Below are 119,414 nucleotides of genomic sequence, written 5' to 3' on the forward strand. Positions count from 1 at the left end.
CATCCCGTCGCTCACAAACACTAAAGGCAGAGATGAAAGTGCCTGCCTTCACACAAAAGCCACTTGTGGTTTCCCTCCCCGCTCAGCGCACCACTTGGGAGGGCCTTTCAGTTACTTCTCATAACTCAGGTGACTTTGTTTTCTCTGACACAAGTAATAAGGGGCAGAAAGAGGTGTCTACTTTGTTGCCAGAGCCTGCCCTGGAATTAGCCTTGCACCATTCGGAAGACCCAGCCGTGCTGAGCGCTGAGCCTAGCAGCCCCTCGGCGAGGCAGCGATACTCCCTGGTTCCCCAGTCATGTCCTGGCAGCTCTCTGCAGTGGTGGTGCTCTTCGTGTCCCTGGCCGGTGAGTGACACACATGACTTTCCATGGTGACCCTGCTGCATCCGGTCCTATTAAATGTGAATGCATTCTAGTGCCAGTGACCAAGGTGGGACAGGACAGATTGGAGATAGCTGTAGTGGCTTCAGCTACTGTGGGTATTTGACTTGGGAATGCCTCTTTATTACCTTACATGTGGAGCACGCCTTCATTTTTTTTTTCCAGAGGCTTTCACAGTTTGGACTTGTTTTCCATGAGTCAGGCAGAGGAGGTGTCAACCCTGGAAGACAGTGACACTGCCCCTGGTTCCCAAATGGTCTCTAGGCACCTGATTAGGGAGAGTTTGTACAAATCTCTTCAATTTAAGAGATGGAGAACTGAGCCAGGGCTTAGAAATGGGGCTCTTGCCAAGAGCCTGGGGAAATCACGTTATGCCTTTCTTTTTCTGCTTTTCTTAAATGGAGCGCTATGTGTATATTATGTAACATTGAGTTGTGAAGATGAACGAGATGTGGTCTGACAAACTGTGCCATCTCAGAAAGATGTAAGCCAGGGCATCAAAGATTTCTTGTTTCATTACCAGTATAGGTCAGATCAAAGAGACTGTCTGGGAAGCTGAGATTTTAATGATTCTTTTATGTCTGTGCCCCCTGCTTTCACCAAGAACATTTTCTCCCTAGGACGTTGAGTCCTCTTATGTGCTTTATCAAGTTTGCTGGTTGATTCACAATGCCTTCTACTACCACTGACTTGAACATGTGAGGGAACTAACTCTGTCCACATGGCCTCACTCACATGCTCAAATGGGAGACACAGCTGCACTTGAGTGTAACATGAATTGTCATGAAAGTTGGGTGAAAGGTCAGACCAGCTCCCCTAATCCAGGCTGTTTTTCTTTGTGCCACACATTCAGAATTAGAGTTTCACATTCTTTTGGAGGCAAAATGAAAAGTAATCATTATATTTAGCAGAGCAAGCCAATAAAAAAGCAGAAGATCTCAATGTAGCAGTAACCCTCAGTGATCTGTCTGTGGGCGCCAATTCAATGGCTGGCAGACAACTGGTGGATTCAGGAGGGCAATGAACGTGTGATAAATGCACAGGCAGGTGGAAAGGAAATGCCCACATTGCCCTTTCGTCTCTGAGCCGTACATTCTGAGAGGTGAACGTGGGCGCTCAGCTAACAAATGGCAGCCCTGAGATTTGCACCCAGGAAGTTCAGCTTCGGGGTCCATGCTCTGCACTTCTGCACTACACTTCTGCATGCATATGTTCAAGAAATACTTGTTGAATTGCATGTGAGCAAAAACCATTCGACATTTTGCTTGGAGAGACGTAGCTTTTAGGTAAGCTAACTATGTAATCTTTATCCAGTCACTTTGCTTCCCTGATCTCAAATTCGAAACCCATAAAATGAGGAGATTTAAGTTTGTATCAGTTAAGTTTAGGTTCAGCTGCACATAAGAGACTAGTGCCAAATAGTGAATTAAACAAGATAAGTGTTTGTTTCTGTCTCAAGTGAAAACAAGTCCAGAGGAATTCAGACCAGGTCTGTCTGTCTGCCTGAAGAATTTCTCCTTGTGATGGATTCCCCACCTCACCCCATAGCACTCGGGGCCTGCTTCAATAATAACACCTGGGCTCCCCTGGTGGCACAGTGGTTGAGAATTCGCCTGCCAGTGCAGGGGTTCCGGGTTCAAGCCCTGGTCCGGGAAGATCCCACATGCCGCAGAGCAAGTAAGCCCATGAGCCACAACTACTGAGCCTGAGCTCTAGAGCCCATGAGCCACAACTACTGCGGCCGTGTACCACAACTACTGAGCCCACGTGCCACAACTATTGAAGTCCATGCCTAGAGACCGTGCTCCGCAACAAGAGAAACCACCGCAATGAGAAGCCCGCGCACCGCAACAAAGAGTGGCCTTGCTCACCGCAACTAGAGAAGACCTGCACACAGCAACAAAGACCCAATGCAGCCAAAAATAAATAAATAAATAAATTTATTAAAATAGTAATAATAATAATAACACCTGTCACACTGAGGAGTGTAGTCCACTTCTGTGTCTGCCTCACAAGGCTTTGCGCCCCTGAGAACAAAGACCTAACCTCAGAGCCTGGCCTGGAGCTTGGCTCAGAGGAGGCGCCTTTGTATCTGCTGAATTGGGTGTGGCGGGGAAACCAAACTAAGCCTCTCTGGGAAGGCCCGACTGTCTGGGAAATATCTAAAGACGCAGTCCTTGTGTGGTCACTGGCTTTCCCAGGGCCTGGCCAATGGGTTATCTCTCATTCCTCCTGCGAGTTGTAGGGAAACCAAAACCTTCTCACGCCCCTTCCTGCAGTTCACCGTCTAGAGGAATACAAACAAGGGGTTAAGGCTCTGGGGTACTCATTTGCTGAGTCTCTTGAATCCTGGAGAGGAGATGCTGAGGTTCTGGGAGTGGGAGCTTCGCAAATCAGTGTGTGGACTTCAGGCTGTGTCTTCAGAGTAGAAGGAGAACTGAGAGAATCTGAGCTATGCCCTCTGCCCTTGCTTCTGCCCACTGCCCTCTTTGTGGTTTTCAGACAGACCAGTGAACTTGACTAAACCTCTAGGCCAAAGATCCCATTTAAAAGCTATGACCCAATTTTGACCAAGATTGGTCATATATGTGTGGTCATAAACAAAAATTTTGTAAAACAGAGTATTTTTCAGAGTATTGTTTCCATTGAGTACCTAACAAACATACAAACTTTCTGGGATGTATTTCAATGCACAGCATAGCTACCTCTGTCAACTTTACATCTAACTGCCTGCCCATCTTTTATACCCCACACTCCTACAGGGAGATGAGGAGAGGAAGGGAGGGACCAGAGTGGAGAAGGAGAAGAATATTAGAACAATATTCCCCAGACTTGTTTAATTGTAACACACTCTGTTACTTTCAGTCACTTTTGGTCCTGCCACCTACCAGCCCAGGCTCCTGTCTGTCACAAGGTCACATACCATATGGAGACACCATCACCTCCAGGAACCTCACAAAGACCTCCTGTATACGAAGCACACTTGACAGTGTACCATGAGTCTTCTTGTCCTGTTTGGGGTGCTGTGCATTCATGAATGGCCAATGTGCTTTTTTCCCTTACTTGAGTTCATTCATCACTGCTGAGAGAGGAGTTCTAATTGCATTATGAGGACGGCTCCCCCTTTGAAAGGGTGTGCTACTCAGTTGAGGAAATTCTACTCAGTTGAGATTTGCTTTAGTTCATAAGCATAAGCTGTACACAGTGGGATTTTATCAAGGACCTAATCTTCCAGGAGAACAAAAGTCAGGTGGTTCCCAGTCTCCCAGAGTTCTCTGCAGCAATCTTTGCTTTTTACTACAAGATATTCCTAGATACCACATCTGGGAGTGAATTCTATTTCTTCATAGTAATACTATGACCCTAACTGGGTTCCCGTTGGGTTCTTGACCCAGGAAACAGCAACTCAGGTTCAGCCCAAATGAATTATGCAAATAAGTCTTCCACAACTGTCAACCTTCATAACAATCTTGAAAGGAAAATCTTGTTCCAAGCTCTACAGTATGGGCATAAAGATTCCACGTATGATTTTACAAAGATTTGTAAAGTAAATCTATAACCCATAAAATCTGCAACTCTCAAATATCATACATTTCAATTGTCCAAGTAAACATTTTAGATACAAGAAAAGACTCTTTAGTAATAGTCTCAAGTAACTTAATGTCATTAATAATGTTTTCTTTAAAGGTTATCAAAGGCATTTTGAACTGATACTTTTGTCTTTCCCATTTTGCAAACCAGCTGTGCAGAAATAATTTATAAGTGTTACTACTGGGCTTAAAGTTAGCCTTTTCTTCTGGAAAATAATCACTGTTTTAGCATGTGGGCCTTTGAAAGACTCACTGAAGACCACCATTATGAGGGTTAAGTGAACTGGGGTCACTGGAGGGGCACCCTACTCGTCTCTCCTCTGCTTTTGTCTCTTCTCTTACCATTCTTCCCAGTGACATGCACCACCTCCCCCCATGCCCAGATCCAAGGGCAGGCTTTGGTTCAGACAGGGGCTTGAGTCTCAGCTTCAAAATTTACTAGTTGTGTGATTATGGTCAAGTTAATAGAATTTTCTAAACCTGAGTTTCCTCATCTGAAAGACAGATAAAGATTAGTACCCGTCAGAGAGTTTTTGAGAAGAGCTGGTGAAAGAAGACCCTTGACCTGAGGCCTGCCATGTAGTAAGTGTTCAGTAACTTGGCATTTTTATTGCTATGGGGAAAGTACCCACCTAGAAATGTATTGGATGAAAGGAAGAGATAGTAAAGGTGTTTATGGATGACTTTAATTAGATTTGAAATTCAGGACTCTATAAACACCAGCATAGAGTGATCTTCTTTCCCTTTTCCCCATGTTTTTCCAAGTCACTGCCCAGCACCGGGCAGTAACAACTCCAATGAGTGAAAATACAATGCGTAAACACAGTGAAACCATAGCATTGAAGAGACAGTGCCATCTCTCAGTGTACCTGATCATAAGCTCCCAAGGGACATCATCTGCAGTTGTCTACTTTCTGGCTTGCTCTGTGCTTGGAAGGAGACAAGGATAGAACTATTCTGGTTGAAAAAGATTCAGAGGCCTTTGGCCCTGAAGGGATGACCCAGGAGAGAACCTATGACAATAATACATACTCTAGGTATGCTTAATAGTCCAGGAAGGCTTTCACTCAAACCACCTTGTTTGAACCTGTTAATAACCCTAGGAGGTCTACAATGCTATAACCACCATTTACACATTCAGTTATTTATTCATTCATTCCGTATCCACTGAATACCTTCTATGCACAGGCACTGGTGTTGAAAAAAATTACCCACAGTTCCCATCTTGAGGTTGCTTTTCATCTAGTGGGAGAGAGGCACAATTAATAAGTAAACATATAATCAGGGCTGATATTCTGCTGGTACACACTGTCTGGACAGGCTTATTGTTAAATATTTGAATACCATCCCCCTATATAATTACAAGCTGTGATTAGTGCAGTGAAGGCAATGAATATAATACTGTGATGGAGAATTGTGGGGATGGGGAGCTGTTTCATGTGGGGAGGATGGGGAAGACTCTTTGAGGAGCTGACATTTAAGCCAAACCATGAAGGATGGCACACCAGATGTATCAGAGCACTTATGGATTAATTTAATTCCTTAGTTGGAAAAGTCTGCGCCACTCTAAAGGTTAAGTAAGGGAATGACAGAAACTGGGGTACATTTTGAAAACTGATGGCAGGGCTTCCCTGGTGGCTCAGTGGTTAAGAATCCGCTTGCCAATGCAGGGGACATGGGTTCAAGCCCTGGTCCAGGAAGATCCCACATGCCACGGAGCAACTAAGCCTATGCGCCGCAACTACTGAGCCTGCGCTCTAGAGCCCGTGAGCCACAAGTACTGAGCTCATACACCACAACTACTGAAGCCCAAGCACTTAGAGCCTGTGCTCCACAACAAGAGAAGCCACCACAACGAGAAGCCCGCGCACCACAAGGAAGAGTAGCCCCTGCTCGCCGCAACTAGAGAAAGCCCGCACACAGCAACGAAGACCCAATGCAGCAATAAATAAATAAATTTATTAAAAGAAAAGAAAACTGATGGTGAAATAAAAAATGGAAGGGAACTGAATCTCTTGTCATTGGACCTAATTGTGCATAGATTGGCAGAACACATGGCAAATATCCAACAGTACAATTCACACATCAGATTAGGGTTTGTACTAGATAATCTTTAAGGTCCCTTTTGAACCTTGGATTATATGATTCTCTGAAAACTATATAAGTCTGTGTAAATCTTTATTACTGTTATTCATGCTGCCCCAGCTCTGTCAGGTCATCACAGCAGCACCCTACCCAGGAGCACACTCTACCCAGGAACTGTCTGGATTCACATTTGAAGATGGAAAATGAAGAGACATTGGCACTTAGACATCTAGCTGAGCACGCTCGCTGGGGTGATAGTACCACACCCCACACAGAGAAAGGGGAAGAATATCTCCAGTATGCTCACAACCCTGTAAAAACATGGGTGCAACCAAAACGTTAAATTGTGGCCTTGTGTGGGGCTTCCCTGGTGGCACAGTGGTTGAAAGTCCGCCTGCCGATGCAGGGGACACGGGTTCATGCCCCGGTCCGGAAAAATCCCACATGCTGCGGAGCGGCTGGGCCCGTGAGCCATGGCCGCTGAGCCTGCGCATCCGGAGCCTGTGCTCCGCAACGGGAGAGGCCACAACAGTGAGAGGCCCGCGTACTGCAAAAAAAAAAAAAAAAAATTGTGGCCTTGTGGTAGAATTTTGAGTGACCTTCACTTCACTGTTATTTCCTTGTAAATTTCCCCCAAATCTGAAAAACACATGTTAATTTTTAATGAAGAAACCTTAAAGTGGGAGTGGGGGAGGGCTTCACTCATGTGAGCCATTGGTTGGTGTATTAACATTTTTGTTTCCTAATTTGCAGTGATTTTGCATTATGGCGGTCATATGAGAGCAAAAGCATTTCCAGAAATCACAGGCTATTCTCCACCTGCAACAGTACAGGCCACAGCAAAACCTTCTCTCCTGCAGCCAACGAACCGTGTGCCTCAGAAAACTTTAGCAGCAAGGTCAACAGATGGGCATGTCACCTCTCAGATAGCTGTCACAACATCCACCTCTGAGACCCTAACCACACACACAACCATAAAAATTCTAGCAACAACTTCCCTGGTAACTGCAGACAGCACCCCCTCCACCAGCCCGACAGCCCACACCCTAGTCACAGCCCTGGCCACACCCAACAAGTCACACACGGCTGCTCCAGTCACTGAGGCTACAATCAGCCCCAGCACAGGTCCCAGTCCACCACCATCCACCGTCACCCCGCCAGCCCACAGAACTGGAGCCAGGCTGTCGACTTTTGGCCACACAACTGGGAAAGCCACCCAACTCAGTAACCAGACCACCCTTCCAGCAACATTGTCCACCACACCACACAACAGCACAACCAGTCAGAAGCCTACTCAACCCACCCACACCCCAGGGCCCACCAGCACAACCCACAGAGCCTCGCCTGCCACCATAGCTCCCAGGCCCACCCTTGCACCCCAGCCATCGTCAGCCAAGACTGGAATTTATCAAGTTCTGAATGGAAGCAAGCTCTGTATCAAAGCAGAGATGGGGATAGAGCTGACGGTTCAAGACACGGAGTCGGTAAGTCCGGCACAGGACTATAGCACTGCTTCAAAAAGTTTGAGTGGCGAGTGCCTTGCTGAAAATGAACGTTCCCCTGCATCCTGTATCTTGGAATGAAATAGGTATCTGCGGGCTCCTCTTTCTCCAAGGTGCTCCGTTACGAGGTGGATCTGTTTTAGAACACATACAAAAATAGACACTGATAGCGACTGTATGAATGAAGAAAGGCACACACCAAAATTTTAAATATGCACACCCTCCACTTTTAGCCACCATGGGCAGAGTGTTGGGTGTGGCCAGCATTGACCCCAGCCTGGCCCTGCTCCTCTGGATGACTTCCAAGCATCAGCAACTTTCCTGTGAAATGAGAGGTTTGCATTAGACGGTCCTCGTGGTTCCAGCCAGCTGTGACATTAATATGAAAAATCCAGGTTAATGAGAAGATGGGAGGGGGTGGGAGTGGGGCTTAGATTGTTTGATTTACTGAAAGAATCACTATAAAAATTCTTCCTTTTTTTTACACAGTTTTTATGATTTCAAGTAAAACTTCCACATTTGGTTTTTATTTGAAACAGAAGTACATTAGATAGCAAAACCTTTCCTGTAGCGCCCAACATGTTTGCTTGAACAAAAATTAAATTCTACACGGTTTTTCAAGAATATACCTGCCATGAATTATCTAACAAGGAACTCCTCTCTGTGAGAGCGCTCCTTCTTTAAAAAAAAATCTTTTAAACATAACAGTTTGGAAATGAGAGGTGTCTTCCAGGGACTTTGAAATTCTCCAGTGAACACCCACTAGCCTGGAGTTTCAGGCTCAATTACCAGCCTGTGCTTCTGGTCTCCCGGCTAGAGTTTTCTTTGACATTCCATTGAGCCAATCTATTTTATTTGGTTTAGGTTTTTTCACCTAAGAAATACTTCAACATCGACCCCAATGCAACCCAATCCTCTGGGAACTGTGGCTTCCGAAAATCCAACCTTCTCTTGAATTTCCAGGGCGGATTTGTGAATCTGACATTTACCAAGGTGAGGCTGGACTCCTTACACTAACCTGCTCTAGCATCGCTTTCCCTGTCCCTCACCCTGGGGCCCGGTGGTGCAATCCCACACTTTAAGTTCCAGGGGAAACAGACCTCAGAGCCTTTTGAGATATTCTCTGATAAGAATGAGGGTCATGGAGATGGAGAGGAGGCAAGTGTCGACATCTTCTGTTTGCTTTCTTCCCTCTTCAGCCTCCTCTGTGCAGCCCAAGAAGGGCTTTGATGCCTCTTGGGAGAGTTGTGGCCTTGGGGAACCTGGCCGAAGTGCCATTTGCAAACCACCCCAAGGAGGAAGCTGTACCAATGAACAGACCCATAGAAATACCTAGTGGGCAAAAAGAAACAGGATTACTCTGAGACCAAAGTCAAATGTCACAATAGGTTCTTTCCAACCACAGAAGGCAAAATTCAGGGACTAACCAGGGGCTGGGTTTTCCAGGCCATATCCTGGAAGGGGGTAGGCAACTGAGTAGAGTGGAAAAGCATGGTCATGAGATCAGAGTCTTGGCTACAAATTTGACTGTGTCACTTGTTCTCCTTTTGACATCAGGCAGGCAACTTAATCTGTTTGAGGTTTGTTTGTTTGTTTATCATTTGAAAAATGGGGAAAAGAATGAAAGATCACTCCTGTAAAGAGCTTTGTTCAATACATGGAAAGTGGATGCTCAATAGCCAGTAGCTGTGATTACAGTGACCGAAAAGGACAAATGTCTTGGGAACACAGTGATGGTCAACCCCCTCTCAAAGGAGGCTTGCCCCTGCTTGGCCCAAAGTGTCTTTCAAATAAGCCAAGAGGACCCTTGCAGCTGGGACTCGGTGTGGGCCTCCTTCTTACCTGTCTAACGTGACCCCTGAAGTTAGAGGGTCTTGGTTAGCAGATCTTGGAGAGCAATGAGCACAGACTTTGGGATCAGACAAATCAAGATTGACTCACAGCTATAATACTTACTAGCTGCATGACCTTGGACTAGTTGGGGCATGTTTCCTCATCTACAAAAAGGAACTAGTTATAGCTACTTAGTGGGACCCTTGGGAGAATTAGAAATGGTATATGTAAACCATCTAGCACAGTGCATGGTACATGCAATGGTCTTTATTGCATGGAGTTATTATTATTGTTATTGTTAATGTTATTGACTTGGTCTCATAAGCTTTTTTTTTTTTTAACTGGAGTATAATTGCTTTACAATGTTGTGTTAGTTTCTGCTGTACAGTGAAGTGAATCAGCTATATGTATACCTATATCCCCTCCCTCTTGGACCTCCCTCCCACCGCACACCCCCATCCCATCCCACCTAGGTCATCACAGAACACTGAAATGAGCTTCCTGGTCTCATAGGCTTTATCCTTCTCATGATACTTTTCTCCTTAAGGTAGAAATACCCCTGAGAAGTTGGTGGTTTCCTTTCAGTACCAAATGGAAACAAGCATAGTCCTTCACCAGAAGAACATTCAGGGCAGAATAAACGCTCTATTCCTGCACAACTGAAGTTAATCTAAAAAGGTGTCAGGGATTTTTTGAAAGTCACTTTGGCAAAATGGCAGAGGATAGGCATAAGCATTTATGCTTTAGTCTAGGGCTTGATCCCACCCAGCCCACTGCCCCTGTGAATAATTGCCTACAGAAAGGCGTCAGGAACCTCCAGTGTCTGTGTGGGGCACACAGTGGCCACTGCTGCCAGGCTGTAGGCAGAACTGCAGGCAGGAGTGTCTTGGCACCTTTCGATGTCTTTCTTTGCTCCTTTCCTCTGTCTCCTGGAACGATGCCTTCAAGCTGGGTTCTGTTTGACCAAGCTCCACCCAAGTGCCGAATCCCAGCCGTTCCGGAAATCCTCTGTGCCTCCAGAGGGTGGACAGGAAATGAGTGTCCAGTAGAGCTGGAAGGACCAGCAGGGCTCCCTGCCCCCGACACCTTCGGGAAGGAGCAAGGTGAGCCGCTCTCAGTCCACGGCCCCAGGTGTTGCAAGAGCTGCTTTGCCTGAGTCTCACCAGCCAAACTCACCTGATTCATTCCACTGCCAGCACCAAAACCCGGAGCAGGCAACCTTAGCTATGCCCCAAGAGAAAGCAAAAAGGCTCATAGAAAGTAAAAGTTCCCACCAGCCTTAGCCCTTCTGGGGAATTTATGCATTTTAAAAGAGAAGTTGTTTAAGCCAGAGCAGTGGCCACAAATCCAAAGATTACAGGGGCTAAGCATAGAACTTAATGAGTGACGTAGTGAAAAAGTAAAAATGTCTTTTTCCTTGAAACGGGCAGCCCTTATTTTTTATTTTGACACCTTTGGGGAAGACTTTATTTCCCCATTAAATCTGCATAAGAAAAATGTTAGAGTAAGTGTGAGGTGAAAAGCGGCAGCCTCAGTAGTGACGGGATAAGAGGGAGGGGTTGGTAGTGCCCATCCTCCCTACCAGCCACTCCTCAGTTCCAGCTGGCGGGGTTGGTGGTGGGGCTGGCACCTAGCCCTGAGGACTGTCACTGTCCTTTATGGTAGGTGTTCATTCTGGATGGTGGGGTGTCCTGCATGGCCACTGCCCTACTGTGCCCATTAAATATTTACACATCACCTCTATCAGGTGGTAATAAGAGACCAGTGTTTGTCAACCCTTATTGTTCAAGAGAAAGTAGAAATCCCAATCTTCTTCTGAAAGCACATGACTTTTTAGTGTTGCTAACACATTTTTTAGACATTTGAACACTCCATTGGTCAAACAAAACAAAACACAGCTGTAGGCCTGCTTTGGCCTGTGGATCCCGGCACTGTGCCTTCTGCCCTAACGGGGAACTATGTGAAATGCATTTAGGCAGGAAAGATGTCTAGATTCTTCCACAAGAGAAGTGGGCTCAGCAATTCAGTCAACCACTTTTCACATGTTGCTACCTTCTACACCAGTGCTTCTCAACAGCAACGATATTAACACTTGGGTTTAAACAGATAAGTCTTTACGGCAGGGGCTGTCCTGAGCCTTGTGGGATGTTGAGCAGCATCCCTGGCTGCTGCCTACTAGATGCCAGTAGCAACACCCAACCTCAGATGTGACAACCCAAAATGTCTCCAGACATTGCTAAATGTCCCCTGAGGGGCAAAATCACCCTCGGTTGAGAACCAGTGCTCTAGAGAAAAAAGAGAGCCTTAGAAAATAGGAATACATGTTAGTTATAACATTATAGATGTTATAAAGAGAACCAAGTTGTAGAATGATAAGTGGATGCTGATTAGCAAGACTGATTTGTCAGCCAATTTACCAATAAGAATTTACTGAGCACCTATTTTGTCGCCAACACCGAGCTAGACATAATGGGAGAAATAAAAGAAATATAGGCTATAGTTTTAGGTTTCAAATCATGTACAATAATTTGTCTTTTTTTTTTTTTTTTTTTGCGGTACACGGGCCTCTCACTGTTGTGGCCTCTCCCGTTGCGGAGCACAGGCTCCGGATGCGCAGGCCCAGCGGCCATGGCTCACGGGCCCAGCCGCTCTGTGGCATGTGGGATCCCCCCGGGCCGGGGCACGAACCCGTGCCCCCTGCATCGGCAGGTGGACTTTCAACCACTGCGCCACCAGGGAAGCCCCCAATTTGCCATTTTTAATATTGAAATACTGCCAATGACAGAAACGTAAAGAAAAACTTGCCTCCTAAACTGTCACTTGATGTTGTTGTCAGTCAAGACTTAACTTATCCGTATTATTACTGTGTGACCATGGACAAGTCACTAGCTCTCTCTCTGAGCCTTAGTTTCCTCCACTATAAGATGGGACCAACCAGGACCTATTTTGTTGGGCCACTGTGAGGGTGAACTGGGCTGGCGTATGTGAAAGTGCTGAGCACAGCGTCTGGAGAGGTGTGTTTCCTGTCTCATTTCTCTCAGTTTCATTTTTTAAAGAACCAAAATCATTTCCATGTCAATGTCTCATTTGATTAAGGTGACAGTGCTGAAAGCTGTTCAGACCCTTCAGCTGCAAGATAAATATATCTCCTTTCCCCCTACTCCCCACAACTTCCTTGTTTTAAAGGATAGTTTGTTTTAAAAACATCTTTCAGTAACTTTGTGTAGAGTTTATGTTTCTGTTCTCAACACTATCCCTTTCTCATCCACCTGGTTGGAAGGGCAGTGCAAGCCTCCAGCGCCGGCTCTGGGACCTGGGAGAAATCAGTCACCAGGAGAGAGGAGCACCAGGGCGAGGCAGTGAGTTGGCCAGTCGACGAGGTCTGGAAGTCGAATAGTGCCCACCCACCTGGTGTTTCTCCAGAGCCTTTCAGGGGCATTCGGAGCCCTCTTAGCTTATAGACTCCTGAGAACTGTTATCAGTGTTCAAATGTTAACACACTCAAGAGTGCGCTGTTTAGAACTTGCCAAGAGTGCAGCACCATTTCCTGCCCTGTTTTCCCTTGTGGGGTTCCCTCTGCCTGGAATGCCCCTCCCACCCCTCATTCATCCTTTGAGATGAATTATCAATTCATCTTCACTCTGTGAAGTCTCCCCACCCCAATCCCCACCTCCATCCCAGATAAAACTGGGACACTTTCTTCTCTTGTCCTGACCCTCCATATATTCCCCAACCTCCATAAATGCACTTACCACACATTTTGCCATCTTGAAGGCAAGTCTTTGACTTATTCACATTCCTCTCTCTAGTGCCCAGCCCTGACTTTATACATAGTATATCTTTAGCAGATGAATCCATAAAGGAGTGAATCTAAATTTCACAGAGAACTCTGGGGCAAGTTGCCAAAAAGTAGACCAGTAGCTCTAAGGAAATAGCCTCTTTGGCCTCTTTTTGTGACATTCAGAGCTGAGGTTTCTTTCTTTCTTTCTTTCTTTCCTTCTTTCCTTTTTAACTTTTTATTTTATATTGGAGTATAGTTGATTAACAATGTTATATTAGTTTCAGGTGTACAGCAAAGAGATCCAGTTATACATATACCTGTGTCTATTCTTTTTCAAATTCTTTTCCCATCTAGGTTGTTACATAACATTGAGCAGAGTTCCCTGTGCTATACAGTAGGTCCTTGTTTGTGATCCGTTTTTAATATAGTAGTGTGTGTATGTTAATCCCAATCTCCCTAGCTATCCTTCCCACCCCGCCAACACACTTAGAGTTCATTCTCTAAGTCTGTGAGTCTGTTTCCAGAGCAGAGGTTTCTTGATGAAGTCGACAACATTGAACAAAAAAGGCCTGATTGATGTCCACATCCTGAACATCTGTGACTCTGAAACTCCCACGATACATTTTACAGAAGTTGAGGAGAGGACCCTGGGCCTCACAGTCATTGGCAAGCTGCATTCCTGGGCAGGCTTGACTGGCTGGCTTGCTCTGGACCCTGTCCTTTGCTAAGGAGAGTGTTTAAGTTCCTTGAATTAAGACCTTTTGATGAGATATTGCAGAGTTCTCTTTAGACACTGGCGGTGAGGAGCCACGTTGTCAGCAGCCATTGGTTCAGTAGTGAGATGGTACTTCTGCAAATGGTCCCTTCACATGCACATGCTATAAGTGCTAAAGTACCATATTCAGCTATTAGGAGTCCTTGGCCCCCTTTTGTCACTCTCCAACCTCAACCCCAGATGAGAAAAACATCTGGCAGAGAATAACCCCGTGGGTGTCAAAGGAGAAAGCAGGCACTATAAATTGCAGAATGTGTGGCATGTAATTTCCCTTGGGCTTTGGGTTAAATCTGACACCTGCTTGAAGCTCTCAACCTCCCCACCACTGCCCTCCTCTGTATCCACCCCATTCCCATCCCTGAGAGCTAAGGTTTCAGCCTGGTTCTTTAATCCATAGGGCTAGCTAAGCTTAGCTCACTGGCTTGTTCTATCTTTCTTTCTGTTTGTGGTGGATCTGAGCTCTAGGAGATAGATTAAAAATTATCATTTGAGCTCAGTGAGAGAGGTTTACTGGGGAGGGGAAATCTTTTTATTACTGTTGTTAACAACACTAGTTAAAATTTGAGCAAAGACTTTGTGATAAGTTTTTTACATGATTGCTTCATTTAATACTCACATCAACCTAAGAGGTAAGTCCTGTTACTGTTGTCCCCATTCTGCTACTGAATAAGAAAAAAAATTAAATTTTTGCAATGTTCACCAAGATTCAACAACTTAACCTAGATTACATGGGAACAGAGACATATTTTTAAAATAGTGTTTAAAAATTCTTAGCAACACTTTATTCTCCCAAATAGGAGGTTAACCACTCTCTTTATAACATTTCATAACCAACTGATTTGCTCAGCAACTTTGTTCTTTATGGATGGTGTAGCCCAGGAGTCAACAAGCTATGCCCCCCCAACCCCCAACCAAATCCAGCCCGCCACCAAAAAATGTACAGTCTATAAGCTAAGAATGGCTTTTACATTTTTTAATGCTTGGAAAAAAAAAAGAAAGAATATTCTGTGACACAGGAAATCATATAAATTCACATTTCAGTGTCCATAAATGAAGTTCTTTTGGAATATGGTCACACTTATTTGCATATGTGTCATCTGTGGCTGCTTTTGTGCTAGAATGGTGGAGTTGAGTGGTTGCTACAGAGATCCACAAAGCCTAAAATATTTACCATATGGCTCTTTACAGCAAAAAACTTGCCAACCCCTCCTGTAGAATAAACTTCAGCCCTGTTACCATTCAAATTAGGCCAAATTCTGAATTTCTGAGTCTAAAAAAAAATGCTTTGCTCTAGTTTAAATAAAAGACAACTTTATTTTCTTTAACACAACTCCACAGAAAAAGTGGGTACCATGGTCTAAATAAGACTCATTTGATATCAGCAGCATACATTATGTAAAACTTGGAATCTCAAGGAAACTAAACATTCCACTGACCTCTTGTTTACAAAAGTTCACCTAACAAATGCTCTTCCTTCACCATGAAGATAGACAGCAGCTCAGTCCCAGTCAACGTCTGGCTAATTTTCACTCAGTCAAAACAGAAGGAAACCTGGATACAGGCTCCGGACTCAGTCCTGTTACATTATGAGATAAACTTGCAGTGAGTATGAGCACTGCCATCTGCTTTGGAAGGCCTCACCTTGGGCATTAGCCCTATAAAGCACCAGTTCTGGTAGAGCAGGAACAGCCCTTCCTGTCAGGGCATGCAGCTGGGAGGGCCCATGCTTGCTTTAATGCTTTACCTCCCCTCTTGGAATTCTTAATAATTTTTGATCTTTCATTTTTATTTTGAACTAGGTCCACAAATTATGTAGCTGGTCTTGCTTCCTATAGATTATTATATATAGGCAAATATATTCCAGGGAATATGAAAGAAAGTTCTTGCACAACAAATTTTTTCTCTATAACCACACATCCCATGAAGAAAGTGTAGAGCAAGATCCCATAGACAAGATCTTGCTTTGTCTCACCTACAAACAATATGAATCAGAGGTAGAGGCCTATCTCCTCTGAGCTCTTTGTTGTAAGCTGTAAAATGGGCTGAGAACATTTATTCTGCCTCAAGGGGGTTGTGAGGATCAAAGAAGGCAGAAAAATGCACTTAGTAAACTGTAAAACAATTAAAGAAATACAAAGCACCCATTCCTTACAGCGAGGATAGCTCTAGGAGATGCCACAGGAAAGGGAAGACTTCAGGAGGTATCCCATGGAGCTCAGAGCTGGCCCCATCACTGTTCTCCTGCTGCTCTTTAATCAATCTCTTGCTGCAGCCCAAGCAATTTCCAAAAACAAAGCCCTCATATCACAGCCCTGCTTAAAACCCTTCAATGGATTCTCTCTGCCCTTAGGATGGGGCAGGGATTTTATAACAGTGACTGTGGGCCCTGACATACAGGTCTCTCTTATGCTAAAAGGAATCCCAAGTAAAGAATATCCTGGGAATTCCCTAGCGGTCCAGTGGTTAGGACTGCACTTTCACTGCTAAGGGCCTGGGTTACTGGTGGGGGAACTAAGATCCCACAAGCTGCAAGGCGTGGCAAAAAAAAAAAAAAAATAGAATAACCTGAATAAACTGTATGTAAAAGCAACCCAAGGGCCTGGGTCACAGTTGTTTTTCTCTAAAAACATTGGATGGTCCAAGCACATCATCCACATCATCCAACTTGCCTTTGAGACCCAAGACTGAGCACCTTGAATGAGGCATCTGGGTCTTATTCTTCCCCCAGGACCTAGAGCAATGCCTGGTCTGGAGTGGATATAAGAGAAGTTAAAGGCTAGCCAGGTGGCTTGGGGTCATATCTTCACCTGCCAACTATTAAGACTGTGACCTTGGGCAAGTCACTGAGCCTCCATTTCTTCTCCTAGTGGTTGTGGGGATTAAATAAGGTGAGGCACAGAGGTGCCTGCCACACAGGAGAAGTGCCTGGCACGAGGTGAGAAGCCAGTGTGTGGAGCTGCTTCAATGAACTGTAGGATCTAGAGTTCAGTGCATCGATAGCAGTCACCTCACTGGAACAGTTTGTATTTCAGGAACCCTTACTGTGTAAGCAATCATCATTTCATCTAAAAACAATATATAAATGGACTAGAATGTGGTCAAGATTATTATTGCTAAGTTCCTCTAATGACTACTAAAAGTAATTCAATTTCAGATTCTGATTTTGGTTGCTGTACCGTTTTTGGCAACTTACTTGCAGATAGTTTTCTAATGAATGTTTAAAAGCAATAACACTGTAAATCACCTACTTTAAAAAATAAAAACTCCTTTTCCAGCTTAACTTTCATATCTCAATTCAGTTCATTTTAATGTTCCATACCCTGATTCTCTCAGGAAGTTATAGGGCTGTTTTGTAGGGTTTTTTGGTTTGTTTGTTTGTTTTCCAAAAGGACAGTCCCTGGATAAAACGTGGAGCACTGCTTTATAATTCTGAACACAACAACCTGGGGTCTTCTTCTAGAGAACAGCCAGTAATCTCAGGGTTAACCTTTTCTTTCCAGAATCCTTCATGGCCCCATGTAACCATTTTGGAGACATGAACCCATTAATCTGTTTAAAATAATTGATACCCTATCCAGGAAAATCCACACATAATTTTGCATACACTGTTTTTCCCAGGGGGGTTTATGGACCCCCCCCCATCAAATCCACCCACGGTAGCCTTAAGGGTGAGTGGTCTCAGCTTGAATCCCTACCCTAAGATATTAATTACTAAGAAAGGCTTAATGTATGCCCCCCCAAAACCCATCCACCTTCCAGATGTATTTGCATTATAACAGGGGGAAACTTGGCCCAGCTGAAGGCACTCAGATCGTACCAGTGGAATTGGAATTTCAGGCTCTAGCAACAAGTATGCAATAGAGAAATTTTCAGCCAGGGGCAAGCCATTACTTATTATCTATTTATTGTATGATGTATTTACTTCTTTGGAAAATTTCAAACACAGTTGTGGCTCCATACCAGCATACCCCAAACCCCCATATCAATGATTTAATAGCTGGAATCCTGCCTAAACAGTCTGTAAACTAGGATCATAAACATAAAAACAGAGATTACCCAAAAGTTGACACACTGCTGTTTTACAGGATGAAAACTCGTATTATATCAGTGAGGTGGAAGCCTATTTGACCATCTCAAATCCAGGTAAGTAGTTGGAGAAGCCTGTTCTATCAGCGATGATGCTATGTTTCTGGTTAGCTCAGTTTTCACCTTGCTAATATGTGATGCTGCCTTTGAGAAACAGACTGAGAGAGCAGCCAGCAATGTAACTTTGAGGGAACTTATTATTGATACATCTCTGTGTGCTTCAGTCTGCTTGTCTGCTCATGCAGCAAGTTGGCTACATTGTGTCAAATCAGCAACAATAGAGTTGAGTGACTTTTGGAGAGATTTGCTGTTAATGGTGAGGTTTATTTTACACTCTCGGAATCATGCATTCATTCTACGAAAGTGTAGCTAGTGCCTGCTAGGTTCCAAGCCCTATAGTATGTACTCGGTATCCCTAATTATCTAAACATATAGTCTCTGCCGTCATGGAGCTTACATTATAGAAGTGGGAAGAGGACCATAAACAGATGTATTAAATTACAATATATAGTTAAATAGTGCTAAATTCTATGAGCAAAAAAAGCAGGATGAGGATGGAGAGGACTGGAAGGACTAGTAGGGAAGCCCTCTGAGGAGAAAGCCCTCTCTGAAGAGGTGAGATTTGAGCAGAGAGCTGTCCCCATTTGAGGACATCTGGGTCTGGGGAAACTCTTTCCAGGCGGCAGGAACTACAGGTGCCCAGGCTCTAAGGAGTGAGCTTGCTGGGGCACTCAAGGACCAGCAGGAACCAGTGTGTCCAAGAGAGCAAGCAAAGCAGCCAATGAGGTCTGAGGGGCAGCCAGGCCAGAGCACAGAGAGCCTGTGGGTAAGACAGGGTGAGGACTTTGGATTTTATTCTAAAGTGTGAAAAGATGCCATTGGAGGGCTTGGCGTAGGGAAATGATATATCAGATTTATATTTATAAAGGTTCACTTTGGTTGCTATGTGAAAAATTACCCAAAGTAGAGCAAGTTGAAAGAACTCCTACAGCGTTCACTTCTAGGAAAGTAATGCTCCCAGTCAAGTTGAGGGAGTTTCTCAGAGGCCTCAGATGTTTCTCCAGAAAGCCTAAACTTAGATAACACACTGTTAGTGAGCACCTCCTTCGTGCCAGGTCGTGTACTAAGAGTTTTCATGTCTCTTTTCTCCTCTTCAAAATTCTTTTGACTGGCTTAAACTTATTCTTTTATTAATTAAGGAACTTATACTAAAGAAACTTGCTGAGAAATGAAAATGTGAAGATATATCTATTTTAAACTTTTTTTTTTTTTTTAGAAAATGTTGGGATCGGAGTTTTATTAATTTATTTATGCTGTGTTGGGTCTTCGTTTCTGTGCGAGGGCTTTCTCTAATTGTGGCAAGCGGGGGCCACTCTTCATCGCGGTGCACGGGCCTCTAACTATCGTGGCCTCTCTTTTTGCAGAGCACAGGCTCCAGACGCACAGGCTCAGTAGTTGTGGCTCACGAGCCCAGTTGCTCCGCGGCATGTGGGATCTTCCCAGACCAGGGCTTGAACCCATGTCCCCTGCATTAGCAGGCAGATTCTCAACCACTGCGCCACCAAGGAAGCCCCGATATATCTATTTTAAATATTAGCAATATTACATTGGTATTGCTCAAAAAGTTGTTGTCAACGATTATCGGTTAAATATAAGTAAGATGTCACAGTTGACCTTTTCATATGCATTATCTCAAATGAGTCTCCTCATATCGACTGGGGAATAAATATTGTGCATGCTAACTTAAAGCAGCTAACGTTACCACTGGATAAGGACCAAATTTAGCTACTAATAGGGTAGTAATGTTTCAAGGGGCAGGAGAAGGGAAAGTCAGACCAGAAACTAATTGACAGGCTGAGGGAGGGGAAAAAACAACTCTAGGTCCCCATGCTCAAGGCTCAGCAGTGGCAGCAGGAATTGTCATACTCATAGTAATGATAATTTTCATGTCAGTGGTGGCAGTGGTGGTGGTGTTAGTACAGTAATTAGTTGTAGTTACAGGGGTAGTGACCGTGGTGACATTAGCACGAGCAGTGATAGTAGACTACCCCAGGATATAACACAAGATACAGTAGTGTACATGGATAATTCAGTACATCATGTAGGACGTTTGCATGTATAAATGCAGGAGTCTGCAGTAAATATGACAGTAACGGGCAGGAGACACAACAGCACAGTAGTATAACAAGCTCTAGAATCAGATGGCTTGAGTCCAAATACCACTTACTAGATGTATGTTCTTAGATTTATGTTTTCAACTCCGTCTTCTCATCTGTAAAATGGTGACAGTAGTACCTATCTCAAAAAATTTTTGTGGGAATTAAACAGGAAAATGCACGTCAAGTACTTGCACAGCACCTGAAACACAGTGAGCCAACCCTCCGTGTGAGATGTTATGTCAGATGCAAGTGAACACACCCGCAGCAGCAGGAGAGGAGGGAACTTCCAGACTCCCTCAAAAACAGCCCGTGGATGAATTTACTGAGGTCCATAGTCTGGTCCTCAGCCCCGGAAGCCATCAGCGGCTGTTTCTTCAAGGAACCTGACGTTAAACCAAGGTCATAAAACTGATGTATAAAATCAGAATGCCAGTTTGTTCATTCATCATGCTACTGTTTCTTATTGTAACTGCAAGGGGACCAAGACAGTTGGGCACTCTGCCAATGAACTTTCTCCATTTGGGAAACCAAACTATATTCAGAAGGGTGCCTGGTGGAGGTGGAATTAGAGCAAATGGAGTTATTAAATTTTTTTAACATCTTTATTGGAGTATAATTGCTTTACAATGGTGTAAATGTTTAACCCCATGGGCCTTGAAGCACTCACCTCCTTGAAACGCGTGTGTCTCTCACGAGACAGGGCCAGTCCTTGAGCAGGTTCTTCTCTCCCAGCAGCACTCAGATGGATGGAGATGGGCCTCTCCCTTCTCTATACTTCCATGAATGATGCAACAACCCCTCCCAATGATGGGCTTAGTCGTTCCTTTTGCTATATTAATGTATTCAGTGTGGTGACATGCAAATACTCTGCTTGGTGACTTTGCATGTCTCTGCTCTGATTCATTATGAGTTCATGTGATTTTTGTCTCAGAGAACAATCTTACTTCTTTTATTTCTGAAGTTTTTGTGGGCACTTTTTTGTGCGTAAGCACTGACAATAGTCCCCATTGACTCTGCCCCCAATGACTTAAAATAACTGAAGAAAAGATTCCGAAGAGTTTTTATTTCAATGTTATCATATTCTAATTTATGTGAGATTGCCCCCATATATGGTGAACAGAGCATCAGGAAAAAGTTCCCAGACAGCACCAGGGTGATGTTTCATGAGGCGAGGGTGTCAGAACTCTGGAGAGCCACATCTAAGGAAGGCCATTTAACTGCACATGGGCCACCCAGCAACAGGTGGGGCTCAATGGATATTTGCCAGGATTCTTACATGTTGATATTTCACCTTTGTGTTTTCAGAGAAAGTTTACCAAGGAATGAAAAGTGCAATGGTGATGTTTGAGACTGTGGCCGGGCATTCCTTCAAGTGTGTGAGTGAACAGAGCATCCAGCTCTCACCCCACCTTCAGCTGAAAACAATGAATATCCAACTTCAAGCCTTTGATTTTGAAGGCAACCACTTTGGAAATGGTAAGTTAAGGGATCATGATGTCACAAACATAAACTTCTGAGACCCAGGAGTAGTTTCAAGTTGTTTTTGTTTGAAGCTTTCAAAGGGACAAGAATCACATGAACTTCCTAGAAGAGTATGATTCCACTAAGCTCTCAGGGTCAAGTTTCTCTGGCCAACCCTCCCTCCCACCATTGTATGAGTCAATACCAGCCTCAAAATCAAACACTTACACCCACTCATGTCCACTGCCCTCCCACAGCAGAATACATTCTTCTTGTCTGACCAAAATACACATTCTGACTCATTTAAACACACACACACAGTCATAGTCAATCAAAGAGTCAGAAAACGCCATCAGTAACCTCCCCTGAGCAAGCTGTTGAATACTGGTAAACCCAGGTGTCTTTGGAGAACACCTTAAAAATCCTGAGTATTTAGTGATGTCTAAACTTCAAGATTTCAGAATAGATTCTTTCCCACTTATGGAGGGAAAAGAGAAAGTTGTGATCATTCTAGACAGAAATACACTCTGTTGGATCCCCTCTTCTCAAATCCAAGCTGTTCCACCCAACTAGTGCTTCCTCATAGTTAGTCTTAGTTTCCATGCAACTTCTACTTTGGGTTTTTACCACCACAGAGGGAAGCAGATTCTAGCAAGAAGGCCAGGGGCAGCCCAGGGTGACTTTCCAAAAAAGCCCTTTTCTCCCCACCAGGAAAACAGTATTACAAGGGTTTCTACATATGGGCAAGAATTGAACTTCAGTTTCTAAAACATCTCTCTCATAATAAGTCAATGACATTATGAATAGTTCTCAGCTATCAAAATTAGATTTAGCTAGAGGTGTAGCTGTAAGTTAAATTTCTATAACATGAGTCTGATTTCTACTTGAATTCCACTGTAAAGCTGAAAATGTGTCTGGCAGAAAACTTCTGATATACCTGGTGGAAAGCATTCAGCAAAGGCAGTATTAAGTGTCACTTGCCTTGGATCTCCTGATATCTGTAGGTTTGGTCTGAGTCCTACAATCTCTATCTTAATTTTGGATGTTTACCAGAGTCCTAAGATTAAATATTAAAATTTGCTAGTAGGTATTTCCCCCACTCTGTCATCTTGTCTCAAAATATCCAATTTGGGAAACTCTTTTAAACATTTATTATGAAGGCTTGAAAAACCTCTGTATTTAATCATGTGGTCTTAAAAATAAGGCACACACTTTCTCTTCCTCCCCCTCAGAACCTGTGTATAGAAGGAAGTAAGCAGGTCTGGGAAACCTCTTGGTGGCAGAGATGAGAAATAAAAACCTTTTAGCAGCACACCTGGCCGCTATTAAGCAGTGCTCACGAGGAGATGTAGAAAGCTATCTTTTCATTTTTTCCTCTCCCTCCTTCACCCTCTCATATAAATAGTCACAAAACCCTATCAATTCTACCTCCAAAATATTTCTCTTGTTCATTCCACTGTCCCCGCTTCAGCCCAGCTCCTTATTCCCAGTCTTTGCACCTCAAATTTCACTAAAGGTGCTCAAATGTGAAGTTGTATGTCATCCTGTAAATAATATTTTCTACCAGAGAGTAAGAGAGGAGAGAAAAAGGAGCAAGTTAAAAAATAGAAGTTACCATACAATATGGCATTATAAAAGGCATAAGTACAGAGGCCGTGGGAGTGCAGAGGAAGGCATGAGGAACACAGCGTTGCAGGAAGGGGCTCAGAGAAGTCCTGACAGATGGGTGACCCTTCAACAGGGGCTCGGAGAACTGGAGAGGAATCCAGCAAGTGTATCGCTCAGCCTTGTCAAAGAGAACGGTCATCCCAAACAGTAGGCCCCTGACCCCCTTTCTCAACCCCTTCTCTCTAAAATCTCGGAGCCTGCAAAAGGTCTCTCCGGTACCAGGAGCCCGGGGTGTCCAGCAGTCCCTTCAAGAGGCACAGAGTTTAAATAGAAAACTTTGGCCAGGTGATATGGTCCAGGTCTGTGTTTCCAACGTTGGGAAACAAGGCTCCCGTGCTTACCCTGGCTTGAGAGTCAAGAAACAATTCTGATCCTGACCCTCTGGACCTAACCAGTGCTCCTCAAAGTTGGATCTGCCTCCCAGCCATATCACAATCACCTGGGTCCCACCTCCGACCCGCTGAATCAAAACTGCTTGGGTGCGGGGCCCAGGGATCTGCAGTTTAAGACACCCCTTAAGGGATCACAGGCGCTACAAGTTTCAGCCCACTGTAGTGACCCCTTCCCTTCTCATCATCACCTGTCCATACGTCTGAGGCAGCAGGGACAGGCCCCACAGCTCCATCTCTCCCTCAGTTTCCTTCTCTGTGAAGCTGAGGCGGGCAGGGGCAGTATCACTTCCCAGCATTGTGGCCAGCCTGTAACACCTGTTACTCTGACTTCAATTACAGCGGACGAATGCTTCAGTGACAGAAACAGGAGAGAAATCCCTGTGGCCGTGGGCCTGAGTATCGCAGCATTGCTTGGCGTTTTGCTAACAGCATGCCTGGTGACCAGAAAGAGGCCCAGGAGAGGATATGAACGCATGTAAAGCCCCACCTTCCTCAAAATGTGCAAGGTTAAGGCCTTGGGAATGCTGGCTGTATATTTAGCCTGAAGTGAAGGGATCAACTTTTCTAGTTGCCAACCCCACCCTCCAAATCCGATTAGGAAATTAGCATTCCACCAAAGGCCATCAGGCTAGCTACAAGACAGCTCCCACCCCACTTCTTCCTGGGTCATATGGGCTTGAGTTCCACCATCCACACCTGATAATACAGGCCTGGCTGTGAGAATTAGGGACAAGAGGCAGGGATGTGAGCAGGGTCCTATGTGAAGGAGAAAGCAAACACCCAAAGGGAAGATTGTGTGAAAGACATTTTCAAACTACACTGCTTTTTCGTATACATTTTTAAGAGTCTCAATATCTAGTTTTTTTAAAAAACTTTTTTACTTTGAAAACACCTATCCATTTCAAAATAAATTCTAAAGTGATTTTAAACTCCTGGATTTTGCCCAACTCCTGATTTACTTAAATGATAGTCTTGATAGACTATCTTTTTTTTTTTTAGGTTGACTGAAGGTCTTTTTATTTTTTTTAATAAATTTATTTATTTTATTTATTTATTTTTGGCTGCATTGGGTCTGTTGCTGCATGTGGGCTTTCTCTAGTTGTGGCGAGCGGGGGCTACTCTTCCTTGCAGTGCACAGGCTTCTCATTGCGGTGGCTTCTCTTGTTGTGGAGCACGGGTTCTAGGTGCGTGGGCTCAGTAGTTGTGGCTGGCGGGTTCTAGAATGAAGGCTCAGTAGTTGTGGCACACAGACCCAGCTGTTCCGCAGCATGTGGGATCTTCCCGGACCAGGGCTCGTCCCCTGCAATGGCAGGGGGGCTCTCAATCACTGTGCCACCAGGGAAGCCCTGGAGGCCTTTTTAGACTATCATTTTTTAAAGGACATATTCTACACTGTTATAATGTATTATTAGTTAAAAAAAAAAAAACTAGAAAACTTCCCAACATTCCATTTTTTAATGTAAAGGATATACCAAAGATCTTGGCAAACAAAAGAGGCTTCATAAATGTTAGTTCTCCAGTCCTTCACCTTAATTTGTTGTCTGCCTTCTTAATACCTTTTTTCTGCTCTCTCTCTATTTTTCTTTGATTTTAGTGTATCCTTGTAGATTTGTTAGCTTGGGCCATAGTGGGGGGCGGAGGTAGGCAAAGCATCTAAACAGTCAGAAATGGCAAAGAGAAGAGGTAGATCTACCCAGATTCTTATCCACTTTCCCTTTTTAGCAAACATTTACCAAAAACAAAACAACAAAACAAAAGAAAACAAACGTAAACCAGGAAATTCCTGATTGGGAGTGATTGGTGTCTGGAGGGAAAGTTCTATTAAAATATGGCTTAGAATGTTATTCATGGTTTTCTACTACGTTGACTGTTTAAATAGCAGAACTGGGATTGGTCTTTCAGAGAAAGGGGAGAGTAATGGACTTCTGGATGTTTTTAACTGTTTTTACTAACAGAAACTGTTCTTGTGTTTCTGTATTTTCCAGAGGTGTTATTCATTATTTTTAAGAGGAAGTTTATGAAAGTTGGCAACCACTCTATAACCACTGCTTATCTAGGATGTGTACTGCTTTCCTTTGAGGTATTTTAGCTCTCTCCACTTTCTCAGAAGTGAGGGGTTGGGGAGAGCACACAGCAACTTCAAGAGAGCTTCAAGAGCCCTTGAAGATGGCAGGAGGGTGAGGACATTCCTGTTTCCTCCTTACACCAGGAGGTGTTAATGCAAATCTGGGATGTGAGGACCCAGTGTTCCCCAAAGTGACTCGGGTTGAGCAGCAAGGGCGTGGCCTCGGAGAGATGCCATCTGTCTTCATCTCCTTCCTCCAGTGGGTGGCAGCCAGTACCCACACTAGACTCCCATTTCCAGTTCAACCTCAAGTGTGCTTGTTAGGTTCTATACCACAGAGCATGGGTTGTTTATTCACCGTGCCACTAACCACCCTGTAGAATGACTAAAGGTTCTAGTATAGAAATTTCTCCCACAGCAGAGGAAAATGAAGTCGAATTAAAATCAAGAAGAGAGGGATAAGGCAGTTCGCTTGAGTTTAATTTTCCTTTCTACCATCTTCAATGAGTTCTTTGGAGTGACGGCTGCTGCTTAGACTCCTGTGATCTACCCCTCCCCACACACTCCAATTATCTTTAAAATTGCTTTGAATTAACATTCTAGTAACCGAAAAGAACACAGGTTTCCTTGGAATGATTAGTAAATAAATGCCTGGATGCATTATTGCCTCACAGTTCTGCCCACTGTTGCAGTGATGTCCCAGGAGGGTCCTAGAGGGGAAAGTGCTGGGATTGGGATTGTGGTAGACTGAGCATCTGGAAGTGGCCTCCTCCGTGTCCTGGGGTTTCCCCCGCCCCCCTCCAGCCCCGCACCGTGCTGCCTCCAAGTCGTCTCTTAGGGCTGCAAGGCTTACTGCAGAGTGCTGCTTGTCCCTTTCTGAGGTTGGGGCAGGAGGCTGCTGTGTAGGACTCCGGGAAGCCTCACAAGGAGCCTCTGATCCTCTCTGGCGGCACTGGCCCCTGACCTTTGGCTCTCCTGCTGCTTGCCCTTCCAGCTGGTTTCAACTCAGTTTCTCCCTCCTGCTGACGGTAGAACGCCTGAATTTACCCCTCTCTCTGCAACCTACCTAGAGACAGTAGAAACCTTCACTAATGCCCACATGGAGATAACCTATCCATTGTTCATTTTGGTGTACAGTTGACCCTTGAACGATGCTGGGGGTCAGGGCACCCACCCTCCCACGGTTGAAAATCTGTGTGTATAACAGAGTTGGCCTTCTGTTTAGGTGGTTCCCTCTGTACCTGCGTTCCTCAACCACCTGCGGATAAAGTAGTACTGTAGTATTTAATGTTGAAAAATATCTGCCTATAAATAGACCCGTGCAGTTCAAACTGGTGTCCTTCAAGGGTCAACTGTATTTCCTTCTCAAGAATATTGTTTTACAAACTGAAAGCACACAGAAGACACAGTTTGGTATCCTTGTTCCATAAGCATTTCTCTATGCTGCTAGAGGTACAAAGTGTCATTACTACGGCTGCTATCCTGAATATGCTATCAACATTACACAATAATTTACGTAACTATTCTGTTATTATTGGGAATTTTTATTGTTTCTAGGTTCTCACAACGATAACGTGAATAAAGAATTATGTATGAATTACATACAAAACAGACATTGATTAACAAATGTGTATCAATGTGTGCCTAAATTTTGGGTTTGCTTCATAAACTGTTTAAAATGGTTATAATTTATACTTCACTACTAATTCTTAATTTTTAAGAAACAAATGGGAGCAAAAACACGTAGGTTGTGAAAAAAATTTTAAGCACTACAGAAATATATGAAATGAAAAATTGGAGTTAAAATAGTAACTAGAGGGGCTTCCCTGGTGGCGCAGTGGTTGAGAGTCCACCTGCCGATGCAGGGGACACGGGTTCGTGCCCCAGTCTGGGAAGATCCCACATGCCGCGGAGTGGCTGGGCTCGTGAGCCACGGCCGCTGAGCCTGTGCGTCCGGAGCCTGTGCTCCACAACGGGAGAGGCCACAACAGTGAGAGACCCGCGTACCACAAAAAAGAAAAAAAAAATAGTGACTAGAATATTCCTCACAGAACTTTTCTCCCTCATTGTCTAATAGACTGAGGGGGGAAAAATTTTTTTTTTTAAATCACCAGTAGCAGGGGCTTCCCTGGTGGCGCAGTGGTTGAGAGTCCGCCTGCTGATGCAGGGGACACGGGTTCATACCCCGGTCCAGGAAGATCCCACATGCCGCAGAGCGGCTGGGCCCGTGAGCCATGGCCGCTGAGCCTGCGTGTCCGGAGCCTGTGCTCCGCAACAGGAGAGGCCACAACAGTGAGAGGCCCGCGTACTGCAAAAAAAAAAAAAAAAAAAAAAAAAAATCACCAGTAGCAATCAAAAAGACATAACCTAATGCAATAAACATTTTAAACTGATGAACAACAAAGATACAAGACTGAGAGGAAGAGTAGAGAGGCGCAGCTGAGTGGGCTTCTAACCCTTCTGAATGGGCTTCTAACCTTTCTAACCTCCCCAGTACACCTACCCCAAGGAGCCATACTGTGAAAGAAAAACATCCTGTGAATGCTGACTACTCTTCCTAAAACTGGAGAGAAAAAGAGCAGCCACTTGGGACTTCCCTGGCAGTCCATGATTAAAACTCTATGCTCCCAATGCAGGGGGCCCAGGTTCGATCCCTGGTTGGGGAACTAGGATCCCGCATCTCTTCAAGCTAGGTAGGAGTAGTGAAAATGGCTACTGCGGAGACAAAGCAGAATAAACACAGACTGCTGGAAATGAACTGGGGAGCCAGCCCCAAACCAGAGGACACCCCAGTCTGTAGCTAGTTCCCAAGGTATAGAAAAGAAAATAGAATCCAATTAGTTAGCTCAATGGGAAACGAGTAAGATGAAAACAAACTACAAGACTACAGTGCAAAATTACTGCAGGGAAAAATAATATAAGATTAACCTAAATTATAGATTCAGAGTTTTCATTTTGCAAGATGAAAAAGAGATGGATAGTGGTTATGGTCGCACAAAAATATGAATGTACTTAATGTCACTGAAGTGTACACTTTAAAACAATTAAAATGGTAAATTTTATGTTGTGTATATTTGACCACAATTTTTAAAAATTAAAGGAGGGAGGGTTAGAAAGCAATATAGTTGATAAAATACAAAGAAAACCTAACTCAAGGAACAGAGAGAAATACCTGCCAATTGTTTTTTTGACAATTAATAAGAATGTGAATTCCATATAACCAGAGCTCATAGAGGAGAAGTTATAATGAAAGAGTGAGGTAAATAGGACATTTCACTCCTAAGAAAACAAATTGAGCATCAAAGCAACACACTTCCATAATAAGTGGAAATAAAAGGCAGAACAGATAGAGCTGAAAACTGCATTATCTTTGTAGAGAAAAAGACTGAGTTAACCAGTTAATAAAAAATAAGATTATAATATTATAGGTAAGCTGCTAGGTATGAAAGCTATTCAGATCATCTAAAATGAGGATAACTGGGCTTCCCTGGTGGCGCAGTGGTTGAGAGTCCGCCTGCCGATGCAGGGGATACGGGTTCGTGCCCCGGTCTGGGAGGATCCCACGTGCCGCGGAGCGGCTGGGCCCGTGAGCCATGGCTGCTGAGCCTGCGCGTCCGGAGCCTGTGCTCCGCAACGGGAGAGGCCACAACAGTGAGAGGCCTGCGTACCGCAAAAAAAAAAAAAAAAAAAAAAAAAAAATAAAATAAAATAAAATGAGGATAACTGGTGCCTCTGAAGTACAGAGTTAAAAAATAAAAAGAAGATAAATTTGATGATTTAAGAAGTTTTCCTTAAAATAAATAATTGAAGTTGCAGATTGAAAGTGCACAGTGTACCTATCCCAGGGTGGGAGGAAAAAAAAACCTGACACCGAAAGCTTAACATTAAGATATATCCAAAGTAAGCCATAGAACTTTTTTTTTTTTTTTGTGGTACGCGGGCCTCTCACTGCTGTGGCCTCTCCCGTTGTGGAGCACAGGCTCCGGACGTGCAGGCTCAGCGGCCATGGCTCACGGGCCCAGCCGCTCCACGGCATGTGGGATCTTCCCGGACTGGGGCACGAACCCGTGTCCCCAGCATCGGCAGGCAGACCCTCAACCACTGCACCACCAGGGAAGCCCTAAGCCATAGAACTTTAAAGCTAAAGAATTCTTTAGACATACAAAGTCCCCCTTCCCCTAAAAAAAGCAAATCACCTATAAAGGGGGAAGGTTAAAATTGGCCTCAGATTTCTTTACAATAACATTTAAAGCCAGAAAATAGACCAATGTCTACAAAATCCTAAGGGAAAGTGTGGCCCCAAAATATAATCTGAGTAAAAAGGTAATAGACCAGTATCCTCAAACATGAAATAATTCAAGGGATACAGCACAAATGAGCTCTTCTTAAAGACACAGCTTGACAATGAAATTTGATCAGAGAGAAGCCACATTACAAGCAAGGATATCAGCAAACATCTTTCAGGAATAGAGAAAGCACAGTTTTGTTTTGTTTTTTAAGGCATTTAATCTATTTGAAGAGTTAAATATAAAAAGCATTAAACAATTATGGATCTGAGATTTTATCATTCCTTCTCATATATAAAATGATATATGTGCATGCTTATTCATCACAGAATTATTTGTAATATCAAAAGATTAAAACCAAAACAAGGGTCCATCAATCTGGGACAGATACATTCCACAACAGAATACAGTTATAAGAAAAGAATGAGAACATACATGTTTGTGTATGTATAAGGAAAGTTATCCAAAATACATTGTTTAAAAATGTATAATGCATAATAGTGAGGAAAATGGGAAATAAAGTATATTTTCACTTTTGCTTATATCTGAAACATTGGAAATATATAAGAAATTAAATAGTTGTCTAATATTGGCAGGAAGAACTAAGAAGATGGCACAAGGGTAGAAATGAAACTTCTCAATGTACAGCATTTTGTATTATTTTGACTTTAGTGAATGTGTTCTAAATTTGAAGCGAATTTTTAGAAATTATAGGAATTATACTTATCAAATAGAACTGAAATATTGTAAACCTGAACAATGTTTCTAAAAATATGTATAGCTATTCAGAATTTGAGTTGGGAAGACCAGAAATAGAAGGGAATCTGTTAGTGCTAATCTTTCAAAACAGAATCAATAGATAATGTCTAACTGGAAACACAGAGTTTAGAAAACACGTCTCTAATTTATTTTATAACCTCTTAATGCGTTTCATAATCATTTATTTATTTTCTACTTGTGTATTTTTGTCTCTTCTTTGAACCTTAAAAAGATCTTTTATGCAACAATATTTCCCATGGCAAAGAGACGTATATTTGAAGTGCAGTAATTCCTCTAGTTTTGTTTTAGTTTTTTTCTTCTGTGAAATTCAAGTAACATTAAAATGGACAATTTTGGTTAAAATAGCATTTGTATGATCCCATTTTGATAAAACCACTTCTATTTATTTTTCTACCCATCTATTCTTACAGTTGTAAAGAAAGACGCCTGAAATAATGTTTGTCCATGTTTTACCAATGATAAATGCTGGGTAGGTGGTTTTCAGGAGATTTATAATGAGCATATATCATTTTAAAAAATACAATGATTTTCTTTAAGCATACACATGAGCACACACACACGCATACACACATATATGTACAGAGGAAACAAATGCCTCAAAGATTTATGGTGATTAATTCAAGTGGAAGAAACATGGTGATTGGATAACTATTTTCTTTGTTTACTTTTTTGCATTTTGAAGATGTTTAAACAATGTCATATTGAATAGTATAAAACTACATAGAAAGTAAAAGTTGCCTCTATTGCCATCCCAGTCTTCCCCCAGCTTCTTGTGTATTTTTTTGCTCTAGGCACCCATGCAGTGCTTCACAGATCTTAGGTAACTTCCCTGTCAGCACATGGAAATCTACCACATTCCTTTTGATGGCTACATCATAATCTATGGTATGAATATACAATTGTAAATTTTTGATGGATATTTAGATTGTCAATTTTCCTCTCATCAAAGGAGATTATTATTACATATTTTTGTGTACTTTATGAATATATCTTCAGTATAAATTCCTAGTGGTGGAACTGCTGGATCGATAGGTATGTGCTTTACATTTTGTTTTGACAATTCTGTATTTTTTTTCCAAATTATTTTAACTTCTTAGGTTATGTTCTTTCCTAAGAAATATATATAAATATTTACATGTACAATGTTATATTTAATATAACAAAATTATATATAATTTTAACAAATATGTAAATAACAAAATTATCATATACTCTAAAAGGATTCATGAAAAGCAACATTTCCCTGTCCCTCCTCTAAGAGACAAAGCACTTTAACTAGTTTGAACAGTTTCTTATGGTAACTATCTCCATAATTCTCTAAAAAATAATAAAAAGCTTATCCTAATTTATCAGCTTTAAACCTCTTGCTATGGAAGATAAGGATTTAATACTTCTTACACCATCCTTTTTATGGTTATATCACTGTTTTTTTGTTAAATCAATAAAGTATGCATCATTATAATGTAAATATTGTCCACTGCCAAATCAAATAGTGTACTACAAGCACAGTTCCTGTCTTGTATAGATTTAGTTTTTTTCCCAGGAGTCTCTAATTACCATTCCCTCTTCCCTGGCCCCTCCTGATTCTTTTTACTTGGACCTCAGGTGAGAATTGGGTTAATGGTGATTCTTGGTTCAGGACATAATTTCAATATTGGTTCATGGAAGACCTCAAGGGCATATCCTCTCATCTGTTCTGGAATAAGATATAGATATAGTTCTCCATTTATTTGTATTCAATTAAGTTCCCTTTTATTCCCAGGGCCTTCCATCTTTCTCCAGTCAAGACTGATTACATTTTAAATGAACTGAATAAATAGTCTCTAACAGAATAAAGAAAAAAGAATTTTGACAAATTTGCAAACTTTCACTTTTAAGCTCTCATAAATAATTAGGTCTATTTTCTAATATTTTTGGCTAAGTAAAAGCAATAAAACAGAACTGTAAGTGTGACAAAAATGAATGTTTTAAAAAGTGGAGAAACATCACATGTCTTCAAGAGATAAGGTTTACGGTGGCGCAGTCTGTTTTACGTAAGCACATCCCACTTTGCAGAGAGCAACACCTGGAAGAAAACAGGACTAACAATTATTAAATATTTATTAATTTCTGAGAAGAGAAAGTTATCTTATTTCATCCTCCAACAATTTTATATATTATTTGCTTCCTTTATAAATGAGTAAATTGCAGGGTTAAATAACCCTCCCAGGTTCACACAGTTAGTGGTGGAAGCAAAAGTCAAGCACAGGTCTGACTCCAAAGCTCATATTCTCCCCACTCTAGCCCGCTTTCTGGTCTGTCCTCACTAAACCTTAGTGGCCGTATTTGTTTTTTCTCTTAGTGGATGAATGTTCATCTGACTACACAATTGTGCTTCCTGTGATTGGGGCCATCGTGCTTGGTCTCTTCGCAGTGGGTTTGATTGTCTATGGAATCCGCTTAAGGCGTGAATCTTCTGGATACCAGAGAATCTAACTGGTGCCCCGAGGGAAAAGAAAAAGTTGCAGTTTAGAGAATTCTTTCATTGTTTCCAGGATATTGAAGACTTCCCTTGGAGTGTGGGTCCTTCCAACCGTGTAAACCACTATCTTTCACAAAAACCAAATTTCTGACGTAAGTTCAAGCAGTACATCAATTTCAAAATAATTTTTGTTCATTTTATGAAAGATCGAGTGAGCTGTTTAAGAATATTTTCTAGTTTCCTTGAAAATATTTTAACCAGAGTCAACATTTGAGATACATTAAATTAACATAATGTATGTAAAGTGGTATATGCTCCATATTATAAACCAAAGCATCAATTGTAATTAATATTACCTGTGTTCACATTGGGGACTTAATTTTATCCTTGATCTTTTCCACTTTTAAAAATGCTTCTGCTTTGCCTGTAAAATGTACTTTCAGTGCTTTTACTATCCATGTTTTGTAAGATGTATGTGTCTGTCAATTGACTTACCTCCTTTTCCACTTTAAATGTTTTCTAAAAATCGTCAAAAAGAACAACATATCATAGGTTGTCTAGATATTTGATGTGACACCAAGAGGAATAGATCAGCTTATATTTTTATCTTGATGACTCCTCCAGAATCACTAAAACTAAGAATTAGGTGGCTACAGACAACATAATTAAATAATAAGCAAGAAACAATAATAATGGCCTTTCGCTATTGAACACATATGTGTCAGACACTAGGCTAAGCAGTTTATATACATCTCATTTAATTTTCACAACTTACATGTGAGTAAACTCAGACTTAAAGAAATTGATCACTTAAATGTCACCCAGCTAACAAGTGGCAGAGCCTGAATTTGATTTCCTGTTGGTCTGGTACCAAGGTCTCTGGTCTTTTCACTACACCAAATTGCCTACAAGAACAATGACAATAAGTGCTGCCTGAAGCCTCATACTGGCATATGCTCCCTTTTACAGAGGAAATTATTTTGTCCAGAATCACGAGAGATTATGGTACATGAAAGGAGGGCTTAATGGGAAATAAAATAGCCTATCTTTAATGAAGTTCTCTACTCCCTCGAAGAAAACTGAGAGGCTCTGTAAAACATTCGTTTCTCATTTTTATGGGATTGTTAAGCTGTGAGTCTAAGGATAAAGGAATGGAGTAAATTTCTCAAGGCATTTTTTATTTCTTTGAAAGAGAAATTGAACTGCTAACCAACTTTTCTTTCTTGAATGTAGATCTCCCTCTTGTGGTAACTTGTTTCTTCTGCAGTTTTATGGCCACATTTTCACTCTAGTTCACGTTTTTCTGTAGAGCAGCCAAGAATTTTATTCCTCCTTGTTTTTACTTCCAAAGAAATGTTAACAGAAAAGACCACACACCCCTAGCATTCGTTAGTAAAGGAATAATTCAAGTCACCCTGGAGAACATATTCACTTTCCTGACTTGTTCTCTTATGGCTCAGTAGGTTTGGGAAGGACCTGCCTTTAGTCTTAATAGAATATTGAATTGTATTAAAAGTTTTTGTAATAAAAACTTACCTTGGAGATTTATGTCATTCGTTCCTTATAATTCGGTTTTTGTGCTATTAAAAATTTTGTTTACAACCTTAGTGGAGGTTGTTGCTTGAATCAGTAAGTTAAATCGTCTTCCTAGAAATAATTTATTTTGTTCTGTTCTCCACTGCCACATTATTACTAGGTGCGAAGACCTATTTGAGAGAAACTGAATTTCTGAGAAGATAAACCATATTAAAGTTATAAATTAAATTTCTCAACTCTCAGTCCAGACTACCTGACTGGATTACTGGTTTATTTAAGTGCTGCCACAATTACCCATTCATTCATTCGTCCAAACAACATCGATTAAGGACTTCCTAAACGCCAGACAGTCTGGTAGGGGCTGAGATAAATCAGAAGAGGTCCTATGTTAGTTATCTATAGCTGTGTAACAAATTGCCCTGAAACCTAGCAGCTTAAAACAACATTTATTATCTCACACAGTCTCTGAGGGTCAGAAATCTGGGAGCAGCTTAGCTGGGTGGCTCTGGCTCAGGGTCTCTCACCAGGTGGCAGTTCGGCTGTTAGCCAGAGCTGCAGTCATCTGAAGGCTCAAATGGGGCTGAAGGATCTACTTCCAAGTTCACACCATGTGGCATATCTAAAGGGTTGCTCACAACATGGCAACTGGCTTTCCCCAGAGCAAGTGATCCAAGAGAGAGAGACGACCACCTAATCACAGAAGTTACATGCCATCACTTCTGCTGTATCCTGCTGGTCACATTGACCATCCCTGGTACAATGTAGGAGTGAAGACCAGGAGAGGTAGAAATCAAGGGAGGCTGTCTTGGATGCTGTCTACCCCACGTCCACTGTCAAGGTAGAATTACTGGTTTACTTCTGCGGGGAAACTCGGGTATAGAAATTCCAGTGCATACACAAAGAAAAGTGGTTTAATAGGAACCTATACAAAAGGTAATAGGAGCAGGGCTGATTCCAGCCTGCTTCCAACTCTGCCCCAGATGTAGCACACCCCCAGGAGAACAGCCTCTCAAGCCTTGGCACTGACAGTGTATGGACCAGCCACTGCTTGGGCTGACTTGCCTTTCTACGAAGGCTAGTTGTTGGCCCATGCTCTGTAATATTCATTTATAGCTTTGCCCCAGGAATTTGTCAACTCTCCTGTCCTCTGTCATAATGTAATTCAAAGCGATCTGGACTGCACAGACATCCCTTGGAATATCATTGAACCACTACATTGATGACATCATGCTAATTATACAGGACAAGCATGGAACAATTATTATGCTGGACGCCTTGGTTAAACACATGTGTTCCAGGAGGTATGAAGATTCAGGGACTGACTACTTCATTGAAGTATTTAAGGACACAGAGGATCAAGGACATGCCAGAATATCCCCTCCAAAATAAAATACAGATGTTTTTCATCTTGCATCCTTTCCACAAAGAAGGAAACACAGAGCCAGTTAGGCCTCTTTGGGTTCTGGTGACAACATTCTACAGCTAGGAAAATTCCTCTGGTCCATTTACCAGGTGACATAGAAAGCAATCAGTTTTGAGTGGGGCCAGATCAGGAAAGGGCAGTACAGCAACTCCAGGCCACGATGCAATCAGCCCTGCTGCTTGAGCCAGAGACTCAGACAGACCTTACGGTGTTGGAGGTTTCAGCAGTGGGCAAAGGTACAGCACGAAATTTTTGGCAAACTCTAGTGGGAGAATCATAACAGGCCCTGGGCATTCTGGAGCAAGGCCACGGCCATGCCATTTGCAGCAGAGAAATATATACCCTTTGAGAAACAGCTTTTGGCATGTTACTGGGTCCTGGAACACTTGACCTTGGGACACTAAGTGACCATATATCCGGAATTGACCATTTTTGAGCTGGATTCTGTCAAATCCACTAAGTAATGAAGCTGGATGGGTCTAACAGTAATCAGTTGCAAGATGGAAATGGTACATCCAGGATCAAGCCCAAGCAGGTTCAGAGAGCATGTATAGGTAAGAGAATCTCTTTGTTTTAGGAAATACACATTCAAGTAGTTAGGAGTAAAAAAGGGCATCATGTCTGCAACTTACTTGCAAATGGTTCAGAAAAAAAAGTATGAGTATTTGAGTGTGTGTGTGTGAGTGTGTGTGTGTGTGTAGGTACACGGAGAGCAAAAGATAAAGCAAATGTGGTAAAATATAAACACTTGGGATTTATAGGTGAAGGGTACTATTCTTGTAGCTTTTCTCTAAGTCTGAAGTTATGTCAAAACAAATCCAAAGTATGTAAAAGCGTGTATAATAAAAAGCTGTCACTATCCTGCTATCCTGTCCCTGTCTTGGAGCCAACAACTTTTCTTTCCCAGAGGCTATTGCTACATACATAAGCATGTATGTTTTTTCTTTCTCCTATTTTTACACAAATGATAGAATAATAACCACAGTTCTGCACATTGCTTTTTTCACTCATCAATGAATCTTAATATATGAGTACATATAGTGCTGTCTCATTCTTTTTTTAGTGGCTGCATAGTAATCCATTAAATGTATATCCGTACATTTATTTAACCAGTCTCTTTTAATTAGTTTGTTATTTCCAACAATGAAAAAATAAGTTTCCTTAATCAGACACCATTTCAAATATCTGTGAGTATATCTTGAGTGATTTCTAAGAAATAGCTTTGCTAGTTTCAAAAGTTTGTGAATTTGCTTTTTTTTTTTTTTTTTTTTTTTTTTTTGCGGTACGCGGGCCTCTCACTGTTGTGGCCTCTCTCGTTGTGGAGCACAGGCTCCGGACGCGCAGGCTCAGTGGCCATGGCTCACGGGCCCAGCCGCTCCGCGGCATGTGGGATCTTCCCGGACCAGGGCACGAACCCGTGTCCCCTGCATCAGCAGGCAGACTCTCAACCACTGCGCCACCAGGGAAGCCCATGAATTTGCAATTTTGATAACTGTTACCAAAGTACTCTGCATAATGGTTGTACCAATTTTCACTCAATAATGATAACACTCTCATGTCCCTAATTACAGTGTTATTAGACGTTTGATATATGCTAATGTGACAGGTGAAATGTGGTATATCATTATAGTTTTATTTTTTATATTTTTTATAAATTTATTTATTTTATTTATTTATTTTTGGCTGCATTGGGTCTTCATTGCTGCGCGCGGGCTTTCTCTAGTTGCGGCAAGCGGGGGCTACTCTTCGTTGCGGTGTGCAGGCTTCTCATTGCGGTGGCTTCTCTTGTTGCGGAGCACGGGCTCTAGGCACGCGGGCTTCAGCAGTTGTGGCACACGGGCTTAGTTGCTCCGCGACATGTGGGATCTTCCCGGACCAGGGCTTGAACCCGTGTCCCCTGCATTGGCAGGCGGATTCTTAACCACTGCGCCACCAGGGAAGCCCTATAGTTTTAATTTGTATTTCTTTGATTTGTAATAAGGTCAAGTGCCTTTAACATTTATTTACATTTCCTATTCTGTGAACTCCTCATATTCTTTTTTTTTCTTTATACTTGTTAGTTTCCCCCTTAGCTTTATTGAGGTATAAGTGACAAACAAAATTGTATATATTTAACATGTACAATGTGATGAGTTGGTATATGTATACACTGTAAAATTATTACCACAGTCAGGTGATGAGAATATTTAAGATCTACTCTCTTAATAAATGTCAAATATACAATACAGTATCATAATTAGAGTCACCATGCTATACATTAGATTCCCCAGAAGTTATTCATCTTATAACTGAAAGTTTGTTCCCTTTGACCAGTATCTCCCCTTTTTCCCCCACCCCTCAGCTCCTGGTAACCACCATTTTACTCTCTGTTTCTATATGTTTGACTTTTTTTTTTAATTCCAAATATAAGTGAGATCATACAGTATTTATCTTTATCTGGCTCATTTCACTTAGCATAATGTCCTCCAGGTTCATCCACTTTGTTGCAAATGGCAGGATTTCTTTCTCATGGTTCATTCAGTCAACAGATACTTACGTTGTTACTATATCTTGGCTCCTGTGAATAATGCTGCAATAAAGGTGGTAATGCATATATCTCTTCAAGATACTGATTTTGTTTCCTTCAGATATATGTCCAGAAGTGGGATTGCTGAATCATATGGTAGTTCTATTTTTAATTTTCTGAGGACTCTGAATAATGATGTTTTCCATAGTGACTGTCCAATTTACATTCCCACCAACAGTGTACAAGGGTTCCCTTTTCTCCACATCCTCACCAACACTTGTTATCTTTTGTCTTTTTGATAATAGCCATCCTAACAGGTGACATCTCATTGTGGTTTTGATTTGCATTTCCCTGATGACTAGTGGTGTTGAGCACCTTTTCATGTAGGTGTTAGTTGTTTGTATGTCTTCTTTGGGAAAATGTCTATTTGGGTCCTTTGCCCATTTTTAATTGGATTATTTGTTTTTTGCTACTGAGTTGTATAAAGTCTCTCTACATTTTAGATATTAACCCCTTGTCAGACATATGGTTTGTAAATATTTTCTCCTATTCAGCAGATGCCCTTTTCATTTGTTGATTGTTTCCTTTGCTGATGAAACTTTTTAGCTCGATGTTGTCCCAACTTTATTTTTGCTTTTTTTGCCTTTGCTTTTGGTGTCATATCTAAAAAATAAAAAACCAATGTCAAGAAGCATTTTCCCTATGTTTTCTTCTAGTGGTGTAAGGCAGGGTCCAGTTTCATTCTTTCGTATGGGGATGTCCAGTTTTCCCAACAGTACTTATTGAAGGGACTATTTTTTCCCCATTGGGTGCACTTGGCACCCTTGTCAAAGCTTAGTTGATCATATATGCGTGGGTTTACTTCTGGGCTCTCTATTCTGTTCCCTTGGTCTCTTCATATTCTTTGAAGCTTTTCTTTTGCATTATAGATCTTTTTTCTTATTGATTTGTAGGGGTTATTTATATATTAAGGAAAGTAGACCTTCATCTGTGATAAGAGTTATAAAATTATTCCTAGTTTACTTTTTTTCTATATATATGTTTAGTTGTGCAGATTTTCAAAAAAAATTATGTAGTTGAATTTATCAATTCTTTTTCTGTTATAGTTTCTGAGTATTGTGTTACACTTAGAAAAACCTTTCCTTCTTTAAGATATCCTATGATATATTCTAGCACTCTTATGATTTTATCTTTTATATTTAATCTTTTATCCATTTGGAACTTACTTTGGTGTTAGGTATGAGGAGTGAGTAGGGATTCAACTTTTTCCCCCCCAGAGGGCTTGCCACTTGTCCCAATACCACTCTTGAATTATTGAGTCTTAAAATCTAGAATGAATGTTGAATTTTATCAAAGACCTATTAAGCATCTATGAACATGATACAATTTTTTCTCTTTTAAATTATTAATAAGATTAATTATGTTAATATTGAATCTTTTAACATTTCTGTAATAAACCTTAATCATGGTGTATTACTCTTTCCATATGCTACCAGATACTTTAGTTAGTAATATACTTGAGATTTTCCCATTAATATTCATAAGTGAAGAAATTGGACTATAGTTTTGTGTGTGTGTGTGTGTGTGTGTGTTATCTTTGTTAGATTTTGGTACCAATGTTATCTCACCTCATAAGATTTTGGAGGACTTCCAATTTTTTCTGTGCTCTGGGTCAGAATTAATAGCATTGTGGTCAACTACTATTTACCATTTTGGTGGAGTTTCCTTGTGAAACAAGGTGAGTCACGTGTTTTGGGGATGGAGGTGAAGGTGGCAATGAAGGCAGTAGGAATGATAGGTCTTTGATAATATTCTCTTGTTCTTCTGTGGTAATGGTTTAATTAGATTTTCTATCTCAGGATCTATTTGGGTAAACTGTATTTTCTTATCTTGAACAGCATCCATTTCATCCAGGTTTTCAAAGTTTATTTGCTTAAAGTTGAGCAAAATAGTCTCTTACAAATTTATAATTTTTTCCTATACCTGCACCTTTTCCCCACTTACCTTTTTTTTTCTTTTTAATCATGGCAAGTGTGCATTTCTCCCCTTTACTTCTGATTAGATTAGTTACTATTTATTTATTTATTTATTTTCTGAACTTATTAGTGCTTTTATATTAGTTTTCTTAATTCATTTATTAATTTTTAAAAAATCTTTACTACTTTATTATGCTTTATTTATGTATTTTTTTCTAACCCTTAAATTGGATGATTAATTTACGTTCACTATAATTTTCCTATAAGCCCGGCTTTAGTTGTATCAAATAAGCATCTATATGTAGTGTTTTCAGTACTTTTGTTTTCTAGATATTCTGCAGTTCGGTTTTGACTTCCTCTTTTCCTCAACAGTCCGTTAAAACACTTTTTTTAAAAGCTCAGGGTGGTTTTAAATTTAATTTTAGTTATTCATTTTATTTTTTCCATTCTTGAGATCATTAGAGAATTTTATCTTGCTCTCCACTCCATTTGACTTTTTCCCCATGACTCTGCCTCGCCCACTTCCTTGCGGCTTTAATAATAATGGTCAGGAGCAGTGTTCCAGAACGAAGGAACGCTGAGGGCCAAGGGAAGAAACAGTGATCCGAGTCCAAGGAAGGCTGAGGACAAAGCCGACCCCTCCTCTGGTTGGCGCAAGGGGCGGAGGGAGCGGGGACCGCACCCCCGCGGCACGCGGACCGACTGGCCAATCGCCGCCACCCAAGCCCTGCTCTGTTCTTTGATTGGTTTTGGTGGATACGCCCCCACCACCCTTCGGTTCACCTATTGCTTGGCTCTGACCTGGACGGTGGCCGGCGGAGGACAAGAGGCTCGCAGAGCGGGGGCAAGGTTTTGCAGTGAGTGGGACACAGCTGCTGTGTCTAAGCGTCGGAGAGTGACGGGGCTGCAGGGACATGGCGGCGGCCTCTGCGTTGTCGGTCCTGCTGGTGGCGGCGGAGAGGAACCGATGGCAGCGAGTCCCGAGTTTGCTGCTGCCGCCGAGGTAACGGCGGGTGGAGGGGCGGTGGATCAGTGTCGGGGCTGGGGGATCAGTGTCGGGGCTGGGGGTGAATGGACTCGTGCGGCGTGTGAGAGGCGCGGAGGGACCGAGGGTAGAGAGGGAGGAGGGGAGGACGGAAGAAAAACTCCAGCCCAGTCCGGGGGAGGTTCTGCTTTCAGTCTCGGCATCGGGAGGGAGACACGCTTTCTTCTCCCTTCCACACATCCAGCCTTCAGCATTCTGCCCATTTTTGTGGAGTGGGGGAGTGGTGGAGCTGAGCCTGCCGTCTCCATGCGCCCCTCGCCATAGGGGCAAGAACAACGCTGTACAGCTCCTAACCATTAACACTGTGTTTTCACTGCATTCCCTCTTTGGGGAGCGTTGTTATGATCCTGCTTCTGGTGAAGTCCGAAGGGGTCAAAGACTTGCCCTAGTTTACACTAGTGGTAAGAAATGGCGCCAGGATGCCAAAGACTCTTGGAGTTCTTTCCCTTTGCTGAAATGAATCAAGTTAACAAAAGCAAATTTGTCTCCGGAGAGCTGAGAGGTTTTGTCAGCAGCTTTGTACACACATTTGAACAAAGCTATCAGATGACTCACTCTAACTAACCTGACTCCAGATCAGTTTCTGATTTTAAGTTTCGGAGACAAATACTGGCAGTGAAGACACTCTGAGGTTTCCAGGTAGCAAGCTTCTTTAGCTTCCTTTGCCTTCTCTTCCCTCCTCCTCCATCATTCTGGAAACACAGTATAGCTTAGTGCTGAAGGGCACAGACTCTGCACTCAGAAGGCAGGGGTCTCAGCTTTGCTACTCTGGGTGTGTGAGTAACCTTGAGAAAGTTACTTATTATCCTCAGTGCTTCAATTTCTTTACCTAGGAGGAGGTGATGATACTATCCCTAGAAGACATAATACTAGTGCCTTAGACTGTGCGAATTAAATGAATTAATATTAATGTAAAGAGGCTTAAACAGAATCTGATGCATATGAATCAATCCATAGATGTAGCCTTTGCAGACTTCATGATTTGTCTTAAGTTTTTTTAATTGCTTTTATTGTCCAAAAGTTATTGTATGGATGTAGATTTTCAGTTACTTAATTGTAGGACTAGCCCCAGAGCAAAATATGACAGTTGATGAAAGCAATGTTAGTGCTCTTCTTTTTCTCCTGATTTTTCTTTTCTTAGGTTTCCAGGGCTCTTCAGGATATTACACAGACCCATTTTCTCTCACTTCCCTCTCCCTCTCAAATCTTAGCTATTATTTATAGAACCATTCTCAAGTGGTTGTCACCCTGGAAAATGTTAGAGTTGTTAATGGCATGTAGAATTAAAATCTTATCAGTATATAGGGTGTTTACATGTTTTTTTATGTCATGATTTTGTAGTAACTCAGGAAAGAAATCTAGTCTAGTGGTGGAATTTTAAAAACGAGGAGAAACTGGTATAGAAATTCTTGAATCAGGATGGAATAATCGCATGGAAGCAACTTCTTAATGTTTTTTAAGCCATTTTAAATTGAAGTGTAGATAATGGTGAAAAATGGAATAGACCAATCAGAACATTGCTGGAATAGAAGATTATAGTTAAGTGGTGTGGGAGGTGGTTGTCTCTTGGTTTTCACTGGAAAATGGCAGAAGAAAACTTTAGTTCAGCAGTGTCCTTAAAACTGAATCAGAGTCTTAAGCTGGATTTACCAAGAAGCAGTCATTTTATAGACACATTGCCCAGGACAGGCCTTGAATCTTATTGGTAAGCGTATCTGAAGATTGCGATGGGAAGATGCTGTGATTCCCCACCTCCCCACTGAAGATCAAGAAAGCGAGTTCAGTTGATTGGAAAGATGTGGGAAAGCAGTAGCCTCCTGAGAAAACCATCTTGTGGAACTCAAGTTCCAAAGCTGTGGGTCTTCCCAGGACATTTTATTTAATAAAATGGAATAGAACAGGAACTATCGAAACATAGGGGAAATTTTCTTTCATAAAACGTCTGTGTGTGTACTGGCTTGTGAAGTCAAACATAGTTTTTACTTTGGGTTCTGGTGAAAAAAGTTTGAAAACAAGCTGAACTAGATGATCTTGAAGTACCTTGGCTTTCTAATTGTTTCTGACTCCGTGGTCATTTGCCAGCCTCAGGAATGAGCCGGTTAGGTGATCTGGTCAAGGACACTTCGTACCAGGGAGAACAGCCAGAACTGTAACTTTTGATTTCTAGATTCGTTTTCTTCCCACAAAGTAAATCTTATTGAATCACTCTGTAGGCTTAAGGTTTAAATGTAACTAAAGTCATATCTAGATTTGGTTGCAAGTTTTTAAAAATTGAGATTCTTTTGAGAGAACAATGACAGATCTTACATATCCTGTTTAATTATAATTCCATTTGGATTCATTTTATAGGGGATGGACTTGGAAGCAAAGAGCCATGAGGTATGCAACTACCACAGGTACTGATACCCTCTTCTATTTGGCCTTGTTTCAGGTTATGAAGTAAGAAAGGGAAATGCTTAATTATTTAATGTGTGCATAATAGAATTAGTTTTTATATACTTCTGAAGTTTTGGATTTTCATGATTACTTTCTTAGTATTGAGTCAATGGTTTTCACCTCTTATGTTAAATCTCTCTTGCTTTTGAGTCTAAAATATATAGGTAAATAGTTAAGGACATTTTATGTTTATGTTGTTATTTATTTGACCCTCTTTAGTGTATTGAATTGAAAAAGCATACATATGATGGTCTAAATCAGTGCTTGAAAACAGTTCTTTCCAGTAGCAGGAATTTTTTTTTTTTTTTCAAAAAAAGTGTTACGTGGAGTTCCCAACTGTAAACATTTAAAAGTGTAACTTCCGGTTGACTGAGTGTAGCCCCCTCCTCCAACATATACATGCATGCTTCACCCTAGCACCCCTGTGACAGCTTGGGCTCTATAGATCCCTGTTGAAAAACATAGTTTATTGTTTGTTTGTTTTTTATAATGATGCTGAGCTTTTTTTCTTTTTTAAAAAAATATTTATTTTTTGGCTGCGTGGGGTCTTAGTTGCGGCACGCAGGATCCTTCATTGCGGCGCGTGGGCTCTTTTTTGTTGTGCACAGGCTTTTCTCTAGTTGTGTCGCGCGGGCTGCAGAGCACACGGGCTCAGCAGTTGTGGCGCGTGGGCTTAGTTGCCCCGTGACATGTGGGATCTTAGTTCCCCGACCAGGGATTGAACTGGCATCCCCTGCATTGTAAGACCGATTCTTAACCACTGGACCCACAAGGGAAGTCCCAAAAAACATACTTTGAAATTATATAAAACTTTATTTTTTGAGTAAAATTAATATTATAAACTGTCAAAAACATTTATTTCACGTGTGATGATGGAAGTGTATTTTATTTATTAATACAATAACATGTCATATGACACTGATGCCAGTGAACTGGTGCAGTATTCATTTATATTGCAAGAACCACACACCCCTGTGTACAGAGAGATAGAGGCAGTGGAACAGAGTGATGAAGAGCTCACATTCTGGAGTGAAGCTAACCAGGGTTCAAATCCTGGAACTACCATTTTTTTTAGCTCTATGATTTCAGGAAAGCAGTATCTCTTTCAATCTTAATATCTTCATTTTTAAAATTAAGATAATAATAATAGCCTCTACTTCATAGGATGATTGTGAGGATTTAAGTCCAAGTTGAGTGTTTAGCAGAGGACCTGGGGCATAGAAAATAGGTATTAAAGTTTAGTTATTATTAACTGTGCTTTTTTTTTTAGCTATTGTAATTTGATCTTTGACATAACAAAGCATCTTTTAATTTTATTTTAAATTGAAAAAGCTGAGTAAGAATTTATGTTAATAAGAGTATCTTGAATTTCATGACTTCTAAAGGCTTATTAACAGCTCTCCCTTATCTGATCACACTGGCATTGATTCTAATCGAGGTCAAAATGGAAAGGCAGCAGAAACTAACACACCACTGTAAAGCAATTATACTCCAATAAAGATGTTAAAAAAAAAAACAGAGGTTTCCCTGGTGGCGCAGTGGTTGTGAGTCCGCCTGCCGATGCAGGGGACACGGGTTCGTGCCCCGGTCCGGGAAGATCCCACATGCCGTGGAGCCTGCGCGTCCGGAGCCTGTGCTCTGCAACGGGAGAGGCCACAACAGTGAGAGGCCCGTGTAACAAAAACAAAAAAAAAACAAAAACCCACAATGAGGGGGTACTTCCCTGGTGATCCAGTGGTTAAGACTCCACACTCCCAATGCAGGGGGCCTGGGTTCGATCCCTGGTCCGGGAGCTAGATCCTGCATGCATGCCACAGCTAAGAGTGCACATGCTGCACCTAAAGATCTCGCACATCGCAACAAAGGATCCCGCATGCCACAACGAAAATCCTGAGTCCCGCAGCTAAACCTGGTGCAGCCAAAACAAACAAACAACAAAAAAAAAGGAAAGGCAAAGAAGATAACTTGGTTTACCCAGAGAGACAATCTGCAATAAAGACAATAGAGACATTATAAGTTAAAGTGACCCTATCTCTGCAAAGGTCTAACTTTACCCTACACAAGTAGCAACATCTACAAATATTGGACATTGAAAAGAAATGCACTGATATTAGCTAAAATGGTTATTTGAGGCTTTGTTATGCTGATTTTACCCAAACAAATGTTTATAACCTAGTTAATATCATCATAGAATATTTACATTTGGCCCTTTAGTATCCATAGGTCCCACATCTGCAGGTTCAAGGAGCCAAGGATCAAAAATATTTGAAAATTCCAGGAAGTTTCCAAAGCAAATCTTGAATTTGCTGTGCACTGGCAACTATTTATATAGCATTTACACTGTACTTACAACTATTTATGTAGCTTTTTTATTTTTTTATTTTTGGCTGCGTTGGGTCTTCATTGCTGTGCGCGGGCTTTCTCCAGTTGCGGCGAGCAGGGGCTACTCTTCCTTGCGGTGCACGGGCTTCTCATTGCAGTGGCTTCTCTTTGTTGCGGAGCATGGGCTCTAGGCATACAGGCTTCAGTAGTTGTGGCACATAGGCTGAGTAGTTGTGGCTTGCGAGCTCTAGAGCACAGGCTCAGTAGTTGTGGTGCATGGACTTAGTTGCTCTGCGGCATGTGGGATCTTCCCGGACCAGGGCTCGAACCCATGTCCCCTGCATTGGCAGGGAGATTCTTAACCACTGTGCCATCAGGGAAGTCCCTGTAGCATTTATATTATATTAGGTATTATAAGTAATCTAGAGATGATTTGAAGTAAACTGGAGGGTGTGGGTAGGTTATATGCAAATACTACACCATTTTATATAGTATTAGTATTTATGCATCTGCGGGTTTTGGTGTCTGCAGGGTTCCTGGAACCAGTCCCCCATGGATACTGAGGGACAACTATATTTTGCATTCTCATTCCTTCATTCCCCAGTAACATTTGTGTATGGTTTTCATGGTATTTTAAACAGGACGAAACATTACCAAGGTCCTCATTGCAAACAGAGGAGAAATTGCCTGCAGGGTGATACGAACAGCCAAAAAAATGGGTGTACAGTCTGTGGCTGTTTATAGTGAGGCCGACAGGAATTCCATGCATGTTGACATGGTACGTTGTTAAAAACTGGAAGTCAAATTTTGTAAGTGATCGTATTTGTTTACTGTGTCAGTATTTTACTTCTTTGTTGACAGTTTATATTTGCTAGTATTAACAGTGTCTAAGTAGGTAAGTTCAAACTGCTCACTAAAAATTTATCTTGGGAACCTTTTCCAAACGTAACACCAGTGGAACTACACTGTGTGCCTAGTGGTGTAGTTGACTTCTAGGCAAGGTCCTGTCTCATCAAGGACTGGTTAAAACGGTTCAGAGAATGTGGCTGACCCATAGATCATACTGTCAGTGGCGCACATCCAGATCCCTGATGTACCAGGAGAAGGATCGAGGTCAGTCTTAGCAACTGCCAGTTACTGGCCAAGGGATCTTAGACAAGTCATTTAATGTTTCTGAGCCTTGACTTAACTGTAAAATTATGACCAGCTTCACCTGGGCTTTCCACACTGCCACTTTCCCCTTGAATTCTGTGCAGGGACTGTCTCAAACCAGTTTTGCTCTATTCCCACCTCTGACTCTCCCTCTACCACCTATTCTCAGCAGATGATCTTGAGTCACAGAGGACGTAGAATTGAGCTTCCTGCCGCAGAATCTGCTCGCTGCATCTGCATCTGTCCTCTTCCCATCCAAGGCTAGTTTTCTTCCTGTGCTGTGGAGTCCTTCTCCTCTCCCCTGTTAAGAATCTTCCATTTTCTTCCTTTCTCACTGTATACTGTCACTCTAGATCATATCATCAAGTCCTGCGGCTTTGCTAAAAACTTCCAAATGTCTATTTCTAGCCCAGACTTTCTTTTGAACATGATACATGTCTATCCAGCCTCCCACTCAACGCCTCCACCTGGATGGGCACCAAATCAATATGTCTGAAATTGAACTCATCACCTTTCATCTGTACTGAGCATGCTTTTCTTGCAGACTTCCCTAACCCAGTAGGTGGCAACACCATCGCTCATAAAAATAATAATGCCAGAGATCTGGGAGTGTTTGAATATCTCCCATCTTCCTCCCCTCTCTACATCCTTCCCCCTTCCCCACCTAGACAATCTCCAATTGCTGTTAATTCTGCTTCTCAAACATTTCTTTCCACTTCTTTCTGCCCTCTACCACCTACACCTTAAGTCAAAGCCGCTATCATCTTCGCCTGGTCAAATGCTGTAGCCTTGTATGTGGTCTCCCTACTTTACCCTTGACCCCCTCCCACAATATTTTCTACACTTCAGCCAGACTGATAGCTTAAAAATCAGATTTTTCATGTTACTCCTGTGCTTTAAATGCTTTAAACCTTTTTATCATCCTCTAGATTATCAATAATTTAAAAGATGGATAGTATTCAGTGTTGGTTAATGTGGTTAGAAATTAGGTTATTGATGGAAATGTATATTAGTGACACCATTTCAAGGGATGATTAACCAGGAGCGATTAAAATGTCATATCTTTCACCCAGCCCTAGAAACACTCCTCTAGGTCTCTGTCCAGAGACATACTCACACATATGTGCACCTAGAGGCATGCACAAGATGCTGCCGGCATCCGTTTGCCATTACAGCTTAAATGTCCATTTAGAGGTACCTGATTAAATGAACTATAGTACCTTCATACTGTGGCACATTATGCAATTGTTATAAAAAAAAATGAGGTAGACGTGTGTACTAGCAAGAAAAGAGCTCTCAAGACATACTGTTAGTGAAAAAAGCAATTGCAGAAGATGACTCTAGAGTTTGATCCTATTGGTGTAAAAACAAAAACTAAAACTGTTGTATGTTTATATAAATATATTCAAATAAATAGGAATGTGGATATGGAAAGGTATGTCCCAAATTGATCATAGAGGTTATATCTGGAAGGAGTTTAGAATGAGGGAGAGGGGCGATGCCAAAGGACTCCTTTGCTTCTGTAGTACTGTTCACAGTCTTTAGAATGAGAATGGATTTGTACATTGTGGAATTAAAAGTTTAAATTAAAAACACACACTTTAAAAAGTCTCCTCATGTGTCCCCTTGGGAGACAATCCAAAGCTTTAACCTCCCACAAGGCCCTCTAAAATCTGCAGCCCCCTGTCTTCCAGTCACATGTCTGGTCCCTGACCCCTTATTCATTGCTCCAGCCACACAAGCCTCCTTCAGTCCCTCAAATGGGCCAGATTTCTTCCCACCCCAGGACCTTCGTATGTGTTGTTTTCTCTGCCGGTGAGGCTTGCCCCCATCTCCATTCCTGTTCCGAACTCCCCTCCTCCTGTTCGCCTGGCCAGGTCCCAGGTCAAGGAGCCCCTTGACCTTCCCTCCCAGCCTTTCCCTGACCAGACTAAACCTGATCCTCTTCCTCTTACCTGCATTGTGTCCTCTGTTTTTCCTTCTTGGCCTTTATCACAGCTGTCATTAAGTGTGTGAATGTATGTTTGATGTTTGTCTCTTCCTCTAGACAGACACACTTGTCCTATTTACTGATGTATAGGCAGCTTCACCTCAAAGCATGGCACATAGTGGGTATTCAGTGAGTCTTTGAATGAATGAATGATATTGTGTATCTGGTCTGCTTCAAGGGGTGCTATGATTATATGAAAGTTTTAAGGGACAATATAAAAATAGTTCATAAATGTATAGAAGGGGTATTATCATACTCTAATAGTTATATAAACTTAAGGAAACTTTGTAATTTTATTTCTTACTGTATACATCTGTTGTATATTTTGTCTCTGTTGTCAAATTGTACATTGTTGGCATTAACTACATTTAAGGTTACTATTGTTGCTAATAATAATACTGTGACTAATGCCTCTTGCCTTCTAACCCAAGGCACTTTAATTTTCACTCTGTGTGTTTTATACGTAAAAGTTAAGTTTTGCTACCCTCCTCCTGTGAAAGATTCCAAACTGGCTTATTTTTATAACATAGACATGAGCTGCTGCTTCTGTTCCTCAATTCTTGCATTGTTCTTAGGAGCCAGCATTTTTATTTATAATAATAAGATGACCCAGCAGCAGTTCTGTATAGTGTACTAGTGTGTACCAGCTGTGTGGTCTTTTAAGCATGTAATTAATATTCCTTCAACAGGCAGATGAAGCACATGCCATTGGCCCCGCTCCCTCACAGCAGAGCTACCTTTCTATGGAGAAAATCATTCAAGTGGCCAAGATCTCCGCTGCACAGGTAAAAGAGTCATGAAGAAATTTGCATTGCAGGGACTTCCCTAGCGGTCCGTTGGTTAGAATTCTGTGCTTCTAATGCAGGGGGCGCAGATTCCATCCCTGGTTGGGGAGCTAGGATCCCACGTGCCACGTGGTGTGGCCAAAAAAAAGAAGAAATTTGCATTGCAAAAGGAATAAGTTTTTTTGTTTGTTTTTTGTTTTTTGGGTTTTTTTGCGGTACACGGACCTCTCACTGTTGTGGCCCCTCCTGCCGCGGAGCACAGGCTCTGGACGCGCAGGCTCAGCGGCCATGGCTCACGAGCCCAGCCGCTCCGCGGCATGTGAGATCCTCCCGGACCGGGGCACGAACCCGCGTCCCCTGCATCGGCAGGCGGACTCTCAACCACTGCGCCACCAGGGAAGCCCCAAGGAATACGTTTTGTACAGGTTCCACAAAATTGCTTATTATTTACAGAACTCGTTCTCTATGTTTAGCTGTTCCCAAAATTTTTACATTTGATTATGGGATTGTTATTGTAAAGTAGGCGTGTCGCTTCTCACTCCTCAGCCACTCTACTGTCTTACTGAGTCCTGTGCACTTTAGATCTTGGGGAAACAGGTGGAGGGAGGGTTTAATTACAAATTTAAATTAAGAGGGAATTCAGCTCTTCTACCTTCAAAGCCAGATCCTAGGAACATCAGATTCTTTGGGAGAAATAGACGGTGCTCTAAATTACAAGGAAAAATAGAATCAAGAAAGAAATCCTTTTCCCTCTTGACTTCCCAGTCTCATTCTAAGGCCCCGCTCCCTGTTTTTCCAATATCCCAGACTCAAAAGTTTGCTGTTACTGTATCTGTCATCCTTCAAAATAAAATAGGAACCAACTTGTGTTGAACCTTTCTTTGAAATGTCTCCAGAAGTTGTTCTTTTTAATCACACAACCAGGCCTTATGATCTCTTATCTGGATTTCTGATTCTCAGCTGGTTTCCCTACTTCTAAATCCCTTGCCCATCCAATGAGTTGTGCTAGATAGATAACTGTTAGCAGTTGTTTTTACTGCAAGACAAATGTAAGACAGATGTTTCTTAAACCCTTGTTTCATTATTACCACCTGCTCTTTTATTTTTTCCTCAATAACTTCACCCCTTTCTCATCCTATTCCCCAGTGAGTAAATCTTTTGTGGTTACAAGATAAAGTTCAAACTCTTCAGCCTAGCATTTAAGAGTTTCCAGTGTTTCTCAAAACTTGTTTCTCATCGCCACTTGTTCATTATGGTTGCAATGAACTTTTCTCTGTCTTTACACATCATGCTTATTTCTCTAGGCATCTGCTTATATTGTTCCGTGTGCCGGAAATGCTCTTTTCCTCCTTCTCAAATCATTCATGCATTTATTCACTCAGCAAACGTTACTTGGTCTCCTCCTTTGTGCCAGCTTTTAAGCATGTATGCAGGGACTTCCAGTGGTAAAGGATCCACCTTCAAATGCAGGAGACACGGGTTCGATCCCTGGTTGGGGAACTAAGATACCACATGCTATGGGGCAACTAAGCCCATGCGCTCTAGAGCCCATGGGGCGCAACTACTGAGTCTGCACACTCTGGAGCCTGCACACCACAACTAGAAAGAAGCCTGAGCACCGCAACGAAAGATCCCGCATGCCGTAACTAAGACCCGATGCAGCCAAATAAATAAATATTTTTTTAAAAAGCATGTATGCAGCAATGACTAACACAGTTTATACCCTCTGTCTGAAGCTACACTCTTATAGGTGAGGCAGAAAATAAATATTGGGTTGGCCCAAAAGTTTGTTCATAAGATGTTACAGAAAAACCTGAACTAACTTTTGGGCCAACCCAATATTTAAATGAGTAAAGAACAGATATAACTAGGAATGTTATAAGTGGTGGGAAGAAAGTAAACCCAGATAAGGGGGTAAAGACTGGTTAGGAAATGCTTTTAAATAGAGTGATCAGTGGAGGCCTCTTTGAAGAGGTGACACTTGAACAGGGACCTGCCTGATGAGAAGGAGCCAGCCACATGAAGCACTTGACGAGAAAGGTTCAGTCACATGGGACTGCCAGGATGCTGAGATGAGTATAAGCTTGTGTTCAAGGGACAAAAATATTCAGTGTGGATGGAGTGAAGGCAATGAGGGGCTGTGTCATTCAGGATCCAGTTAGTAAAACTGAAATTCCATTAGATATTTCAACAGAGGGAGATTAATTTAGGGATTAGTTCCACCAGTGTTAGAGGACTAGAAGAGAAAAAAGTATGTTGAAATTACCTAATGATAAAACTACAGATACTGATAACGACCCCTTGGGCTGGGGAAGAGGTTGGAGGAAGGACCTTCTGCAGCTCTTGCTCAGTTCTCTATGGAGGGGCCCTACCTGGCTGCAGGGAGCATAATGAGGCTGGTTCTGGAAGTTCCAAGAGAGACTAAACATGGGAACTGCTGCTGCCCAGGGTGGAAGAACAGGAAGCTTCCCTGGCTTCCAGTTTCCCTACAGTGACCCCTGCTGGTGGAACCTGATAGGAAACCAACTGGCAAGAACAGTAATTTGCAGGGCCCTGTCGCCAAACTCAGTATGGAAGGTTGGGTTTGGAGCTGGAAAACCAACTGACACAGGAGGAAAGTGGTAGATGAAGCTGAGAGTGGTAGAGGCAGCATCATTTAGAGCATTATAGGCCTTAGTAAGGAGTTTGCATTTCATTCTAAGTAGCTATTGGAGGATTTTAAGCAGGGGAGGGAGGTGATCTGATTTATATTTTAATAAGATCATGTGGCTGCCCGTGGGGAATAGGCTAGTGGGATGGGGCAAAGGTGGGGTGATAACAAACACAGCAGGCAGAATAATTAGGAGTCAATTGCAGTAGTCTTGCCCTTCACTGGCACTGGAATTCCTGCCTCTTACAATTACTTTCTTGACTCTAGTCACACTGATGTCTCCCTTTTCCTTTAGCATTTGCTTTCCTGTTCCAGTCATCTTTATACTTAATTAGCTATTTTCTTGTTTAGCAATTTTAATGCATATCATGACTCCTCAACTCAATTGTGCTCCGTTTAAGAGAAGAACCCACAACTGAGACTTATTTTCTGTACCTCCTAACATTCCCATGACCTGGCACAGGGGGTCATTAATTTGAATTAATGAATATATGTGGTTGTTTTGTATTTATGTGTTTCTGCATCTATGTTCTCTTCTTTAAAATCAGAGTTTCGGGCTTCCCTGGTGGCGCAGTGGTTGAGAGTCCGCCTGCTGATGCAGGGGACACAGGTTCATGCCCCGGTCCGGGAAGATCCCACATGCCGCGAAGCAGCTGGGTCCGTGAGCCATGGCCACTGAGCCTGCGCATCCGGAGCCTGTGCTCCGCAACAGGAGAGGCCACAACAGTGAGAGGCCCGTGTACCGCAAAAAAATAAAAAATAAAAAAAAAAAAAATCAGAGTTTCTAGACTGAACAATGTAGGCACTAATTTATACACACAGGTATTTAAAATATGCTTGTTTCTAAAGCTTTTTAGTTATCATTTGGAGTAAAAGGCCCTTAGGAATCCAGGGACTTTAACATAATTGTCACTTTGTACTTATTGCATGTTTGAACTTACATTAGACAGTATTATTACCGCCATTTTACAAATATAAAATGCACAGGATATGTGATACCCAAAATCATCTAGTCTCACTACTCAAAGTGTGGTCCATGGCATCATTTGGTAGAAATGCAGCTTTTTAGGCCACACTCCAAGCCCACTTTAATTTACATTTTTATGCATAATTTGCATTTTTTCAAGGTCCTCAGGTGCTTTGAAAGCAAAACTCGTCTCATCATTGAAAGAAAAAGAATTAAACAAAAGTATCCTGACTCTCAGCCCTATTACCTATTTCTTTAAGTAACGACTCTATAGCAAATTTATGATATGTTAATTCTGGAGAATTTCTGAACTCTATCTGGATTAGTATTATGTTAGATGTTATGTTAATAACACAAACAATGAGAAAAGAGTAAATAATTTTCACACATTTTGCCTGGATATTCAAGATTTGAGGTGACTTGCAACATTACGGATAGTGGTTAAGACTAAGATAAAAGCAAAAAATAAGTAATATGGGACTATTATTGGGGCATAGTGGTTGGAATTAAGTCAGAAAACTTAGGCCAAGGAAAGCTTCTTTAAGTTCTTCCTGGCAGCCCTGATGAAAAAGGAAATTTGGTGGGTTACAATTTACAGGGCTCTTTAATAAGAGGATATTTACCAATTAAGGGAGCAAACCTTGCCCTCACTTTGACTTGGAAGAAGAATCATATTGATCCTTCTGATAAAGCAGCAGTCCCCAGCCTTTTTTGACACCAGGGACTGGTTTCGTGGAAGACAATTTTTCCACAGACTGGGTGCAGGGTAGGGGGATGGTTTGGGGATGATTCAAGCACATTACATTTATTGTGTACTTTATTTCTATTATTATTACATTGTAATATATAATAAAATAATTATACAACTCACCATAATGCAAAATCAGTGGGAGTCCTGAGCTTGTTTTCACTTGCCACTCACCGATAGGGGTTTTTTGGTTTTTTGGGGTTTTTAAATTTTTATTTATTTAGTTAGTTAGTTTTGGCTGCGTTGGGTCTTAGTTGCTGTGTGGGCTTTCTCTAGTTGCGGTGAACGGTGGCTACTCTTTCATTGCAGTGGCTTCTCTTGTTGCGGAGCACAGGCTCTAGGTGCAAGGGCTTCAGTAGTTGTGGCACACGGGCTCAGTAGTTGTGGCTCGTGGGCTCTAGAGCACAGGCTCAGTAGTTGTGGCGCATGGGCTTAGTTAATCCGCGGCATGTGGGATCTTCCCGGACCAGGGCTCGAACCTGCGTCCCCTGAATTGGCAGGTGGATTCTTAACCACTGTGCCACAAGGGAAGCCCACTGATAGGGTTTTAATATGAGTCTGCAAGCAATTGATTTATTATGGTCTCTGTACAGTCAAACCTCTCTGCTGATGATAATCTGTATTTGCAGCCACTCCCCAGCTAGATCCCTCGCATGCGCAGTTCACAGTAGGGTTTGCACTACCATGAGACTCTAATGCCGGCGCTGATCTGACAGGAGGTGGAGCTCAGGCAGTAACACGAGCAGTGGGGAGTGGCTGTAAATACAGATGAAGGTTTGCTTGCTGGCCCCCCACTCACCTCCTGCTGTGCAGCCTGGTTCCTAACAGGCCATGGACTGGTACCAGTCTGTGACCCAGGGGTTGGGGACCCCTGTAACAAAGGACATTGAATGACATGTGCATCGTGATTTTGAAAGAAGTTTGCCAAAAATGTAGAATTCTTTTTTTTTATACAAATACAATTTTTAAAGGGTATGTTCCATTTACAGTTATTTCAAAATATTGGCTATATTCTCCATGTTGTACAATATATTCTTGTAGCTTATTTTATACATAATAGTTTATACCTCTTAATCTCCTACCCCAATTTTGCCCCTTCCGTTTTCCCTCTCCCCACTGGTAACCACTGGTTTGTTATCTATATCTGTGAGTCTGCTTGTTTTTGGGGGGGGCTGCGCAGCACGGCTTACGGGATCTTAGTTGTCCAATCAGGGATCAAACCCAGGCTCCTGGCAGTGAGAACACCAAGTCCTAACCACTGGACCACCAGGGAATTCCCTGCTTCTTTTTTGTTATATTTGCTAGTTTGTTGTATTTTTTAGATTTCCTCATATAAGTGATATCATAAAATATTTGTCTTTCTCTGTCTGACTTATTTCACTTAACATAATGCTCTCCAAGTCCATCCATGTTGCTGCAGATGGCAAAATTTCATTATTTTTTATGGCCGGGTAGTATTCCATTGTATACATATACCACATCTTCTGTATCCAGTCATCTATTGATGGGCACTTACGTTGCTTCCAGATCTTGGCAATTGTAAATAATGCTGCTATGAACATTGGGGTGCATGTATCTTTTCAAATTAGTGTCTTTATTTTTTTCAGATATATACCTGGGAGTGGAATTGCTGGGTCATATGGTAGTTCAATTTTTAGTTTTTTTGAGAAACCTCCATACTGTTTTCCACAGTGGCTGCACCAATTTACATTCCCACCAACAGTGTACAAGTGTTCCGTTTTCTCCATATCCTCACCAACATTTGTTATTTCTGTTCTTTTTTTTTTTTTTTGGCGGTACGTGGGCCTCTCACTGCTGTGGCCTCTCCCGTTGCAGAGCACAGGCTCTGGACGCACAGGAGCACAGGCTCCGGACGCTCAGGCTCAGTGGCCATGGCTCACAGGCCCAGCCGCTCCGCGGCATGTGGGATCTTCCCGGACCAGGGCACGAACCCATGTCCCCGGCATCGGCAGTCGGACTCTCAACCACTGCGCCACCACGGAAGCCCCTGTTCTTTTTGATGGTAGCCATTCTGACAGTTGTGAGGTGATATCTCATTGTGGTTTTGATTTGCATTTCCCTGATGATTAGTGATGTTGAGCATCTCTTCATGTGCCTGTTGGCCATCTGCATTTCCTCTTTGGAAAAATGTCTATTCAGTTCTTCTGCCCATTTTTTAATCGGGTTGTTTGTTTTTTTGATGTTGAGTTGTATGAGCTATTTATATATGTTGGATATAAATCGCTTATCAGTCACATCATTTACAAACATTTTCTCCCATTCAGTAGGTTGTCTTTTAGTTTTGGCAATGGTTTCCTTTGCTGTGCAAAAGCTTTTAAGTTTAATTTGGTTCCATTTGTTTATTTTTGCTTTTATTTCCTTTACTTTAGGAAATGAATCAAAAAAAATATTGCTGCAATTTATGTCAAAGAGTGTTCTGCCTGTGTTTTCCTCTAGGAGTTTTATAGTATCCAGTCTTACATTTAGGTCTTTAATCCGTTTTGAGTTTATTTTTGTATATGGTGTTAGAGAATGTTCTAATTTTATTCTTTTACATGTAGGTGTCCAGTTTTCCTACCACTTATTGAAGAGACTGTCTTTTCTCCATTGTATATTCTTGCCTTTTTGTCATAGATTGATTGACAAGTGTGTGGGGGTTTTTTCTGGGCTCTCTATCCTGTTCCATTGATCTTTGTGTCTCTTTTTGTGCCAGTACCATACTGCTTTGACTACTGTAGCTCTGTAGTATAGTCTGAAGTCAGGGAGCATGATTCCTCCAGCTCTGTTCTTTCTCAAGTTTGTTTTGGCTATTTGGGGTCTTTTGTGTTTCCATGTAGACTTCTAAATGTGACCATTTTAACATAGGCATTTTTATAGATGCTACAGTAAAATTTACACTTGAGCTAAATTTCTGGTGATTTGCCTGGTAACATGGCTGTATTGCAGGAATCTAAAAGATGTAATAGTAAGCACGCTCATTAGGCTAGTCCTCTTGACAGTCAGTTTTCTCAGGCCTTCTCTGGCTGGGAAAGAGGTGGTAGTAGTAAGTGCTGGCTGAAGATTAGAATCACTGAGGAGCCTTTTAAAGAGAATGTTGATACAGTACTGTGGGAGGGGCCTAAAGTCACCTGGAAGGGAGCTTTATGCTCTGGTGGAAAGCTAGTGATTATTTTTTGAGCTGAGTGTTGTCTACACAGGTGTATTCAGTTTATGAAAACTATGTTTATAAAAGCTGTATACTTATAATGTGAACTTTTTTGTAAGTATATTATTCTTTAGTGAAAAGCTTTTGCCAGACCTCACTTATTCCCTTAGTTATCTGGATTAGCTTCTGAACATGAATGTTTTGTAAAAGTGCTCCAGTTTCTTTTAATGTGCCACCAGGAATGAATAACTTTGTTTGAGATGTTTCAAAATCACTGACAAGTAACTTTAATGAATACAGCAAGTTATTTAACTAAATACTGGTCGTCTATGTGGTTGACCAAAAGGAAATCCAAATGTCCTAAGAATCACAGATTGGGGTAGGAAATTCTTGGTCATAAGAATTTGAAAAAAAAAAAAAAAGAATTTTTGAGGGAGTTCCCTGGTGGTCCAGTGGTTAGGATTCCAGACTTAAACTGCCGGGGGCCCAGGTTTGATCCCTGGTCGGGGAACTAAGATCTTGCAAGCCACGCAATGCGGCCAAAAATTTAAAAATGTTAAAAAAAAAAAAAAAAAAAAAGAATTTGAAGAGTATGGCTTGTCCCCTCCACCACGGAAAGGACACATCTCATTTTTGCTGAGGACAGAGCTAATAACAACAACAACAACTTTGGACCTGTGCATATGCTTGAACAAGCACAGAGCAGAATAGACACAAACTAAAAACATGGAAGAAATTATTTTGGCAGAGATTTAAGGGTAGGAGATAATGCCAGTTTTCTGTCTTTATTGTTAAAGGCATATTAGTCCTATGGGATGAACAATCTAAACAGGCTTACAATCCTGTGATCCACCAGGGTGAATTGGCAGCTAGATACACGCCTGATGGCTTGGAATTAGCCCACTGGTTAATAGTAGTATTGTTAGATTTCCTTTTTTTTTTTTTTTTTTTGCGGTACACAGGCCTCTCACTGTTGTGGCCTCTCCCGTTGCGGAGCACAGGCTCTGGACGCGCAGGCTCAGCGGCCATGGCTCATGGGCCTAGCCACTCCACGGCATGTGGGATCCTCCTGGACCGGGGCACAAACCTGTGTCCCCTGCGTCGGCAGGCGGACTCTCAACCACTGCGCCACCAGGGAAGCCCTAGATTTCCTTTTTAATCCTTTTAAATGCTCGAGGATACTATGGTTTGGATATATTAAAGTGTTCACCCTAAGAGAAATTAGTTAAACTTCTTGAGGCCATTCCCATAATGTGTTTGAATATTATTTTTTGCAAGGAGACAGCTGCTTTTCTTCTTAGTTATGAAGGGAGAGTATTTATCTAGTTAATCAGGGTTCTGTCAAATTAAGTATCTGTTCCAAAAGAAAGGAGGCTAGCAACCAACACTTTGAAAATAAAATTAAGGAAACAGTTACATTTGTAATAACATTAAAGAAAATCAAATACTTAGTAATAAAGTTAGCAAAAGCAGTTCAAGACCTATGTACTGAAAACTATAAAACATTGCTGAGAAAAATTAATGAAGACTTGTACATGCATGTTTATAACAGCATTACTCATAATAGCCAAAAACTGGGAAAAATCCAAATTAATAAAAAACAAAATATGATATATCCATACAATCTGTAAACAAATGTGCTATATTCATCCATGTTGTGGCATGCATCAGTATTTCATTTTTCATTTGTGGGTGAGCCACAGAATACTATGCTAAGTTTAAGAAGCCATACGTATAAGGCTATGGACTATATGATTCCATTGTGTGAGACTTCTAAAAGAGGCGAAATTATAGAAAGAAAAAGCAGGTCAGTAGTTGCCTGGTTCTGTGAGCAAGGATTAATCATTATGCACATGGGTACATAGGAACTTCTGGTAGAAGTGTTCTAAAACCGGATTATATTTATAGTCCAGTTATAGCACAGTTGTATAAATTTGCTAAATTCATCAAACTGGAAATGATTGAATGTTATGCATTGTAAAGCATACCTTTTAAAAAGCTGTTAAAAAACCAGGGAAGACTGGGATGTAGACCTGTTTTACTTCACCTAATATAAATAGTATTTGACATTTCATGAAAAATGACTAAAATTAAACTTTTGTTTAAAAGGAGCAAAACTCCAGGCTGACATCAAAATGTGATTGTTTAGCATTTTATTCACTATCTAGCATTTTGCTGTTTGCTGTCACTAAGCTGTGGGTTTTTCTATTCACATGATTTTCCCAGACATCTGAAGCTTACTGCTTTTATTTATTTATTTATTTATTTATTTATTTATTTAATTTATTTTGTTTATTTATTTTTATTAATTTTTTTTTTTGTGGTACACGGGCCTCTCACTGTTGTGGCCTCTCCCGTTGCGGAGCACAGGCTCTGGATGCGCAGGCTCTGTGGCCATGGCTCACGGGCCCAGCCACTCCGCGGCATGCGGGATCTTCCCGGACCAGGGCACGAACCCGTGTCCCCTGCATCGGCAGGCGGACTCTCAACCACTGTGCCACCAAGGAAGCCCCACTGCTTTTATTTTGAAATGTTCTTTGGACATAACAATTTTGAAATAGGGTTGGATAAGCTTTTCATTTTTACAATCTCTTGGTTATAATTAAACATACTTAATTATTATTTTAAAAGAACAAAACTTCCCTCAGAACTATTGAATTTGGAGAGTTGCTTTATTCCTCACTAAACCATTTAAGCCTTTTTGCTTTCCTCTGTTTCCTCCCTTTTCACTGTCAGCATGTTTCTTCTTAGCAGTCTTGCTGTCATTCAGTTACTGTTTTTCCTCTTCTGTGGCCTAGAAAGCCAAGTAAATAAATTTCTTAAAACTCTGAGTAAGTTGCAAGTGATTAGGTTAAAGTATGAGGGGGGTCCACTTTCACTGAAGTATATATAGACTTTAGTACTCTATGAACTTTTGTTTGCTTCTTAGCTTTTTTTCTGGAAAGGTAACATCGGCAGATAGTGACCTAAAGCTAAATGAGTTAATATTATGCTAGGGTGCTCTTTTCAGCTTTTGGATACGTGGTTTCAGTTGTAGGCCAGCTTTATATGGAGATACTGCAAACAACCGCCCACTCCCCTTACCATTCTGAAGTCCTTTACTCCTGCTTGCTGATATTACTTGACATTTCGTGTATATTGGGCTGGCCAAAAGTTTCATTCGGTTTTTTCTGTAAGGTGGCTCTAGTAGCACTTAGTTGTCTTTAACTTCATTTGAAACAATTTTGTTAGATTGTATGTGACAGCTGTCATATCAGCGTGCATTTAAAAAAGACTTATCGAGCTTCCCTGGTAGCACAGTGGTTGAGAGTCCGCTTGCCAATGCAGGGGACACGGGTTCGTGCCCCGGTCCGGGAAGATCACATATGCCACAGAGCGGCTGGGCCCGTGAGCCATGGCCACTGGGCCTGCGCGTCCAGAGCCTGTGCTCTGCAACGGGAGAGGCCACAACAGTGAGAGGCCCGCATACTGCAAAATAAATAAATAAATAAATAATAAATTAAAAAGACATCAAAATTGGTGAATTTTTGTGTAGCCATTTTAATACTGAAGATGGAAGAAAAAAAGCAACATTTTCGGCGTATTATGCTTTATTATTTCAAGAAAGGTAAAAACGCAACTGAAACGCAAAAAAAGATTTGTGCAGTGTATGGAGAAGGTGCTGTGACTGATCGAACATGTCAAAAGTGGTTTGCGAAACTTTGTGCTGGAGATTTCTCGCTGGACGATGCTCCACTATCGGGTAGACCAGTTGAAGTTGATAGCGATCAAATTGAGACATTAATTGAGAACAATCAACATTATACCACGCGGGAGATAGCCGCCATACTCAAAATATCCTAATCAAGCGTTGAAAATCATTTGCACCAGCTTGCTTATGTTAATCGCTTTGATGTTTGGGTTCCACATAAGTGAAGCAAAAAAAACCTTCCTGACCATATTTTCGCATGTGATTCTCTACCTAAATGTAACGAAAATGTTCAGTTTTTAAAACAAATTGTGATGGGTGATGAAAAGTGGATACTGTACAATAATGTGGAATGGAAAAGATCGTGGGGCAAGTGAAATGAACCACCACCAACCACGCCAAAGGCTGGTCTTCATCCAAAGAAGGTGATGTTATATATATGGTGGGGTTGGAAGAGAGTCCTCTATTATGAGCTCCTTCTGGAAAACCAAACGAGTAATTCCAACAAGTACTGCTCCCAATTAGACCAACTAAAAGCAGCGCTCGATGAAAAGCGTCCAGAATTAGTCAACAGAAAATGCATAATCTTCCGTCAGAATAACGCAAGACCGCATGTTTCTTTGTTGACCAGGCAAGAACTGTTACAGCTTGGCTGGGAAGTCCTGATTTATCCACCATATTCACCAGACATTGCACCTTTGGATTTCCATCTATTTTAGTCTTTACAAAATTCTCTTAATGGAAAAAATTTCAATTCCCTGGAAGACTGTAAAAGGCACCTGGAACAGTTCTTTGCTCAAAAAGATAAAAAGTTTTGGGAAGATGGAATTATGAAGTTGTCTGAAAAATGGCAGAAGGTAGTGGAACAAAAGGGTGAATACGTTGTTCAATGAAGTTCATGGTGAAAATGAAAAATGTGTCTTTTATTTTTACTTAAAAACCAAAGGCACTTTTTGGCCAACCCAATACCTAAAAGAATTTAAAGCAGGAACTCAAACAGGTATTTGAACACCAGTGTTCATAGTGGCATTATTCACAATAGCCAAAAGATGGAAACAATCCACACGTCCATCAACAGATGAATGGATGAACAAAATGTGGAATATACCTGCAGTGGATCATTATTCAGCCATAGAAAGGAATGAAATTCTGATACATGGATCAACCTTGAAAAACATCATACAAAATAAAATAAGCCAGAGACAAATGGACAAATATTGTATGATTCCACTTTTATCAGGTATGGAGAATAGGCAGATTCATAGAGATGGAAAGTAAAATAGAGGTTATCAGGGAATGGGGAATTACTATTTAATAGGTATAGAGTTTCTTTGGGGCATGATGGATGATGGTAATGGTTGCACAACATTGTGAATGTACTTAATGCCACTGAACTATACACTGAACAGTGGTTAAAATGGTAAATTTGATGTGTGTATTACCATAATGAAAAGAAATATAGATATTTCTGGTTTGGGTAAGGCTTTAGAACTTTAGTATTAAAGTTCTAAAGAAACCTCTCTTTAGAGACATATTCTGATAGAGACCATAGTATACCTATCACCAGTATAGGGAGAGGCCTCCCCAGAGGAAGATTCCATCACCTGCATCAGAGTCTGCCAGTGGAGCACTAGAAGGTTTATCCTTTCATTTCTCCTTTCTAGGCTATCCATCCGGGATATGGTTTTCTCTCAGAAAACATGGAATTTGCCGAACTGTGTAAGCAAGAAGGAATTATTTTTATAGGTCCTCCTTCATCAGCAATTAGAGACATGGGTATAAAGAGGTATGAGTTTACATCTTTTAAATACAGCCATAGGAAGACTAATTGAAATGGTTTGTTTTAACTATAATAGACATGTTGATTATACCCTTTTGTCATCATAGGCAAAAGTTATTTATTTGCCACTACAGTGAGTTACAGAAAATATTCAACTAATTAGTGTTTCTAATCAATATGTTAATCAGTTTTGGGGGATTAAAAACAAGGTGGGATGAGCTACCACATGAAAACTGGATTGAGAAAACTAATAGATATTTTAACATTTGTATTAATATTTGTTGTCTCAGACTATAGTCCTTTTACCTATGGAATGTTTTATTTTTAAAGTTCCATTGTATTTTATAGACTAGGAAGTATTTGTGTTTCTCTTGTATGAAATAATTCATAGATTTAGGGCATCTTGGTTTTTTTATTCTAAAGCACAGCCAAATCCATCATGGCTGCTGCTGGAGTGCCTGTTGTGGAAGGTTATCACGGTGAGGACCAATCAGACCAATGCCTGAAAGAGCATGCTAGGAGAATCGGTTACCCCGTCATGATTAAAGCCATCCGTGGTGGAGGAGGAAAAGTAAGATTGTGCATGCTCGTGTTTTCCATTTTGGGCTAGTCTAATTTGTTTTACTTATGTTGTAGTCATAACTATCTTTCCGTTTTAGGGTATGAGGATCATTAGATCTGAAAAAGAATTTCAAGAGCAGTTAGAATCAGCGCGGAGAGAAGCTAAGAAGTCTTTCAATGATGATGCGATGCTGATTGAGAAGTTTGTGGACACACCAAGGTGGGTTCAGCTTTTTTTTCTGACTCAAAATTTTTTTAATTAATTAATTAATTAATTTTTGTCTGCGTTGGGTCTTCGTTGCTGTGCGTGGGCTTTCTCTAGTTGCAGCGAGCGGGGGCTATTCTTCGTTGTGGTGCGCGGGCTTCTCGTTGCAGTGGCTTCTCTTGTTGTGGAGCACGGGCTCTAGGCGTCTGGGCTTCAGTAGTTGTGGCACATGGGCTCAGTAGTTGTGGCTTGCGGGCTCCAGAGCTCAGGCTCAGTAGTTGTGGCGCATGGGCATAGTTGCTCTGTGGCATGTGAGATCTTCCTGGACCAGCGATCGAACCCGTGTCCCCTGCACCGGCAGGCGGATTCTTAACCGCTGCGCCACCAAGGAAGTCCTCAGTTCATTTCTTGTTGATGGAATTTAGAGTCTTTTCAAAATAAAAAAAAATTCTTGTAAGAAACTAGCTTTATCTTACAGATAAAGCATCATTTGAGATGCTCAGAAAATGGTAATAGTTAGCCAAATTGAACTGTAAGTGATATGTTAACAAATATACTAATAGCTCACCCTTATATTGCACTTAACCATGTGCCAGGTTCTAAGTATTTTACATATACTAAGTAATAATCTTGCTATCCTTCTATTTCTAGTCTAATTCCTGCAACAATCCCATTTGGTAGACCCTGTTCCCATTTTTCAGGTGAAAATACTGAGCAACAGAGTGGTCATCTGACTTGCCTGACGTCTCCCAGCTGGGAAGTGGTGAAGCTGGGATTTGAATCCAGGCAGTTTGACTCCAGAATTCACACTCTAAGTGACCACACCGAACTGCTTCTCTGGGTACCACTATAGCAGATACTATGTGGATTTCTAATTTATTTTATTATCAGGAATTTTATTTTCATGTGTATTGCTTAAAATAAGATATTGATTATAAAAGCTTCTTGTTTCATAGATTTTGTGTTAAATACAGACACACACACACACACACACATACATATATATAAACCTGTAAGTCAAGTGACTTTATAGAGAAAAATTCATTTGGGGACCATGACCAGAGAGAGATTTACCTTGAAGGTAATGAACTAAAGCTTCAGGCCCTTCTCTTGCATGAACCTCTTTGAAGATCCTGTACCCAATTTTGTACTCATCTTAAACTGGGCTCCCAAATTGTTTTTGTTTCAAGCCCTACAAAACTTAGAACTGTCCCTGAGCATGACACAGTAATTAAATTCATTTAGAATGTGATAGTTAAAAAAAAACAAAAAAGTCAATCTCAAAATAGGCCAGTTGATTAGGAGAGCACAACGTATGCCACCTATTAGTGGGAAATAAGGCAAAAATGGAGGAAGTTCTAAGGTAAATTGAAGGTTCCTTTCCACAGTAGCTTTCAGAAAAGGATAGGCTAACTATCCACATTGGCGTACTCTTGAGTTAAAATTGTCGTGGAGACATCAGCTAGCTATTTCAGTGACTGTAACTCAATGCCTGCAACATTTTTGAAGATGTAGATTCTTTACTTGCGAAATGTTAGCTAAATATTACCTCACATTGTAATTTATACTCTCAATACCTGGGAAGCTTCTGGGAATCAAGGACCTGGTAGTTTCTTTCTTTTTATTTTCCCATATATATTACCTGGCATTATTTTCTTCATGATAGGCATCAGTAATATTTTTTTAAATATAGAAATAATATGAATACATTACAAACTTGGAAAACCAAGTCAGTCATAAGCTCATTCTCCTGATATAAGTATTAGCATTTCTACATATTTCTCTTCTGTGTTTTCTAGTAATAACATTTCAATATCATGATAATCACTATTTTATATTCTACTAAATAATTATCTGTTGAGTTAATGGAGTACCAGAAGATTGTCAAGGTGGTGCTGATAACTGAGAAAAGTAGAAATCAAGATGTATTATATAATAAATCTGATCAGAACTATTGAGCTTATCTGAAAGGTTGGGATAGATAACAATCTTCAAAGTGTACTATTTTAGAGAATTAAAAAAAAATCAGATTCCTTCCTCACTTCATATTCAGTGCACATTCTAGAGGGATTAAAAATGTGGGAGGGTATCATGATCCCTGTTACAGATGGAGAAGCAGGGCCAGAAGGTGAAGTATCGACCAGTTCTCAGAATCACGTCTGCCTGCCGCTGCCTTTCTGGCTGCTCCAGGGCCTCCAGTAACTGACCTTGTATAGCACCTTCATCAGCAGAAGACTCAGATCCAGCTCCTGACCTAACACACACATGAATCATGAGACCAGGACCCATTTCCCAGGCATGTGACCTGGGCAGTTGCACAGGGCCCTGAGCTCAGAAAGGTCCATATTTGGTTTAATACCCCGTGGAGGCATCTTAAAATTCTTAATAACATTTTTAAAGGGGCCCTGCATTTTCACTTTGCAATGGATCCATAACTTATGTAATGGGTCCTGTATGTGACTTTGGACGAGAAAAGGAACAGATGAGATGAGGAAATCTGGCTGGGGCAGCCACAGAGGAAGCAGAGGCCAGGGGTTGTGAGGGCCCTCTCTTCTCGGTTCTCAGCGGATCCCTCCATCCCCTGCTTTGAAAGGAAACAATGGCTCCTGCTTAAGAGGCTTCACCTCCCCAGCCTTTTGGGTCAAGCAGATTCTGCATATGAGTCTTATCATATGATATTTGTCTTTCTCTGTCTGACTTCACTTAGTATGATGGTCTCCGGTTTCATCCATGTTGCTGCAGATGGCATTGTTTCGTTCTTTTTGGTGGCTAAGTGATATTCCATTGATATATGTACTGCATCTTCTTTGTCCATTCGTCTGTTGATGGACATTTGGGTTGCTTCCATGTCCTGGCTATTGTAAACAGCACTACAGTGAACACTGGGGTGCATGTATCTTTTTGAACCATGTTTTTCTCTGGATATATGCCTAAGAGTGAGATTGCTGGATCGTATGGTAGCTCCATTTTTAGCTTCTTGGGGAGCCTCCATGCTGTTCTCCATAGTGGTTGTGCCAGTTTACATTCTCACCAACAGTGCGGGAGGGCTCCCTTTCCTCCACACCTTCTCTAGCAGTTACTGTTTGTGGATTTTTTGGTGATGGCCGTTCTGACCGGGGTGAGGTGATGCCTCATTGTAGTTTTGATTTGCATTTCTCAATTGCACTGTTTTTATGTGAAAAACGAATGGGACTTTTTTTTTTTTAACCTTTGGGTAGAACCTATAGGGAGGTCTATTTTAGTTAGATCTTTGTAACACAGCAGGTGAGGGAAAGTTGTGTGAAGGTTTTTAAAGACAGTTGAGAGAGGGGGAGATGTTTCCAGAGGGTTGTGGAGTCTCCTCTGGGCCAAACCCTGGCAGCCACGCAGGCCACTCCTGCTCTGTCCAGTGGAAGACTGGCTACTGCACGTCTCTTCATCTTACTCATAAAGCTTCTAGGAGGCAAATATTTGTCAAAGCCAATGCCATAGGGCTTCCCTGGTGGCACAGTGGTGAAGAATCCGCCTGCCAATGCACGGGACATGGGTTCAAGCCCTGGTCCGGGAAGATCCCACATGCTGCGGAGCAACTAAGCCCGTGTGCCACAACTACTGAGCCTGCACTCTAGAGCCCGTGCTCCACAAAAAGAGAAGCCACCACAATGAGAAGCCCACGCACCTCAACGAAGGGTAGCCCCCGCTCGCCGCAACTAGAGAAAAGCCCATGCACAGCAACGAAGACCCAACGCAGCCAATCAATCAATCAATCAATCAATCAATAAAATCTATTTAAAAAAACTGTGAATAGGAAAATAAAAACTTTAGAAGTCTTAGAAAATATCAAGGCATTCCTACTAGAAACCAGCTGCATCTGTCTATCTAGCCAGACCCCAGCAGTGGCTGAATTGGAGTGACTGGGATTTGATGTACTTCTTGGTTCTCAGACACTGTGCTCCAGAATCTCTAAGTTAGGTAAAGCAACACAGAAAAGGATCATCAGAAAAAGGAAAATAACAAGAGTGATTTGACAACCGCAGAAATCCTAACAGAGCACAGATCCTCAATGAGCTTCCCTTGTAAACAACCAAAGGAAAAGTGTTTCCAACTTCTGAGAAGTCAGAAAAGAGCTATGTTGTGCTCCTGGTGTGGCCCCCGTATGTTCACTTCAGAACCTAGAGTTCCTGCTCTAGTGCCTCCTTCCCTGGAGCAGCTAAAGGATAAGGGAGAGTCAGTGAACATGGTAAAGTTTTACAATTGGAATTTGAAAAACAAACAGCTCAGCTCCAACATGCAAAGAGCATAGAAGTTGTTACTCACACCCAAAAAGCAAGTAAAAATCTGAACAAAATAAAAATCAATGAATTTTAGACCCATCAGAGAACTGAGGCCACAAGGCAAACCACCACCCTGAAATCTGGGCAAGCAAGTGAAGACAGCAAATCACAGCCAAGATCAGCTAACCTGGAGCAGAAGCTGTGGGAGCCATAAACTGATAGGGACACTTACATGGGAATTTTGACAAATTACTAGAGGCTGCATGTGGACTAGCTTGATGGTGAGGGCCCAGTTTTAGGGGGAACCCCAAATTTTCATAGGTTTTTCTTCCAAGGACACCACCAAGTTCTCAAAGTGAAAATCCAAGAAAAATTCCCTCACATTTTGGGGCAGGAGGAGGAAAAAAGAAACCATTCTGAAATAGGCCCAGAGCTGTCTGTTCTCCCTACCAAAGGCCAGCACTCTAAGGGAAATTTTGCCAGAGCCTTTTCTGTCCCGGGGGAAGGGCAGTTAGCCAACTCTAGTCTTCCTGTTTCACGTAAGGGAAGAAAAAAAAAAAAGCTAAGAAACACTTCTGAGGCACACAGGGACACAGACCCACTGAAAGACCGAGATTTAATCCTAAGATTATAGAGTGCTTTCCCTCGCCCACACCCTACTGCCATGTCACCAGGGCTCCTGTATAATAACCAGGTTACAACCAAAAGAGCTGCAAGACACAGACTCTGATTAAGGAGTTCTTAGACAAAAGGACAAAAGGAGAAAAAACAAAACAAGGACACTAGAGGGAACTGAAGCCTCTGGCACCTGTAGCTACTGCAGACATTAAACACAGCCTGCCTCCTAGCCAGGCTAACATAAAATCTCACATGAAAGTTTTATTCACCTCAGTTCCTGTTCTGTGACATATTATGCCTGGCATTTAACCAAAAAATATTACAGGGCGTGCTAAAAGACAAGAAAAGCATGGTCTGAAGAGAAAAAGCAAGCATCAGAACTGGACTGAAATATGACACAGATTTTGGAATTATCAGGTGTAGAATTTAAAGTAACTAATATGTTAAGGGCCCTAATGGAGCAGTAGGTGACATGCAAGAACATATGGGTAATGTAAGCAGAGAGATGGAAGCTCTAAGAAAAAAAATCAAAAGAAAATGCCAGGAATCAAAAACATTGTAACAGAAAGGAGGAATGCATTTGATGGACTCAGGGTAGACTGGACACAGCTGAGAAAAGAAATAGTGACCTTGAACTTATGTCAGTGGAAATTTCCCAAATTGAAATGCAAGGAGAAATAATGAAAACAAACAAACAGAACAGAATATCTGAGAATTGTGGGACAATTTTAAAAGGTGTAATATATGCATCATTTGAATACTACAAGGGGAAGAAAGAAAGAGGCGGGAGAAATATTTGAAGTAATAATGGCCAAGATATTTCCAAAATTAATGACATACACCAAATTATAGAACCAGGAAGTTCAGGGTATACCAAAAGCAGGATAAATGTCAAAAATTTTTTGAATCATATTAAAACTGCAGGAAACCAAAGACAAAAAAAGTCTTGAAAAAAGCTACAAAGGAAAAACACCTTATCTACAGAGGAGCAAGGATAAGAAGTACATCAGACATAGCTAGTAGGAAGCAGCCACATAGCACAGGGAGATCAGCTCAGTGCTTTGTGACCACCTAGAGGGGTGGGATAGGGAGCGTGGGACAGAGAAGCAAGAGGGAGGAGATATGGGGATATATGTATATGTATAGCTGATTCACTTTGTTATACAACAGAAACCTACACACCATTGTAAAGCAATTATACTCCAATAAAGAAGTTTAAAAAAAACAGAAGAATAGTGGGTCGTGAACAAATTTAAAAAAAATAACACATCAGACTTAAGAATAGAGTGGACTGTTAAAATAAACACTACATATTTTCAAGAAAAAAAGAGAATAGAGTGGAGTAAAATATTTATAAAGGGTTGAAAGAAAAAAAATCAACCTATAAATTCTGTGTCCAGTGAAATTATCCTTCACACTTGAAGGAGAAATAAGGACTTCCTAAGACAAGCAAAAATTGAGGGAATTTGTCACTGGTAGACTTGTTTTACAAGAAATGGTTAAGTTCTTCAGGGAGAAGGAAAATGATGCAAGTCAGAAACTTAGATCTCTTCAAAGAAAGGAAGAGCGATAGAGAAAGAATAAACAAAGGCAAAATAAAATCTCTTGGTTTTTTATTCTTAATTGATCTCACAGATAAGTTTATTCAAAATAATAATAGCAAGAATGTGTTTGGTGTTAGTAGCTTAAGGGTAAATAAAAATAGGAGGAAAGATCAAGGAAGCACATCCAAAAGGAAGAAATCAGCTCCTATTATTTTGTCAAGAGAATATGTTGGACAAGTTGGGAAATTTTTAAATGGAACGTTCAGTAGAAATGATATATCAAGAAAAAAAATTCTTCCAAGTGGTTTAATGAAGTGTTTCATGAGGTAAACAGAAAGGAAGAGAAATGAGCCACTGTGCTGAAATAGTACGTTTATAAGACTTTCTGGGTTTTTAAAAAATTTCTTCTATGTTTGACAATTTTTATTTTAAACGCAACAGAAAAAAATGTTTGCTGGTCACTCATTTCTGTATCATGGTGGTGAATGTGTGAGGTGAAGTACAGTGTGAACATATCAAAATGAATCTCCTGAGAAGAATGCTTTCATGTTCACCAAATGGTCTGTGTTACCCTTATTTTCTTAAGTGTTACGTGCATTTACTCTTTTTCTCTCTTTTTTTAAAATAAAGTTATTTATTTATTTATTTTGGCTGTGTTGGGTCTTCGTTGCTGCACACGGGCTTTTCTCTAGTTGCAGTGAGCAGGCTTCTCATTGCGATGGCTTCTCTTGTTGTGGAGCACGGGCTCTAGGCACGCAGGCTTCAGTAGTTGTGGCGTGAGGGCTCAGTAGTTGTGGCGCACGGGCTCTAGAGCACAGGCTCAGTAGTTGTGGTGCATGGGCTTAGTTGCTCCGCGGCATGTGGGATCTTCCTGGACCAAGGCTCGAACCTATGTCCCCTGCATTGGCAGGCGGATTCTTAACCACTGCGCCACCAGGGAAGTCCTGCATTTACTCTTAATATGATTTCTGATAATTTTACTATTTTATACTCAACATTAAAGTTCCTTATTTTGTTTTTTATGATTTAATGTTGGTATATTCTTTAAAAACGAATGATCCATATAAATTTATTTCTTAACCTTTCTATGGATGAGCCATTATAATTTCCAGTCTGCCTTAGTTTATCAAATCTGACTGTAAGAGTTGCTTTTTTAAAATCCCCTGATCATAAAAATATGTTTTCATTGACTTTTTGAGGATACATGAATTGTGACTATAACTTGTAATTCTGATGTATTCAGATTTGTGAGTCTTTTCCTTGGCAGTTTGTACTTGTGACTTGCCCCTACTGTGAGGTCATAAATATGGTCTCCAGTGTTTTCTGTCTTTTCTTATCTCTCACTCATTTCATATATATAATTTTTTTTCTTGAATGTTCAACCTACAAATGGAAACTTCTCATTGGGTTTTTAAATAGGCATGTGGAAGTCCAGGTGTTTGGTGACCACCATGGCAATGCTGTGTACTTGTTTGAAAGAGACTGTAGTGTACAGAGGAGACATCAGAAGATCATTGAGGAGGCCCCAGGGGTAAGGATCTTGTAAAGAAATTTGTCAACTTCTCTATATTGTAAATCTCAGTTTAAATTCTGACTTTTGGGTCAGAAATCTGTGAAGCTAGTATTCCCCCAAAGTCCTGCTGAACAACCATTCCCCAGTAGTAATACAGCCTCACTGCAGTGTTGGGGATGAGGAAGGGTTGATATTCTGGGGCTACCATACTGAAGGCGCACTAAGACCATGATCCTTCTGGATGGTATCTGGGAAAATCTGCTCTGATCCAAGTAGTATCTGACTTACAGTGAACAGCTACCGTTTCCATGCAGATTTTAAATTGTAATTAACTAGCGTGTTTGAAGAATGGAATGGTCTTGTTAATTGAATGTATTTTTTTATGAAGAACATTCTTTTAACTGGTGTTTCAGATGTTCCTAAAATATATTAGTCATCTTCCCAACTTAAAGGTTATGTTGTATAGAGGAGAGATTTGGATTTGCTCTTATTTGGCCACTTTTGCCCCCTTATAATTGTTTACATCCGAGTCTACCTCTTGATTGACTCAGGTTGTCACCCGGGTCAAGGCCTACTCCTAGGATTACCTATTTTCAGATTTACATTTCTTTGGAATCTGCTACTGCCGTAGGCCTCTTGTCCAAAGTTATATGCATGTTTTTTCAATATGTATTTCTAAAAGATCAGAGATCTAAGGTTTCTGATTAATCAGTTAGTTATTCTCATACTGTATTCAAAATTCAATTTCTGTTGCAGAGTATATTATACCGTCTGAAGTAAATGTCAACAATAATTTCAATAAAGCCTTATTTTCAAGCAGCGATTGCTTAAATAAAAATCTGTAGAGCGCCATTTAACAATGTTAAAAGGCTTTGCCTACTTATTGATATACATTTTATGAACTTTTTTTTTTTTTTTTGGCCGTGCCATGCACGGCACGCGGGATCTATTTCCCTGCGCCCCCTGCAGTGGAAGTGTGAAATCTTAACCACTGGACCACCAGGGAGGTCCCTGGACCTTTCTTATTAACTTGCAATCTCAACAGTTACCATTATTCCAAGATAATTATTGGGCATATGACCCAGATTGCTTTATCATCTTGAAACAAATAGAGATTATTCAAAGTTTTTGTATTAATATATGTAATTTTAAGTGGGCATATGATCATGAAAGTTATTTTGGGGAATTCTGTGGTGGTCCAGTGGTTAGGACTAAGTGCTTTCACTGTTGTGGGCCTGGGTTCCATCTCTGGTTGGGAATCTAAGATCCTGCAAGCCACACAATATGGCCAAAAAAAAAAAAAAAAAGAAAAGATAGCTGTTTTGTAGGTACAAGGGACAGAGATATGTCATTATGCTAAGTAATATCTGCAATTCATAGAAATTACTAACAGAATCATTAAACTTTGGTATAGGGACAGTTGAACTGTGGTATAAGACAGTATTTCATGATGAAATGTATAACATTAGATATTTATCCTTATTATCTCTTTAATGCAATATTTGATACATAGAAATGTACTATTGAATCTTAATGGAAACTTCTAGTAGAACAAAGTACTAATGGAAATTTATTTCAAATATTTTTTCATAGCCTGGTATTAAACCTGAAGTAAGAAAAAAGCTTGGAGAAGCTGCAGTCAGAGCTGCTAAAGCTGTAAATTATGTTGGCGCAGGTATGTCAAGATTGACTTCTAACAGAGAAAGAGGAAAATTCATTTGTGTTTTGAAAGGCAAATGAAACATACAGCTTTGAAATCATTGGCTTTCAAACTTTTTTGACTATATCCACATTAAGAAGTACATTTTGGGCTTCCCTGGTGGCGCAGTGGTTGAGAATCCGCCTGCTGATGCAGGGGACACGGGTTCGTGCCCCGGTCCGGGAAGATCCCACATGCCGCGGAACGGCTGGGCCCGTGAGCCATGGCCGCTGAGCCTGCACGTCCGGAGCCTGTGCTCCGCAATGGGAGAGGCCACAGCAGTGAGAGGCCCGTGTACAGGAAAAAAAAAAAAAAGAAGTACATTTTACGTTGAGAACCAGTATGTAAATGTGTTTATGTTTATATACATGTATATTGGGGGAAAAACGTCACTAAACAGTACTTAGCCTAATTCTGTATAATGCTATTTGATATTTTCTATCTTATTTTGAAATAAAATTGCTAAAATTATTTTTTTGCATTTTTCAAAACTAGTAAACTTAAATGTTTTAGAGCAGTTTTAGGTTCACAGCACAACTGAGCAGCAAGTTCAAAGAGTTCTCACACCCCCTGTCCCCCCGCAACATAGCCTCCCCCACTGTCAACATCCTGCACTAGAGCAGTGCTTTTGTTACAACTGATGAACCTACATGGACACATCATTATCACCCAGAGTCCATAGTTTACATTAGGGTTCGCTCTTGATGTTGTACATTCTGTGAGTTTGGAGAAATATATAATGACACGTGTCCAACATGTATCCACCATTGTAATATCTTACAGAATAGTCTCAGTGCCCTAAATATGCTCTTCATTCCTCCCTGCCTCTAACCCCTGACAACCACTGATCTTTTTATTGCTTCTATAGTTTTGTCTTTTCTAAAATGTTACATAGTTGGAATCATACAGTATGTAGCCTTTTCAGGATGGCTTCTTTCACTTAGTAATATGTATTTAAGTTTCCTCCATATCTTTTCATGGCTTGATAGTTCATTTCTGTTTAGTGTTGAATAATATTCCATTATCTGGATGTACCACAGTTTACTTATCTTCTGACCTACTGAAGGGCCTCCAAGTTTGGTAATTATAAATAAAGCTACTATAAACATCTGTGTACAGGGTTTTGTGTAGACACAGCTTCAATTCATTTGGGTAAATACCAAGAAGTATGATTGCTGGATCACATGGTAAGAGTATGTTTAGTTTTATAAGAAACTGCCTAAGTGTTCCAAAGTGGCTGTACCATTTTGCATTTCCACCAGCAGAGTATGAGAGTTTCTGTTGCTCCACATCCTCACCAGCATTTGGTATTGTCAGTGTTCCAGATTATGGGTATTCTAATACGTGTGTAGTGGTATCTCAGGTATCTTCAGGTCTTTTGCCCATTTTTTAAAAATTTATTTATTTATTTATTTATTTTTGGCTGTATCTCAGGTATCTTCAGGTCTTTTGCCCATTTTTTTTAAATTTATTTATTTATTTATTTATTTTTTGGCTGTGTTGGGTCTTTGTTTCTGTGCGAGGGCTTTCTCTAGTTGCGGCGAGCGGGGGCCACTCTTCATCGCGGTGCACTGGCCTCTCACTGTCCCGGCCTCTCTTGTTGTGGAGCACAGGCTCCAGATGTGCAGACTCAGTAGTTGTGGCTTACGGGCCTAGTTGCTCTGCGGCATGTGGGATCTTCCCAGACCAGGGCTCAAACCCGTGTCCCCTGCATTGGCAGGCAGATTCTCAACCACTGTGCCACCAGGGAAGCCCTGTGCATTTTTTAATTGGGTTGTTTGCTTTCTTATTGTTGAGCTTTAAGGGTTCTTTATATATTAGTTAACAGTCCTTCATCAGATGTACCTTTTGCAAATATTTTCTTTCAGTCTGTGGCTAGTTTTTGCATTCTGTTGACATTGTCTTTCGCCAAGCAGAAGTTTTTAATTTTAGTGAAGTCCAGTTTATCAGTTATTTTTTTCATGGATCATGCCTTTGCTGTTGTATCTAGAAGGACATCACCATGCTCAAGGTCAACTAGGTTTTTTCCTGTGTTGTCTTCTAGGAGTTTTATGGTTTTGTGTTTTACATTTAGGTCTTTGAACCATTTTGAGTTAATTTTTGTAAGGTCTGTGTTGAGATTCTTTTTTTTTTTTTTTTTTTTTTTTGCATGTAGTTGCCCAGTTGTTCCAGCACCATTTCTTGAAAAGACTGTTTTTTCTCCATTGTATTGCCTTTGCTCCTTTGTCAAAGCTCAGTTGTCTATATTTCTGTGGGTCTATTTCTGGACTCTCTATTCTTTTCCACTGATCTATTTGTTCTCTCACCGGTACTTCACTGTTTTGATTACTGTAGCTTTATAGTAAGTCTTGAATTCAGATAGTGTCAGTCTTCCCATTTTGTCATTTTGTCAGACTGAGTTGGTTATTCGGGTCTTTTGCATCTCCGTATAACCGTTAGAATCAATTTTTTGATATCCACAAAATAACTTGCTGGGATTTTGATTGGGGTTGCATTGACTCTACATAACAAGTTGGGAAGAACTGACGTCTTGACAATGTTGAGTCTTCCTACCCATGAGCATGGAATATTTCTCCATTTAGTTAATTCTTCTTTGACTTCTTTTACCAGAATTTTATAGTTTCCTCATATACATCTTATACATATTCTGTTAGATTTATACCTATTTCATGGGGGAGGGTGCTAATGTAAATAGTATTGTGTTTTTAATTTCAAATTCAACTTGTTTGCTTGTATGTTGGAAAACAATTGACTTTTGTATATTAACCTTGTATCCTGCAACCATGATATGGTCACTTATTAGTTCCAGGAGGTTTTTTTGTCAACTTTTTTGAATTTTTTATAAAGATGATCAAGTCATCTGTGAACAGTCAGTTTTATTTCTTCTTTCCCAATCTATATACCATTTATTTCCTTTTCTTGTCTTACTGTATTAGATAGGACTTCTGGTATGATGTTGAAAAGAAGTGGTGAGAGTGGACATCCTTGCCTTATTTCTGATCTTAGTAGGAAGGCTTCTAGTTTCTCACCATTAAGTATGATGGTAGCTATAGGGTTTTGTAAATCTTCTTTATCAAATTGAGGAAGTTCCCCTCTGTTCCTAGTTTGTTGAGCGATTTTATTATAATTGGGTACTAGATTTCATCAAATGCTTTTTCTGCATTTATTGATATGATCACATGGTTTTTCTTTAGCCTGTTGATGTGATAGATTGCATTAATTGATTTTCTAATGTTGAACCAGCCTTGCATACCTGGGATAAATCCTACCTGGTCATGGTGGGATTTTTATACATTGTTGGATTTGATTTGCTAATATTTTCTTGAGGATTACTTCATCAGTGTTCTTAAGAGATATTGGTCTGTAGTTTTCTTGTAACATCTTTGGTTTTGGTATTAAGGTAATGCTGGCTTCATAGAACGAGTTAGGAAAAATTCTGTCTTCTGGAAGAGACTGTAGAAAATTGGTATAAATTCTGCATTCAGTGTTTGGTAGAATTTACCAGTGAACCAATCTGGGCCTGCTGCTTTCTGTTTTGAAGGTTATTAATGATTGTTTCAGTTTCTTTAATAGATATAGGCCTATTTAAATTGTCTGTTTTTTGCTTGTGTGAGTTTTGGCAGATTGTGTCTTTCAAGGAATTGGCCCATTTCATCTAGGTTATTAAATTTGTGAGCATAATGTTGTTAACAATATTCTTTTATTATCCTTTTAATGTTCATAAGGTCTGTAGTGATGCTCCTTCCTTCATGTCTGATATGAGTAATCCCTGTCCTCTTTCTTCCTTAGATAGCCTGTCTAGAGGCTTATCACTTTTATTGATCTTTTCAAAGAACTAACTTTTGGTTTTGTTGATTTTTTTTCTATTTTCTGTCTTCAGTTTCATGAATTTCTACTCTATTATTTCTTTTCTTCTGTTTACCTTGGAATTAATTTGCTTTTCCTTTTTTAGTTTCCTAAAATAGAAGCTTAGATTAATTTTAGATCTTTCTTCTCTTCAAATATATGGATTCAATGCTATAATTTGCCATCTAAGTACTGCTTTCTATGCATCTCACAAATTTTGAAAAGTTGTATCCTCATTTTCATCTAGTTTAAACAATTTTTAGATTTCTTTTGAGATTTCTTCTTTGACACATGTGTTATTTAGTAGTGTGTTGTTTAATCTGCAAGTATTTGGGGATCTTTTTCCAGCTATCTTTCTGTTATGATTTCTAGTTCAATTTATTGATTTTTAGTTTAATTGTGGTCTGAGAGCAGACATTATATGTTATCTATTCTTTTAAATTTGTTAAGGTCTTTTTTTATGACCCTGAATGTGGTCTGTCATGGTGATTGTTCCATGCAAGTATGACAATATGTAATCTGCTGTTGTTGTATGAATTAGTCTATAGGTGTCAACTATTCCATTTTATTGACTGTGCTATTGAGTTCATCTATGTCCTTACTAATATTCTGCCTGCTGAGTTTATCCATTTCTAATAGAAGGGTATTAAAGTCTCCAATTGATTAGTGGATTCATCTATTTATTCTTGCAGTTCTCAGTTTTTACCTGATGTATTTTGACACCCTGTTTTCAGATGCGTAAGCATTAAAGATTGTTACGTCTTGGATTATTGACCCTATTTCATTTCCTTCTCTATGAAGAACTTATTTTAACATTTCTTGCAGGGCAAGTCTACTACCAATAAATTCTCTCAATTTTTGTTTATCTAAGATAGTCTTTATTTCTCCTTCACTTTGGAAGGATAACTTAACATGGTACAGAATTCTAGGTTGATGGGGTTTTTTTTAATACTTGGCTGACTTTCTTTATAGATTTTTGAAATTTATTTATTTATTTATTTATTTATTTTTGGCTGTGTTAGGTCTTCGTTGCTGCACATGGGCTTTCTCTAGTTGAAGCGAGCAGGGGCTACTCTTCGTTGCAGTGCGCAGGCTTCTCACTGTGGTGGCTTCTCGTTGCAGAGCACGGGCTCTAAGCACGCAGGCTTCAGTAGTTGTGGCTTGCGGGCTCTAGAGTGCAGGCTCAGTAGTTGTGGTGCACGGACTTAGTTGCTCCACAGCATGTGGGATCTTCCCGGACCAGGGCTCGAACCTCTGTCCCCTGCATTGGCAGGTGGATTCTTAACCACTGCGCCACCAGGGAAGCCCTTGATGATTTTTTTAGACAACACTTTAAATAGTTCACTCTGCTGTTCTTGGTTGCATGGTTTCTGAGGAGAAGTCAGATGTAATTCTTATCTTTTCTCCTTTATAAGTAAGGTGTGTTTTTTTTCCTTGGGTTCTTTCAGGATTTTTGATTTTCTGTACTTTGAAAATGATACTGTAGGTATAGTTTGCCTAGGTGTAGTTTTTCTGGCATTTATCCTGCTTTGTGTTCTCTGACCTCCCTGGATCAGTGATTCAGTGTCCAACATTAATTTTTAGTCATTATTGCTTCAGATACTGCTTTTGTTCCTTTATTTATCTTATGGTATTCCCATTATGCATATGTTACACCTTTTCTAGTTCTCCACAGTTCTTGGATATTATGTTCTGTTTTTTTCAGTCTTTTTTCTCCTTGATTTTAATTTTGGAAGTTTCTGTTGTCATATCCTCAAGCTCAGAGATTCTTTCCTTGGCTGTGTGCAGTCTACTGATAAGTCCATCAAAGGCATTCTTCACTTCTCTTATGGTATGTTTGATCTTTAGAATTTTTTTTTCTTTCTTAAAATTTCCGTGTCTACTTATATTTAACTGTTCTTACATGTTGTGTACTTTTTCCATTAAAACCCTTAACATATTAATTAAAGGGTTTTTAAGTTCTTGTTCTGATAATTCTATCAGATAATTATGATAATTATAATTCTATCATATCTGAGTCTGGTTATGATGCTTTTTCAGTCTCTCTAAACTGTGTTTTTTGCCTCTTAGGATGCCATGTAATTTGTTCTTGATAGCCAGATGTTGATGTACCAGGTAAAAGGAACTGTGGTAAATAGGTCTTTAGTAGTGTAGTGGTTAGGTACAGGGGAGGTGAAATGTTCTATGAGCCTATGATTCAGTCTAAGTCTTTTGGTGAGCTTGCGCTCTGAACTGTGAACTTCATCAGTGTTTTTCAGTTGGTTTCTGTTTATTTGTTTTTTATTTATTCCCTTATGTGGGACAGAGTGGCTGGAGTTGTGTATTTCTCTTCCCTCAATTACATAGTAGGCCCTGATAAAATCCCAATAGTTTAGGCTCTAATAAAATAGTTTCTCTTAAGGACAGATCTTGTTCAGAAGAACAGAACTCTGGCATACTTCATATGGTTCGTTTTCCCCTCCCACTGCTAGAAACTCAAGGGTTTTTTTTCTCCAGTGTTCACTGTGAGGACCTGGTAGAGCTTCTGGAGGTAAAACTTATAAAAGTGTTGGGAGCTCCCTATAACTTGGTCCCCACTGGGGTTTTTAACTCTTGGAACTGTCCACACTGAGCCTCCAGCAATTTGTCAATTACAGTCCAGGTTTTCCTTCTCCAGTACTTGTTCCCACAGAGGTTTTTGCTCATGGGTTTCTGTTCCAATAAGTTGTGAATCTCTGTTTTCACCTTTCTGTCTCTCTAATTTGGGGAGCAGCGGTTTGCCTTGTAACCTCATGTCTGTGATGCATCTAAGAAGACTTGTTGATTTTTCATCTTATTCAGCTTTTTCTTGTTGTCAGAATGGAATGGCAACTTCTAAGTTCCTTCCATGCTGGGCCAGAAACTGGAAGTCTTCACTAAATTTTTACAATCCACTAACAGGTTGTGATCCACAGTTTGAAAAGCAAGTTTTAAATTATATGGAATTAGCCTTAGGCTAAGTGAAAAAAATTCAAACACAAAATACTGTATACTATATGATTTCATTTATATGACATTCTAGAAAAAAACTGTGATAGAAAGCAGGCCGGTGATTGCCTGGAGCTGGGGCCTGGGGAAGGGATTGACTGCAAAGGGAACAAGGGAATGTTTTGAATGATGGAAGTATGTTGTATTTTCATTGTGGTGGTGGTTATATGACTGTATTCAGTTGCTGAAACTCAGCACACTATATTTAAAATAGATAAATTTTACTGTCTGAAATGATACCTTAATAAAGTTGGGGGAAGTGTAGTACTTAATAGAATGTCAGTAGATAAGACATTAACATAGTGTTTAGTTACTAAGTAATCTCCCAGTGGGTCACTAGCAAAAGGACTTTTAAAGACACTTCCAAAGCGCACAGTCAGGAGAAAAAAATGTTGTGTTTTCCTCCACAGAGTTAGAGTGAGATGGGATGTCACAGTGAGGTTTCCAGGGATCTTGGTACACAGAAGCAGTAACACATGGTCCAACCATGTTCTAACTGCTACAACAGCTGAGACTGATTTATAACTTGGGCTTACCATTTGCTTGAAACCCCACATATACTTTTCCATTGTTAAATTTCATGTGGCTTCGTATTTTTGATTGAGAATCATTTGCTGCTGCAAAATATGAGATGTTTTCTTCATGAAATGCAAAATGTTTACCCTTGAATGAAGGCAGCTGTAAAACTTGATATGATCTATCAAGAAAGATTTTGATTCCTACTGATTATATACTGTTGAAGTGTGACCACTGTATTTTATATTTAGGAACCGTGGAGTTTATTATGGACTCAAAGCACAATTTCTACTTCATGGAGATGAATACAAGGCTGCAAGTGGAACATCCTGTTACTGAGATGATCACAGGAACTGACTTGGTGGAATGGCAGCTTAGGGTGGGAGTATTTTTTCTGTTAAAAATCAGTGTTGAGAATACATTCCCTTCTTAAAACCTCTTAAAAGGAGGCATCGCTTTGGACAAGCGTTCAATTCTTAGTGGTTGTCATGAGGATAGGAAAATGGGAGGTTAAAGGTGGCATTACATTTGATGCACTTTATGGACTCAGATTCCTAATCTGTCACTTACCATCTTTCCCCCTTAGACATGGGGCAGCCATCAGGCGAGCTGCTGTCACTGAGGCTTGCTTGAGACCACACTGTCTCAACACAAAGCCTTGTTCTCTGAGACCACATCATTCAGGTCCAGGCCATCATGAGATTTTAGAGGCAGGACAGATGCTAGCCAAGGTGAAATAAGCTAAGGAAAAGATGGGAATGAAGAGCCAAGGGAAGGGTCTAGATTAACAGGGGTCCACGTGCAAGTGCTGACAGACTGTTGATGGCCCATGAAGGGATAAATGTAGCCATTCAGAGTAAATGTTTAGAAAATTTTAAAGCACTTTAACATTTCTGTGACACACCTACTGAATTTTACTGAAGTCTTAAGTCTACAGCTGTTCTTCACTGGCCTGAATCTGAGTCCTACAAGCTTATTCCTTCAAATATTAATGATAATAACTTAGTCTGTTTTGTTCTCTTTATTGAAAACGGTAGATTTTTACAACCTGTTGTTTAATATAAAAAATGTTTTTAAGTAGTATGAATATTCTTGATCTCTGTAGGATTCTTGGTTCTTTATATATCCTGAAACGAAATTATTTTTTTCATGTTGTGATGCTGAAGTCTTGATTATTTTGATAATTTTGTCTTTGCAGAACTTCTGTGGACAATAATATAACGTTCCTTTTGCTGGCTCCTTGGGGATGATTGGTGGTTTTAATTGAGCCATAAGATTCTTCTGGGCCTTCTGGGCATTGGGAGCTAATGAAAACCAGGCACATCAGGCTAGTAAGTGTTAGTAAGTGTCAGGAAAATTGTAGCGGGTTTAGAAACTTTTGGAAAGAGTGCTTATGTTTCCAGAATTCAAGGAAAAGAATATTTTTTTCTGAAGCGGTAACCACAAGAGTCCAGAATTTTGAAATCATGAAGGATAAAGGGTTTCCAAGGATTAAAGAGGAGAAAGCTTTTGGGCATTAGGGGGACCAGCAGACATTTATTTCTGCAAGTCAAGAAACTGTAAGAGCTTTAGAAAGAGAAATAGGCTTTTATCATCTGGGGAAGGTTTCTAGGACTTAGGGATGCCATTGGGCCTTGTTTACAGTGTTCAAGGTACTTTGGAGTCTGGCTTCCAAACAGGGGTAAAACAAGGGGTCTCTCCATGTGGTGAGGCAAGAGTTCAAGCTCCAGGACCTGTCTCTGGAGTCACCAGCTTCCTAGAGCAAGGGTGCAATGATGTGAGCACCCAGGCTGCAGGTTCAGATGGTTAGTGGTTTCAGGAGAGGCTGGTGAAATATCCAAGGTCCAGGGCTTCCAAGAGTCAATGTCTAAGCCCCAGAGAACTCAGATGGTACAAATTTCTAAGTACCCAGAGGCATGGTTGGGTCAATCTCCTCTGGGCCCAGATAGAAGCCAACTTCCGAGGAAAACAGATAGGCAAAGATAGCCAGGTTGAAATTGCGCTATATAGTCAGCAATAAGATCACATCTTAGAATATGAACATATGGTCATTCTTTTCCTTTTTTATACTAAAACAAATAGAATTTTTTTTGGAAATAGAATTCTTTATTAGAACATTAAAGAGTGTTTTATTATAAAGGATAAGAATGAAATGATAATAGCTAACACTTACATAGTGCTTACTTTATGCCAGGCATTTTTCTCTGGAGCATTAAGAGGTTACAGAAGCTTACCCAGAATATGAGTATGCCCAGAACAGAATAAGTATAGAGACAGAATTTGAACCCAGGCAATACGGCTACAGAGTCTTTGGTTCCAAACACCATGGCATAAAGCCATTCAATTTAGTCCATTTTCCTTTCATTTTCACTGTTGTGGTTCCTGATTTTTCTTATATACAGATTTAAAGAGATGAAACCTTTGCTTCTTTTACACTTACCTGTCTAGTTCAGTGTGCTGCTAAGTTAGAGTTTTTCCCTGTATCTTTTGCCATCTCAGTTTGTCATTTTCTCATCTTGGAGGAAAACTTAAGGGGAGAGAGAAGAGAGTGACAGTGTGCCCTCCAATAGCCTTTTCCAAGTTATATTAGTTAAAGAGAGAGATTTGTTGTATTAGTATATAAGAGCCAAAATAATAGGGCTTCCCTGGTGGCGCAGTGGTTGAGAGTCCACCTGCCGATGCAGGGGACCCGGGTTCGTGCCCCAGTCCGGGAAGATCCCAAATGCTGCGGAGCGGCTGGGCCCGTGAGCCATGGCCACTGAGCCTGCGTGTCCGGAGCCTGTGCTCCGCAACAGGAGAGGCTGCAGCAGTGAGAGGCCCGCGTACCGCAAAAAAAAAAAAAAAAAAAAAATCAACAAAATAATAATAATTACAGTAGTGATAAACAGTGCTGATCATCCTGTTTATAATCTGGTATCTTGCAATATACATAAACATAACAAAATTTTTAAAACATCATGTTCCCCTGTTTGTTTTGCTTGATCACTTGGTGATGAAGATGACAAAGATGACTAATGCCACGCTTTAGGCATAGCTGTGAAAATAGTCCTAAACACCAACTAATAATTTACTATAAAAAAGCTTGATTTGGTAACTGAGTGCTAATGTTTTAAATGAAAACAGAATATCTTGCCAGTAAGAAATTTCAGTGTTCATTATATTGAAAAAGCACTGATATTTATATTTGTGATTTAGTCATTGGTTTGCCTGTTTTCTCTGTTTAAAAATTCTAGATACCCATTGTAATTAGTACAGTATTTTCAAGCTGCATCTGTTTTTTAATCTACTTTTGCTTTTGCCCAATACTCGAGTGGGTGGATAAAATAAGAGTCTATATTTGGCTTCATTATAAAGTCCTGATGTACATCTTACGTAGAAAAGGATAAGACCATCGACTAAGTCTCATAGCTGCTAGAAGGTGAATATTCATAAGAAGCACATACTCTTCTTTTACCAGATTGCAGCAGGAGAGAAGATTCCTTTGAGCCAGGAAGAGATAACTCTGCGGGGCCATGCCTTGGAAGCTAGAATATATGCAGAAGATCCTAACAATAACTTCATGCCAGGGGCTGGACCATTAGTGCATCTCTCCACCCCTCGAGCAGACCTTGCCACTAGGATTGAAACTGGAGTACGGCAAGGTAAAGTGAAATAAAGCAAAAAGTCTCAGTGTTTAAAAATTGTTAGTGCGTTATTGGTTTTGTACGAGGTCTTTTCCCTATGTCTTGTGGATATATCTAGTGTGCTTTAAAGGATTTAATTGATTTCTCTGTAATCTTTACTTTTCCTTCTGGAATAGTCATTTTTAAAGAATAACTAGTATTTTCAAGCAGTACTACTCTCTTTTTTGAAATGCAGCAGCACTTGGTCAAGCCTAAGCAACAAATATTTTGTGGGTACTGTTTTATATTTTTTACTTTGCCTAGTTCCAAATATAATTTAAGGTGACTGATAACTGCTATGTCCAAGGCACTCTGCCTTCGAGGTACTGAAAGTCAAGCTGAAAAATTAATAAATAAATTTAGTGCAAGCTAAACAGTAATAAATAAAAGAAAGAAAAGTTTAAAAAATGACAGTGCAAGAACTATCATGATTCACGTATGATTAATAACTATGGGCATGACAGTTATTTAGCACTTACTATGTACAGGCACTGTTCTAGTGATTTTTCTACCTGGGCTCCTTTAACTATGAGAACTACCCTATGAATAGATGTTATTATCACTCCCATTTTCCAGATGAGGAAGCCAGGGCACAGAGAAGTGACTTGTCCAAGGTCACCCTTGGAGCCAAGATTCAGACCCAGGCATTCTGGCTCCAGGTTTTATGCTCTGAGCCACCACTGTCTACTGCCACCTTAACTTTAGTTGCCAGAGAAGTTATACAGATGGTGAGTGATAAAATACAGCAATTCTCAGGTATAACAGGTTATGTTAGGCTGGTATAATCAGGACACGTTTCTAAGAGGAAGTCTGGAGTGGATTTGAGTAGGCAGATTTAACAGCATACAGAAAAGTAAAGAAAAGAGGATTTAACTAAAGATGTGTTTGAAGAACTGTGAGAAAATATGTGGCTGGAGAAAAGGGTTCAGGACAGTGAGTAGTTGGAGATATGGCTGGAGATACAGAATGAAAGCAAATTGTATAGGGTCTATAAAGCCAAAATGAATGAGGACTTCTTAATGATAAACTGGCAGCATTTTGAGAGTTCTGGCTAACCCACAGCAAGATTTGGTAGTCAGTAAATTTTTTCATAGCAGCGGCACATCATAGAGAGAAGAGGGAACTTGCAATAGAAAAAAAAGGAATCTGTGAGGCAAGCAAAGCTTGCAATACACTTTAATAAAGGTGCTCAAAGGATAACAGAGATATAATTCTAAAACAGACTCCCAGATTCACATCCTGGCACTGAGGAGGATAATCTAGTCTAGGAAGCTTCCCCCAACCCTCCTCTTTTGTGTTCCCTGAGTCCCTTGTGTATTCCTTGGGCATTGCCCTTTTATATTATCTTATGATGATCTTTTACTCGTTGTCTAGCTTCTCCATTAGACTATAAGAGTCTTAAGAGAGGGACTATGTCTTCTATGTTATATTTGCAGGACTTTGCTCAAGCCTAGGCCTAGAAGGTGTTCAATATGTGTTGGTAGGTGGGTGGGTGGATAGATGAGTGGATAAGGGAGTGTGATCTAACCCCTTGATTCTACAGATGAAGACTCTGGGGTTCAGAGGGGTCCAGTGGCCTGTCAAAATCACAGAATGGTCCTAGAACAGTATTCTATGTAATACACCACATCCTTTTGTCTTGAACCATTCTAACCAGTAAGATGTGCATGGTTCACATTCTTGTTCTCTGAGACTCTGGTCACAGTAATGACAGCTGCTATTTGTTTATCAGCTCTGCCAGGTATGGCATTTGGCACTTGATTGTCAATCCTCCCAAGAAGCATATAGGATAGAGGAATTATTGTCCTTTTTTTTCTGATGAGGAAACTGAGGGGGTGGAGGGAAGGGAATGTCAAGGACAGAAGTGATTGTGATATGAGAGGGTGGAGGGAGTTTGTACTGACTTCCTAAAATGAGAAGGGAAAAGAAGGTTCAGACGAAGATAAGATGAGGAAAACCAGCCTGTGTGTCACTGAATGACTATTTGGGGCGTGATGCTCTTGGATGGCCACACCCTCCTTAACAACTTCTGTTTTTAAACCCCCATGAGCCTCAGTTCCTAATGAATAAAATGGTGGTAAGGATATCTGTGGTGCAGGAGTTTGTGAGGATTCAGTGTGAAATGTACATAAAGCCCCAGGAGAATGTCTTACTTATCATATTTTCTCTCTTTAAGTTTTAACTTTGGTTACTGTGGTTTTTCAATTTCAGGAGATGAAGTTTCAGTGCATTATGACCCCATGATTGCAAAGCTGGTTGTGTGGGCTGCAGATCGCCAGGCAGCCTTGACGAAACTGAGGTACAGCCTTCGACAGTACAGTGTGAGTGACCTGGGGCTGTGTCAGTGGCCCTGTTGTTCTCTGCATCTCTACAGCCAAGTGTGACTGTCATGATTGGTCAACTTTGTCCTTGTCAACTTATTTCCCCCAATTACCCATATGTCACGAACAGAATAATTTCACGTGGGAGAATTTCCCATGGGTCAGAATAGAGTTTGAGGACTTCTTAATTTCAGCTAGAAAAGAAAGATTGCAAGACTAAAACTATTAGCATCAGTGTTAACCTCAGTATGAAATTTCTATTCATCCTGTAGATGAGGCCACGACATGCATGTGGCCTATAGTCTGGTGTTATTTTCTGTGAAGGAAGATAATTATGTTCAGTCTTATCCATTTGAAAGAGTTTGTTGCTTTTCTGTAGCCATTCATTTCCTTGGTGCAGTAAGTCCCATACCACATTGATTTAGCTTCATGGAAGGACTTCTTATTAACCCATGATATTCAAATTATTATATATCGTGAATTTGATCAAACCTCCTTTTTCTGTGGCTCCACCCACACTGGCCTCTTTGCTACTCCTTAGACACACCCAGCATGGAGCCATGTGGTCCCGTTCTCCCTTCCAGAATATTCTTCCCCCACATGACTCCCTCCTCACCATCCTGAGCCCTGCTCACTGTGACCCTCAGAGTCCTTCCAGGCCACCCCACAGAACCCTTTGCTGTTCTCTCTTCCTTTAGCCAGCCTTCTTTTTCTTCATATCACCTGACATTATATTAGATATTTGTTTATAGATATTGCTGTCATCTGTCCCTTGAATGTAAGCTCTGTGGAGGCAAGGACTGTGTTTTGTTCCTCACTGTGTCCACAGTATCCAGGTCAGGGCCTGGCACCTAAAAGGCACTTAGTAAATGGCTATAAAATAAATGAATGAATGGATGAATGAGTGAATGAATGAATGAACCCAAGGCTCAGATACCAGTTTTGCCCGGGATCCCATTTATTGGGTGGATTTGGGTTAATTTTATACCTTTTTAAATTTTTATATCATTGTGTCAAAGTTGGATTTTAGTGTTGGAAGGAAGCTCTTTTCAGGTCGTATAATCCTACCCATCCCCAGTGCAGCAATCTTACTCTGTTTGCGGTTTTCCTATTTCGTAGGTGTGTTCTGAGCAGCAATCTTGCAAGTAAATCTCATTTAAGTTCCTTAACGTTTACTTGCTTTTCTAACCTGAGTCAATTAAACGTCTCCACACTACCTACCCAACACCATTTCCTACATTGTCTTTATCATAGTAAATTACATAGTGTTGTGTGCAGATGTATAGTGATGGTGAAGTGGGTTTTTTCTTTTTTTTTTGTTTTTCCTGAGGGTTATTCATAGTAGAAAATACCTAGTAGAAAGAGCAGATGCCATAGAAATGTTTTTCTGAATATGTTGTTTTCCCCACTCACTGGGGACATCGGCTTTTTTTTCCCCTAGATTGTTGGGCTGAACACCAACATTGACTTCCTCCTCAAACTGTCTGGCCACCCAGAGTTTGAAGCTGGGAACGTGCACACTGATTTCATCCCTCAGCACCGCAAAGAACTGTTTCCCCATCGGAAGCCCACAGCCAAAGAATTTTTATGCCAGGCAGCTCTGGGGCTCATCCTCAAGGAGAAAGCTATGACTGATGTTTTCAAAATCCAGACACAAGGTATGGAATGTTTTTCTCTTTCTTCTGCTTATCAAGATTTTATGAATAATCATTGAACATTGCTTTTTTTTTTTTTTTGTCTGTGCCACACGGCTTATGGGATCTCAGTTCCCAACCAGGGATTGAACCCAGGCCACAGTAGTGAACGCCCAGAATCCTAACCACTAGGCCACCAGGGAACTCCCGCTTTTCTTTCTTTATGCCACTCCTACCTCCCTTTTCTTCTGTCAGTGATTGACACCTTCCTCTGCTAAAGTGTTTTTTAGTGTGAAGTAGAGCTCCTCACATAACATGGATGCGCCCATCAACACCCTTTAACCCATTAAATATAACTTAACTCATCACCTAACAGTGTAATGTAAAGAAGGAATTATTTTCAAGCAAACACCAGTTCTCCCAGCATCCCATGCTGATATCCCTTCCAACCTTTCTTTTTTTTTTTTCATTTCCTTCCAACTTCTTTTTTTTTTTTTCCAACTTCTTTTATTCACCACTCCTTGTGGCCTACTTTGTTGTATCCTCCGTACCTGCAGCAACTTCCTTGGTCCTGGAGACTAAAGACAGCGCCAGAGATGCTCAGATTCCCTTGGGTTACCCATGATTTATTGTTGAGTTAGTTCCTCCTCTCTTTTTCTATTCTGTGATCAAATTTCTGACTAGCCAGACACCTAGGTACTTCATTGTATCATAGAATCTGGGCACAGGGGGGACTATGACCGATTCATCCTGGCTGCCACACGCGTGCATCCCTGCTTCAGCATCCCTGCTGAGTTGTTGCCCAGCCTCCTAACACCTCAGGAAGCTGGAAATTCATAATGAAAATTCATTAGTTAATTACAGTTTCAGTCAGTTCTCCGTTAAGAAGTTCTTCCCTCTAAATTGGCAAAATCTGAGCTCTCCCAAATTTGCTCCATAATGTTTCCTCAGGCTATCTCTGATCTTTGGAGCAAACAGAAAAAAAATTTTGAATCCATTTATCCCTTCATTATTATTAGGATTATTATATTATTATAGGATCCTGTTATTGGGATCTTTAATTTCTAGATTCATTTAAGAAAGTTACATTGAAAGCTTATAATATATAATAACTATATTTGGAGATTTGTGCTCTGTCCTCATTTGGTCCTTTTACATTAAATAAATGCAGCTAACTATACCCCATCTGGTATTCCTAAGCCTGGACCTAGCATTTTTAGAATGGAGTGTCCTCTTACTCTCACTTTCCTTTTTAAAATTTATAACCAGCACAGTGAGGAGTTTCAGAATAAATTGCTTCAATTTAGCTACTCTGTAGCTCCTGGATATTGTCTAACAGAGGGTGAACACACAAATGTCTGGGGCAGACCAGTAACAGAGAAGAGTAAAAGAGGCCAGGTAAAAGAAAGATAGCGAGTGGTGAGGATTTGGGTGACCTGGAATGCATTTGTCCTTTCAGAAAAGGTGACCACTGTGCAGTTTACATCACCAGAGAATGAGAGTTGAGGCTGCAAATATTCTGATTTTCAAGAGAAACTGGGATTTTTTTCATATAAAATTTCCTGAATCGTAAATGAAAGTGTCTAATTTAAATTTAAAGCAATGAGGGGGCTTCCCTGGTGGTCCAGTGGTTAAGAATCTGCCTTCCAATTCGGGGACGTGGGTTCGATCCCTGGTCAGGGGACTAAGATCCCACATGCCACAGGGCAACTAAGCCCACGCGCTGCAACTACTGAGCCCACGTGCCACAACTAGAGAGCCCGCATACTGCAACTACAGAACCTAAGCACTCTGGAGCCCACGAGCCACAACTACTGAGCCCGTGCGCTCTGGAGCCCACATGCCACAGCTAGAGAAAAGCCCGCGTGCCACAACGAAGGATCCCACGTGCCACCACTAAGACCCAAGGCAGGCAAAAATAAATAAATAAATATTTTAAAAAGAAAAAAATAGCTTTAAAAATTTTTTTTAAATAAATTTGAAGCAATGAATAGAACAAAGAAAACACATTTGAGCTGCCAATATAGGACCTCTTATGTTTTCTTTTGTTAGTAAGCTTGATGTTCATTAATTTGTTGTTGAATTTTAAATTTTTTCTAGATCAATACTCTCCTTTTGTATCCAGCAGTGGAAGAAGACTGAATATCTGTTATACCAGAAGCATGACTCTTAGGGATGGTAAAAACAGTAAGTAATGTTTTATTAAAAGAGGAATGTGCTGGGCTTCCCTGGTGGCACAGTGGTTGGGAGTCCGCCTGCCGATGCAGGGGGCACGGGTTCGGGCCCCGGTCTGGGAAGATCCCACGTGCCGTGGAGCGGCTGGGCCCGTGAGCCGTGGCCGCTGGGCCTGCGCGTCCGGAGCCTGTGCTCCGCAACGGGAGGGGCCGCGGGGGTGAGAGGCCCGCGTACCAAAAAAAAAAAAAAGGAATGTGCTTCATAGAAATATAGCATATTTACCTGAAAAAAAGGATTCAGTCTGGCCACTATCAATTACATTTTTTAAGATCCCTAGCCTAAACATTGGAAGGAAGCATGCTAAAATAATAGAATTGATTGGCTCTGGGTAGTAGAGTTAATGATTTTTTTTTTTACACTTTTTCTATATTTGGTAAATACTTTTAAAATATGTCATAAAACGTACATAGCAGAATGACAAATGAAATATGACAAAACATTAGTGAGATTACTGTTGGATGGTGGGATTTGAAGCAGTCTTTTTTCCGCCTCTTCTTTGTACTTTCTTTGCTTTGAAGTTTTTCTTCAGTGAGCATGTATGACTTTTAAAGAAGAAAAACAATAACCAAAGCTACTCCAGGGAAGAAGGACTGCCCAGTGCTCAGGCAGCATTAATGAAGGGGAGTCACTGTTTTACCCACCTGTTGGTGGTGAAACTTAGGCGTGGGAGGTGCAATAAAACTTACTCAAGGCTAGTAAGTGGCAGAGCCAAGATTGATACCCAGTCTTTCTGACCTTGGCCCCTGTGCTATTTCCACCACTTTTCCAGTGGAAAATTGAGTTTTGATTGCAAACTAATTTGAATAGGCTCAGGAGGGGGCCTGATTTATGGTAACTTAAGTCAGGAAGGGCTGACACCTAAGCCAGAAGGTGATTTATAAACTTATGGCTGGAACAGTGTACCAGAGGAACCAGAATCCTGTGATAGCAGGTGGCTGTATCCCTCTTGCTGCAGGACAGTTTGCCTGGCAAGCCAGATGTGCAGAGTCAGGGCTGGGAGGACTGGATGACCTTAAATGTGAGGTGTCGATGAACTGTGATAACTCCATTATCAGAATGTGCCTACCAGGTAGAACAGAATGCTCCTGCCAGTTCATCAAAGCACCCTCTGCCCCAGACAGAGTGGGATTTTCTGTACCTCAACTCTGTGGAGATATCCAGTCACTTACTAAAAGATTCCTTGTTCACAGAAGTTGATTGGGTTATAGCTCTTTAGCTAGTTTTTCATTCTGAACCTAGATGGTCATTGCCCTAAGTGCCTTGAGTACATGGAAAGTTTGCAAACATCCCTTATAAAGTAGCATTCTGCAAATGGTTAACCTATCTATTTTATACTGGTGTATTTATTCATTTCGTCCTAAAAAACAGCCTCCAAAATCTGGGAATATCTTACTCTAGACTCCTATATGCTGAACACAAGTATCAGCAGCAAAGTTTCAGTGACCTCTTCAATCTAAATTAAACAGAAAAATCACACGTGTGATTGTAATTCAGATGAGCCAGCTGTGTTATTTGGCATGGATCTTCACTAAGGCTCTGAGCAGTGTTTTGAATTATGCTGCATTTTTTGGGATTTTGTTTTTTTAATTTTTAAAGTAAATAAATATATAATTGAAAAGCCAATATGCATGCTGTTCACTACATCCTTTTGGTAGTATTTTTCAACAATAATCCAGGTCTGAATATAATAGCTTTCAGAATGTTATGGTGAGTCTCTAATATAATCAGTAGTGACCATGGTTGAATAAGAGAGTGCTCCAAACAGGAAGTCTAAGGGCCCAGAAGCATTTGTGAATCTAAAGTAGAACCAAATCCTAATGATCTCAGTAAGAACGACCCAACATTTTAAATATTCAGGGCTTGAAAAATAATCTTCCTTTGTTACTATGGCCATGTTTCACAGAACCCTGCCCTACCCTCAATAATAATGGCTAAGATTTATTGAGTGTTTGGTATATATCAGACACTTTGTTAAGCACGTTCCATGGATTATTTCACTTGCATTTTCAGAATAGGTCAGTGAGATCAGTGTTATTATTAGTGTCAACTTTATAACTTGAGAACCAAGTCTTAGAGAGATTAATAGTTTTCTTGAAGTCGCACCAAAACTACTTGGTGGAGCCAGAATTTGAACCCATGCTCCAGGGTACATGTGCTTACCTAACACTGCACCATGCTAAACTTATATACTTTATTAAGTATGTAAGAGGATATTAAACGTATATTAAATTTATAAGAGGATGTTTAAGGTTCTTTTGTGGGGGTCAAGAGATACCTAGAGGAGGGAGGAACAAATTCAGTTACACTATAATATATAAAAGAATTTAGAGTTTTCCTGGCAATGTCTTTACTATGATTCTTTTTTTTTAATTTTCAAATTTTTTATTTATTTTATTTATTTATTTTTGGCTGCATTGGGTCTTTGTTGCTACACACAGGCTTTCTCTAGTTGCGGCGAGCAGGGGCTACTCTTCGTTGTGGTGCGTGGGCTTCTCATTGCGGTGACTTCTCTTGTTGCAGAGCATGGGCCCTAGGTGCACGGGCTTCAGTAGTTGCAGCATGTGGACTCAGTATTTGCCACACTTGGGCCCTAGAGCGCAGAGGCTTCGGTAGTTGTGGTCCGTGGGCTCAGTAGTTGCAGCACGCAGACTCTACGGTGCGTGGGCTCAGTAATTGTGGCTCCTGGGCTCTAGAGCACAGGCTCAGTAGTTGTGGCGCACAGGCTTAGGTGCTCCTCAGCATGTGGGATCTTCCCGGACCAGCAATCAAACCCGTGTCCCCTGCATTGGCAGGCGGATTCTTAACCACTGAGCCACCAGGGAAGTCCTTTACTATGATTCATTCGGCATTCATGTCAGTTAAATACTTTTCATATCTTATAAATTGAAAGAAAACTGATCTGGCATAATTGGATTTATTTTCTTATAAGAAAGTTTAAAGATATTGGTAAGATATATGGGGAAAGTTTCATTCATTCATACTTTCAGTACAAAGTTTTTGAAAAAACGTATTCTGAGTAAAGTAAAGAAGAGAAAAAAAGGTGTAAGAAATTTACCATTTGGCAAAGGAGAAGTGTATATGTTGGCAAGACGGATGGTGTAGTGGTTAATAATGCAGGCCCTGGAGTCAGACTGTATGGGTTGAATTCCGCTCCCCTCTTGTCTGTGACCCTTGGGCAAGTCACACTCTCTAAGCATCTAGTGTCCTCAGCCGTAAATGGGGATGGTGATGGCAGTTACTTCCTTGGGTTTTTGAGTGTATTAAATGCGGCAACACCTATAAAGCATTTAGCTCATTAGCATTTAGCTCATTGAATGACCTACAGCAAGCAGTCAATAAACAGTAGCTATCATCATCATCATCATTATTATTAAATTATCCCCTTGCTACTATGAAAAGAACAAAATAGATATGTATGTCACATGTTAATTTTTAAAAGTTGGTTGCAGAACAATATTATAACAATATCCTATTTTTATAAAAGAAAAATATAAATTTGTGCATTTGAAAAAATCTAAAAAGATTCACACATTAAATGTTTAATAGTAATACATCTGGGCAGTAGAGGGGACTTTTTAGTTTATGAACTTCAGTATTTAACTTTTGTGAATATTTTTATTTTTGCAATTTTTAAAAAATATTTTTTATTTTATTTATTATTTTTGGCTGCATTGGGTCTTCATTGCTGCACACGAGCTTTTCTCTACTTGTGGTGAGTGGGCTTCTCATTGCGGTGACTTCTCTTTTTGCGGAGCACGGGCTCCAGGCTTCCTCCAGGGGAAGAATTTGGCGGCTTTGTGGTGACTCTTGGAGGTGGAAAGCAAAGGAGAAGGAGAAGGCAAGAATGATAGGTTATAAACCTGGATGACAAGGAAAATGGTGTCAGTCATAGAGCTCACAGGTCAAGAGGGAAGGCAGGCGGAGTGAGGAGGTGATTTGTTGGCTCCACCATGTTTATTTTAAAGTGCCAATGGAGGATCATGCTAGGAGTGACTAACTAGAGTTCTGGAGAAGGAAGGTCAAGGCTGGAAACAGATTTGAGCTGGCAGCATCAAGATGCTGGTTGATGTTGTCAGGAGTAGATGAAATGACTTTGGTCTGCATTCTCTACCCCACAAAATTTCCATCTCCTAGGATAGTCTTTAACCTATTCTGTATTCACATAATGATATAAATATATTGTATATTATATTTGTATAGTCTGCACTTTCACATTTATTTATTTATTTATTTATTTATTTATTTATTTTTACGGTACACTGGCCTATCACCGCTGTGGCCTCTCCTGTTGCGGAGCACAGGCTCCGGACGCGCACGCTCAGCAGCCATGGCTCAGGGGCCTAGCCACTCCGCGGCATATGGGATCTTCCCGGACCGGGGCACGAACCCGTGTCCCCTGCATCGGCAGGCGGACTCCCAACCACTGAGCCACCAGGGAAGCCCTCACATTTATTTAATCATTTACATTCTCATACCCAGTTGATGGGTCAGAATGGATCAGAAAAGCAAGATTTTAAATGACTTGGTCAAGATCACAGAGGTGATCATGCCACAGATGGCAGATTTGGGTCTTAAGCCAGAACTTCTCTTTCCCAATTACTTACATTTTCTACTATGACACTACAGCCTTTCTTGTTGAGGGGAAAGTATCTGAAATATCCTATAAACTTAAAAGAGCTAAAACTCCAGTTTTAAAAAAGAAAAGTTTGTAATTCACCTTTATTGAAATCTGTCTGATTTTTAAAATTTTTAAATCTTTATTGTCAGGGAGTTAAAAGATGTTGATATCCCTAACAACTAGTTATCCTTAGGTTGAAAGTGAGGTTTTCAGAATCTCAGTTACTGAATAAATGAATGTCTTCTAATTTTTCTTCCATTTCCCCCCTTTCTCCATAAAGATGTAGCCATAGCTGTAACATATAACCGTGATGGGTCACATAGCATGCAGGTAAGCCTTTTTGGTTTTGTTCTACAGCTCAGAGCTGAATCTGATCTCTGTCATACTAAGTAGAGTATTTTTTAACTCTCTACTTTCTCTTAAGCCATTGATTATTATGACTATAATTAGGAGAATGTCATGAGCTTTTATTTCAGACTAATTTGGAGAAATTACCCCCTATACAGTTTCTGATTATTTATTCAGTTTGGCTGTGGGGTTCCTTAAGAATAAACGATTGGTAAAAAAAATATATAATAATAATAATAGTTTTGAATCAGACACGTAACAAGCCCCTAAATTATGTGAATATATTTATATCTAAAGTACTAGTACTCAAATTTTTTGGTCTCAAGACCTCTGTACACTCTTAAAAGTTATTGAGACTCCCCTAAGAGCTTTTGTTTGTATTAGTTACATCTATTAATATTTACCATTTAGAAAATTACACTGAGAAAAAAAATATTATTCTTTTAATGTATGTTTTTAACATATATATAATATATAATTTACCATTTTAACCATTTTTAAGTGTACAGTTTAGTGGCATTAAATACATTTACATTGTTGTGCAACCATCACCACCATCCATCTGCAGAACTTTTCTCCTCTTCCAAAACTGAAACTCTGTACCCATTAAACAGTAAGAGCCCACTCCCACTTCTCCACCCACCCCTCCTCTAGCAATCACCATTCTACTTTCTGTCTCTGTGGATTTAACTACTCTAGGTGCCTCATATAAGTGGAATCATTCAGCATTCCTCCTTTTGTAATTGGCTTATTTCACTTAGCATGTCTTTGAGGTCCTTCTGTTGTTGTAGCATATGTCCAAATTCCCTTCCTTTTTAAGGCTGAATAATATTCCATTGTATGTATATACCACACTTTATTTATCATATTTCAGTGGACACTTGGCTTGCTTCCACCTTTTGCCTATCGTGAATAATGCTGCTATGAACATCGGTATACAAATATCTCTTCGAGACCCTGATTTCAATTCTTTTAGGCATATACCCAAAGAAGTAGAATTGCTGGGTCATATGCTAATTCTCTTTTTAATTTTGGGGGGGAACTACCATACTCTTTTCCATAGTGTCTGTACCATTTTACATTCCCACCAACAGTGCACAAAGGATCCAATTTCTCCACATCCTTCCTTGCCAACAGTTATATTCTGGTGGGTTTTTTTGTTTTTTTGTTGTTGTTTTTCTTTTTTTTAAAGAAACCATCCTCAGGTGTGGAAGTAGTATTTGACTGTGGTTTTGATTTGCATTTCCATAATGACTAATGATGTTAAGCATCTTTTCGTATGCTGATTTGTTTTTTGTTGAGTTGCAGGATAAACGGAGAAAAGATTATTACAAGCACACATTCCATTAGACATCAGAGCAATAACATTATCACGTGTCCTGCAATCTCTAGAAAATTCCACTGTATACTTGAGAGAATGAGGGTAAAAAAAGACAAATAGCATTATGTTATTATGAAATTGTTTGACTTTGTGGAACTCCTAAAGGGGTTTGGGGGACCCTAAGGGATCCACAGGTCATACTTTCAGAATCTCTAGTCAAAATTTTTATGATAGACCTCAATTTTTAAAAGTCCATTATACTGGCAAAATGAAATGCTAAAAGGGTTAAAAAACAATATGAGAACTCAACCAAATTCCTATAGTAAGTACATATTCAGAGAATAGAATAAATCATTTTTAGTACGAGCTAAGAGATTTCAAATCCTGCAAAATGAATTTATCAATGATGCGCTTTAGATTACCCAACGCTTTGAGGCACATTGGTTTTCTTTCTCTGAGATTCAGACAAATGATGGGAAATCTACTTGCTTTAGTATGTGAGAGTTGCAATTCATATTGGTACCTCTGGTTTAGGAACCCCTTCTTATCCCTCGGTAAATGGTAAATTAAATTGCAGATTTGTTCTAATCTGCTCATGGAACTACATTCACGAACTTAGAATGTGCTTCTGTAGATCTTTAAACAAAACTGTTCCCAATCTAACCTTTATGTCCTGAGAATTCCACAAACATTCAAATGGCTGTTTAAGTAGGTTACAAAGCAGAGTAAAATGTCATATTTTTTAACTTAGGATAGATGAGAACCATGTGTAAATACTGCAGTGTGACCTATTTCACTTTAGTCTACATAATATTTTTGAAAAGAATAGCCACAGGACTCTGACACTAACATGGGAATTGAAATGAAAAATAAAGAAAGAAGATTTAAATGAATTTTCTGTGTGTAAGGGAAATCTTTTTCTTGAGTGTGTATAGGAGAAAACGTCCTTTTAAACAGAAAGGTTTCATGTCCTTTTGTCAGCTTCCTTGGAAGATTAAGTGTGAAATCTGTTCTTCGGTACTCTCTCTCTCAGAGTAAGAAAATTGTGGTCAATCTCCAGCTAATTTATCTTCTTAAATCATAACTGAAACCCATGAATTGGATCTACATGTTGGTGAAATCTATCTAATTATGGGGTTCTGGCTTTTTTCGTTACTAACTTTGGCACAGTAAAACTAAAATTGACTTTGGGTACTCAGAAATGAGTACTAACATGTAATATACTCAACTGAATTTTAATAATTTTGTTTACTTTGATCTGTATTTCTATTTCACTTTTTTTTTTTTTTTTTTTGCGGTACGCGGGCCTCTCACTGTTGTGGCCTCTCCCGTTGCGGAGCACAGGCTCCGGACGTGCAGGCTCAGCGGCCATGGCTCACGGACCCAGCCGCTCCGCAGCATGTGGGATCCTCCCCGACCAGGGCACAAACCCATGTCCCCTGCATCGGCAGGTGGACTCTCAACCACTGCACCACCAGGGAAGCCCCTATTTCACTTTTTTATTGCTATTCTTAAATGAACCTTTATCTGTAGCAGTATCGTGCTATAGATATGTTCTATAACTTTTTTTTTCCTTTTAATTATCTTACTGCTGTTTCTTTCTAGAGTATTTTGTTTATGAATCTTAGGAGGAAATTTCCTACATGACTTTAAAAAAAAAATTTTACCTATTACCTTTTGAAACTTACTAGTAAAGAATTGATTTTGATTTTAATTCTGTTGGGTTGTTCATTTATTTTATTTTAAGAATCTTATTTTTCTGTTTTTTCAGATTGAAGATAAAACTTTCCATGTCCTTGGTGATCTTTGCAGTGAGGGAGACTGCACTTACCTGAAATCTTCTGTTAATGGAGTTGCTAGTAAAACTAAGCTGATTATCCTGGAAAACACTATTTACCTATTTTCCATGGTAGTGTCTTTTCTTTATAATAACACTGTTGTGGAGTTTGGGAGAAAATTGCTTGACCAGAGGTATTCCACTGAGATAGTAGAAAGATCCTGCTTCCTTCTCTCACTGCTGTGACCTTTTCTCTGTCTCCCTTTCAGTCTGTTTCTTTGTCACATTTCCACCTTCTGTATTTCTCCATTCATCCCTTTTGTTCTCACAGATTCTCACTGACAGACACATATCCATTTCTTCCTTTAATTTTCAAACACCCTTACCCCCTTCTTGTCAGAGTGAATCTCCCTGCTTAGGGGGCAGTGTTCTCTCAGGGATTTGAGGCCTGAAAACTTCCCCCAATCACCATCCTCCTAGCACTGGGAATCCTGGGGACTTGGGAGGGTGACCATTGCAGGAGGAGTCTGTGGACCGGATACTCCTTATGGGGGAGGTGGGTGGGGTTAGTGGTGGTCTCGTGGCAGTCAAAGGATGGTTGGGGTAGGCTTGGCATGGATTTGGTTAGGAGCTTGTTAGGAGATCTTGGTGTTCTGCATGGGCGAAGAAAGGGAATGGATTATCAAATATACTGTGGCCTCTTCAGAGTCTTCTCACATTTGGGAACCATCTTCCAGACCACAGTCCTTTGTGATGAGATGCCTTTAGTATTCCAGTAATTAAACTACATATTTGGAGTCAAGGTTGATCTCATTTTACCAGTCATTTCTTGCCATAGTCAATGTGCTAGAACAATATGATGGCAGAGGCCATAGAGTGGAGTGGTGAAGAGCATGAGTTCTGGAGTATGAAGCTACTTGAGTTCAAATCCTGGCCCTACCAGCATCTGCTTGACCTTGAGCAAGTTAAACTCTCTAGGCTTCAGTTCTCCCATCTATGAACAGAAATAAATAAATAACAGTACCCAACTCATAAGGTTGTTGGGACCATCAATGACATTATATATTCATATAGTTGTTAAGAAGAGTTCCTGGCGTAGACTAAGCACCTTATAGTGGGGTTGCTACTAAAAATGGCTTCCAGACAGTGGCTGTCTTTTACCAACAGTTATATACTTTAGTTCTTTTAATCCCCTGTGAGGCATGTATGCCATTACTTCTTTACAGTGGGAAACCAAGACTGAGGGGTTTAGTAATTTGCTCAAGGTACAAAGCTAAATTAGAACCCTGGTATTAAAGATGACTGATATTTAACAAATAGTTTGAAAATAATCATCACCTCAGGTCTATTAGTAAAACTACAGTGATCTTAATTTCATTTCTGATTTATGTTATAAACATATATCCCATAAATATCATTTCTATTTATAGGATGGAAGTATCCAGATTGGCATTCCAGTCCCCAGATACTTGTCTTCAGTGAGCTCAGAAGGAACCCAAGGAGGTGCCATAGCTCCTATGACTGGAACTGTTGAAAAGGTAATGATGTGAACGTATGTAGAATGATGTACAATAAGTCCTAATAAATGTCTTTGTTGAACTTTGTTGTATATATTCTTTTTCCCCCTCTCTAAATCTTGCTCATAGGAAAACATGCATTTCAAGAAAACAAGAGGATCTATTATAGGTTCAAGTTCTATATTACAGTGAAAATACCATTTACCTAATTTTTTTTTTTTAATGGCTGTGTCGTGTCTTCGTTGCTGCACGCAGGCTTTCTCTAGTTGCAGCGAGCAGGGGCTACTCTTTGTTGCGGTGCGCGGGCTTCTCATTGCAGTGGCTTCTCTTGTTACAGAGCACGGGCTCTAGACACGTGGGCTTCAGTAGTTGCAGCACAAGGGCTCAGTAGTTGCGGCATGCGGGCCCTAGAGCGTGCGGGCTTCACTAGATGATGCCCGCGGGCTTGGTAGTTGTGACTCCCGGGCTGTAGAGCGCAGGCTCAGTAGTTGTGGCGCACAGGCTTAGTTGCTCCGCGGCAAGTGGGATCTTCCCGGACCAGGGATCTAACCGTGTCCCCTGCATTGGCAGGCGGATTCTTAACCACTGCGCCACAAGGGAAGTCTCCATTTACCTAATTTATGATAAAGACTCTTCTTTGAAGTGGGAATTTCCATCAAAGTACAGATAATCAAGGTTGTCTTTATATGATTAAAATGACACATTCACCAAGCATTATCCAAAATTTGAAAGGTATTGGTGAAGAACAATGTGGTTTGGTGTTGAATGCCACATATATTCAGAGTTGAGATCCATACTGATGTTCAACTGTATGTTCTTGGTACCCATAAATAAAAGAAGAAAACAACTATTTAAATAGTGTGAGGGATTTCACCCACCATTCCTGTCTGGAAATGTTTGTCCCAGAAGAGCAACAGACTTGAGGGACTTGGACCTGCCTTTTGCTCATTCAGTCTCAGTTCCCACAGGCCTCTTGTAATATGGGCATCCCTACTCAGGGTGTACTTTTAAACATGCACTTTTTTCCCCCGTAACTGACCTAAACCCAGATCACTGATTTCATTGAATGCTACTAAAGTTATCACCCAGCATTGGGTGATTGTGGGGCTCTCAGACATGTTTCTCATTTTTCACAGTTTTGACTGTACACATTGACTTCAGAACCTAACTCTACTGTGTGATGTTTCTGAAAACTACTTGATAACCATGTTAACCAAGAAGACAGTAAAACCATATGGGATATATGTGTTCATTTATACTTGAAAAAAGGAAAACAGAGATATTTTTCTGTGTTGCCAGTAAGTTTAATTCTTTCACACGAAGATTGTCTATGCATTTACTACACAAGGCCCTAAAAACTTGAAACACTATCCTAAACAACCTAAAAACTAGAAAACTAGGCAAGACCCTCCACCCTGCCTGTCGTGAAAACATTTAAGTGTAGTACAGGCATACAGCAGAGAGATTGCAGGCTTGGTTCCAGACTACCACAGTACAGCAAGTCACATGAATTTCTTGGTTTCCCAGTGCATACAGAAGTTATGTTTATACTACACTGTAGCCTGTTAAGTGTGCAATAGCAGTATGTCTTTAAAAAAATGGACATACCTTGATTAAAAAATACTTAGATATATGTATAACCGAATCACTTTGCTGTACGCCTGAAACTAACACAACATTGTAATCAACTATACTCCAATATAAAATAAAAATTAAAAACAAAACTGTATTGCTAAGAAATGCTAACCATCATCAGAACCCTCAGTGAGTCATAATCTTTTTACTGGTAAAGGGCTTGAAATTTTGCAAGAATTACCAAAATGTGACACAGAGGCACAAAGTGAGCAAATGCTGTTGGAAAAATGGCGCCCATAGACTTGCTTGATGAAGAGTTGCCACAAACCTTCAATTTCTTAAAAAGAAAAAAAAGAGCAATATCTGTGAGGCACAATAAAAGTGAAGAGCAATAAAACGAGGTGTGCCTGTAGTCAGTCCTTCCCCATTGGTGATATGTCTTGTCTGTATATTCATGAAAACACAAAAGGATCTTGAAATACATTAAGTGTATTCATCTGATTCAAGGAAAACTCAATGGGTTGGGGGGCAGGGATGGGTAGCTAAGGAGTGCCCCCCACTGACAACAGTGCCCGCAATGCCAGACTGATCTATGGGTCTCTGATTTGTGCCAGTATGTTTGTCTTTGGCGGACAAGACAACCGCATAGACACATACTTCTGCTGTGTACATTTATATACCAACTCTGTGGACCACAAAGAACCTCTGTGTTTTTAAATATTAACCTGTCACTCTGACTCTCTAGGTGTTTGTGAAAGCTGGAGACGAAGTAAAAGCTGGAGATTCTTTGATGGTTATGATCGCCATGAAGATGGAGGTAAGTGAAATCACGTGTTCACTTGCCAAATAAACTTTGGGAGCTATCAGTCCCAATCATTCTTTTGTCTTATTTTGTAAATTAAGACCATTTTAAATATTAAGAACCATGGATTGATGAAGCATTAACTGCAGGAAACAAAACCAAACCATCCTTCTCTTACATTTTCATTTTAATTTTGTGAGATCGTACCTATCATTTGTGATTCTGAAATTATCAATAGCTTAGATTCAGGCAGTGACCCAACAGAATATTAGCTACTGGTATTTTCTAAGGCCATAACTAGGATGCCAAATATCAGTATCAAAGCGAAAACCTCAGTCAAGTTAAATTAGCTGTTTAGGTTTTTAGATGGTTAGAAATTGTAGGCCATTGGTTCTGAGCCCTGGTCACAAATTGCACCGGGGAAGCTTTTTGCAAAAGTACCTCCCAGACCAGTTGAACTGGGATTTCCTGTAGGGGAGCCCAAGGATCAGTAGTTTTTAAAAGCTTCCCAGGTGAGTGTCTACTGTGAAGCTTGAGCTGAGAATTACTCGCTAATTCAGAGCTTCCCAATTACTGACCAGGTGCATCAAGGTAGTGATTCCTCTCAATCCCCAAGCGCACCATAAAACTGTTATTATTTTCTCTGTGTGCTGTGATATGAGAAAGGTCGGGAAGCACTGATACATGACAAAACATCAAAATAATTGGCTTCATTTTTCACTTTTCGTGTTTCTTGACTTGGTGTGTGCTCAACCCTCATTAGCGTCACAGCCATTGTTTGTCATGCCTTTTGTCTTTGCAGCATACCATAAAGGCTCCAAAGGATGGCACTATCAAGAAAGTGTTCTACAAAGAAGGTTCTCAGGCCAACAGACACGCTCCTTTAGTCGAGTTTGAGGAGGAAGAATCTGACAAAAGGGAAGCAGAATAAACTCCATTAAATAAGCAGCCAATTAAGCAGCCTCTTAAGTGTAGTATCTCTACACCAAAATGGGAAAGTGCCTTCCTGCTTTTCTAGGGGTCTGATGACCAGCACTTTTACTAAATGATTGTATGATTGCGCTTAAAACCGTTTCGTATTTAAGAATCATGTACTCGGGTCACAAATACAATAAATTATCTCAAAATATTTCATACTAATAAAATTAAATTATACTTTTTTATTGGGAGACAATATAGTTTGTTTCTGCCTCAAATTTTATACAATGTAGTGTTTTTAGGAAGGTGAGCAGCAACTTGATCAAAGGAGAACAACTGAAAGAGAAAAGGTCATTTAACTAAATGAATTATTTCCTGGTCACAGTCATGACGAAAATGGACAGTAACGTATTTCTGAGACAGATGCCATAGCACTAAACCTAAGAGTTTTTTTGCCAAAGAGTAACTTCTTTGGTAGTTTAAACACATGGATGCTATTTTTTTCTTGTTTTTGTGATTGGAAAATTTCTATCTAGACTGCCTCTGTCTTTATTGTACTTTCTAAGCTTGTATAAATATATATACACACACTTATGCTTTTGTGTATATGTATTTTTTTTAGTATTTTTTTAATAGTATTCTGATTAGGCTGAAATTCTCTTTTAAATTTATTTATTTATTTATTTATGGCTGCGTTGTGTCTTCGTTTCTGTGCGAGGGCTTTCTCTAGTGTGGCGAGCGGGGGCCACTCTTCATCACGGTGCGCGGGCCTCTCACTATTGCGGCCTCTCTTGTTGCGGAGCACAGGCTCCAGACGCGCAGGCTCAGTAGTTGTGGCTCACGGGCTCAGTTGCTCCGCGGCATGTAGGATCTTCCCAGACCAGGGCTCGAACCCGTGCCTCCTGCATTGGCAGATGGATTCTCAACCACTGCGCCACCAGGGAAGCCCGTGTATATGTATTTTATACACCTACATATTATATATTTAAATTGTATGCTAGAACATATTTTTTCTAGAAATGCACTTTCAGTCCCCTGCATTTTCAGGTATCCACTGAAGTGTTAAATATTTGTTGAACTGAGTTCTTACTGCACACATGAGATTATGTTAAATGTTGTAGGGAATACAAAGAAATTTTAAAATACGGTCTCTGTACTTTTAAGATACTGATGATTTAATTGGGAAAATAAGACATAATCATGTCGAAAGTTATGTGGGAAAACAATCAGATCCACAATTAAGCAATTGCATTGTCCAAAGAGTGGTGAGAAAGGTACCAAATACTAAATTTGGAAACGCTGAGTTCTCAAGTAAATCTGGTCACACAGCTTAGTTAGAATGTCTATTTTTCCAACAAGGCAGCATGAAACCTAGCACACTAAGACGTGGATGGGGATGAAGGCTGATGGCATATGACTGGGGCAGGACATGTCTTCTAGGAGCTGGGGGGAAGAGAGTCCTGTGGGCAGGTGTGCTCAGGGTAGGTTTCATTAGGAAGGAGAACCCAAGGGCAGTAGCAGGGGTGCAGGGGGGTTGCAGACTAGAAAGGAAGGAGCTGTTGAAAATGAGTAAGTTGTGTTCTATATCTGGGAACAGATCTGCCAGTTTGGAGTGGGAGGTGCTTGGGGGTTAGGGAGGGACAATAAGAGAAAAGGTAGGAAATTTAGGTTGGGACCAGATTTTAACTGGCATGGAATGGCAGGTTTGGATTTTATCTTGCAAGTTGTGGTTACACTGACTTATTTTTCAACAGGGAAAGCAGTGATTTTGAAAAAAAGTTATCTGGCTGTTAGTGCCCCTTTAAAAACAACTTTGACATTATTTCACAAGGTTGAACATTTGTATACCCTATGACCTAACATCCCAGTTCAGAAATGCACAAATGCACTTGTGCACCAAGAATGTTGATAGCCACATTACCCATAATAGCAAAGCACTGGAAACAGTCCAGAGTTGGCTGGCAGGAGGAGTAAATAACTGGTATGGTGCACGGTGGAATACTATGTAACAGCAAACTAAACAGGAGCATCAATGTGGATGAATCTTGGATTCATAGTAGTGAAATAGCATGTACCAGGAGATATACACAGTATGGTACTATCTTTACAGTCTTCCAAAATCAGCAAAATCAGTTATATTCATATATGTAAAATAAAGCTATATTCTTTCTTTTTTTTGATTGAGGTATGGTTGATTTACAATATGGTGTCAGTTTCAGGTGTACAGCAAAGTGATTCACTTATATATCCTTTTTCAGATTCTTTTCCATTATAGGTTATTACAAGATATTGAATAGAGTTCCCTATGCTATACAGTAATTCCTTGTTGCTATTTTATGCATAGTAGTTTGTATCTGTTAATCCCGTACTCCTAATTTACCCCTACCCCCTCCCTCTCCCCTTTAATAAAACTACAGTCTTTAAAAAGTAGAATAAAAAATTTAAAATTAAAGACAGTGATTAGCTGCAGGTATTAAGCAATGGGTTGACATGCGTGAAGCATGTACAGGTAGATGCAAGTTACTGTTAATGTTCTAGTTGTGGGGCTAAGTGGTTGGTTATATTTATTATGCAATTATGTTACAAAACTAACATGTTACATATGATTCAAATAATGTTTTAGAAAATTTCATCTGGCGGTAACTTGCAAGTTGAATGGAGGAGAAGACTAGAGGCTTGAAAACCAGTTAGGAAGAGGTGCTTACAGATAGATATTTGGGCATGAGGTAGTAAAGGAAGAGGCCATCTAAACCAGTGCTTTTTTTTTTCTTTTTGGCCACGCCACGAGGCCCTGGGCAATGAAAGCACGGAGTCCTAACCACTGGACCGCCAGGGAATTTCCTAAACCAATGTGCTGTTGTAGCAGCACAGTCTTCTGCCCTGCCCAAACAAAACTTCCTCTGTTGACGAGAGGAAAAGCAAAGGTGCTCTGGTGGAAATTTGGGGTTGCTGTATGCCCCCTTTCATATCCTTCAGGGGAACAAGATAGTTATTCTCTATTTCATTGTTAAGGGGCTATGTAGATTACAGGTAATAATGTGTAGAGAAGGAATTTGAAGCCAGCCATCCCAATTACCCACATATTGGCGAAATTCTTTGAGATCATCGCTGTGGTACTGTGTGAGCAGAGTTCCTTTGCACATGACTGCATCTGTTTCTTCTAAAACATTCAGGGCATTTGCTGTATAGCAGGGCCTCTGGAAATACAGATGGTAAGAAGTGGTTTTTGCCCTTGCCTCAATTAAAGGGAAAGAGGATCCAGCTGTATAGAATAAAGTACTGTAATTGACGGTAAGTAGTATAATATGCTTGGGCACCAGGTGCCACGGAGGGGCTCAAATGAGTGGAGTAATAAATTCTACTTTGGGTCAGGAAGCTGAGGGAGCGCAGTGACATTTGAACTGGGCTTTGGAAGAGAGCCATTTGCCAGAGGGAGAAAGAAGGTAAGACCAGGCCATTGCAGGGAGAGGGACTAGCAGGGCTAATAATAACAGTGAGGTGTGAAAATGCACACTGTTCGGGACACAGAGGGATCCAGCAGAGGCTGGACCACGGGGTGTGGCCGAGCAGGGCTGGGACACGGCTGCCTAGCCGGGGAAGGACTTTATTCTGGGGGACGTGGCTGCCTAGCCGGGGAAGGACTTTATTCTGGAGGCAGTTGGGAGCCCTGCAGATTTTCAAACAGACAGGTTTTTCAAAGTTATTTCTGTCCACAGTCTGGAATACAGATTGGAAAGTGGAGGGAGACTGGAGACAGTGTGTCCAAAAGAGGCACCAAATATGGAAGCCTGGCCCGGGTGGTCCAGGTCCAGAAGACAGGCCTCGGTATACATCTCCTTGACTTAAAAGTAGCTCTTCTTTTGGATAAGATCCATTTATAGGCATGGATCAAAACCTGAGCCATATTGTTGGAAGAAAGTCGTTTGTTACCTTATCTTTGAAAATAGCATTCTGGATACAGTGTGTTTAGGTCTGTAATAACCAAGAAAACAAAATCTAAGAGCCCTGATGGTTGCTTTTTAGTCATTGAGGAAGCCATAGCATTGTAGACAAAACAGCTTTGGAATTACAATTCTTGCATGCAGATCTGAGCCTTGCCACTTACTGTAGTGTCTTGGGCACGTCCTTTACTTCCTCTGAGCTCTATCTGTGAACGAGGGTAGTAGCACTACCTCACAGAGTTGTTGTGGAGATTAAATGAGAAAATACAGAGGCTGACTTTAGCACTGTGCTTGAAACATCATTTATACTCACCTGATAGTTATTAATTTCTTAACTTCAGTTATTGCTTGAGAGCAATTGAGAAACTGCTCTAAATTAAGCCCAGCTGATCATCCTTGTCAGCCAAATTCCCAGGTCCCATGGGGGTGAAAAATCCTGCCTGGTCATGCATCACCCTGTCCCCTCTCTTCACTCCCTCCCTCAGCTCTAGCCTGCTCCAGGGCCAGCCAGGCACCTGTCCACCACAGGCAGACTGTGGTGCTGCCAGGGGAAGCCTCCATCAGCCCCCCCACCCCCACCCCCCGTCAGCCACAGTCAGCTGCCAGGCTGGCATGTTCCAGAGCCTGCCTGCTCATGGGACAGAAGCACTCCCAGCAGCAGCTCACCTCTTGCACAAAGGCTGGGCCTGGGCTTGCTCCATCTTCCACATCAGTTGTCATGCATGTATGTAGCTGGTACTTGGAGGGGAGACCTTGGTATCTGAAGCCTGTTCGAGTGGGCATTACCATTCCGCTGGGCAGCATTGTAGGGAAGTCTCTTACTTAGCTCAACTATCTCTTTTTTTCTTCTGTGACTGGCTTCTCTTGCACATGTACCATTCTTAACTCTCCAGTAGTTCTCTTAGGAATATTGGACGTTGGAATGTGCGTCTGTGTTCTGCCTACACATGGCACTTCTGCTGTTGTCCTTAAAATATTTACAGTGTTGATAGTAATACGTTGCACTTCTGTTGCACCTTTCATCAGAGGATCTCAAAAAGCACTCTAGATATTCACACTAAGCTTCAAAATACCCAGGAAGAGGAAAATGTGATTTTAAACTGTGTGGTGAGAGGGGAGGAGATGGATGTCCCCAAATGCTTTGCTCCAAGCCCAGAGCAGGGAGTCTTGGGTCATTAGTCTCTTCCTGCTAATGACACACTGCTCCCTGAGGGCTGGCCCCAAGGAGTTGCAGCCGTGGGGTTAGCAGTTCTTCTCCACCAGACTCTGAGTATAGGGCGTCCGAGGAAGCCCCGCCCGGGCTCTCTCCAAGTCTCCAGCTGGGTAGGAGAAGTCTTGCCTACCCACCCCCACTCCCTGTGAGTAACCCTGGGGACACCATTTCTTCTGGACCAGGGGGTGCCTGGGCCACTAGCAGATCATAGCCCTGATACCAGTGATGACCCTGTCACCCTGACATTTGTCTCCCATCTGCTGGATCCTAGGAATCAGAATGTCTTTGTGCCTCTAACTGGCTCAGTCTCCCGCAGTGAGTTGCGCTCCCCTTAAACCTCCAAGCACAGCCTGGATGTAACTCCCTCCCTCCTAAGATGGCTAACATTCTCTGTTCATACCACCGCTGGTTAGTATTTTGCTAAACGCTTTGATGAGATCTGGAATAACTCTCATTCCAAATACACCACTCCCACCCCAGAAAAAGATTTTAAAAAAACGCTAACAACAACAAAGAAAGGTAATTTGTTACTTCTCTGTGTTCCCAATTATTCTTACTCCTTTCTCATTACCACCTAGATTATAAAATCACATGGTTGGGCTTCCCTGGTGGCGCAGTGGTTGAGAGTCTGCCTGCCATGCGGAGTATATGGGTTCGTGCCCCGGTCCGGGAAGATCCCACATGCCGCGGAGCGGCTGGGCCTGTGAGCCATGGCCGCTGAGCCTGCGCGTCCGGAGCCTGTGCTCCGCAACGGGAGAGGCCACAACAGTGAGAGGCCCGTGTACCGCAAAAAAAAAAAAAAAAAGCACATGGTTTTCTCCATTCCTGAAAGCAGGCTTCATGTTAATTATAATGCAGACCGGCACCCGCCTAAGTTTGTTCCCGTTACCCATCTGGCCCCATGCGGAGCTTCGCTTTTTGAAGTGCCCGTCTAAACAGACTCATCCTCAATTGCCCCCCGACCTTCCCTGCTCCTCTCCCAGGCCTGACCCATCACACACCTTAACGCTGGAGTCATTCCACCCTAATACAACACATCAAATAATTATTGAAGAGCTCTTACACACAAGATAAGCCATAGATCTTTATTTAGTTCCTTAGCCACATAAATATTATTAGTCTCTTCTCAAATAAGTATTAATTTAATTTTGGAATAGGTAATATATTCCCGTGGTTCAAAATCCAAAAATGTACATTAAAAGATACACAGTGAAAATCTCCCTCCCACCCACATAGCCCCCTCACCTCTGACAGTAGTTAACCACTTTTTTTTTTTTTTGGCCGCACTGCACGGCTTGCGCGACTTTACCCGCGCCCTCAGCAGTGAAAGCGTGGAGTTCTAACCATTGGACCACCAGGGAATTCCCTATTTGACCACTATTGTTTGTTGTGTATCTTTCTGTTACCCAAAAACTGAGCTCGTCTCGGTGGGCCGAAAGACACAACCAAGCCAAAGATTGGGAGAAGGAAGGGTTTATTACTCGCAGCAGGTAAGAACACCGGGATCTTTCCCAAAGCCATGTCTCCCCAAACAGCAAAACTGGGGACCTTTTAAGCTAAGGTATGTGCATATTCATAAAGGGGCTTGGGTGGTTAATGCATATTCATGGAGGGGCTGGAGCGGAGGAGAATTCAGTGTAGAAGTGGAGCAAAGGTTGGCAGAGTCCAAGCTTTAGTTGATTGAAGTCACGTGGGTCAGAAGAGGTCAACATCATCATTCCCCAAATTCTGACCAGTCTAGGATCTTAGCTTGTAGTTAACACCTGTGTGGGGATCTGAGTTCCTGCAAACAACTCAAAGATTTGTATCAGATTGTTAGGTATATCCCTTGAAGAGCACTCTGTTGACTCTTGTTTCTTGACTGCTTTTCCTTTGTTTCTCCCTTCTACAGTAAAAGTCAAGCTCTGCACTTTGCTTTTTTATTTAATAATGTGTGTTAGAGATCCTTCCATAACAATATATAGGGAGTTTCCTTATTCTGTTTCACAGCTGCATGGTATTCCATTTGTTCCACCAAATGGATATAATTTATTCAATCAGACCCTTATTGGTAGATATCTGGACTGTTTTTAACATTTTGGTATTATTAAAAAAATGCTGCAGTGAATAACTTGACAATACCTTATTTTGCACATACTCAGTTATATCTGTTAGGATAAATTCATAGAAGTGAATTGCTGGGTCAAAGACCAATTATAAAGTATTGAAAAATTAAGCTAAGCCACTGACCGAGCCTGCTGCTCTCTCACTACTTCTTTGGCTTCCCGGCTCCCCCCAACCCCCGATGGAGAGGGCGGCCCGGCCGTAGATGGTCAGATAGCTTCTACCTCTCGCCGCCCACCCCTGGCCCCAACCAGCACAGAGCAGTAGGTGAAGAGGAAGATGGTGGGACGGCTGCCGGCCTGTGTGGGGGACTGTGGCACGGGGTATACAAAACTAAGATATGCTGGAAATACGGAACCACAGTTTATCATCCCTTCCTGTATTGCTATTAAGGAGTCAGCAAAAGTGGGTGATCAAACTCAAAGGAGGATGATGAAAGGTGTTGATGACCTAGACTTCTTCAATGATGATGAAGCAATAGAAAAATCTACATATGCAACAAAGTGGCCAATCCACCATGGTATAGTTGAAGACCGGCACTTCATGGAAAGGTTTATATTTAAGGGCGAAACCTGAAGACCATTATTTTCTTTTGACTGAACCTCCACTGAATACTTCAGAAAACAGGGAATATACTGCTGAAATAATGTTTGAGTCCTTCAATGTTCCAGGCTTGTACATTGCTGTACAGGCTGTTCTTGCCTTAGCTGCATCCTGGACTGCCAGACAAGTAGGAGAACGGATGTTGACCGGTACAGTAATAGAGAGTGGAGCTGGTGTCACTTGTGTCATCCCTGTGGCTGAAGGGTGATTGGCAGCTGTATTAAGCACATTCCAATTGCAGGACGAGATATAACATATTTTATTCAGCAATTGCTGAGAGACCGAGAAGCAGGAATTCCTCCACAGCAATCCTTGGAAACTGCTAAGGCAGTAAAGGAGCGCTATAGTTATGTCTGCCCAGATTAACAAGTATGATACAGATGGATCAAAGTGGATTAAACAGTATACTGGAGTCAATGCTATCTCAAAGAAAGAATTTTCCATTGATGTTGCATATGAGAGATTCTTGGGACCTGAAATTTTTTTTCATCCAGAGTTTGCTAATCCAGACTTTACTCAGCCTATCTCAGAAGTTGTAGATGAAGTAATTCAGAATTGTCTTATTGATGTCAGACATCCTCTCTACAAGAATATTGTCCTCCCTGGAGGTTCAACCATGTTCAGGGTCTTCAGATGTCGCTTGCAAAGAGATTTGAAAAGAACTATAGATGCCAGGCTGAAATTAAGTGAGAATTGAGTGGTGGTAGATTGAAGGCAAAACCTACTGATGTATAAGTCATTACATACCACATGCAGCGATATGCAGTTTGGTTTGGAGGATCCATGCTGGCTTCCACACCTGAGTTCTACCAAGTATGCCACACCAAAAAGGATTATGAAGAAATTGGACCTAGCATTTGTTGTCACAATCCAGTGTTTGGAGTCATGTCATAAAATTGGCTTCATAGTTATTGGGGTTAGGGAGGTGGGAAAGAAATAATCTTATTACCTGTTTTGTCTGGATGGCTGGTTTTGAGGTTGTAAACCTGACATGAAATAATAAGACCAAACAAAATTATACAGAATATTTTAATAAGTATATCAACATGCAAATGCAGAGGAGAGCCAAAATGATTAAGTGATTTTCTTTAGATTGAATATTTGAATCTTATGTGTAACAAAAAGAAGTGCGTTTTAGTTCTTTCTGTTCCCTGGTATTTTGTATATTATTGAATTATCCAAGATTTGATGGGATTTATCAGTAGGTAGATAGCTCTATAATGCTTGAATTGTACACTCTGAAGTGTGCAATGCAAGAGCTTGTTTATATTTCATACTTTTTATACTTTGAGGAAAAAAAGTCAAAGAAAAACTAGTATTTGAGGGAAAAAAAAGTGACCAAGTAAAGGATAAATACAAAAAATAGCCTATGAGACTTGGCTTACACACACAATCATGGGATTCCAGTTATTATGAAGTGCTTCCATACCCTGTGCCCCCCAATGGTTTTTTTTGCAAGGGCTTTTGGAACTAAGAAGCTAGTATCTTGGATTAACTGATGCCTGCTAGTGCTTCCTGATTCCTCGCATTCTGTTTCTCACTTTAAAGGAACAGTAAAGACAAGACTGTTGGACCAGTATTGCAGTTCTGCTGTGTCATTTCTTATTAAAAAATGAATAATTTGATTACCCAAATTGGTATATTTAAAGCCTAACACCATTCTAATAAAGGCACAAATTTCTTTTTTTATTAATTTATTTATTTATTTATTTATTTTTGGCTGAGTTGGGTCTTCGTTGCTGCGCACGGGCTCTCTCTAGTTGCGGCGAGTGGGGGTTACTCTTCATTGCGGTGTGCGGGCTTCTCATTGTGGTGGCTTCTCTTGTTGCGGAGCACTGACTCTAGGCATGCGGGCTTCAGTAGTTGTGGTTCGCGGGCTCTAGAGCGCAGGCCCAGTAGTTGTGGCTCATGGGCTTAGTTGCTCTGCAGCATGTGGGATCTTCCCGGACCAGGGCTCGAACCCATGTCCCCTGCATTGGCAGGCGGATTCTTAACCACTGCGCCATCAGGGAAGCCCACGAATTTCTTTTCAATACTTGTTTCAAGCTCTTTAATCTCTTTATAAGTTAACTAATAAATCTATTTTCTTTAAACCTCTGTAGTAGTTCTCTAAAAATCACACCAGTTGGTTAGCAAGCTGACTTTTTTATGTGCTCTAAACAAATAATGGTGAACTTTTAATATGTTGAGTGCTTTCATTTTGATAACTGGATCTCCATTTGATATTTTCATTTGTATAACTCACTTGCAGTTTGAAAGTTTTTTACTGCTAGTCCCTGACATATCATAGAAAGTTAATTTTTATTGCATTTTAAAATATCTGGATCATAAAGAACAAGTGATGAAAATAAGTTAAAACTAAAAAAAAAAAAATTAAGCTAAAACCACCAGTATTTGAGGGTATTATTATTGTGCCCACAGTAACAACTCACCTTTATAAAGCATTTTATGATGTACTGATATTTTATCACCAAGAGAGGTATCAACACTGCTATCCTCATAGAAATTTGAAGGAACTGAAATTATGAGATCAAAACGATCATACTTTGCATAGTTACTGGGACCAAAACTGAAACCAAGGCTTTTCATTCCAAAATTCTCTGCTTTCTAACCATATAATGCTGTCTCCTGAAGTAGCCAGGCCGGGGCAGGGGTAGGGGGATGGGGTGTGTGTGAAGGAGGCAATTTTATTCATCCACAACTTATGTTCTCCTCTTGTTACTGCACCAAACTGTGGTCTGCTTGCCCATTTGCAGTAAAGCCAATCTACTGGTACCAGGTTGTGGTGAAGGAAAGCGCAGCATTTATTGTAAAGTTGCCAATATAAGGAGAATGGGTGGCTCATGCTCTAAGACCCCAAACTCCCTGAAAGTTTTCAGCAAAGCATTGTTAAAGGGGGGGGTGGGGTGGAGTGTGTCTCAGGGCAAGTGATCAGCCTTGCACAGTTCTCTGATTGGCTGATGGTGAGGCAACAGGGTGGTGTCACAGGGGTTAACATTATCAATCCTCAGGCTCCAGTAGGCCTGGGGGCCATGTGCTCATGATCATCAAGTACTTAACATGTTCCACTTGGTGGGGACTTTCACATCTGTAAAATAACTCAGGAAATGTGCATCAGATACAATTATCTACTTACTCCAGAGAGGAGCTAAAGCAGAGAATATGGGGAAGGGGTCTGTCCTGGGAAGGCCCCATAGGGTCCTGCTCAGTTACACTCTTACCCATTTTCTGAAAGCCTTCCCTCCTTGGCTGAGTATCTTCTCACTCTTTCAGATCTTCACCCAGAGAACTTAATGGTACCAGGGCCCTAACACTGGCTTGACCAGGGGATCACAATCATGCTACTGGCCAGATCAGTCACCTTTAAAAACTCAGTGCAACTTAAGGTGTAATTGGAACCTTGGAAATAAAAACTGTTCTATTCAGAATGGAGGTTAACATTAAATTATCCTCCAAACAAACCGATCCTCTGATGGCCTGATTTCTAGAATAAGATTATCCACTGAAACCTCAATAGAAATGCCGTGTTTCAACATCAACAAGGAATTTGTTAATTTCCCAGATGAAAATCCCTGGGAATGTGTTAACTTCCCAGCAATTGGATGATAGATGGAGGTGATGAGGTCCACAATTCTCAGAGATTTATATTCCTTGAAAGGACTTTGGAAACATCTGATATTTGGGAAAATGTACTTCGTAGGTAGATTCAGTGACAGTTTAGTTCTTCTAAGCAGAAGGGTAAAATTTTACCCTCCTCCTGGAGAATTGTGAAGACAGATTAAGGGAAAAGATAGGACTCACCAAGGCCAGTATTTCATTTATAAACACTGAAAGAATTAAAAAGACAATTTCCTTATCAACTCTTTGCTTTTTTAGACGTTTATTCTTGTATATTTTGTACACTTTTATTATTTGCTAATATAATTCTCCTTTCAACAAAAAATCTGACCTGCTTAAAGAGATGTATGAAAAGCATTAAAACTGCACAGTGGGATCCACATAGAAGAAAACTTTATGGGCAAAAGTATTTGCTCCTTCCTCCAACAGAACACCATATACATGTGCACAGAAATTTGATTTTGTTATTAAAACAAAAGTGGTTTGATCTCTTAGAGACACTAATAGAACCCACAGAAAAATATATCAATACCTTAATGATGATTTCTTGATTCACAGTGAGAAATGTACCTGTCACAAATCAGAATACTTATATTGATTTGACTAGAGTGTTTCTCCTAGTGTGAAAAACACTTGGGGGACTTCCCTGGTGGTGCAGTGGTTAAGAATCTGCCTGCCACGGGTTTGAGCCCTGATCCAAGACGATCCCACACATTGCGGAGCAACTAAGCCTGTGCACCACAACTACTGAGCCTGTGCTCTAGAGCCCCCGAGCCACAACTACTGAAGCCCACGTGCCTAGAGCCCATGCTCCGCAACAAGAGAAGCCAGCAATGAGAAGCCTGTGCACCTCAACGAAGAGTAGCCCCCGCTCGCCGCAACTAGAGAAAGCCCGCACACAGCAACGAACACCCAATGCAGTCAAAACTTAATTAATTAATTTTAGGAAAAAAGAAATAGAGCATTTTTACAGTAATGGAAAGTTCTGTTGGGCGACACTCATATAGACCATGTGAGTCACAACAACTTCTGTCCCTTGTGATTTAAAAAAAACAAAAACTTGGAAGCCAAATTATAATAATGAGACTTCTTGATGAGCAGAGACCCAGATAAAAGCAGTTTGGTGCATGGTAAAAGATCTGACAATTTGATTCATCTCTCTCCACAAAAAGAACTCATACCATTTGGGGCTACAGAGCCCCAAATGGTTGAAGACAAGCTACCAATTTTCTCCCCTGGAATTTCTATTTTTAAAATTTTCATTTGCTGATCCTTGTTTTTAAAAATATATTCTTCCTTTAGTTTTATTAATACCACCGTTAGCCTATTCTCCCTAAGCCTTCTTGATAAAAAGAATCACTTGGAGCGCTTGACAAAAATAGGTTTCTGAGGGACTTCCCTGGAGGTCCAATGGTTAAGAATCTGCGCTTCCAATGCAGGGGGCATAGGTTCGACCCCTGGTCAGGGAACTAAGTTCCCACATGCTGCTGTGAAGCCAAGAAAAAAAAAAAAAAGATTTCTAAATAAATTTCTAAGGGAAAGGCCTGGCATTCTGCATAGTTAAAAAAAGGCCCCAGGAAGGTTTGGAAATGACAAGTTAGTTCACTGCAACTCAAAAGGTAATGTTCCTACAAGCCACCTGCATATCCTGATTCCACTGGTCAAGAGAGGGCCCGAGATTCTCCTTCCTAACAAGCTCCCAGGCATCTAGGCTGGGGACCACACTGAATAGCATGCCTCCGTGGTTGTCATAAAGTGCTCCAGGGCCAGCAGGATGGGCAATAGCTGAGAACCTCTTAGAAATGCAAAGTCTCAGCCCCACCCTACACCTACTGAATCAGAGACTCTGGGGATGAGACCCAGCAATCTGTTTTAACAAGGTCTCCAGGTAAGATTTTGATACATCCTAAAATTCAACAACTACAGATCTAAAGTTATGCTTAGTTGCTTCTTACTGCTTCTGATGGGAAATTATTTCATTTGAGATGAACCTTTGCATGTTTCTAATTTTATTTGTCTTGTGTCCATTTAGACAGTTTAACTCCATTTGGGGTGGTACCTTGCTAGCACCATTGTAAAGTGTTCAGGAAACATTAGCAAGAAAATCATCATGGAGTATTTTGAGGGAATTTGTTCCTGTTTATCCTTTTTTTTTTTTTTTTTGTCTGCACTGTGCATCATGTGGGATCTTAGTTCCCTGACCAGGGATCGAATCCACGCCCCCTGCATTGGAAACGTGGACAGAGTCTTAATCACCGGACCGCCAGGGAAGTCTCTGTTCCTTGTTATCTTTACATTTAATTTTTAAAGATCACTGAAGAAAGCATTGTGTATTAATACAAGGTAATGGGTAAGATGCCAATACAAATGCCCAAAGGGACCAAATAGCCAGATAACACCTGTAAGTGAAGTGATGGGTTCAGGGAGGAGCTTTGGCCTCAGAAAGCAGCTGCTTCTCAGCTCCACCCAGTCAGTGCCAGGCTGTGCGGGAATGTGTGTCCAGAGTGGGTACAGCAGTGCCAGCTGCTTAAAAGAAGTCAGAAAGCCAACTTTTCACATGAAATCTCTTGATTTTTAAATGGTGGCAAACTATGCAGGTTTGTAAATATTCTGTGTGCCTAACAAGTTAGACTTCTGTTAGTTACTCTACCTTGGAGAGACTAGTCCTAGTCCGGGAGGTGATAGGCTGGCCTTCTCCCTCTCTGTGCATCACTGAGACATATGTCTGTCTTAGAAAGAAGAGAGAGCCAAGCCGAGGTCTATCCCCAGCTCTGGGGGTCCACAGCTGTGAAACCCCAGCTGAAACCACGTACCATTATCCTGTGAAAGGCCAGTCAATCCTTCCCTTTAAGTAGCTCTGAGCAGCCAAGGGCTAGTGTTCATGGAACTATTTGGAACATTCTAAATTGGGAAACGGACAGTTTTACATTGTGTAATCCATCTGGAAGCAAACAATACCTAATAGGATAGTGGTTCTAGGGGCAGATTCAGATTTTGTGGGTCCTGAAGATTATACCATTTGGGGCGACTCTAAGAAAAAAATGTGAAATTATGAATACAAAATTAGTTATGAAAGTACACAGAGGTCTTAACCAAAGGTGGGAAAATGTTTACTTTTGCAAATTTTACAGAAAGCAAATGTCCAGGCCCTGGAGCTTCCCAAGTGTCCTGGCACATCCCTCTCTGTCCTGGTGACCACTGGGGTGCAGGTAGGGGTTGGGATCAGGACTGCAGGTGTTCTGGGGTGCTGCTGATGTTCTGTTTCTTAACCTTGGTGGGGATTCATTTTACAACAATTTATTAAGCTGTGCACTTATGTTTTTTGCACTCTTATGCATATTTCATAATTTAAAAAATCATTTGACCCTTTTCTAAGTCAGCAAAAATACTAATTTCAGGGACTTCCATATCAGTCCAGTGGTTAGGACTCCGAGCTTCCACTGCAAGGGACATGGGTTCTATCCCTGGTCAGGAACTAAGATCCCACATGCTGCATGGCGTGGCCAAAAAACAAACAAAAAAACTCATTTCATTGGGAAGTAGATCATCAACAAATATTTGTTGAATGAATGAACAATGAATGAGTGTTTTCAAATCTATTCAGCCAATATATGTCAAGGGCCTAAATGTGTAAGGATCCCTGCTAGGTATTGTGTTATTAAATACTTTATAGTATTTAATATTTAAGTAAAAAGTAAAATTTAATAAAAGAAATAAAATAATTATATTTTATTTTATTTCACCATTTAAAAAAGGTTAATCTGACTCTTTCACTATTGTTTTATATATAAATAACTAAAAATATAAAATATAAATATTATTTTATGTATATATATAAGCCAGATACACATTTTTAAAAAATTTTTAATATTTATTTACTTATCTATTTATTTATTTATTTTGGCTGCACCAGGTCTTAGTTGCGGCACACGGGATCTTCACTGCAGCATGTGGGATCTTTAGTTGCGGCATACGGGCTTCTTAGCTGTGG

General features: G+C 40.8%; 2 protein-coding genes and 1 pseudogene across 4 annotated transcripts; all 3 read left to right on the forward strand.

Annotated features, from left to right (window-relative positions):
• Window positions 1-298: 298 nt before the first annotated feature.
• Window positions 299-33,321, forward strand: LAMP3 (lysosomal associated membrane protein 3; the record flags this gene model as incomplete). Its single annotated transcript, XM_079704650.1, has 6 exons — window positions 299-347; window positions 6,812-7,542; window positions 8,425-8,553; window positions 18,035-18,092; window positions 21,500-21,670; window positions 33,188-33,321. The coding sequence occupies 6 exons, from the start codon at window positions 299-301 to the stop codon at window positions 33,319-33,321; spliced, it is 1,272 nt and encodes a 423-aa protein (XP_079560776.1).
• An 8,341-nt stretch (window positions 33,322-41,662) lies between these two features.
• MCCC1 (methylcrotonyl-CoA carboxylase subunit 1) lies at window positions 41,663-103,958 on the forward strand (the record flags this gene model as incomplete). 2 transcript variants are annotated; one of them, XM_079704247.1, is made up of 19 exons in its annotated part: window positions 41,663-41,751; window positions 44,143-44,189; window positions 47,193-47,329; window positions 50,383-50,478; window positions 63,341-63,462; window positions 63,880-64,027; window positions 64,116-64,237; window positions 72,057-72,168; window positions 73,744-73,825; window positions 81,469-81,596; window positions 84,675-84,858; window positions 87,091-87,200; window positions 88,642-88,858; window positions 90,935-91,021; window positions 95,968-96,017; window positions 99,128-99,265; window positions 100,564-100,671; window positions 102,971-103,042; window positions 103,830-103,958. In XM_079704247.1, the coding sequence occupies 19 exons, from the start codon at window positions 41,663-41,665 to the stop codon at window positions 103,956-103,958; spliced, it is 2,178 nt and encodes a 725-aa protein (XP_079560373.1). The 2 variants fall into 2 exon arrangements, with proteins under 2 accessions (XP_079560373.1, XP_079560374.1); XM_079704248.1 differs by lacking the exons at window positions 41,663-41,751; window positions 47,193-47,329; window positions 63,341-63,462 and having other exon boundaries at window positions 44,146-44,189.
• Window positions 103,959-111,481: 7,523 nt separating this feature from the next.
• Window positions 111,482-112,699, forward strand: LOC307053214 (actin-related protein 3-like; annotated as a pseudogene). Its single transcript has one exon. The product of its transcript is annotated as an actin-related protein 3-like (transcript).
• Window positions 112,700-119,414: the final 6,715 nt, after the last annotated feature.

This window comes from Hyperoodon ampullatus, assembly GCF_949752795.1.
Source record: "Hyperoodon ampullatus genome assembly, chromosome: 5".
NCBI lineage: Eukaryota > Metazoa > Chordata > Mammalia > Artiodactyla > Ziphiidae > Hyperoodon > Hyperoodon ampullatus.